Source organism: Pongo abelii, chromosome 1, assembly GCF_028885655.2.
Source record: "Pongo abelii isolate AG06213 chromosome 1, NHGRI_mPonAbe1-v2.0_pri, whole genome shotgun sequence".
Classification (NCBI taxonomy): Eukaryota; Metazoa; Chordata; class Mammalia; order Primates; family Hominidae; genus Pongo; species Pongo abelii.
This window is the reverse complement of record NC_071985.2, coordinates 22,991,517-23,135,116: the sequence shown is the minus strand read 5'-3', so window position 1 is coordinate 23,135,116 and position 143,600 is coordinate 22,991,517. Positions and strand designations below refer to the sequence as shown.

Sequence of the window (143,600 nt, the reverse complement as noted above, 5' to 3'; positions counted from 1 at the left end):
CAAATATCAAAGAATGAGCACCCAGGACCCCAATAGAATGTGCAGCAGTACGGCTGTAGCCCTTCATGTGTCCTTCCCAGTTCTGTCCCTCCCCTGTGGTGGCCACCATTCTTGATTTTGTTTCCTTAAATGTGGCATAAGTATACATAAGAGAAAATTTGCCATTTTAACCATTTTTAATTGTATAGACTCAGTGACATTAAGTCTATTCATATTGTTGTACAAGCATCACTCTCATCCATTTCCAGAACTTTTTTAGCTTCCCAAACCAAAACTCTGGACCATTAAATAGTAACTTCACCCTCCTCCAGCCCCTGACAACCACCATTCTACTTTCTTTCTCTGATATGGTTTGAATGTTTTGTCCCCTCCAAATCTCATTTTGAAATGTGACCTCCAATGTTGGAGGTGGGGCCTGGTGGGGAGTGTTTTGGTCATGGAGGCGGATCCCTCATGAATAGCTTGGTGCTGTCCTATGAGTTCATGCGAGATCCAGTTGTTTAAAGAGGCTGGTACCTCCTTGCCCTCTGTCTTACTCCTTCTCTGTTGCTGGCTCTCACTGTGTCATATGCAGGCTCCTCTTTTGCCTTCTACCGTGACTGTAAGTTTCCTGAGGTCTCACCAGAAGCAGATGCCAGCATCATACTGCTTGTACAGCCTGCAGAACTGTGAGCCAAATAAACCTCTTTTCTTTATAAATTACCAAGTTTCAGGTATTTTTTAATAGCAACATGAAGTAATACAGTTTCTATGAATTTGACTATTCTAGATACCTCAGATAAGTGGAGTCATATAACACCTGTATTTGTCCTTCTGTGTCTGCCTTACTTCACTTAGCGTAATGTCTTCACCATGGTTTATCCATGTCGCAGTATGTGACAGAATGTCCTCCCTTTTTAAGGCTGAATAATATTCCATTGTATGTATAGACCACATTTTGTTTATCTGTTCATATGGTGATGGACGTCTGGGTTGCTTCTACATTTTGCCTGCTATGACACTGGTGTAAGGCCAGTCATGGTGGCTCATGCCTGTAATCCCTGCACTTTGGGAGGCCAAGGTGGGTGGACCATTTGAGGTCAGGAGTTTGAAACCAGCCTGGCCAACATGGTGAAACCCCATCTCTACTAAAAATACAAAAGTTAGCCAGGTGTGATAATCCCAGTGGGTGCCTGTAATTCCAGCTACTCAGGAGGCTAAGGCAGGAGGATTGCTTGAACCCGGGAGGCGGAGGTTGCAGTGAGCTGAGATCATGCCACTGCACTCTAGCCTGGGTGACAGAGTGAGACTCCATCTAAAAAAAAAACAACCAAACAACAACAACAAACAAACAAAAAAAGACATTGGTATACAAATAACTGTTTAAGTTCCTGCTTTCAATTTTTAAAAATTATTTTTTTTTATAGAGACAGGGTGTTGCCATGTTGACCAGGCTGGTCTCAAACTCCTGGTCTCCAGTGACCCTCCCACCTCAGCTTCCCAAAGACTACAGGTGTACACCACCATGCCAGGCTCCAAGTTTTTGTGTGTATATACCCAGAAGTGGAATTGCTGGAGCAAATGTAATTCTATATTTAATATTTTAAGGAACTGCCATTCAGTTTTCCATATGGCTGCACTATCTTGCATTCCCACCAGCAATGCACGAGGGTTCCAATTCCTCCACATTCTCACCAACACTTTTATTTTCAATGAGTGTTCTTTAAAATACTACTCATCCTAATGGGTGTGACTGCCATCTTGATTTTGAATATACAGTTCCTTTGTTTTTCTTCATGGTTTTACTAAATGCATGTACCTCTAAATAATACATTGTTTAATTTCACAAGTTTTTGAACTTTATTCCAAGAAATCAATTCAACAGAGAATCTGCTGGGTGAAGGCAATGGCAGTGAATAGGATGGGTGAGCAAGGCCCTGCCCCATGGGGCTAGTGGCCTGGTGAGGACAGTGCTGTTCCTATAGGGAATTACGAGAAGGATGCAGTTCCAAAGGGGGTTTGCAGGAGAGAGTTGCTGGGGGTTTAACTTAGTTCATGGGGTCAGATAGGGCTTTGGAAGGAGTCACGTTAAGTTTGATGATAAAGAATAGGAGCTGAATAGAGAACAGCTGTGTGGAGGGGAGGCCGGATCAAGAGGTTTTTGTTTTTGGAAGAGGAAATCTGCCCAAAAGAACAAGAGACGGGGAGCGTGAACAAGCTCTTGTGTTGCCCAGGTCCAGAGGAGACAGGAAGGTGGAACGTAAGTCACTGACCACATGGCCGGCTGCCACCTTTCTGCAGGGCTCTTAGAGGGGTTGGAGAGGTCGCCTCCCAGAGACGCTGATTCTAAGGCCTCAAGGGACAAGCTCCCTGTGCTCATTCACCCCATAGCCTCACTCCCAGAGGCCTATGCAGGAACATGGAAAAGCCAGATTCTGAATGAAGCAACTCTGTTCAAGTGGGCTGAGGGGTTGGGAGGAGGGAAGGGGAAGTGGGGTGCCGACAGCAGCAGAGTCTCTCACAACCACCCAAAGCACGATTGAGAGCTGCTCCACCACCCCCTGCAATCTGCCACGGCGGTCACCTTCTGCCTGGTTCTATTGATAGGCCCAGGGCACGTGTTCCACTTCAGGATAAAAGCAAATTGGAGATCATTAAAACATCCTCTGTGTGCTGTGAATGGGGAGCTGTGGGGTAGGAAGGGCTCATGCCTTGGGGTTCCTGCCCTTTTCCTTTAACCTTTTCTCTTCTATGACCAATGTGCTGGGAATCCCATAGGGAGTCCAAGGATCAGGCCCTTTTCCACTGTGCTCCAGAGCCTGTGGGGTGGAGCTGGAAGGGAAGGGAAGGTCAAAGGTGTCTCGGTGTTGAGGAACCCAGGACACCTGGAATGGCCAGGACCTCTAAGGGAAAGCCGCACACCGCAGCATCACTTGGTGGAGCTGATTTTGCAGCCAGACTTAAGTTCAAATCCTAGCTCTTACACCTCTCAACTGTGTGACCTCTGGAAGGTTACTTAACTTCTCTCAGTCTTTCTTGCCTCAACTATATAGTGGAGATCACAGTTCTCTGCAGATCAATTTGAAAATGAAAAGAGGTACCATATGTAAACTATTGGTATAGTGCCTGGCATGTAGGTAGCACTTAATAAAAAATAATTATGTTCATATAATGGGATACCACTCAAAAATAAGAAGGACTGAATTGCTGATACATGCAGCAATGTCAATGAATCTCAAAATAATTATGATGAGTGAAAGAAGCCAGACCAAGAAAGAATACAAACTGCCTGATTCCATTCAAATGAAACTCTAGAAAATGCAAACAGCTCTAGTGACAGAAGGCAGATCAGTGGTTGCCTGAGGATGGGAACACAGGCCTGGGGAGGATTACAAAGGGTCTTTGGAAAGCTCTTGGGGGTGACGGCTATGTTCATTATCTCGATTGTATTGATGGTTTCATGGTGCGTACATGTGTCAAAACTTATAAAATAGAAGACCTTAAATATGTGTGGTTTATTGTGTGCAAATTAGATCTCAATAAAATTTTTAAAATCAACTAAAATGTAATGATGAGGGTGATGATCTTATTGAGTTGTCCTTCCCTACCCCCACCCTCTCCACCCTCCATACCTAGAGGATCACCATTCTCAAAAATCACAGAACTTCTCCTGAGAGGAGGGGCTGACATAGAAACATCAGCAGAACTCCTCCAGATTCCTAGCAGGGAGGAGATTTGGAGAGAAAGAGCCCCAGGGAAAGCTCTATGGGTTTCTGGGATGTGACCCCCTTTCACTGAGAACTACGGGCAGGAGGAGCCATGAGCAGGGGCTCCTGCACCTCTTGGGAGCTCACCCATCAGTTTATGGGCAAGAGGCTGTTGGGGGGATGCAAGGGGGGCACTTCTACCCTTTAACTCGGGGGCCATGGACCCACAGATGACAGCTCTGGAAGTTCCCTGGGCCCCTTTAGAGCTGTGCTTCTCTTCTGTTGTTTGTGCTCTACATATTTGTTAGATAATTGTGGTCCACTATGGCCATGGTTCTAAGTCTGGGGCTGAACCTCAAGTGGAGGATCATTGGTTCTCATCAGAGAAGGTGTGAAGTGGAAGGACCTGATTCAATTCAAGTGCCACACCCCCAACCTTTTTTTTGAGACAGTGTCTCACTCTGTTGCCCAGGCTGGCGTGCAGTGGCACGATCATAGCTCACTGCATCCTCTTATCTCCCCGATTCACATGATCCTCTCTGCTCAGCCTCCAGAGTAGCTGGGACTACAGGTGTGCACCACGATGCCTGGCTGATTTTTTTGATTTTTAGTAGAGATGGGGTCTCCCTATGTTGCCCAGGCTGATCTTGAACTCCTGAGCTCAAGTAATCCTCTTGCCTCAGCCTCCCAAAGTGCTGGAATTATAGGCACAAGCCAACATGCCCAACCAAGCCTGTTTTTGCTCAGGGGAGACAGAGCCCCAAGGAAGCCAGGAGACTCTAATTCTCATGGTCATCTCCTCCTGCTCCTCCCCTGTGTAGAGGCTGAGCTGCCCAGTGTCAGGTGCTGTGCTTGGACACTGGCTTCTCCCTGGCAGACATCTGCTTAGGAGCTCCTCTCTCCTGGCTGCCTAGCTTGTGCTTGCCACTCTCCTTGCCATGCTGGAAGAGCAGCCCATTGTCAGGTTCAAGGACTCAGTCAGGGATGCAATATCCCTGGGGTGCTTCCTGAGCCTGTGTGTGTTCAGAAGGGGTGGTGGGACACAAGGAGACCTGGAAGACTCTGCCATGGCCAAGTTGCCAATCCCTGCAGGTGGCGAGATCATGGTCTCAGAACTATGCCAGGCCCCAGGCAGAGGGTGCAGACTGGTGAGAGGTCCACAGGCTGATACAGACTGATTGGGTCTGGTCCACATATGTGTTTATTTTTGTTCTAATTGCCTTAGCTGCTGCATTAATCAGGGTTCGCCAGAGAAACAGAAGCACTGGAATAGGTAGATGGATGGATGACAGAGGATTTGCTAGGGGAATTGACTCCTGCAATGGTGGAGGCTAAGTGCCACGCACCATAGGCCATCTGCAAGCTGGAGAATCAGAGAAGCTGGGAGTATGGCTCAATCCAAATCAGAAGGCCCCAGAACCAAAGAAGCTAATGGTGTCACTCTCACCCAAGGCTGAAGGCCTGAGAGCCCCTGGAAAGCCGCTGGGGTAAGTCCCAGAGTTCAGAGGCCAAGGACTGGGAGTTCTGATATCCAAAGGCAGGAGGAAAAAGGCATGCCACTCTGGAAGAGAGAGAGAGCATTCACCCTTCTTCTGCCTTTTTGTTTCTTCCAGGTACCCAGCTGATTGGGTGATGGCCACCCACGTTGAGGGAGGATCTTCCCTCTCAGTCCACCCACTCACACGCCAGTCTCCTCTGGAAGCACCCTTGCAGATACACCCAGAAACAGTGCTTCACCAGCCATCCAGGCATCCCTCAATCCAGGCAAGTTAAACCTAAAATTAACCATCACAGTTACTAATATGGGAAAATTGGAGGACTACTAATAAAACTCAGATTCTCAGCTTCTTTTGATGATTGGAAGATTTGACATCAGTGTGCCCAGCTAGCTGAATGACAATAGTTGTCTGGGACTGAGTAACAGCTGCCCTGCTAATAGTAAGAATAATAAGGATGACAAGAGCTAACACAGAGCTCAGACAATGTGCCAGGCACGCTTCCCATGCAATTCACTTACCATGGCCTCCTAGGGCCCACTTCCCCTATTTAGGTCTCAGCCTGAGCCTGTAGGAGGCTCCAGGTGTTAATCCTGCTCCAGAGGAGGAGGGAAACCCTGGAAGGGGGAGCCCTGGGCCCCAGTCAGCCTCCAGGCTGCCGCCCTGGGCTGAAAGAGCAGATCTTCTTAACGCTGTGCCAGCCACTTTTCAGATTCATTTTAATCTTCTCACTTCTGCCACTTGGCAGCTGCCATCATACTTTACTCCCTGCCTGCTACCACTGCTCCTTGTCACTTCCAAACACCATCAGCCTTTTGATCTGGCTTTCAGGAGGGCAGAGGAGCTCCTTGATTGGGGCCAGACCCGTTCACCACATGTGACGGCTTAGGCAGGACTTCGGGAGTGAGCTTGTTGGACTCATGTTGGTTTATTACTTAGGGACCTCGGGAGGCAAATCCTTGATGAAATCTCATGTGGGGATGTAGCCTTGATTTTAGCAAGGCATTTGATGAAATGTCTCAAGTCCTGCAGCCAAGCTGGATAAATGTGAGCCAGCTGGTAGCAGGATTTAAGTGGATTTTTAACTAGTAGAAAAACTGCACCCAGACAGATGAGATGATTGGATGCATGTCAGTGCGGCTCGCTGGAAAGAAAACAGAAAATATGTTTGCCACATGTTTGGAGGAGAAGCCTTGAAACACCGAGGTGGAGAGTCTCCATCCAGAGACAGCAAAACCCACTTGAAATACCAGCTCTGCCACACACTGGCTGTGTGGTTGCGGGCAGACTTCCTCCGCCTCCCAGGGGCTGGTTTCCTCATCTATACAATAGGGATAATAGCAATACTATCTCCAAGGGGTGCTGTGAGGATTAAATGGTTTAATGCCCAGGGGACCCTCAGAAAGTGTCACTGTGGTGTGATCACGTTCACAATGACAGGTTGCTACGGAGAAACTGAGACAGAGAACTAGGCTCTGAGTCCTAATTTTTCCCCCAGTTAAGTTAGGTAGGTATGTGCCTACCTCACTGCTGCAAACACTAAACTCTGTTGTCCACCTGGGACAAAGGTAAATGGGAAGGATACTCACAGGTCTTAGCCCCTGTTGGGCACACAGGGACATGACTGAAGCCCAGATGTCACTGGGTGAGAGGGAGAAAACAGATTGTAACTACGAATAAAATGGAAGCTAGGAGAAAGAGGACAGAGAAAGATGAGTGAGAGCAAGGGAGGGAGACACAGAGGGGCCCCCTAACTTTGTCCGTTCATGGGGGAAGTTCTTACGGTTTGACAAACGACGACCTTGAGAGGGCTTGGCAGTGTCTCAGAAGGGATTGATGAGGTTCTACTTTTTTCTTTTTTACTTTTTAATTTTATTATTATTTTTTGAGATAGAGTCTTGCTCTGTCACCCAGGCTGGAGCGCAGTGGGCAGGAACATGGCCCACTGTAGCCCGGAACTCCCACTTTCAAGCAATTCTCCCACCTCAGCCTCCTGAGTAGCTGGGACCACAGACACACACCACTGCTAATTTTTTGTATTTTTAGTAGAGGCAGGGTTTCACTATGTCCAGGCTGGTCTCAAACTCCTGGCCTCAAGCAATCCACCTACCTCAGCCTCCCAAAGTGCTACGATTACAGGCATGAGCCACCACACCCGGCCCTGATGAGGTTCTAGAAGGGGTGGGTGACTGTGATAAGGTGGGTGCACAGCTGCCAGGGCTGCCCCTCACTCAGATCCACTGGAAAGTAGGACTTGAACACCGGATGAATTCCCAAATCCCCAACTTGGAGGGTGCCTCTGCTGCTGAGCTGCCTGTTCTCTGAGGGGGCCAGCAGCCCACTTCTCTGCTGAGTGTCTGGGAGAACTGTGCTCATGTTTGAACTCATACATGAAGAAGGACAGGTGGACTATTTTGCCTGAAAAGAGAAGTGTTCTTTTTCTCAGAAGCCCCAACCTTCAAGCACCTGGCACATAGTAGATGCTGGTTAAATGTTGAGCAAAGGAAAGAATGAAGCCTAGAATGGAAGTAGGGGCGGCAGCTCAAAAGGGACTTGAAAGCCTGTTCTGATGGTGGTGAGGACAAGCGGGGTTCTCACGCAGCCAGTATCATCCCCTGCAGAGATCACAAAGCCCCTTTTTATAGCTATCAAACTATGATGTTCACATGTTTTTTTTTTTAAAATCTCAGGGTCCTGAAAGGCTTAAAACGAAAGCAGTAGATCCTTGCACTTTCCTGTCCTACTTCCCAGAGATGACACTATTATGACTTCCCTCAAAGACATTTATTGCTGCATCGTTTGTAACAGAAGAGGGTTGAAATGAATTAGATGTCCACAAAAAGGTCAATGAATGCTATACAGCAGCAGAAAAACAATAAAGAATCTATGTACTGATGGAAAGTGATCTCGCTATATATTACCTGCAAAAAGCAAGATGCAGACGAGTTTGCAAAGTGTGCTACCAGTCATGGGAAAAGGCGGGAGAAAGATATGTGTGTTGCCATTTGTATAGAGCGCTCATGGGAGGCCCAGGTGGTAATGTCACACTTGAGCAACGAGCTGAGAGAATGCAGTGACTCATGTCTATGGGCGTATGCATTATATACATTAAGTCATTTTGTTAGATGATGAAAGAAACCCATCATATACTGGCTAGGAAACAAGGGTAGGAGGGACTCATTATACTCTTCTATGTATTTCAGATTACTTAATTATAAAAAATAAAAGGTTAATAATCTCATTCTGGCCAATAGACTTTAGGGTGGTCCCAAAGATCCCCCTATCCTGGTGTTTATACTCCTTGAGTGAGGACAGGGTTTATATGGTAAAGATGATGGAATAGTACTTCCCTGATTATGTTATATTTTACACAACTCCATCTTAGCAGAAGCAGACTGGAGGCTCCCTGGGGTGAGGGCAGGAGGCAGCAAGATAAAGTCAGTAGCCATGTTGGAGAAGCAAGGAACTGGGGGTTGCCTTCAGGGACTTTGGGTGGCCCATAGGCCTGAGAGAGGCCTCCAGCCCACCGCCAGGAAAAAGCAGGTACCCTCAGTCAAGCAACTACTAAAAAATGAATTTTCAGCTGGACATGGTGGCACACACCTGTAGTCCCAGCTACTTGGGAGGCTGAGACAGGAGGATTGCTTGAGCCCAGAAGTTTGAATTTGGCTTGTGCGTCATTGTGAGACACCATCTCTAAAAAATATTAGGTTTGTGCAAAAGTAATTGCATTTTTTGCCATTATTATTTAATATTCAAAAAAAGAATTCTGCCAACAATCTGCTGAGCTTGGAGTAAGATTCTTCCTCAGTTGAGCTCCAGATCAGAAAGCGGCCAGGCCGATGCCTTGTGGAGGACCTCACTTAAGCTGTGCCCAGACTCCTGACCCACAGAAACTGTGAGACGCTAATTATGTGCTGTAAGTTGCTAAGTTTGTGGTGATTTGTTATGTAGTAATAGAAAACAGATACCCTCTTTGAGCTGTTTCTTCTGGTATTTACCTCTGTATTTCTAAATAATGTGTTTATATTGCTTTTCTTGATTTATCAAGTTTAGAAATTATCTACTGATGTCCTGTTATGGCAGAGAAGGGTGTGTTCTCTTCCCATCCCATTCCCTCTGCTACTGAGCAAAGGACGCTAGCTGCCCGAGGTGCTAGAAACCAATGCTATGACACTGGGTTTTTAAGAAAAGCTTTTTACAGCAAGTTGACTAAGAAGGAGACAGGAGTCCAGCTCAAATCTGTCTCCCTGTGCTGGCTCTAAGGCAGGGATTTTATTCAAAACGGTTTATGGGTGGGTTCTGGGATTAGCAGTGATTTGATGGAAGAAAAGGGGAGATCTAGAAAGGCATGCATGCTTTAGATAAGGGATCTCCCCTTTCCTCCATTCCACCAATCCCTACCTATGCAAGGAAAGGGGAGGTCGTTGGGTGTGCAGAGCTATCTCTTCCTGCTACTTCGTGGATTGCATGTGTGAATTTGGGGAGCGTTGCTATGAAACATAGTGAATATTCAGGCTGTGATATCAGCAAGCTCATTCTGTGCAAACTCCAGTTGGCCATATTAGTGCCCATCAATTTCAACCAGTTTTTTTTTTTTTTTTTTTGAGACGGAGTCTCGCTCTGTCGCCCAGGCTGGAGTGCAGTGGTGTGATCTCAGCTCACTGCAACCTTCACCTCCCAGATTCACGCCATTCTCCTGCCTCAGCCTCCTGAGTAGCTGGGACTACAGACGCCCACCACCACTCCTGGGTAATTTTTTATATTTTTAGCAGAGACGGGGTTTCACTGTGTTAGCCAGGATGGTCTCGATCTCCTGACCTCGTGATCCACCCGCCTTGGCCTCCCAAAGTGCTGGGATTACAGGCGTGAGCCATCGCGCCCGGCCAATTTCAGCCAGTTTTTTAATCTCACAAGTAGAGGGAGTTTTCTCAGCAAGTTGTTTCTTTTCCTTACCTGCCATCCTGCAAACTCAAGAATTTCTGCTGGTCACTGGTTTCCTTAACTCTTTGGGCCTGGTTTCACCTCCTCCTACCCTCCCAGGATAGTGACTTTAATATCTTAATTAAATCAGTAGTCAGTGTTTAACTATTACAACAGTGTACATATTGTTTATGACAGAGCAAGTCATGTGCGGTGATTATATTTCCTTTCTTCCTTTGTTTGTCCTAGGATTAAGAATGGCCTCATCTAAAAGTTTATTTAGTGTTCTCTGAACCTTGCTTTATCTTTTTTTCCCCAGTTGCTCCCGTAGCTTGGGAAATGCCTGATGATCTTGTTTCTGCATGGCAAGACCTATCACTTCATGTACTGATCCCATATTTCCCCCGTGATCTTCCTCCTGCCCCAAACCGAGCAGCTTGCATTTGAGGTCTGAGAACAGCTGTCATCCAAAGTCTTGAATTCAATGCTCTGCTGAATCCCACCTCCTGTTTCCTGAGCCCCATCTCTTCTTTCTTGGTTTACAGCCTGGTTTTAGTGGTGTACAATCTCCAGCAGTTTCTTAAGACCGAGTGCATGGGAGGCTGGTCGATTTGTTGTGAGTCCCTGCACATGTGAAAAACATCTTTATTCTATCCTTGCACTTACTGATAGTGGCTGAATGTAGAATCTCAGGTTGAAAAAAACGTTCCCTCCCTTTAGAATGTTGAAGGCATTGTTCCCTAGACTCCTGGCTTCTAGAAAAGCCAATGCCATTCTGATTCCTGGTTTTCTTCTTGTGCCCTATTTCAGCTCCCCAGAAGCTTTTTGGATTTTTTCTTCATCCTTGGTGTTCTGAAATTTCAAAATTGGTGTAGGTCTTTTTAAAATTTGTATTGATGGGCCCAATTTCCAATTTGGAAATTCATTTCTGTTCTAGGAATATTTTATATATATATTTAAAAATTATTTCCTCCTGTGATGGCTAATTTTAAGTGTCAACTTGACTGGATTATGGAATACCTAGAAGTCTGGTAAGGTATTATTTTGGGGTGTGTCTGTGAGGGTGTTTCCAGAGATTAGCTTGGGAGTCTGAGTGGACGAAGTGGGAGATCTGCCCTTGATGTGGGTAGGCACCACTCGGTCTGCCGTGGGTCAGAGAGAACAAAAACAGACAGAAAGTGAGTGTGTGGAGCTGCCTGCTGGAGCTGGGATGCACTCTTCCTCTCCTGTCTTTGGACAACAGTTCAGGCTCCCTGGCCTTTGGACTCCAGGACTTAAACCAGCACCTCCACTCCCCCACCTCACCCTGGTTCTCAGGCCTTTGGCCTCAGGCTGAGTTGCACCATCAGCCTGCCTGGTTCTGAGGCCTTTGGACTTGGACTGAACAACAATACCGACATCCCGGGGTCTCCAGCTTGCGGATGGCCTGAGTGGGATTTCTCAGCCTCCATAACTGCATGAGCCAATCCCTCTAATAAATCCCCTCTCCTGTCTCTCTCTCTCTATATCCTATTGGGCCTATCTCTGGAGAATCCTAACTAATATACCTCTCATCTGTTTTCTTTTTCCTCCTTGTCTTTTAGTTCTCTTTTCTGGCAGATTTTCTTTTATTGAATGTTTATTTCAACGGTTATGATTTTTTAAATGTCCAAGAGTTCTTTCTTGTTCTCAGATTATTTCCTTTTCTGTAAAGGGCAAAGTTTTCTTTTATTTCTCTGAACAGTTCTCACTAGAGTTCCTTTTGAAATTTTCTTCTGGTCCTTGCACTGTTTCTGACATCCTTTGACACTCACCCCACTCCTGGCTTTGTTTGGATCTTTTTCATGTTGGAGTCCTTCCTCAAATATCTGTTGATCCTTGACTGTTCATATTTCAGAGAGGCCCTCAAAGCTGATCGGCAGCTCTGAATGTTTTCACAGAGCATGAGAACTCATGGGGCTTTTGACGCTGGAAATTGCCAAATGTTAGTAGGTAGAGATCTTGTTCTCTGGGGCATTCACCTACTCAAGAGAAGAACCCTGTAATCTCTTGCCTTGGGGAAGGTTGCAGGCAGCAGGAGCAAAACACGGGATTTTGGAATCCACTGTGAAATGTTTAGACTACTGTCCTGAACCTAACCTCCCCCCGCCCCCTGCCTCACTTTGCCAGGTATCCTGAAGTTGGGAGCTCTCTCATCTGCTTCACTGCAGAGCAAGCCGTGGGCTCTTGTCTGGGGCACGGGGAAGAGAGATGCAAGCTGCCTAGCTGTGTGGGTGAAGGAGAGAACTGGGGTGGGGGTGTCTAGCTCAGCATACAGAATTGCACTTGAGCCCCTCTTCTCAGCCCCACACTTGACCTTAACTTCCCCCTGTACCTGTTGCCTCTGAGTTCCAAGCCTCTCCTTGGGCTTTCTGTGGGGCAAATCAGTTCCTGCTCTTCTGGATCCCCCTTTCTAGGCACTTTAGCTCATATCTTCCTCTGCTAATGTTCCTCCTCCCTCTGCTTTCTGTCTTCCAGACTTTGCTGAAATCTCTATAATTGCCTCCTCTTACATTCTCCTAGTCTTTGGGTTTATGCTGTCAAAAATGCATTTGCTTTCATTTTAGTGGGGTTTTGGGAGAAAGGATAAACACAGGTAGTTACATTTAGTAGGAATCTGTGTTTCTTATTGCTCCAGGCTTCTGCCCCATCTCCTGATGACTCTGAGCGGAGGTTGTGCTCTCAAGGGTTAAGACAGCTGCAGTCCAATCCTGGAGCCCTCCTGGCACTCCTGATGGTATTGTGTCTTTGGAGTCTCATATCAGAAAGTTACAACTTGTAAGAAATAAAATGCCACCTCTTCTCCCACCCTGGGGACATTGTGACAGTGATGAGCAGAAGCCAGCAGCCTTTGCCTGTCAGGGCCGCTTCCAGAGTGATGATGAGGCTGCTCATGAGTGTCTTTGCCTGGACTTGGTCTGGCTTGGAGGAACCAGACAACAGAAGCTGCCCCCAGAGCAGGTGACATGAAGGATCCTGACATCTGATGACAGCAGAGGCTGGGGAGGCAGGGCTGGTGGCCCTCAAACACGCAGCTGTCATGGAGATGGAGGTGCAGACAGCAGGCACTGAGCACTGGGTCAGGCACATATGGCAGCAGACGGGGCCGGCGGGCTGGGCTGACAGGCAGTTGGCCTCAAGGAAGTCCAGCCTCCGGTCGGGGGATTCAGCTCAAGGACTGGGGTCTGAGTCTGGGGGAAGGGAGGATGCCCATTCCCAGGGGATGACTCAAGGCAGGGATACATAGACAGATTGTGGTAATACAGGGGACAATTCTGGGGACTGAGATACAGGAGCGAAGAGGGACAAAGGGACAGGCAAGGGCCTTGGCATCTGAGCTGGAATAACAGCAAGTTGGAAAAGCAGGCCCCCAGGAGGGCCTTGGGACAGGGTTGATTCCCAAGCTCGGGTCAGAGCCCCGTCCTGGAGCTGACGTCAGGTGGACACAAGGACACGGAGGCAGGTGATTGCAAAGGAGCCTCCTCCTCCACCAGTACCTGAACTCGAGCAAACTTGCATCTCACAAGGTGGAGGCTGGGGAGAGAACCAACTTTGACATCTCACTAACTCTGGCAGCGTGGGCAGGAGGAAGATGCACCACCCTGTGCTGGGAACCTGATCTGTTTGGTGGTGACGCTGATGGTGTCGATGAGTTGAACTCAGGGAATGAGTTTTGTGGAGCAGGCACTTTACAGGCATAATCTCATGGAGTCCTTACATCAGGTCTCTGAGATGGTCTTGCCACCCCCGTTATACAGATGAGGAACCAGGGCTCAGAGAGGTTGAGCAGGTTGATCAGGATCACACAACTCGAGAGTGGCAGAGCCAGGATTCAAACTGTGTCTGTGTGAAGCCAAACACAATCTCTTCTCGATCCACTTTACTGCATCCCAAGAAGTGACTCACGTTCCTTTAAGATATGAGCGGGGTCCAAACCTTGGTTTCAGGATCTCCTGTAGAAAGACCCAAAGCAGCCGTTGACATTGCACAAGGCCTGGGATCAGCTGGGGGAGGGGTCCACTTCTCTGATGACACAGCTCACCCTGGAACCCTGGTGTGTCACAGGCAGCTAAGCACAAGTGCTGTGTCTGCCTGAGGGTGTGGAAAGCGCCCTCAGTTCTTTGGAGCCAGTAACAGGATTTAATTTGCAAGCCTGTCCTGAGCTCTCTTGCGTCTGCCGAGTTAATTGGGTCTTGGGCATCTGTGAGCTGTGAAGAAGTGTCTACATCGTGCAGGGAAGGCTGGTCCTGCCAGTCCTGTTAATGTGTCCAAAGCCCCAAACTCAAATCTATCTCCAGCTGTTGCCTGGAACCACGTCTGCTCAGGCTGTGAGGGAGATTCAGATAGAGGGAAAAGCTATATAGGGAGATGATGATATAGATGTAGAAATAGAAATAGATATATGGATGTAGATGTAGGTATAGACACGGAGACAGATATAGACATAGACATAGATATAGACATAGACATAGATATAGATATAGATACAGAAATGTGGATGTAGATGTAGTTATAGATATACATGTAGACATAGATACAGATATAGATACATAGAGATCACCAAAGACAGCCCAGGCAAAGGCACACTTTGAAAATAGCTACCACTTACTGAGCTCACTTAATCCTCATAGCAACCCTGTGAAGTAGGAGTTTGTTTTGTTTTGTTTGTTTGTTTTGGTAGAGAGGGGATCTCACTATATTGCCCAGGCTGGTCTCGAACTCCTGGCCTCAAGTGATCCTCCACCTTGGTTCTGCAAATTGTTGGGACTACAGGTGTGAGCCACCATGCCTGGCCATGTAGGAATTTTTATCCCCTTTTCTTCGGATGAGGAGCTAGGGCTCCCAGAGGTTGAGTGACTTGCTGAAATCACATAGGGATGAAGATTAGGAGGGGGGGTCCTGATGGGTTCAGATGTCCTTGCATGAAAGCCTCAGCCGCGGCCGTAGCCTCCACTGCCCCCAGACCTCCTGCTGTCAGCCCTGCCAGCCTTGCTTAGCCTTCCAGGGCAGCAGAGAGGCAGCCCAGACTCCATCCTCTGTGTAGCCTCAGTGAGGGAAGAAATGAGGTCCAAGGGGGAATGAGCAAAGTGAACCATGGGGAAAAGAGTTCCCAAAGGAGAGCACGTCCTAGCCCAGTTCTGCTTGTCACCCTGCCCCTGTCTCCCCTTATTCTTTGGTAATAGAACTCTGATTTTCAGCCAGCTGCAGGAACATTCAAGATAATGGCATTTCCCAGCCTTGCTAGCTGTGTTGTGACTGAGTTTTGGTTGATGGGGTGTAAGTTGCAGTGGTTTGTGCAAATTCTAGGAAGTATCCTTAAAGGGAAGTGTCTTTTTCTGCATCTTTGTTCTTTTAGCTGCCTGGCGTGTGGATGTGATGGCTGCTGCTCAAGCAGCCATGGAAGCCGTGTGTTGAGGAGGGCAGAGCAATAAGAGAGGAGGGGCCTGGGCCCCTGGTGATGGTGCGGTGGCCATACTGCTCCAGGCTGCCTGTTTGCATGAGAGACAAATACAATCCTACCTTGCTGAAGCCTCTGGGTTTTCTGGCACAGTCAACCAAACAAATCCTAATATTCAAACTGTTTAATTCCTTTCACTAAAGCTGACATCCCTCATTACAGAGGTCCCATTGTTGTCCTCTAAATTTCAAATTTGTCTGTTTCAGATCTTCTCTACTTTGTAGGCTAAATGAATGTGTTCAAGGTGGGTAGAGGTGGGTAGGAAGCAGAAAAACGGATAGTTTTAATTTGGGAAAGCCAGAGTGTGCTGTGAAGATGCAGGAGGGGCAGCCAGAAGCAAGAGGTGCTCAAACTCCATCAGCTGCTGCCTGATCCCGGGTATACCTATGACTGCCTCTCAGTGGCCAATCTGCTGGCCCTCTAAAACCTGCCCTGGCTCTGGGCAGGAAGCCTTTGAGGAAGCCGGCCAGCTCAGGACTGAGCTCCGTGCTCCTTGCTGCTGTCTCTTAGCTGGTGCCTGAGCTGTGCCTGGCACAGGGTGTGTGCTTGGTGGTTATCTGTTGAATAAATGAATGAATGTGAGGTAGCCAAGTAGAAAGGGGTCATTGGAGAACCTCCAGCTGGCCTGTGCACCGGGAGGAGTGCACACTGTGATAGAGCCTCGGGAAGTTCCGCTATTTGCAGAGGGAGGAGCCTGGCCTCTCCTGTTGTAGGGTGGAACCTGGGATTCAATCTGTGGGGCGCGAAGCCTATACTAGCGGGACTTTCGCTACATGCATACAATGTGTGGTGAGCAAATCAGGGTAACTGGGATAGCCATTGCTTCAAAATTTTAACTTTTCTTTGTTAGGAACATTTGAATTATTTTCTTCTAGCTATTTTGAAGTAGATAACAAATTATTATTAATTATAGCCACCCTCCTGTACTATCAAACACTAGATCTTGTTCATTTAATCTAACTGTATTTTTGTGCCCTTTAATCAACTTCTCTTCAACCCCACCTTCCCCCTACCCTTCCCAGCCTCTGGTAACCACCAGTCTACTCTCTATCTCCATGAGATCCACGTTTTTAGCTCCCACATGAGTGAGAACATGCGATACCCGTCTTTCTGTACCTGGTTTATTTTACTTAACATAATGACCTCCAGTTCCATTCATGTTGCTGCCAATGACAGAATTTCACTCTTTTTTATGGCTGAAAAATATGCCATTGTGAATAGGTACCACATTGTCTTTATCCATTCATCTGTTGATGGACTCTTAGGTTGATTCCGTGTCCTGGCTATTGTGAATAGTGCTGGCAAAAACATGAAGATGCAGTTATCTCTTTGATATATTAATTTCCTTTCTTTTGGATTTATACCCAGCAGTAGGATTGCTGGATCATATGGTAGTTCTATTTTCAGTTTTTTGAGGAACCTCCATGCTGTTTTCCACAGTGGCTGTACCAATTTAACATTCCTACCAACAGTGTGTAAGACTTCCCCTTTCTCTGCATCCCTTCCAGCATCTGTTGTTTTTTGTCTTTTTGATAAAAGCCATTTTAACTGGGGTGAGATGATATCTCATTGTGGTTTTGATTTACATTTCTCTGATCATTAGTGATGTTGAGCATTCTTTCACATACTTGTGGTTCATTTGTATGTTTCAAGAAATGTCTATTCAGATCTTTTGCACATTTAAAACTCAGATTATTTGTGTTTTTTTGCTGTTAAGTTGTTTGAGTTCCTTATATTTTCTGGTTACTAATCTCTTGTTGGATGGATAGTTTGCAAATATTTTCTCCCATTCTGTAGTTTGTCTCTTCACTTTGTTGATTGTTTCCCTTGCTGTGCAGAAGCTTTTTAGTTTGATGTCATCTCATTTGTCTATTTTTGCTTTCCTTGCCTGTGCTTTTTGAAGTCTTACCCAAAATATCTTTGCCCAGGCGAGTGTCCTGAAGTGTTTCCCCAAAGTTTTCTTCTAGTAGTTTTATAGCTTCAGGTCTTAAATTTACGTCTTTAATCAATTTTGATTTGATTTTTGTATACGGTGAGAGATAGAGGTTTAGTTTTATTATTCTGCATATGGATATTCAGTTTTCCCAGCACCATTTATTAAAGAGACTGTTATTTCCTTAATGTATATTCTTGATGCTTTTGCCAAAAATGAGTTGGCTGTAAATGCATGGATTTATTTCTGTTTTCTCTATTCTATTCCATTCATGTCTGTTTTTATGCCGGGATTAGGCTGTTTTTGTTACTATATCTTTGTAGCATATTTTGAAGTCAGGCAATATGATGCCGCCAGCTTTGTTCTTTTTGCTCAGGATTGCTCAGGCTATTAGGGGTATTTGTGTTTCTGTGCTTATTTTGGAATTGTTTTTTCTATTTCCATGAAGAAAGCATTGGTATTTTGATTGGGATTGCATTGAATTTGTAGATCACTTTGGGTGTTGACATTTAACAATATTAATTCTTCCGTTTCATGATCACGGAATATCTTTCTCTTTTTTGTGTCCTTGTCAATTTCTTTCATCAGTGTTTTGTCATTTTCCTTGTAGAGACCTCTCACTTCTTTGGTTAAATTTATTTCTATGAGCCAGGTGCAGTGCCTCACGCCTGTAATCCTAGCACTTTGGGAGGTCAAGGTCGGCAGATCACTTGAGGCCAGGAGTTGGAGACCAGCCTGGCCAACATGGCAAAACCCTGTCTCGACTAAAAATACAAAAATTAGCCAGGTGTGGTGGCGCACACCTGTAATCTCAGCTACTCAGGAGGCTGAGGCACGAGAATTGCTTGAACCTGGGAGGCAGAGGTTGCAGTGGGCTGAGATCGCGCCACTGCACTCCAGCCTGAGTGACGGAGTAAGACTCTGCCTCAAAAAAAATATACATAGAGAGAGTTCTATGTATTTTGTATTTGTTGTAGCTTTTGTAAATGGGGTTACATCTTGACTTTTTTCCAGACTGTTTGCTGTTGGCATATATAAATGCTACTGATTTTAGTATGTTGACTTGTATCCCGTACTGAATTTGTTGATGCGCTCTAAAGGTTTTTTGGTGGAGTCTTCAGGTTTTTCTAAATAAAAGATCATATCACCTGTGAACAAGGATAATTTGACTTCTTCCTCTCTGATACGAATCCCCTTTATTTCTTTCTCTTGCCTAATTGCTCTGGCTGGGACTTCCAGTCCCCAGCTCTTTATTCCCCCTTTTCCCCACTTGGGGCCACTGACTGCATTTCCTCTTCTCCCTTGCCTTCCTGTATTGACTCAGCCCTACTCGGCCCTGCCCTCTGCCCCTCTGCCAACTATTGACCTCAGGCTGAAAGAATTTAAGTAGACCTGTCCCAATATTCTGTAACTCAGTATCAGGTCATTATTGGTGGCAATCAGTTCTGATCTGGGGCCCCACTTCTCACGCGTGGGCTTCCCCTTGTTTCCAAGACTCAAACCCTCCTCCAGCGGAGTCCCATCTTGGAGCACTGGACTTCTGTCTTGTTCTTCAGACCTGAGTCCCACCAGGGTGAGTGGCCTAGGCTGGGAGGCCTCTGTGATTTGTTCCTTCCTTGTTCCTGGCAGGTCCTACTCCCTTGGGAATGGAGTCCCGCTGCCCTCTGGAAGCCCTGCCTGCCCTGGACTCCCTGGCATCTGGCTTTGTCCTTCTCTTGGGGCCTTTCTAACACCAATAGTTTAACTTAAACCCTTCATTTATTAATGTAGCTGAGTCATTTCTACATACCAGGAACTTCTGTGGGCACTGGTGATATAGTAGAGAATAAGACAAGGTGGTCTGGGCCCCTGGGGAGCTTATAGACAACAGTGTAGAAATATATTAAACATAATTCTGTATGGTGGTCAGTGCCATGAAAATCCTGAGGGCTGTGTGCATGACCACTCTTCAGGTAGCCTTGGCCAGAACCAGTTCCTCTTCCTTTCTTGCTTGTATTTCTCAAAAATAACTGTAGAAAGTGCTGGGAATGCAACATGCTGAGATAAGGAAGAACTGGCCAAAACAGCCTGGGGTCTGTTCCTGTCCTTCCTAGAACGGGATGCCCTACAAAACTTTAACCCAGCAAATCAGGTTGCTGGTGGGGTTTAAATCCAGGTGGTCTGCTTTCTGAGGTCCCTTAGCTGTGGTGCAAGTTGGGGACATGTAGACAAGATTCCATCCACCCCGGGCAACTTTCCTGAGCCTCAGGGGACTGGTTCACCACAAATCCCAGGTTCCTACTGTCCCTTGCTGCCTGTGAGTGATAAAGTTGCTTTATTTAACTTGCTGTGTGAGTGGTCTATTTCACTTGACTCGTGCAAGTGGTAGAAATTGCGGCCCAAAACACGGTGGGCTGAAGTGGCAACTAGAGCATAGCAAGCCTGCTTTGCATGGTGAGAGTGTTTTATAGGGGAACCTGGGCAGGTCTGAGGGGGTCAGGGAAGGCTTCTCGGAGGAAACGATGTGAAAGTTGAGGTCTGAAGGAAAAGCAGAGGCTCTAGGTGGAAGGGGAGAGTGTTCTCAGGAGAGGTGATGGCATGGGCAAGGTTCTGAGGCAGGAAGGTAGGTGGCAGAAAACCTGAGAGTTTGAGCACAATCAATGAGAGGAAGAAGGATGTATGGGAAGGCTGGAACCTGGGCGGGGCCTTCTGATGGCCCACGGAGCATGCCTGTCCGGGCCTCTCCCTGGTGTGGGCCTGAGCCTTGCCCCTGCACACCCAGGTAGATCCTATCCAGGTCTTGCCACTTCCAGCTGCCCACAGGTACGGGGCCATGCCTAGCTGGGTCCCAAATTCTCACATCTTATCTCTCCCTCCTCATAGACCCCTTCCTGTTGCCACACAAATCTTGGCTTCACTCAACACTGCAGGATCCCACGTCATAATTTAGAATCTCTTTTAGGAGGGTCAGCTGCTTGCCCTTAGAACCTCAGGAGAAGAGAAAAAAACCAAAAGGCAAAAAAGGGCAATCCCCTTCAGCTATGCTTCAATGATAGGGACGGAAATTCTGGGTTTGATCTTCCCTGAGTTTTGTGGTGGCCTGGAGACGCGGCTGTGACTCAGCCCACTGCCTCTGCTACCTGTGAGCTGCCCACACTGAGGGGTGAGTCACCTGAAGCCCCCTCATGGGCACAAGCCTTGTGGGGAGAAAAGTTCAAAGAGAAAACATGAGAGGGACATCATCACCAGGCCCTGCTGGGAGCTTCAGTACATCCTGCAATTCTGGAACCAGATCGGCTCTGTTACTTCCTTTGATTAAACTTCTGTTTTCCCTCAACCCACTGGATCCATCTTTGAGTTATTTAATTCCAACTGTAATAAAAAATCCATTGAACCACGCACTAATGCAATATGAGGCTGGGAAGCAAACAGCAGGCCTGGGAGGGTGGAGCTGAGCAGAGCAGAGTCCACAGGGCTTTGTCCTTTTTATGGGGTCTGCTACATAAAATCTGATTGCATTTTGACTCAGAATGTGGGGATGGGAGACATATTCGGTGTAAGCTGGGGGCTTTGGGGGTGGGAGGAGAGACCTGTGCTGTCCTTGCTGATAGCAAAGATTTGCCCTTTTCCTCAGACACAGCTACTCTCCTTGTAGCTTTACAGAGTGTGCCAGGTCCTAGGCCTCCACGCACCTGTGTCTTAGGGGCTGCTGGCTGTGTACCAGGCACCCTTACAGTATTGACATCTTTAAACTGGAATCACAGGCTCTGACCCACCTCCCAAAAGCCAAATTGTTCTTACTCTCCTAGCTTCTGCCTTTGAGGCTCACTTGCCTCTCTCCATGCCACAGACAGCTTTGACTTCTGACTTTTTGTCTTCTGATCCCTTCCAGCCACTGTAGAACTCTCCCCTGGACCATTCTTCCAGCCAGTCTGGCTCACTAGAGTACCATAACCTGCTGTAGGCACGAGTGGTGTTGCCTGGCCTGGTTACAGGAGTCACTGAAAGAGAGAAGGCTGCCCCAGTGAACCCCTTGCTTTGGGGACCACTCCTTCTGTGCCTGTACAGCCTGACCCCACAGCCTAGCCCAGATGCAACTTTCCTCTGGGGTCTGCTTAAGGAGGACTGCCTCATCCAGGGTCCCAGGAGCTGCTTTCAGACCAGAAGTTTCCATGAAAGGACTGGACCCAAAGGAATTTCAAAACAATGAAAAACTGGTGTGCCTGGGAATGGACCAAACTCTGGGCCATCTCCCTGGAACAGGGTCCTAGAGCCCCTTGCGGGGCCAGGCATTAACCCTTGAATGTGGGACTGGGGAAGCTCCTGGATTCCACTGGAGGGTCCTGAGTGGTCAGATTGATGGGGCCTAGGAGGGGAGATGTCAGGGTAGCAGCTACTTGCTAACTTGTGGGAATATACTTCAACATTTTATCCACAGGTCAGCTGTACTGGTGCACACCAGCCGATCGGCAGTCCTGGTTGGTTCTGCTGGGCGTTTGTTGGGTAGAAAAACAGGTCTCATTTCTAGAGCTGCTTTCTCATTGGAACCGCATCCTCTTGAGGCTTCCCCAGGGGCTTGTCAGGTTGCTGACCTCAGATTCCTGTCCCTATTTGCTCTTTCTTTCTTTTTTTTTTTTTTGTGGTTATAAGGAGCAGAGAGTTCAATAGGCAAGAAAGATGGGAGAAGGCAGAAGATAGAAGCTCCCCCATACAGAGACAGAGGGAGGGGGGCTCCAAAGCCAAGAGAGGAAACCCCAAGTGGGGCAGAAACCAGCCTCCAGAGGCTGGAGGAGGCGGTGTATATATAGAGGCTGGAGGAGGTGGTGTCTGATTTGCATAGGGCCCAGGGGATTGGTTTGACCAGGCATATCATTCACGTAGCCTGCAAAAAAGCTGGCCTTCCCACCCTAGCCTTTTAATATGCAAATGCAGGGCACCAAGATATTCTACACATGTGGGGATATGTGGGGGTGGCCATGTTGTCAGGAACATGTGGGGCAAGGGCAAGAAGGCCGAGGGAATCGCCATGTTGGGTGGACTCAGTTTCTAATGGACTTCATTCGTATATCAAAGGTTGCCGGCCTGGCTCTCAGAGCTGCGGCTTTACAAGAAACTTTTCCGGAGATGCTTTAAAAAATGAAAACTTCCCAAGGACTCCTTTTTCTCCCTATCTGCTTAAAATGATTTCTTAATAAATCCTACCACATTCCTCCCTGTGGCGATATCACACTAACTGCTGTTACAGGGTTTTGGATGACGACTCTTTCTGGCTACTTCCTGCTGAAAAGGGGTGTTGAATGGGGAACAGCAGCTAGGGCTTCTCCTGGGGTGGATCTAAGGGTCCTCAGAAGAATGGCGTGTCCATGTGTGGTTAAGTTTGCAGCACCATTTGGAGTTTGATTGCTTCTGTGAGTTGGGTGATCCTCTCCTCTTGAGGTTCCAAGATAAACTCGGAGCTTCCAGACCTGTTAGAAAGTGACATTCTTCACTGACCACAGGTTAGGAACCCTGTGTGGGGACTGTGTAGACAAGGTATGAGGCCAGTTCTCCCCAAGGGGCTTTTATTGGCTCTGCATGTCAAGCTTTGTTCCTTAAAGGGAAACACACACTTTCAGTCAAAGCCTTGGTAAGATAGCCAGTTTTTCCAATTGTGTCCTGTTGACAAAGAAAAATGATTCTTTTTTTTTAAATTTAAATTTAAATTTTTATTTTTTTGAGACGGTGTTTCACTTTTGTCACCCAGGATGGAGTGCAATGGAGCGATTTTGGTTCACTGCAACCTCCGCCTCCCAGGTTCAAGTGATTTTCCTACCCTAGCCTCCTGAGCAGCTGGGACCACAGATGTTCGCCACCATGCCCAGCTAATCTTTTCTTTGTTTTTAATAGAGACATGATTTCACCATGCTGGCCAGGCTGGTCTTGAACTCCCGACCTTGGGTGATCTACCCACTTTGGCCTCCTGAAGTGCTGGGATTATTACAGGTGTAAGCCACTGCGCCCGGCCCAAAAAGGCATTTTAAACAAAAATGCTGATATTTAAAAACTGAAAATATGAGCCCAAGAGTTCAAGGCTGCAATGAGCCAATACTGCACATTTGTACTCCCGCCTGGGTGACAGAGTGAGACTTGTCAGTAAGAAAAAACAAACAAACTGAAAATAGAAAAGAGGGCTTTTACAATGTTGATGAAGTCATCTTAGAGTGCATGATTTATAAATACACAAATATCCATGTATATTTTTACAGTGATAACTATGGAAAAATGAGAATGTTAAAAAAGCCAATCTAGACAGAGTCCTTCTCATTCCACCTGCCTCTTTATGTTGGTAATACCAGGAGTCTTAAGAGAGCTGCTGTGGTCTATGTCACTTTCATCCCAGCCTCCTTTCTAATCCTGTAGCTGATGATGAAAATGTGGTAAATCCTCTGGCTTAGTTTTGATGCTTTTTCATTAATTCACTTCTGGTAGTAAATTGTGGCAGGTCTTCCACTTCCATCCCATCAGCCTTTCCATCACCTTGTCTAAAAGGGCTTTATTGTAACTGCAGCCCAGGAAGAGGTGGTTGGCCCAGACCATGGAGAGGGACAGCAGTTGGTCCAGGCAGCCACCGCCATTGGGCAGGTCATGGTAGTCAGGCAGGTGGCGCAGGATGAATTCCATGAGGGCCTTCCGTTGCTTCTCACTCTCTAAGTAGGAGTGAAACTGCTCCGCGAAGTCGGCTGCCTGCCTGCCCAAAGTGGTGGCTAAAAGAGCTGGGTTGATCTTACAATGCGTGCAGAGGTTTAGTAGAAATGCCATGCTCCTGTGCAAAATAAAATGAGTTGTTTTCTTTAAAGTTCTGAGGTTAAGGAAGTTCCAGTGTTTCAGAGTGCACTCCAGAGGGGTGCAAGCTGAAGATAATTTATTACCCATTTAGAAAACGAAGTGAGAATAAAACCATCCTCTAACTCTCCTTCCTTTCCATATGACCCAGAGTAGAGGAGAAGACAGGAAGCATCTTCCAAATGTCTTACCTCCTCGGTTTCTGGATTCCGGAACTTTTTAAAATGTGCCTGCCCCGCCCCGCCATGGTTGCAGGCGTGGTCCTCCAAGCCATGGAACCGGATGAACTAAGTCATGGGGCTAACCATGCGTACCCACACAGCCTTAGTTTATCCGCCTTGTGTGATTTGCCTTTGACTTCCTAGAACCTGTGTGATTTGCCTGGCTCCCTCTGGAGACACTGTGTTGCCTTCGGGCAAGGCTCTTTTAATGGAGGCAGTGTGCTAGATTGCCTGCTATTATAGCCCGTGCTAAAGCACTTACTCTTAAAACAGTTCTGGTTAACTTCCGAACTTAAAATTCCCTTGCCAATTAAGTACTATCTTAATCACAGACAAAATAGATTCCTTAAAAGAACGTAGGAATCGAATGGCCGTTTTCCCACTGATGGGACAATACGGGGACTAAAATGTGGCGGCCAAAGACATTTTACTCCTAACTGTTAAAAGCAGGAACTTCCCGTTCTCAGAAGAGGCCTAGATCCTGATTTCTACTAGGTGGCTTAAAAATACCATGTGCTTGCCAGAGAAACCCTAGAGAGAGTTATTGAGTTACTGCCTGCCGTGATTCACGATCTTTTCTAACAGACCTGTTTCCCTGAACTGTAAAGATTCCTGCACATTAGACATACAGAGAGAGAGTAAGAGACCGTGGATAAAAAGAGAAAGAAAGTTTGGTGACAGGGTAGCTGGCAGAGAGCCTTGAGATTAAAGGAGAGATTTAATGTTGAAATCTGCTCCATATTCACCAGTCTGATGACTGAATTTCCTTTCCCAGCCAATGCACCAAAATGATACCGCTCCGATGAGTGGAGGAACACCAGGGCTCTTGTCTCACACTGAATTGGAAAAAACGACATGGACACACATGGAGTGGTTTTAAGGAGTGGAGGGTTTAATAAGCAAGAAAGATGGGAGAAGGCAGAAGATAGAAGCTCCCTCATATGCAGACAGAGGGAGGGGAGCTCCAAAGCAGAGAGAGAACCCCCCCGCCCCGAATTTGCTCTTTCTTTTCATTTCTTTCTTTCTTTTCTTTTTTTTTTTTCTTTTTTTGAGACATAGTCTCACTCTATTGCCCAGGCTGGAGTGCAATGGCACAATTCCGGTTGTGATTCTCCTGGCTCAGCTTCCTAAGTATCTGGGATTACAGGCATGCACCACCACACCCAGCTAATTTTTGTATTTTTAGTAGAGATGGGGTTTTGCCATGTTGGCCAGGTTGGTCTCGAACTCCTGACTTCATGATTTGCCTGCCTCGGCCTCCCAAAGTGCTGGGATTACAGGCCCGAGCCACGGCGTCCAGCCCCTATGTGCTCTTTCTAAGTGGAGGGGAAGGGAAGGGAAGGAAGAGAAGTATATGATGGTCAAGAACTCAGGTGCTGGGGTCAGACTATTCTGAGTTTGACAACTGGCTGTGTCATAAGCTGTGTGACCTTAGGAATGCTGCTGAACCCCTCTGAGCCTTGGTTTTCCCATCTGAAATGTGGCGCTGATAATGCTTCTTTCATTGGGGGCCTGTAAGGGTTCAGCTGTTCAAAGTCTGTAAAACGCCTGGCATAAAGGATGCCCTTAATTAATGGTAACTAATAATACTGTAATTAGTTTGACTCTGATGGCCCAACCTGACAGTTTTTTTTCCCTCACCTACCTGACCATGCTCATATTCAGCCCCAGCTCCTCCTGGGACTTACCCTATGCCACACATTGTGCTAGACACAGATTCGGAAATGAACACCACCAGCTACACACTAAGTGCTACTTGGAGCTTAAATAAATGAACAAGGTATTTATAGATTACCACCCCTTCTCCCCCTCATATACCAACACCTCATCTGTCTTACATGCAGACACTCCTAACTATAATGACCCATTTCCTATATTTCCATAGAGAACCCAAGAGAAAGGAGGGCCTATGCCACACCAGGCCTGTGCCCACACGAAGGCAAGGGGCTGCTGGTACAGGGAGGGGCCTTTTGGACAGAGGCAGAAAACAGTGTGGGGTGGGACAGCAGGGTTCCCTGAGCCAGGACCTGGAACAGGCCTCCCAGTGACCAGAGCAGGGCAGGATCCAGTCCAGACAGGGAGGATGGGAGGGCAGTCTCTCTGGGCCCTGGGCGCAAGGTGCTTACTTGTGGTTTCTTTCTCAAGGTGAGTCAGACATTTACTGCACTGAACAGGGCTTGTTTCAAGTGGGCCACCTATGTTAGAGTAGATATGCTTTATTTAAGAGTTCTTCAAATGTATGTAGCTTAATAGACTATCCAGCTAATCTCAGTTTCCATCAAACTACCTATCTTGTGTTGAAGCAGAGATCATGTCTCAAACCTGGTCTCCCAGCTGAAACTGACAGCATACAATCTGCCAAACCTGGAAGAAGAAAGAATAGAAACCTTATTACTGGCAGCATTGTTTGCACTTATAAACCCAATGCTATGAATAGGAATGGTGAAGAGAAGTGTCCTCACGCTTTTGAAATGGAGATAATTGATTGATTTTCTAATATTGATCATTTGCAAAACAATACTCATATATATTGCCCGAGACCGATGCCACAAGTCAACATGATAGTCGGCCACATCGCTTTAGAGACACCCCTCATCATGCCCAGTACTGTTCCCTGTTACCTGCACATTTGCCGTGCCCTTGGTGTGACGCACCTGCAGGAAGGCGAGCAAGACAGTGCAGATGCACAGAGCCCATATGTTTCTCACATTAGGAACACAAAGAGGTGAGGCTGCATTTCCTACTTGTCAAGCACTCAAGCTTAATTGGGCCAGAAATACTCTCTGGTTCCTGCTTCTGCAAGACAGATCTTGGCTGTCACTAAGCATCTGTGGTACCTGGAAGGGACAAATGGAGTTCTGTGGGCTGGAGGCTTTGAGAAAGAGCAGATTTTTTCCTCCATGCCAATTATGTGTGTGGGATTTGGTTTTCTTTGTGTGTCCCAACCTTTGGCCCCAGGGCTGACATTCTGAGCATGCCTGTGTCCCCGGCACTCTGCTCCCACCACGATGCACAGGAGGCCAGCTGAACCCCTGGCACTGCAGGTGTTAGAGCAAGAGGGTTCCAAGCAGGGAGGCGGGGAAGCTTTCAGAGGCAAGGGAGGTGGAACCTGATGGGGTGAAGAGCATGGATGGAAGGGAAGAAGGGAGGGCAGGCAGGGGAGCTGTGGGAGCAAAGACAGGGTGGTAGCACACTAGTGCATTCACTTGTTCAATAGTATTTATTGAGCACTTACTGTGTGCAGCAGCGATCAAGGCAGACCCTGTTCCTGCTGTCAGGGAGAGAGAGGCAGACAACAAGCAAATGACCAGGTTTGATAATATCTGCAGTGAAATGTGCTCTGAAGAAAGATGGTGCAAGGTAAAGGGTAAGGAAGGGTGCAGGGGGTTGGTTTGGATGGGGCAGGTGGGGCAGAGTGAACCAGACTAGCAGGACATTTGGAGGACCAGGCAAGGGAGTGGTTGGCGAGATGCGGGCTTGGGGACCTTGAAGTAGGCTAAAGAGTGTTGGTGGAAACTGATGGACAGTCATCCTTGATAGTACTCACAGGAGCGGGGAGGGGGACTGCTATTTGTTTGGGCTAAGCCCTCTGCTCTGTGAAGGAATTCATTACCTTACTCCATGCAAATCCTTCAAGCCAGTGCGGAGGTGTCAGTATGTGGGAGCAACCAGTGATCCCACCACCATTTAACAGAGATGGGAACCAAGCCCAGAGCAGGGATGTGACTCACCCAAGGTCACTCACCCAGAGTGGAGGCAGGAACTCAGGTCTCCTGACAGAGTTTTCTCTGCCCAGGGAGTGGGAGGGAAGGGTAGCGCTGGCCTGGCTGGCCTTGCTCGAGAAGGTAGAAGGTAAGGGGAATGGGCAGGCCCTGGAGCCTCCCATGGAGGCATGGTGTGGCATTGCCACCTGACCAGAAAGCAGAGGTGCTGCCCTGGTTCCCTCCCCACCTCCCATTGCCTTCCTCTATTGTTGCCTCTCTCTTCTCTCTTAAGCTCTTCCTGTATTTTCCATGCAGGGCAATACAGGTGTGATGCAGGAGCTCAGACACAGGACTGGGCTCCCTAGGCCGCCTCTGATGGAAACTCCAAGATTCTATGACTTCCCTGAGAGCTCGTCTGCCAGGAAATGCCAGCCTCAGCCCAGAGCAAGGAGGAGCCTGACCCTGCCGGGGCAAGTCTGCGGGCCCCGCATGCATCGGTGTTGCAAGGGGCGCTCCTGAGGCCAGAGGTTGTGCATTTTCCAGGCTGGTGGGTGATTTGACTTTCTCTGCTCATTGAGCCAAGGCCCGGCTCTGGTGGCAACTGCCCGTGTCATGAAGGGCCTACTCATTTCATCACAGGCCCGAGCCAGGCCAACACTGGCATTGTAGCTGCCTGCCAGAGTGATCCTTCAATCCACATGAAAGCCTGAAAGCCTCTCCTTAGAGACATTAATTAGCCCCCAATTAATGCTGGGCAGAAGCTCACCCGGATAGAGAGCAGGATCAGCTGCAGCTCTGGAGGCTGCCGCCCATTTATCTGCAAATTGCCTAGCAAACCATGAAGAGGCTTCGGTCTTTTCTTATCAAAGCAATAAAACAGCTCAATGTGGAAATTACAGGGTCTTTGGAGGTTTGCTGATTTCCTTGGCCTGTCATTGAGGACTGTCCCCAATCTGGCATCCCCAGCTGTGTCTCTGGCTCTCTCCCATTCCTCACCATGGCCTAATCGCAGTGCCCAGAAAACTCTCTCAAGAGCATCTTGGCTCTGATCTGCAGCTTTGGAACGCTCAAGAGAGTGCCTCCATCAATGAGATACCAAGGTTTCCTTAAGACGTTTTCTCAGCAGGCTGTGCCAGGGTTTCTGAGGTGTGTGATGCTGTTATGGTGACCCCTCCATCCCTCTGTCCCCAAGAAGAGGACCTTATTGTTCAGGCAGTGGGGGTTTGAGTGGGGGTTGGGGGAAGAGCAAAGAGAGGCAGGAGAGGAAAGCTGGATGTGGTTCAGTGAGTGTGGGTGTCATGCCACAGGCAGCTCCTAGACACCCACACCTACTGCCCGAGCACTTCAAGGATGAAATGGTGTGTAAGACATGCACCTGGTCCTAAGGCTCACAGCAGAGGACGGCGGCCAGCCCTTCACACCACAGGCAGAGAACCACAGCAGAGCCGCAGGCTGCCTCTGTCCCAGAAGGAAAGCTGGACATTTGGCCAGATCACTTAGCCCTCCTTTTCTTTATTTCAGCCCCAGGCACGCGCTCTCAGGAGGCCAGTATCCCAGGGTCTGTCCAGGGAAGAGGAGCAGGGGCAAGGGGCCCTCTGCATCGTGGGCAGATGGTGCGAGCTGATGGGTGTCCCATGCATTCCGCCCCAGCAAACCCCAGACCAGGAAGAGTCTCTTGAGTAGGGCAGGGCAGGGCAGGGGTATCTTTTTATTTTTTTATTTTTTAAATTATACTTTAAGTTCTAGGGTACATGTGCACAACGTGCAGGTTTGTTACATATGTATTCATGTGCCATGCTGGTGTGCTGCACGCATTAACTGGTCATTTACATTAGGTATTTCTCCTAATGCTATCCCTCCCCGCTCCCCCTACCCCACGACAGGCCCCGGTGTGTGATGTTCCCCACCCTGTGTCCAAGTGTTCTCATTGTTCAATTCCCACCTATGAGTGAGAACGTGCAGTGTTTGGTTTTCTGTCCTTGTGATAGATTGCTCAGAATGATGGTTTCCAGCTTCATCCATGTCCCTACAAAGGACATGAACTCATCCTTTTTTATGGCTGCATAGTATTCCATGGTGTATATGTGCCACATTTTCTTAATCCAGTATATCATTGATGGACATTTGTGTTGGTTCCAAGTCTTTGCTATTGTGAATAGAATAGTGCCGCAATAAACATACGTGTGCATGTGTCTTTATAGTACCATGATTTATAATCCTTTGGGTATATACCCAGTAATGGGATCACTGGGTCAAATGGTGTTTCTAGTTCTAGATCCTTGAGGAATTGCCACACTGTCTTCCACAATGGTTGAAGTAGTTTACAGTCCCACCAACAGTGTAAAAGTGTTCCTATTTCTCCATATCCTCTCCAGCACCTGTTGTTTCCTGACTTTTTAATGGTTGCCATTCTAACTGGTATGAGATAGTACCTCATTGTGGTTTTGATTTGCATTTCTCTGATGGCCAGTGATGATGAGCATTTTTTCATGTGTCTTTTGGCTGCATAAATGTCTTCTTTTGAGAAGTGTCTGTTCATGTCCTTTGCCCACTTTTTGATGAGGTTGTTTGATTTTTTCTTGTAAATTTATTTAAGTTCTTTGTAGATTCTGGATATTAGCCCTTTGTCAGATGGGTAGATTGCAAAAATTTTCTCCCATTCTGTAGGTTGCCGGTTCACTCTGATGGCAGTTTCTTTTGCTGTGCAGAAGCTCTTTAGTTTAATTAGATCCCATTTGTCTATTTTGGCTTTTGTTGCCATTGCTTTTGGTGTTTTAGTCATGAAGTTGCTGCCCATGCCTATGTCCTGAATGGTATTGCCTAGGTTTTCTTCTAGGGTTTTTGTGGTTTAAGGTTTAACATTTAAGTCTTTAATCCATCTTGAATTAATTTTTGTACAAGGTGTAAGGAAGGGATCCAGTTTCAGCTTTCTACATATGGCTAGCCAGTTATCCCAGCACCATTTATTAAATAGGGAATCCTTTCCCCATTTCTTGTTTTTGTCAGGTTTGTCAAAGATCAGATGGTTGTAGATGTGTAGTATTATTTCTGAGGGCTCTGTTCTGTTCCATTGGTCTATATCTCTGTGTTGGTACCAGTACCATGCTGTTTTGGTTACTGTGGCCTTGTAGTATAGTTTGAAGTCAGGTAGCGTGATGCCTCCAGCTTTGTTCTTTTGGCTTAGGATTGTCTTGGCAATGTGGGCTCTTTTTTGGTTCCATATGAACTTTAAAGTAGTTTTTTCCTGTTCTGTGAAGAAAATCATTGGTAGCTTGATGGGGATAGCATTGAATCTATAAATTACCTTGGGCAGTATGGCCATTTTCACGATGTTGATTCTTCCTATCCATGAGCATAGAATGTTCTTCCATTTGTTTGTGTCCTCTTTTATTTCGTTGAGCAGTGGTTTGTAGTTCTCCTTGAAGAGGTCCTTCACATCCCTTGTAAGTTGGATTCCTGGGTATTTTATTCTCTTTGAAGCAATTGTGAATGGGAGTCCACTCATGATTTGGCTCTCTGTCTGTTATTGGTGTATAGGAATGCGTGTTATTTTTACACATTGATTTTGTATCCTGAGACTTTGCTGAAGTTGCTTATCAGTTTAAGGAGATTTTGGGCTGAGACAATGGAGTTTTCTAAATATACAATCATCTCATCTGCAAACAGGGACAATTTGACTTCCTCTTTTCCTAATTGAATACCCTTTATTTCTTTCTCCTGCCTGATTGCCCTGGCCAGAACTTCCAAGACTATGTTGAATAGGAGTGGTGAGAGAGGGCATCTCTGTCTTGTGCCAGTTTTCAAAGGGAATGCTTCCAGTTTTTGCCCATTCAGTATGATATTGGCTGTGGGTTTGTCATAAATAGTTCTTATTATTTTGAGATATGTCCCATCAATACCTAGCTTATGCTTATTTTAGCATGAAGAGCTGTTGAATTTTGTCGAAGGCCTTTTCTGCATCTATTGAGATAATCATGTGGTTTTTGTCTTTGGTTCTGTTTATATGATGCATTACGTTTATTGATTTTTGTATGTTGAAACAGCCTTGCATCCCAGGGATGAAGCCAACTTGATTGTGGTGGATAAGCTTTTTGATGTGCTGCTGGATTCGGTTAGCCAGTATTTTATTGAGGATTTCTGCATCGATGTTCATCAAGGATATTGGTCTAAAATTCTCTTTTTTTGTTGTGTCTCTGCGGGGCTTTGGTATCAGGTTGCTGATACCAAATGATGATGCTGGCCTCAAAAAATGAGTTAGGGAGGATTCCCTCCTTTTCTATTGATTGGAATAGTTTCAGAAGGAATGGTACCAGCTCTTCTTTTTACCTCTGGTAGAATTTGGCTGTGAATCCGTCTGGTCCTGGACTTTTTTTGGTTGGTAGGCTATTACTTATTGCCTCAGTTTCAGAGCCTGTTATTGGTCTATTCAGAGATTCAGCTTCTTCCTGGCTTAGTCTTGGGAGGGTGTATGTCCAGGAATTTGTCCATTTCTTCTAGATTTTCTAGTTTATTTGCGTAGAGGTATTTCTAGTATTCTCTGATGGTAGTTTGTATTTCTGTGGGATCGGTGGTGATATCCCCTTTATCATTTTTTATTGCATCTATTTGATTCTTCTCTCTTTTCTTCTTTATTAGTCTTGCTAGCGTTCTATCTATTTTGTTGATTTTTTCAAAAAACCAGCTCCTGGATTCATTTATTTTTGAAGGTTTTTTGTGTCTCTATCTCCTTCAGTTCTGCTCTGATCTTAGTTATTTCTTGCCTTCTGCTAGCTTTTGAATGTGTTTGCTCTTGCTTGTCTAGTTCTTTTAATTGTGATGTTAGGGTGTCGATTTTAGATCTTTCCTGCTTTCTCTTGTGGGCATTTAGTGCTATAAATTTCCCTCTACACACTGCTTTAAAAGTCCCAGATACTCTGGTATGTTGTGTCTTTGTTCTCATTGGTTTCAAAGAACATCTTTATTTCTGCCTTCCTTTCGTTATTTACCCAGTAGTCATTCAGGAGCAGGTTTTTCAGTTTCCATGCAGTTGTGTGGTTTTGAGTGAGTTTCTTAATCCTGAGTTCTAATTTGATTGCACTGTGGTCTGAGAGACAGTTTGTTAAGATTTCTGTTCTTTTACATTTGCAGAGGAGTTCTTTACTTCCAACTATGTGGTCAATTTTGGTATAAGTGGGATGTGGTGCTGAGAAGAATGTATATTCTGTTGATTTGGGGTGGAGAGTTCTGTAGATGCCTATTAGGTCTGCTTGGTGCAGAGCTGAGTTCAAGTCGTGGATATCCTTGTTAACTTTCTGTCTCGTCCATCTGTCTAATGTTGACAGAGGGGTGTTAAAGTCTCCTATTATTATTGTGTGGGAGTCTAAGTCTCTTTGTAGATCTCTAAGGACTTGCTTTATGAATCTGGGTGCTCCTGTGTTGGGTGCATATATATTTAGGATAGTTAGCTCTTCTTGTTGAATTGATTCCTTTACCATTATGTAATGGCCTTCTTTGTCTCTTTTCATCTTTGTTTGTTTAAATCCTGTTTTATCAGAGACTAGGATTGCAATCCCTGCTTTTTTTGTTTTCCATTTGCTTGGTAGATCTTCCTCCATCCCTTTATTTTGAGCTTATGTGTGTCTCTGCACATAAGATGGGTCTCCTGAATACAGCACACTGATGGGTCTTGACTCTTTATCCAATTTGCCAGTCTGTGTCTTTTAATTGGGGCCTTTAGCCCATTTACATTTAAGGTTAATACTGTTTTGTGTGAATTTAATCCTGTCATTATGATGTTAGCTGGTTATTTTGCTCGTTAGTTGATGCAGTTTCTTCCTAGCATTGATGATCTTTACAATTTGGCATGTTTTTGCAGTGGCTGGTACGTGTTGTTCCTTTCCATGTTTAGTGCTTCCTTCAGGAGCTCTTGTAAGGCAGGCCTGGTGGTGACAAAATCTCTCAGCATTTGCTTGTCTGTAAAGGATTTTATTTCTCCTTCACTTATGGAGCTTAGTTTGGCTGGATATGGAATTCTGGGTTGAAAATTCTTTTCTTTAAGAATATTGAATATTGGCCCCCACTCTCTTCTCGCTTGTAGAGTTTCTGCTGAGAGATCCGCTGTTACTCTGATGGGCTTCCCTTTGTGGGTAACCCGACCTTTCTCTCTGGCTGCCCTTAACATTTTTTCATTCATCTCAACCTTGGTGAATCTGACAATTATGTGTCTTGGGGTTGCTCTTCTCAAGGAGTATCTTTGGGTGTTCTCTGTATTTCCTGAATTTGAATGTTGGCCTGCCTTGCTAGGTTGGGGGAGATCTCCTGGATAATATCCTGAAGAGTGTTTTCCAACTTGGTTCTATCCTCCCTGTCACTTTCAGATACACCAATCAAATGTAGATTTGGTCTTTTCACATAGTTCCAGATTTCTTGGAGGCTTTGTTCATTTCTTTTTACTCTAAACTTCTCTTCTCGCTTCATTTCATTCATTTGGTCTCCACTCACTGATACCCTTTCTTCCACTTGATCGAATTGGCTACTGAAGCTTGTGCATGTGTCACATAGTTCTCCTGCCATGGTTTTCAGTTCCATCTGGTCATTTAAGGTCTTCTGTACGCTGTTTATTCTAGTTAGCCATTCTTCTAATCTTTTTTCAAAGTTTTTAACTTCCTTGCTACGGGTTTGAACATCCTCCTTTAGCTCAGAGAAGTTTGTTATTACCGATCTTCTGAAGCTTACTTCTGACAACTCATCAAAGTCATTCTCCATCCAGCTTTGTTCCGTTGCTGGTGAGGAGCTGCGATCCTTTGGAGGAGAAGAGGTGCTCTGTTTTTTAGAATTTTCAGCTTTTCTGCTCTGGTTTCTCCCCATCTTTGTGGTTTTATCTACCTTTGGTGTTTGATGTTGGTGACCTACAGATGGGGTTTTGGTGTGGATGTCCTTTTTGTTGATGTTGTTGCTATTCCTTTCTGTTTGTTAGTTTTCCTTCTAACAGTCAGTACCCTCAGCTGCAGGTCTGTTGGAGTTTTCTGGAGGTCCACTCCAGACTCTTTTTGCCTGGGTATCACCACCGGAGGCTTCAGAACAGCAAATATTGCAGAACAGCAGATGTTGCTGCCTGATCCTTCCTCTGAAAGCTTCGTCTCAGAGGGGCACCCGGCTGTATGAGGTGTCAGTCAGCTCCTACTGGGAAGTGTCTCCCAGTTAGGCTACTCGGGGGTCAGGGACCCACTTGAGGAGTCAGTCTGTCTGTTCTCAGATCTCAAACTCCGTGCTGGGAGAACCACTGCTCTCTTCAAAGCTGTCAGGCAGGGATGTTTAAGTCTGCAGGAGTTTCTGCTGCCTTTTGTTCAGCTATGCCTGGGCAGGGGTATCTTTTACTATAGTTTAAGGAGATAGAAGTGGGAATAAGAAAGAAGAAAAGGTAAGGGCAGTGAAAAAAAGAGTGTGTGAGGTGGACATCCTTCCACTCCTGACTCCCACCACCACACATAGATACAGACAGAGGGAAAGGAAGGAGAGAGGGATCCTGGAGGAGGATGGAAGGATGCATATTGGGATAAACACTCATTCCTTAATAATCTCTCAAGCTTGAACCACAGAGCAAATTGTGGTCCCTTATCACCGTTTTTGAAATACCATGATCATCAGCAAACATTGAGAGTCCTCTCTGCTGGCTGTTCTGCTAAATGCTACAGAAGCAAAAGCTGCCTTGGGCACATTGGCCATCTCTTTGGGAGAGAACTGTGTTCAAGTGAGTCCACATCCATAGTGAGAGCCGCACAAGGGACGAATTAGCCAGCCAAGAACATGACTTTCATGATGATAAATGACTTGTCTGTATTACAATATTTTGGCATTTAAAAAAATAGAGCTCTGTTTTCCAATTGAAGTCTGAAAAAAGGTTTAGGTTTAGTTAGTTTCTTTGGGCTGGAAGGAACAGGGTCATTTCCCCATCCATCATGACATGGCAGCTGCCCCAAGCCAAGAACTGGAGAGGGCTGGTGTGAGCATTCCCTGTCACCACCTTTAGGGTTCATAGTAGCCCCAAAGTTTGAACAGGCAAAGGGAACCACTTCATTTAGAGTGACCTAGGCTGTCTCATCTTGCAGCTGGGCAATTAAGTCCCCACATTATTTCATCTCTTACAATATTGTCAGCATGTGAGGCACATCCAAACCAGCTTCTTATGCAACACATTCTGGTCCCCAACACTTAGACCACCAGCCTTGCTGCTCAGAAGATGTGGGGTGCTGAGCCATGTGCCTCTTTTCCTGGCTGGAGGCATTTCTACTTTTAAAAAGCTGCGAGCATATCATGTTGCAAGAAGCTATGCAAACAGATTGTTAAGGGAACAGAGATTACTAATGGAACTTTAAGACCCATATATAACAAATTTATTTGAATACATATTCAATGACACAGGAAGTCATTTAAAACATCGTGTAAAATATTGTGAATAAGAAAGTTCACGCAAGTGGCTAGTCTTCAGTGCTTTAACCCTTACCCTGCATATTGCTCTGTCCCCGTCATAGGCTCCTGCCATGCCCTGCCCTCTGGAATTAGTTGGTCCTGTCCTGGGTTCAGGGATGTCCAGAGCATAGGCCAGCCTTTGGGGTGCCGGTGAAGTAGGGGCCCCTCCAGCCTAAATCTAGAGTCTGGAGCCTGCTCCTGCTGTTCCTGAGCCCAGGGCTCCTCTTGCAACCTGATTTAGTGATGAAATCTTTATGACCTGTTGAATATCAGTCGTTCTAGGGAGGAGGACTTTCCTCACTATTGCCAACTTCCTGTTTTGTCTCGAACCCCCCTTCCCCTCTATATTAGTCAGGGTTCTCTAGAGGGACAGAACTAATAGTGTGTGTGTGTGTACACATATATATATACACACACACATATATATGTTGTGTATATATATATATATATATATAAAGGGAAGTTTATTAAGTAGTAGTAACTCACATGATCACAAGGTCCTACAATAGGCCATCTGCAATCTGAGGAGCAAGGAAGCCAGTCCAAGTCCCAAAGCTGAAGGCCTTGGAGTCCAATATTTGAGGGCAGGAAGCATCCAGCATGAGACAAAGATGTAGGCTTGGAGGCTAAGCCAGTCTAGCCTTTTCACATTTTTCTGCCTGCTTTATATTCTGGCCACGCTGGCAGCTGATTAGATGTTGCCCACCCAGATTAAGGGTGGGTCTGCCTTTCCCAGCCCACTGACTCAAATGTTAATCTCCTTTGGCAGCACCCTCACAGACACACCCAGGATCAATACTTTGCATCCTTCAATCCAATCAAGTTGACACTCAGTATTAACCATCACACCCTCCTCTCTCCCCTCAGAGCTGAGATCCTTGGCCAGTGGAGGACAGGTTCTCTTTCCCAAGGATGTCCAAGTGTTGCTTGGCATTAGGCTCTGTCTCTTGCCAGAGCCCCCCTTACCTCCTGATGCCAATCCCGTGACTGGATTACCTACCACCTGTTGGCAGTGACATTGCCTTCAGCTTCTTGGGATCCACCTGCTAGGCTGGGCTTCTATTTGTGGCCAGCCGCTGAGCTGGTCCTCCTTTGTCTGTGTCCAGCCACTGGGCCTAGAGCCTGGCCCTCTTGGCTGGCACCCGACCTGGCTTTTGGAGAATAGGATGACACCTGCCTCACTCCTGAGCCCTCAACCAGGGTCTGATCATGATGATGATGATAATGATGACAATGATAGCTACCACTTGACACACGTTGCCTTTATTCACTTTTCTTTTTTAACTTTTTGTGATGAAAAAATGTCAAACATATACAAAAAAAAAAAAGAGAGAGAATAGTAAGGAACCCTCATGTATCTATCCATCACCCAACTTCAACCATTATGAACTTTTAGCCCATCTTGTTTTCTCTATTCTACCCATTTTTGTTGCTCATTCATTTGTTTACTGGAGCATTTTAAAGCAAATTCTAGATATCTCAGTTATAAATGCACAAATATCTTCAGGTCATTTTGAATTGATAGTAAACACACATATATATAAACCACCAAGCCATGATCACACCTAGCATAAACTAATTCAATTGTCTTTATGGAATTATCTTTTATCAGTAAGTTTGTCCAAATCAGGTGTCAAAGCCTATAGGTCCATTTAATTAAGTCTCTTAAGACTCCTCCATTCTTTCAGTCTGTAGCAGCCTGCTCTCTTCTTTTTCATGCCTATACTTTGTTAGAGAACCTGAGTGATTTGTCCAGTAGAATGCTCCACATTCTGGATTGGGATAAATGCTTTCTTGTGATGTCATTTAACTTGTTCTTCCATATTCTGTATTTTCTTTTTAGCTGTTATTTAAGTCAAGAAACTTGATCAGATCCAGGCAGTCGTATCAAGGATGGAGAGGCACTGGAAACTGACATCCTGGAGGGAAGGGGTATTTTATCACTGACATTGTCTAGAACTGCCAGTGCATGGCAATGATAAAAACCATTGAATTGGTCTAATTATTTCTGTAGAATTCTCTACAAAATACCCTGCTATTGCCTATACACAAGTGGATCAGTATCTCCCCCAAACCCTCCTTGGTAGGCCGCTGGATTCAGGCTCCATTTTTAGGCAAGAATCCCGTACAGGGGGTGCTGTGTGCCTCTTATTACATTACTGCATGAGGCACAGGATGTCTGCTTTGTCTCTCTTTTTGTGATCAGGTAGGTTCAGGTCCTGCCAACCTGATGGTTTTAGCAGCTCTGGTTCATTATTTTCTTAGTGGTTGCAAGGTAGTGATATTTCAATTCTTGAAAAATGTTTTTTTCTTTTAAGACAAGGTTTTACTGTGTTGCGCAGGCTGGTGTGCAATGGTGCAAACACGGCTCACTGCAGCCTCAAACTCCTGGGCTCAAGAGATCCTCTTGCCTCAGCCTCTCAGGTAGCTGGGACCACAGGTTCATGCCACTACACCTGGCTAATTTTTTGATTTTTTTGTAGAGATGGTGTCTTGCTGTGTTGTCCAGGCTGGTCTCAAATTCCTGGCCTCAAGCAATCCTCCTGCCTCAGCCTCCCAAAATGCTAGGCTTACAGGCATGAGCCATCATACTTCCAACTTGTTACCTGACCATTATTTTCTATAAAGAATAAGTTTCTCTGCTGAGTGTGGTGGCTCACGCCTGTAATCCCAGCACTTTGGGAGGCCGAGGTGGGCAGATCACGAGGTCAGGAGATCGAGACCATCCTGGCTAACATGGTGAAACCTCGTCTCTACTAAAAATACAAAAAATTAGCTGGGCATGGTGGTGGGCGCCTGTAGTCTCAGCTACTCAGGAGGCTGAGGCAGGAGAATGGTGTGAACCCGGGAGGCAGAGGTTGCAGTGAGCTGAGATTGCACCACTGCACTCCAGCCTGGGTGACAGAGCAAGACTCTGTCTCAAAAAAAAAAAAAAAAAAAGAAAAAAGAATAATTTTCTCTGCTTGCAGGCATTAGCTTGCTTGCTTTCTCTCTCTTTTCTTTCTTTCTTTCTTTCTCTTTCTTTCTTTCTCTTTCTCTCTCTCTCTTCCTTCCTTTCCTCCTTTCCTTTCCTTTCCTTTCCTTTCCTTTCCTTTCCTTTCCTTTCCTTTCCTTTCCTTTCCTTTCCTTTCCTTTCCTTTCCTTTCCTTTCCTTTCCTTTCCTTTCCTTTCCTTTCCTTTCCTTTCCTTTCCTTTCCTTTCCTTTCCTTTCCTTTCCTTTCCTTTCCTTTCCTTTCCTTTCCTTTCCTTTCCTTTCCTTTCCTTTCCTTTCCTTTCCTCTTTCTTTCTTTTGAGATGGAGTCTCACTATGTTGACCAGGTTTGTCTTGAACTCCTGGTCTTAAGCAATCCTCTCACCTTGGCCTCCCAAAATGCTGGGATTACAGGCGTGAGCCACCAGACAATAGCTTTCAGAGAAGGAGTTGGTACCATAGCAGCCTAAAATATTGACCAATGCGTTGTATTGCTTTTAATATCATTGGGCACACAGATTTTTATGTTTGATTATGCTATATGTACTCTCACATTTTTTAAAGTGAAAAAAATTATGGGTTCGTACCAATGCTTCCAATTCAAATTTAAGATTACAGGGTTTTTACTCAACTTGGTTGGGTTTACATTTTCATTTTTTTTCTTTGCTGAAAAGCCTGGTTTTTAACAATTTTGACATAATTACTTATTTACCTTATTCTATAATATAACTATAATAGTTTCAAAATAGCTAAGTGAATATTGCTGCTAACAGTAAGATTACTGAATACAGTGTAAGGTTTCTTTGTGGCTCATTTTGTCCGTAGAACATATCCTGCTAGGACTGTGTAATTGAAATTTTTAATTTTAAAGTCATGTGAAGTGATTATTTTCTTCATGTTGTTGTGCCATGGACTTCATGTGCCGTTAGGTACATTTCTTTCCTCTTACTTTCAATTTTTAAGACTTGCTTTTCTGCCTTTTTGATTTTTAAAAAATTTGTATTCAAAGTCAAAACTATCTAACAAGATATATTCAGAGAAGTCTAGCTCCTATTCATGTCTTCTCCATCCTGTTCTCTCTCTCTTAATAGGTGGCCGTTTTTATGAGTTTTTGGCTTATTCATTCAGCAATTTTTTAAAATGTAAGCGAATTTGTATATATTCCCATTCTTTACTCCCATTTCGTAGTTAATGATGGTAACAATTTTTTTGTTATTCTTTCCAGTTAGAGATGCAGTTTCTTTCTTCTTTTCTTTTCCTTTTTCCCTTCCCTTCCCTCCCCTCTCCTCTCCTCCCCTCCCCTCTTCTTTTCTCTTTTTCTTTTCTTTTGACAGACTCTCCATCTGTCACCCAGTTTGGAGTGCAGTGGCACAATGACAGCTCACTGCAGTCTCAACCTCCTGGCCTCAAGTGATCTTCCCACCTCAGCCTCCAGAGTAGCTGGAACTACAGGTGCCTGGCACCATGCCCAGCTAATAAAAAAAATTTTGTAGAGATGGGGTCTCACTATGTTGCCCAGGTCTCAAACTCCTGGCCCCAAGCAGTACTCCTGCCTCAGCCTCCCAAAGTGCTGGGATTATAGGTGTGAGCCACTGAGCTAGAGATGAAGTTTCTTTCTCCTCCCCTTAAACTGGGTGGGTCCCAACTGTTTTAACCACTAGAATGCAACAGAAACAGTGCTCTGCCAGTTCTAGGCCTAAGAGGACTGGCAGCTTTTGTTTCCTCCTTGTTATGCTCACCCTTGAGATTCAGGATTCATTTGCCAAAAAATAAAGCCCAAGCCATGTGGAGACAGAGCGGTCCTAGCCTCTCAGCCATGGCTGCCAAGGCACCAGACATACAAGTGAGTCACCTTGGATAGTTCAGACCAACCACCATTTGAGTGCAGCAGCATGTTATGTGATAGATAAGAATTCAAACAACAAATTAAGGACTGATTTTAAAAGCATAGGAAGAGAGAGTGAGCACTGACTCCTCAACATTACAATAGTTCAGGAGAATAATTTTTAGAGGAGACTTTGCTGGAGGATCAGAAGGACAGTTGTTTTACCAAGAATTCTTTGTTTAACAGCTTTTTACCCTATCTTCCTAAATTGGGAAAAATTAAAATATGTTAAGTGAGGGCATAGGTGTTTGCCAAAATATTAACATCAGTTGTCACTGCGTAGTGAAACTATGGGTAATTTATCTCTTTTAAAAACTTTTCTATACTTTTCTATGCTTTCTCTAAGTATTTATTACTTTTATCATGGAAAAGAGAAACATTACAGAAATGTTTAGGGATATACTGGGTCATTCTCTTCCCCACCCTTTGTTTTTGTTCTGATGAAGTCAGGTCAAAGAGAACACAAAATAGCACCCAGAAAGGAAAGAGAGATCCTCAGGGGCAAAATAAAATCCAAGGGCGTAGGGTGGTTGGGGTAACAGGACAGAGCATCAGCCAGGGTCTATCCAGGAAACCAGGGCCCATAAAAAAATCTTCCATAGAAAAAACTCATCCAGCTCATCAAACACGAAACAGCCATGGGGACCGTGCATTCAGCCATCCCTGGGATGTGTGTATGGGGCCCATGGCTTGGCAGCGGCTTAGTGCAGCTCCCATCTCAGGTGTGGAGTGTTCCCAGTTAGCTGCTGACTGTTACTGGCTTCAACCCACATGCTCAGTTTGCCTGGCTCTCAGGGCTGCCCCCATTTCCTCATGTTAACCTGGTCAATTACTGAATCCATTTCCTATTTTCAAGGAAATTGAAAGATGTGTGGCTCCCTCCCACTCCCTCTCTCTCCTCTCTCTCCTTGCCTTTCTTCTTCCCTCCCTTCTGTCTTTCCTTTCTTTTTTCTTTCCTTCTAGTAGGGAAGGAGGGTAAGGGGATGTATTAGGGTTCTCATGAGAAAGAGAACCAATAGAATGTGTGTGTGTGTGCATGTGTGTGTGTGTGTATTAAGAAACTGGCCTATATGATTGTAGAAGCTGAGAAGCTCCAAGATCTGCAGGTGGCAAGCTGGTGACCAAGGAGAGATGGTGGTGTAGTTCCAGTCTGAGTCTGAGTCCAAGTCCAAAGGCAGGAAAAGATTGATGTCCCAGCTTGAAGATAGTCAGACAGAGAGTAAACTCTCCCTTACTCACCTTTTTGGTTCTATTCAGGCCTTAATTGGACTGGATCAAGCCCATCCACGTTGGGAGGACATCTGTGTTACTCAGTCTACCAATTCAAATGATAATCAGAAACATCCTCACAGACACATTCAGAATAATGTTTAACCAAATATCTGGGCACCCTGTGGCCCAGTCAAGTTGACACATAAAATTAATCATCACAGGTAGAACAAGAAGAGGCAGGAGAAAAAAAGCACTAACCCTTTCTCTTTAGGTAACCAGCCACCTTATCTTATGATCCCTCTGACTCAGGCCTCAGAAATTCCTTGGGTCTTATAGAGAGTCACTGTGTTTAATTCAAAGGATTGCCTGGTTTGGCTTTGCCAGCAAAAGGGACCTAATTGTCTTTCCATGATGGAGCCAGAAGGGTCTCTATCTGATGATTAGGCAGCCTGTCTGGCTCAGGCCTGTGCAGCCAGGATGCTGTGCTGGGAGGGCACTGGGCGGAGGTGTTTTTCAGCTTCTGAACTCCACAGCTGGACTTCTCTCTGCCCTGAAGAGTTCTGGAGCTCACTACTCACCAGGGGAGAGTGGGGCTGGGGGCATGAGCAGAGCACATTGATGGAGGCAAGGCTCTGCTGCAGTGGGAAAGCTAGCCACAGGGCACTCCTGCAGATAATGACAATGATGCCTGGTTCCTAACTGGTGCTTCCTGGCCTCCAAATGCTCTCACATTAGGTCGCCTGCCCAGAAGCAAAGCTAGAAAGTTCTGTTTAAATGATAACAATAGCTGCTTCACCCAGGAGCTCATAACTAGTGATGCCTTTGGTGTACAATTATTTTTTTCTGAGAAGCTCAGAGCCCCACATGCTGTGCACAAATCCATGCATCAGACACCAGCCAGCTCTTGGGTTTCTTAGGAGCCACTTCCCAGGTTATCAGGTGTTGTCAGAGATGTGCAGATGTGTTAGAAGCACCATTGTTGGTCAACTCTGAGGAATTATGGTGAACAGGAAAGGTGCTGGAGGATTGGAGCTGGGCAAACTTACTCAGATCTTTATAAAATGAACAAGACAGATTTTAACATCTACCTTCTGGTGAATATGTCAACCTACAAGAAATGCTACAAAAATTATTAATTTTAAAATATCGAGGTAAAAAGCAGTCTTTACTAGGTGCCATTGGTTGTTTTTTAAAAATGAGCTCCCAGGGATTTCTCTGCAAAGATAACATATTAAAACTGGATTACAGCATCTTCCATTCCCAAAATTGATACCATAACCAGACAAAGGATTTATGAGAAAAAAATTTTAGGCCTATTTTACTCATAAATATTGATGCAAAAACACTAAATAAAATATTAGCAATTAAAATACCAACATGGCATTAAAAATAATACACTATTTTTTTTTTTTTTGGAATCTTGTTCTGTCACCCACACTGGAATGCAGTGGCATGATCTAGGCTCACTGCAACCTCCGCCTCCTGGGTTCCAGCGATTCTCCTGCCTCAGCCTCCTCAGTAGCTGGGACTATAGGCGCACACCACCACGTTGGGTTAATTTTTGTATTATTAGTAGAGACGGGTTTTGCCATGTTGGCCAGGCTGGTCTCGAACTCCTGACCTCAAGTGGTCTGCCTGCCTTGGCCTCCCAAAATGCTGGGATTACAGGCATGAGACCAGCCTGACCAACATGGTGAAACGCCATCTCTACTAAAAATACAAAGACTAGTTGGGTGTGGTGGCTCATGCCTGTAATCCCAGCTACTTGGGAGGCTGAGGCAGGAGAATCGCTTGAGCCTGGGAGGCAGAGCTTGCAGTGAGCCAAGATCACTCCACTGCACTCCAGCGTGGGCGACAAGAGTGAGACTCCATCTCAAAAAACAAAAAAAACAAAAAAACCCACCAAACTATATCTATATTTCTATCTATCTATCTATCTATCTATCTATCTATCTATCTATCTATCTCTCTATTCAGATATGTTTAAGACTGAATAGCGAAAGGTTGCTTAAACAAGAGACAAAAAAAGGCAATAATATAAGAGATAAATACATTTGACTGTAATAAACTTAAGAACGTGTTCTTCAAAAGCTACCTCAGGGAAAGCAAAAGTAAAGAAACTAATTACAAACTGAGAAGAGGTAGTTGACAACAATAGATCAGTGTCAAGAATACATAAAAAAACTTCCACAAACCAACAACAAAAAAAAACCCTATGGAAAAATGATCAAAAGACATAAATGGGCCAGGCATGGTGGCTCATGCCTGTAATCCCAGCACTTTGGGAGGCTGAGGCGGGTGGATCACTGGAGGTCAGGAGTTAAAGACCAGCCTGACCAAGATTTGTAACTCTGTCTCTACTACAAATACAAAATTAGCCAGGTGTGGTGTGGTGCATGCCTGTAATCCCAGCTACTTGGGAGGCTGAGGCAGAAGAATTGCTTGAAATCGGGAGGTGGAGGTTGCAGTGAGCTGAGATCGTGCCACTGCACTTTAGCCTGGGCAACGAAAGCAAAACTCTGTCTCAAAAAAAAAAAAAAAAAGAGGGAGAAACATGTATGGCTGATAAACACAAGAGAAGATTTTCAACATCTTTAATGATCAGAGAAACACATTATAATCTCTAAAATTTGTTTTTACCTCTGTTTAATTGGCAATTAAAAATCTGACAACGTGAAGCTTTAACAAGATTATAGAGCCACAAAACCTCTTGGCCAGGCATGGTGGCTCACATCTGTAATCCCAGCACTTTGGGAGGCAGAGGTGGGCAGATCATGAGGTCAGGAGTTTGAGACCATCCTGGCCAACATGGTGAAACCCTGTCTCTGCTAAAAATACAAAAATTAGCTGGGTGTGGTGGTGTGCACCTGTAATCCCAGCTACTCGGGAAGGTGAGGCAGGAGAATCACTTGAACCCGGGAGGTGGAGATTGCAGTGAGCCAAGATGGCACCATTGCCTGGGCGACAAAGCAAGACTCTGTCTAAAAAAACAAACCAAAAAAAACCCTCTTATACTCATAGGGATGTATGTTTGTGAAACACATTGGAAAAGGGCTTGGCTTTCTCCCCTAAAATTGGACATCCACATAGCCTATTACCCAGCAATTCCACCATTAGGTTTATATTCAAAAGAAACTCTCATGCACATAAAACAGGAGATTTGAATAAAAACACTCCTAGCAGCATTTTTCACATTAGCAAAACCTGAAAATAACTCAATGTCCATTAATGGAAAAGTGAATGGATAATTGTGGTCTATTTACACAGCGAAATATTATCCAGCAATAAAAATAAATGAACTCAACCATAAACAATAATATGAATAATTTTAGCAATATAATACTTGGTGGAAAAAAGTAAGTCTGAAAAACTTACATAGAATATCATATCCTTTTTTTGGGGTGGGGGGGGGGATCTCACTCTGTTGCCCAGGCTGGAGTGCAATGGCATGATCATGACTCACTGCAGCCTCAACTTTCCTGGGCTCAGGTGGTCCTCTTATCTCAGTCTCCTGAGTAGCTGGGACTACAGACAGTATACCACGCCTGGCAATTTTTTTTTTTTTTTTTTTTTGTATTTTTTGTGGAGACGGGATTTTGCCATGTTACCAAGGCTGGTCTCAAACTCCTGGGCTCAAGCCTTCCGCCCACCCCAGCCTCCCAAAGTGCTGAGATTACAGGCATGAGCCACCATGCCTGGCCTCATTTCCTTTTTATAATTTCTAAAGTAACTAAAATTTTATGAAAACACATCTTTCAGAAGGACACATAGATGCAATAGAACTTATTTTGAAAGGAAGGCACAGAGCTGATGGACAGAGGATTAAGAATGATTATCTTGGTCAGGTAGAGTCAAGAGGATGTGATGGGGTGGGACCATATGTCAAGGTTATTGTCAGGATCCTCGCTTTTGTTTGGATCTGGTGCATTCACAGGTGCTTCTATTATTTAAAATAACTAAGTAAAAACAAGGCAGGTATAGACCAATAGTGAGGGTGTGTCATAAACCAAGGACAATACTCAGTCCAGTTCTGTGTACTTGAGTTCCAATGAAAGAACAAAAAGTAGAAATGGAAGCTGGACAAAAGTTAGATGAAATTGTACCATTTTTTTTCAGTTGATGTCATTTCAGTTCATTTACCACGTCTGTTACATCCCAAAGCACTCTGCCAAGCAGTAACAATGGACTGAAATTCTCCTGGAGGGAGATGTCAATAGTCACTTGGTCAGTTGACTTCTCAAACTTACAGATAGCCAAGCTGGAAGGGAGAATCTTGTGGCAGAAATAGTCTGGGTCAGGTTCTTCGTGCTTGGATGAATTAACTCTGTTGCTTCTACTCATGTGGTCGCTTGCTCAGGATCTAAAGTCCCTAGAGAGAGAGAGCACCCATATGTTCAAGCATGGTCCTCCTTTACTTTGGTACTGCAGTGGCTAGAGGAAGAGCCTTGCTGGCAGAGTCTCCAGGAATCACTTTGGCATCTATAGTGAAAGCACAGATGGAGACATTTACTGTATTACCACGATGTCACACCATGGGAAAGGAGAAGAGACGTTAGGTGGCCGAAACACCTAACATATAATTTAAACATTATATTATTAGTGGTAATAACAACACCTATCCTTTATTAAGTGCCTACCATGGGTCAGACTCTTCAAAGACATGACTCTCTATCTTGACTATAAGCAGTAAGAGGACAGGGCTACTGTCTTGTTCTAGGCTGTGTTCCCGGCATCTGGATCAGAGCCTGGTACGTTGCATGCACTTAGTTAATATTTCAATGAATGGCCACCCTGCCTCCCAGCAGTGTCGTGAGGCAGGTATTATTTTTGAGAGAGAGGAATAGTAAGCGTGTGCTCTTGCCATGACCATCACTCACCATGCTCCACTGATTCTGCTTCCTCAGTACCTCTCAGGTCTGGTCTCTGCAGCTTCTCCTCATTGCCCCTCCCATTCGGGCCCTTCTCCTGGTTTGCCTGGAATGTTGCACGATCTCTCGCTCAGCTTCCTCGCCCCTAGCTTCCACATTTACAATCTATTCCTTGCGTTGCCACCAGAGTTTCTTTTTAAAAACGTATGACTCGCTGCTTCTATGGAGTAGAGCAAGTTTCCCAAAAGGGATAGGAAAACATGCGAGGTGGTCCAACACTATGGTTCACGACAGAAGGAAAGAGTTCTGTAGTATCATGTGCGTGCTGTGTGCATCCCATATGTGTATTCAGGGAGTCGTTATTGGGACCACAATTTAAGAAGGAGGTTAATTAAAACCCTACCATTTATTGATTGCATACTTTGAACCTGATCTTGCCTATACCATTTTATTGAATTCTCACAATAATTTTTTGAGGTAGGCAATTCTGGTTCCACTTTACAGATGAGTACACCAAGGCCCAGAGAGGTTAGGAAGGTACAAGGTCACACAGCTAGTGAATGGTGGTGTTAGAATCCCCCACTCCCATCCCACCCCTGAGCATTCTGGCCCCCAAGTCTCTTACTTACAAATAACTGCATCTGGAAGAACGTGTTCATGGCACTGGAGGATGCATTGGAGGAAAAGGGCTGACTGGAACCAGAAAAGAAAGACAGGAATAGTTTCAGTGAGTTCCTGTACCCTAGGAGATCCCCCCACCTTCCCTGTGGGGTCAGAGAAGCCGAGGAGACTGCTCCTTCCTTGCATGAGAAGTTGGGGGAATGACTTATGATCCCCACCTACTTTTTTTCTGAGACAAGGTCTCAGTCTGTCACTCAGGCTGAAATGCAGTGGTGTGATCATAGCTCACTGCAGCTTTGAACTCCCGGGCCCAAGCAATCCTCCCACTTCATCCTTCTGCGTAGCTGGGACTACAGGTGTGCAGCACCACACCACGTTAATTTTTAATTTTAGTTTTTGTTGAGATGGGAGTCTTACTATGGTGCCCAAACTGGTCTCAAACTCCTAGGCTTAAGCAATCCTCCCTCCTCAGCCTCCCACAATGCTGGGATTCCAGGCATAAGCCACCATTCGGAGCCTGACGTACAGTTTCAAAACTCTTTCTTTTCCACCTCCTTCTTTGCCATTTGTTTCTGAGCCACTCAATTCCAGTTAGCACTTCCACTGAGGAAGGGGTGTGAGAAGGGAGAAGCAGTGGCTAGAAAAAACAAATTAAACTAATTAAGGTCAGTTAATGCATTTATCTCTGAGTAGAGGGACAGAGTGACTGAAATGACCATTGCTGGGAGTGGAAGCCAGTGGGTTCCAGTCCCAGCCCTGCTATGGGCTACGTGGTCTTAGGGGTGGCACTCATCCATGCACTTGTCACCTGTGGAATGTGGGGCTCAGGTCAGATACTCGGTCCTTCCCTGAATCTTCAGTGAGTTTGGGAGAAATGAGCATGGATACGTGTTACGTTTTCCCTACCTGAAAGTTCGTGCAGCTTTACTTCTAAGAGCAAAACATTTGGGGAGAAATAAGGGCTTATGTGGTGTTTTTTTTTTAGTAAAAATGATTAAAAATTGCCTGTGGCTGGGACTTGGAATGGGGAGCGACTGCAAATGGGCACAAGGGATCTTTTTGGGGTGATGGAAATGTTCTAAAACTGGATTGTGGTGATGATTGCACAACTCTGTAAATTTATTAAAAACCATCGGATGCTATGTAAATTATATCTCAATAAAGGAGTTAAGATGATTATAAATGCTGGAGAAAAAGATCCCATATCACGGTGGTTGCCTTACAGATACCTCACTTTGTGGAAGGCATTCTGGAGGAGGCGATGATGAGCAAACTACACTCCTGTGTTTCTACAGAGCTGTTAAATTAGCCCAGTGAGGAGAGGGGCTTGAATACAAATTGCTCTATCGCATGAAAGCATGTGGTTAAATGGTACCAAAGAAAGAAAAATCAGAATCAGGAGGAGGAATTTAGGAGAGCTTGATGAGATCCAAACGAAGATGAAAATCGAGGCAGAATCTGTGAGTGGCTAAAGACAGAAAAAGGAAGGCTGTGTGGCCCATGCGCAGTTCCGCTGAACATTGGAAAAGGGCGGTGGAGTGGGGTGGGGGGACAAGATACTGCACCAAGGCACCTGGTGACCAGTTGGTCTAGGATGGGCCCAGAGTGGCTGTGGAGAGAGGAGGCTGCTAGCAACCACAATCACTCAGCCATGTGGTTGTGGTGTGTGCCTGCAAGGCTGGGCTTTGGAACTGGGGAGGACATGGCTATCAGCTAGGAAGTGGCAAAACCAGAATTTGGGCTCCAGAAGAATAACTCTGGTGCTTGGCCTTCAACCACAAAGCCACATTGGCTCTCAACCACAATGCCACATTGCCTGCCTTACTGAAAAGGAAACTGAAGCTCAGAGGGGCTGAGTGAGCTGCTCAAGGTCACACAGCAGAAAGTAGTAGGGCTGAGATTTAAATTCAGGTCTCCTGGTGCCAAAGCTGAAGCAGATCCAACCAGTCTTGCCTCTCCACTGCTAAGGAGGACACAAGGACACAGCTAATCCTGCTTTCATCCTCCTGGGACTCTGCCTGCCTGGGGAGGGGCCGAGGTATAGAGGGAGGGCTGGGTTGAGGCTATTCTTTCAGCTGCAGTCATGTGGTTGGGGAGAGCCACATTGAGAAGGACTCAACATGGCTCTCTATAAAGAGGAGCCTTGGAGCTCCCGTAAGTTCTCCTTTTGGGGTGCTTGTCATTTGTCCTGGCAGGAAATGGCTTGACTAGACGCCTGCTCAGCATCTGAAAAGGTTGACAGCTGTGCACAAGGAGAGAGCACTTTGCCATGTTCACCCAAGGAGAAGGGAAGGGCAAAGTCTTTCAACTCAACCCCTTCACAGTGTGCATTTCTGCCTTACGATTTGCTTTAAGAGCTCTCATTATTTTATTTAATGCAATAACACACACTGAATTTTTACTAGAACCAGCATTCAATCACGGCTCAATGTCCAAATTTATCCCCGAGCTGGCGAGACTCCCGAGCCAGGTGTACGTGCGTCCCATGCAATGCTTGACTCTCTCTGGAGTGATCTTGAGAGGTAAGGCAGGGACAGTGTGGGAGGAAGGAAGGGGACACAGTGTGTCCTGGGTATTATCATCTCTGCTGCATTGTGAGGAGACCTGGACTGAGAGAAGGGAATCCATTCCTCAGAGGCTGGAATGTGGCTTACCTTCTCCTTTCCACTCCTGCCGTAACCACTTCAGTCCCAGGACAACACTGTCTGCGGGAACCACCTGTCCTACCGCAGGGGGAATCCCTGTGCCTCTGTAATTCCTGTGACTCCTGCCTTGGCTCCTGGTCTGCTGCCCATTCCCAGGGCACATGCTGGACCCTGCATTTATTCCCAAAACAGCTCCTCTTCTGAAATCTTCACTTCCAATGCTTTACCTTCTGACCACAGTCCCACAATATGCCTTCATAGCTGAGCCCTGCTGGAGAAAAATCACGTGGCCTGTAGATTGGCCTGGGGCCCAGCCTCAGTGGGGCATTTGGTATCACCCAGCAGCCACTTGACCTGGTCCTCTGAATGATTCCCCTTAATAACCGTCCACACCTTCACCACTTTCTTCAAGCTCTTCGCCCCAATGTTGCCCCCTCTGTCACCTAACTTTAGTGAGCCAGTTGCTGTGCATTGGGTGCCCCATGCACTTGCCACATGGGTTTATAATGATTTATTTATGTATTTGTTTCCCCAACTCGACTGCATCCTTCTTTGGGTCAGGATCTGTCTCCTACTCATCTTCCTTTCCCTGTTGCCTGACCCAGCACCTGCAACCTCCTGTGGCTTAATCACTGTTGCCAAGTGAATAAGAATAGATCAAGGGGTCAAGGCAAAGTCTTGCAGTGGAGGCTGGCTCAGGGAGATGACCCACACACTTGTTCCTGTGAGCTAGGAGGAGCTCAAAGGGCCCCCAGGGACCTCTATGCTGCTCAGCTGGCATTGAAATAAGAGAAGACCAGTAACTGCTCTCTGCATTCTAAAATCCTATGTTGGGAGATGAAACGCAAAATCTGAGGTCATTCAGTCCTTTACAGTGCGGTTTCCATGGCGACTGTAGCCAAGGCCTGGGTAGGGGCAGCTGTGCCTCCTGAGGCCAGGCCCACGTCCCACCCGTGTGTAGAAGAAGGGCACCCTTGTCCTTTCTGCATCGGGCAGGTGTACATGGGTTTCCAAGTCTTTTCTCTCCCGCTTCACACACCCTGAGCAGCAGTGGAGCCATGAACTTCCTGTAGAGTTGAGAGCTTGGGAAAGCGGGGCAGGACAGACTAACCCTGAAGGACTGAGCTGCACCCACACACCCTGGACTCCTCAGCCCACCCACAGGTGCCACCATCCAAAGTCATTTGACCTGGGTGGACTGGGAATCATTCTGCCTCTTTCTTCTGGGAGTGGGGGTTTGAGGGAGTTTGTGAAGACAATTTTTGTGTGTTTCTTATCACTGTCCTGCCCCTCTGGGATAACGTTGGGCTTTATGACCAAGAACTTGCTCTTCTGGGTCTCAGTTTCCTCATCTGCACAATGAATGGGCCACACTCAATGTTAGCAGGTCCTGGCCAGGGGTGGTGGCTCATGCCTGTAATCCTAGCACTTTGGGAGGCTGAGGGGGGCAGATCACCTAAAGTCAGGAGTTCGAGAGAAGCCTGGCCAACATGGTGAAACCCTGTCTCTACTAAAAATACAAAAATTAGCTGGGTATGGTGGCATGCACCTGTAGTTCCAGGTACTTGGGAGGTTGAGGCAGGAGAACCGCTTGAACCTGGGAGGAGGAGGTTGCAGTGAGCTGAGATCGCGCCACCACACTGCAGCCTGGGCAACAGAATGAGACCCTGTCTCAAAAAAAAAAAAAAGAAAGAAAGAAAAAGAAAAAAGGAAAAAAAATTAGCAGGTCCTAAATACACTGCGTTTGTGTGTCTTCCAGCTCCTACCACCTTCTCTTCATATCCCCTCTCCACTTCCCTCTCTCCTCCTCCCTCTCTCCACCCCCTTCCTCCTCATCTCCCTTCTCATCCTCCTCCATATCTCCTACCCATCCTCCTTACCTGTCTTCACCTGGTTACTGGTGACCCAGACCTCCTTGCTCTGCCTGATGGCCTCTTGGTTTCTCTGGAGCAAGGTCCTGGGAGCCTCCTTGACTTTCTCCTGGGCCTTTGAACCCTGCCCTAGTCCATCCTTGAATAGAGATGGGAGTAGGGAGAGAAAGTGGCAGACCAGGCTGCTATGTGGCATGCTTGCCCCCACATTATGAAGCAGAGCTCTCCGGGTCTGTTCTCCAGGTGCCCCCCGCACCCAGCCCAGCTCAGCCATGCCTCTTTCTCTTGCCTTCTGGGACTCATCTACTAGGCCTTTCCCCTATCATTTCCATAACAAGCTCTTTGCCTCTGCTTCCTCCTCAAGCTGACTTTCCCTCTCCCACCTTTCTATCCTGGCTGTCCCTCCCAGCAGGTCTGGCTCCACCTTTCACTCCTTAAGACTCTGCGACTTGGTGGACAACCCACAACTGCCCTGAACTGAGTCCTTTGAAGGAGATTTGAAGTCTACGAACTGCCAAACTCAATCACTTGACTCAGTTCTCATCCTTCCCATGTGGGTGGCATCTTGTTTTCATCACAGAACATTGTGTCACATAGTTCACTGAATGCTGGGAAAGTGCCCAAATGCTTTGTGGGGCCAGGCACGGTGGCTCACATCTGTAATCCCAGCACTTCGGGAGGCCGAGGCAGGTAGATCACCTGATGTCAGGGGTTTGAGACCAGCCTGGCCAACATGGTGAAACCCTATTTCTACTAAAAATACAAAAATTAGCTGGGCTTGGTGGTTCATGTCTATAATCCCAGCTACTCGGGAGGCTGAGGCAGGAGAATTGCTTGGACCTGGGTGGCGGAGGTTGCAGTGAGCTGAGATCATGCCACTGCACTCCAGCCTGGGTGACAGAGCTAGACTCTATCTCAGAAAAAAAAAAAAAAATGCTTTCTGGGATATTCTTGTTGCTATTCCATCCCAGGCTCATCCCATTCTTTTCTGCCTGTGGTTTTCACCAGGGCGTTTTCTCTGGAGAACCATGTCCTACGAAACCCTGCTGGCTCAAGCCCACATAGACCCTCCCATGGACCACCAAGGCTCAGAGCAAGGACTTCTCAGTCCCCTGTGCATCATTAAAAAGCACTGCTTTTCCTGCTACAGTCATTACAGGCTAAACTCTTCTAATTTTTTTTTTTTTTTAACATCTTGAGATATATTTACATGGGCCAGAGTAGTTTCTTTTTGTCTTTATCGCTTGCTTGATCTTTTACTTCTATATATGTTAGTTATCAAAACAATGAATTAATTCATTAGTATGAATTGATAGCCTCAACTGATAGCCAGTTAGGTTCTTTTAAAAAAGTATCATTATAGACTCATGGATTTATATATATTTGACCTGTTTCAATACACTGCTGTTACTGTCCTTATTGGTACTCACATTTTCACATCTCTGGCCAGCGGGAGCCTCTTCATCCTGGCTCCTGAGAGACCATTTTACGATTCTATCAAATCAAATTTGTCTTTGACTGTTTCCTCACTATCTTCTGCGACAAGCTGCTCCAGGCTATATGATTTTCAGGGACTCTGCTGCCAGTGATGGTTGGATGGTTGGATGACAAGTATTTTTTAAAGTTCCTTACATTATCCCTTTCCCCAGGGCAGGGAGAAAGTGTGGAAAGGTGGGAGGCAAATCTCTTCTGTGTTTCAGGCTTATCCAGGGGGACTGAGCTGGATTCCTTTCGACTGGGGAAAATGACAAGGCTCCCACCCAAAAGGGGGGTAAAGAGGGGTTTCCCCAGCAAAGGTGAAAGGTTAGGTTTGGGGGTTTCCAAGGGTGGCAGAGAACAAGCCATGTTTTCTTGTGGAATCTGGGAGCTGCCAGACCTCTGCTGGGGTGGCCTGTGGATTCAGGAGGAGGCTACTCTCAGCGAGCTGTGGACCTGGGCTCCTCAAGGGGATCCCTGTTCTCACGGTTATCTGGGCAGCAACAAAGCTGCCCGTGGACCATCCCAGCCTTGGCAACAGGCAACTTAGAAACAATTCCATGATGGAAGGCTGGAGGCTTTTCCTGGTTTTCTACAAGTTTGGCTCTCTAATCTTGCACAACCCTTGGGAGAGGGAAGCTGACTTTGATATCACGCTGGAAAATGGGACCCAGAGAAGGTTTAATTTGTTTAAGCGAAGTCATGAGGCAGTTATTATATCCAAGGACAGTTGTCTGTGGCCATGTCCCCAATTTTGAGACACACCCTTTAACTTACGACATTTTGTTCCCTAGTCCTAGGTCTCTGGGGAACAGGAGGCTGTCCTTTCTCCAGATGTAGAGGATAGGGAGAGAAGAATCTGTTGTTTAAAGCCCTTCATAAATGCTAGCAATTATGATTTCCCTCTGTGCCCCATTGCTCAAGAACTCCAGGCTCACCTCTGCTTCCCTTTCTTGTCCCACTCACCACCCCCTCCTCTGTCACACACTTTATTGAGCTCCATCCACTGGGAACCATTTGCAGATTGAGGAATATGTCATGTGCTCTCTTACCTCTGGGCCTTGGCACATGCAGGTATATCAGTTAGGATTAGGTTCAGCTGCAAATTACAACAACAACAAAAAATTCGTTTAAATCTGACATTTATTTATTTGGCATGTGAAAGAAGCCAGAAGGGTGGCTCTCCAGGGCTGATATAGCAGCTTCACAGTTGTCAGGATGCAAGCTCTTCTTAACTTTCTGCTCTACCATACTTAATAGTTGGTTTCTATCTCAAGTTTGCTTTATTACACAAAATAGCTGCTGGCGCTCCAGCCATCAAGTCCACATTCCAGGCAGAAAGATGGAGGAACTTGGTTGTATCTCCTAGTTGAGTCAGAACTCCTTCCAAGAAACCCTATAAACTTGTATTTATATCCCATTATTCATTGCTAGCTACAAGGGAGTCTGGGAAATGTTGTCCTTTAGCTAGAAATATTGCCTAGCAGATAAAATGATGTTCTAATCATCAGAAAAAAGAGATAGATAGATATTGGGTAGGAGCTAGTAATCTCTGCAATCAATGAATGTCCCTTCTCTTTGTTCAACTTGCTCTATTGACCCTTTTGCTCTCAGCCTAGATAGAGCTTCTTTTAGGAGACAGGCCTCTTGTAGGTACTTCCCTTGTCCCAGACTTCCTCGTTATCACACTGTATTGCTCCTGCTGCTCCACCTGTCAGTCTCCTCCCTTGAACATGAGTGCCTGAAAGGCAGGGACTGTAGGTGCTCAATAAAGGCTTATGGAGTGAGTGCTGGGAGAAGGCTGGGGCAGCCTCATCCAGGAGCATTTCACACTATTTCTCCCTGTTCAGAATGCTATTATAAACTCCAATTGATCTTGCTATGTTTTTATTTCTATGTCATTACCACAAGTATGTACCCAAACCTTGTTTTTGAAAGAAAAAACGTCTCTTCCCCAAACCACTTGGGATGGCCCATGATTTGTACCTTCACAGCTTTGGAGAATGACATATAAAAAACAGCATAGCATCCAAACCTATCTGGACGTGGTCTGTAGGGCAATAAAATAAAAAGTAATTTGTAATTGGCAAGGCATTTGAACTGAAGCATAATTTTATTTTGTGAGGAAAGCCAAGCTATTCCATATAATTTGTCATTCAGACAGGGCTCTCAGACTTGCTCAAGCCAAAGGCTCCTAACTCCTTCCCATCTCTGACTGACTCCTTCTGATTTAATTCTAAGTGGCCGAGTTCCCAGTATCTCCAGTAAAGATGTTTGCTATCTCTTGGCTTAGGCAGGTTGTCTATACTCTTTGTAAATGGCTGATCTGAGATGAAAAATTTTGGCCATATTATCCTAGAAATGTGCTTGTAGAAAAACTCTACCAGTAGTTTTCAATTCTCTATCACTGTTTACCAACCCATTCCAAAATTTAGTTGCTTAAAACAACAATTTATTATTTCTCAAGATCCTGTGGTTTGGCTGAGCTTAGCAGGGCAGCTCTTCTGTTCCTTGTGTATTGCTTAGGTCACTCCTGTGGTTGCCTTCAGCTGGGAGCTTGCTTGTGGTTGGAACATCCAAAATGGCCTCTCCTCATATCCCATTTTCCATGATGTGATTATTCCACATTGCATGCCTGTATCAAAACATTTCATCTACCCCATAGATATCCACACCTACTATGTACCCACAAACATTAAACATAAAAAAATAAGGAAAAAATGGACTACCCTTCTCCAGGGCCTCTCTCCACATAGCCTTGAACCATTCAGTAGCCAAACTTGAGCTTCCTTCAGCATGGCAGCTGGCTTCCAAGGAGGAACTTTCTAAGGGGGAAAGCCCAAATTTGCAAGTGCTTCCAAGGCTTTATGCCTGCTAATATCCCATTGGCCAAAGCAAGTCATGAGGATAATCCAAGAGTCAATGAGAGAGGGGAATACACAGTCCACAAATACTAAGTGACATGTTTCCTTGACCACCAATATAATAATCTACACAAGTGCCCTCTAAGGAGAATGGAACAGGAGAGGAGAAGACTAGCCTGGGGTGAGCTGCATTCCTTTTAGTATAAGTTCCACGACTTCATGACTTATTCTTTGAGCTCCAGAGGCAGAGCCAGTGGATGAGGGCTATAAGGTGGCAGGTTTGGGTTTTAATAGGAGCTGCCTAACAGTGAGACACCTGCTTTGTGAGATAGTGAGCCACCCATTGTGGGGAGTATTCAGAGAGAATCTAGATTGCCTCTTGGTGGGGATGTGTAAGGAATTCTTGCCCGAGCTAAGAGCTGGACTAAATAATGGATAAGCTTCCTTTTAACTCGGAGTCTATTTAAAGCTCTCCTTGGCAGGCCAAGAACATTTGTCTCACAGATAACAAATTCATGTCAAGCCACTTGCAAGGTGGGGCGGGGAACGTAGTCCTCCAGGTGGAGAAGATCCCCGCTGTGGAAGGGACTCTGCGGATTGGGAACATTCTTTGTGCTCTCGTTGATTGACAGCTGCACTGCGGTTGAGAGGGCGGGACTTCCTGTCCCAACCAGCCCTGAGGGAAACAAACAGGAAAACGTGACTGGGTCCTGGTCGGCACCGTCCAAACAAGCTTCCCAGAAGTACTTCCGTTCCACACGGCCCCTCAGGGACTGCCAGGGGAAAAGGAGGCAGGGGCGGGGGATGGTAAGGGAGGCTGTCTGGGGAGAAGCCACTGACGTCCTTGCACTCCTTCAGAGCAGCTCCACTTTCATTCTTGCAGACTGAGTTTTCTTGTGAGATTTTTGTTTAAGGAAAAGCTTCCAGGGCTAAAATTGAAAGCTTTAAAACTACTCAGAGCGATTTTATCCATGAGAGACATTAAGTCAGCCGAAGTGCCCTGCTGCAGGTGGGGACCCTGCGTAGCGGTGGAGGACGGGAGTAGGGAGGCAGCCCTCCAGGCCTTTGGTATTGAGAGAGGGCAGTGGAGGTGCTCAGGGTGGGGCAGGGCTGGGGCCGGGGCCAGAGTCAGCTCCTGCACCGAGGTGCGGTCTTAGGGTACAGTTTCAGGGGCCTTGGCCCTTCTTACCTGGGGGTGGCCCCAGGTCTATCTAAAGGCGCTAAGACGCCCGCAGATGACAGAGCCAGAGCCAGGGACGCTGGGACGACCACTCCTGGGGGCACTGCGGGAATATGAGGGCACCAGTCCAGCTCCAGGTCTGACTGGAAGATCTAGAGCTCTCCTAGATTTGGAGCTCGCCCTACACTCCCGGCAGCACCGTCTCTGGACAAGCCTGGGAGCCCGGATCCTTTTGCTTCAGAGCGCCTGGCACATCCTCAGGGTGAGGCATCCTGGTGGCGTTCTGAAGGAGGATACCCTCCCATCTCAGCTTCAGGCAAGCGTTCTTAGGTCTTCAGGTCCAAAACACGACCCCTTTCCACCTCCAGATAAAAACAGAGTGGGGCCAGCAAGGTGGTCAGAATGGAATCTTTTGGACAAAACCAGTGCCCCCTGGAGTGAGAAGCAGACCAGTTTACCATAGCTGGAGCCTGTCTTCGGCACCTCCCACCTCCCGTTCCAGGACACCCTCCCCTCAACCCGTATATTAGTCTTCTATTGCTTTGTAACAGATTGTCACAAGTTTAGCAAGTTGAAAAGACACCCATTATTCTATGGCAGTTTGTGGGGTCAAGAGTCTGTGTACGGCTTCACTGCATCCCTTGCTCAGAGTCCCCTGGGCTGTATTCCCCTCTGGAGGCTCACCTGGGGAAGAATCCACTCCCAGATTCACTCAGGCTGTTGGCAGCATTCACTTCCTTGCAACTGTACCAAGGGGTGGGGTCAGGGAGAGTCCCCCTGTTTGCTGGCTTTGCTGGAGGCTTGCCCTCAGGTCCTAGGCTGCCAGCTTCCTGCCACAAAGGCCTGGCCACTGACTTCATCTGTCCTCAGGAGATGAGGCAGTATGGTATTTTTGTACTTAAACATAGAAAAGGTACAGTAAAAATATGGTATTATAATACCACTGACAGTCTCTGCCCTCAGGAGGGACCCAGCCCTTCTCTTTAAGGGCCACCTGCCTGATTAAGTCGGGCCCACCCAGGACAATCTCCCTTTAGCTGAACTCAAAACCAACCAATCTGGGACCTCTATTACCTCTGAAAGTCCCTTCATTTTTCCCATAGTCCATTGGCTAGAAGCAAGTCTCGGGTCCACCGAAGCTCAAGGGGAGGGGGATATACAGGGTGTGAACAGCCGGGGGACGGGAATCCTGGGGAGTGTCTCCCACACTCCTCTTTTGGAGACCTCAGGATCCAGTACCCTAATCCCTTCCCTCACTTGTGAGGACCCACACCCTGCGCCCCTGGCCACCTGCCCCCACCATGCACAACTCTTCCAGTCCAGACCTGCTCGTACCAGCTCAATTTTCTGTCTTATCCTAACACAAATTTTCTCCCAGCTGTCAGACAAGATAGAAATAATTGGATCAAAGAAGTCCCCAAAGCAGACTCTGCATGGTCTTTGGGGCTTCTGCCTTATTCCAAAGAAGTGACCGGGGGAGACATGTTAGGGGTCCATGACTAGTGAATCATAAAAATGGTTTACAGTTAAGTGTTGCTTAATGACAGGAGTATGTTCTGAGAGATGTGCCATTAGGTGATTTTGTCCTTGTGCAAACATCATTGAGTTTGCCTGCTATACACCTAGGCTATATGGCGTATAGCCTATTGCCCCTAGGCTACTAACCTGTACAGCATGTTACTGTACTGAATACTGTAGGTAATTATAACATGATGGTAAGTATTTTTGTACTTAAACATACCTAAACATAGAAAAGGTACAGTAAAAATATGGTATTGTAATCTTAAGGGACCAGTGTACTACTCTGTGTGGTATGTTGTTGACTGAAACGCCATTATGCTGTGAGTCTTCACTATTTGGATGCTGGGAAGGTGGTTCTTAATCACTCTGCTTAGATCACCACTTACTTTGCCACCCAATAGGGCCATCTTTTGTAGGATTTGGGGGTTATGTCTGCTCCTCCCACCACCCCAGAAGATGACTGATCTGATAAACCACCTACGCTTTGTGTGTTTGCATTTTGCAGGGGCTCAGTACCAAAAGGATTGTCCCAGTCTCCTCTATAAAGTGTTAATAATAATGGTCGTGGTAATAGTCCCATTTGTCAAGCACTTACCATGTGTTGGGCATCGTGTTAAGCACTCTATGTAGTCCTCATATCAACTTTACGAAGAAGGTCCAATTTTAGAAATGTGGAAGCTGAGTCTCTGAGAGTCTAAGCCTCTTGCCCAAGGTCACAAAGTTGATGAGTGGCAGAAGTAGGATGGTCCCCTCTCTGGAATGTCAGAGTCCAAGCCCGTGTGATACTGCCACTCCTGATCCGAACACTTCTTGTCCTCAGTTGTTCGGTTTCCATGCCCTGCACACCTCCCTGGGCACAGCCATGGCTGGGGCTCTCTGAGTCAGCCCCTGACTGGCCTAGGAGAGTACATAGGGAGGGGCTGAGCATGGAGCGAAAAGAATTGCCCTGGATACAGGCTGAGGGCCTTCAGAGAGCCCTTTGCCACACGGCAGCCCAGAGCCTCCCCTGAAGCCTCAGAGGTACTGCCATAAGTGAGAAACCAACCTACGCCCAGGAACCAAATGCCAACAGAGACCAGTCTGTGGTGCCTGCCAGAATAACAGAGCTTCATGTCCCCATGTGTCATCACAGGAAACATGAGACCACGCAACTAATGGGTGCCAAAGCAGCCTGGGCCCAGCGTGCTGCTTCGTGAAGCGGGGACAGAGGGGCTGGGGAGCTGGAGCCAGGCTAGCTGGGTCAGGGGTCCCAGGGCTGGGCCTCCTGCTTTTAGAGCCAGAGGAAGTATCACTGAAGGACTAGGAAAGAGAACACTAAGAAGACACTGGGTCTTGGCTTTGGACCCATCTTTGCTGATTTGAGGATGTCCAGGACTGAAAGCACCCGCTTTCTTGATTGGCTTTGTTTTTGCTATCGTTTTGTTTTTTAGTTCATGACTTGTTTAGTTAAACTGCAGAGTAGGGAGTATAATGGCATGACTCACCTCGGAGGCCTAGTAAAGATGACCTTCAAGGAAAAAGGCATGATCTCTCTGCCTCTCTGTCTCGCTCTCTCTCTCCTTCTCTCCCCAAGTCCACTTCTCTCCTTTTTTCTCTCCCCTTTCCTGTTTCTCTCTGGATTCCTCCTGGCTTCTCCATCTTCTAGAGAGTCATCAGTTCTGGGACTCCCACTGCTTCCGAAAAGACATCAGTGAATTGGGGGATGTCTGGGACAGCTGAATAATAAAAATCACACGTGGAGAGACAGGGATTGATTGGTGCCTGAATGAGTGGGCGAATTCAATTCACATTGATCGAACTCCCGGGATGTGCCAGCCTCTGTGCTCAGCCCTGGGTGTGGGCGTGTATTGCAGGGAAGTGGAGCTGGGGGCTGGGGGAGGAAGCTACAGAAGCCTAACCCTGGCAGTAAGGATTCTTAGGAGGGCGGGAGGAAGAGTCAGCCTCCCTGCCTCAACCAGGGGTGCTTGTCCCAACTCCGCCGCAGTCTCTGGAGAGGGGGAAGCAGAGGAGATTGATTTTCAGTTTCCAGGGCACTGTCATCCTCTGTCCTTCTTAGCAAACGCCTCGCCGACCATCTTTAGTCCCCTCTGTCATGTTCACTGCTGCCTGCGGTCCCATTCTGTTTCTGTCAGAAATAGCCCGAATCAAAGGCAGTCTCCAGGCGAGTGAGGGGACTGACACCTCTCAGAAAGCCCTGTCCTAACCCACTTCTGTACCCAAGTGGAAGGACAGAAACCTCATGAAGCTGAAGGAGGGAGCCTCATTACTCAGGACCCAGAGGAGACGGGGTTTTCATGAGTGGGACGATTAGAGCTCTGGAGGTTCCTGGCCCACCTACAGACCCCGTTCTCTAGCCCAAGATTAGAGGTCTGTTCTGGTCCTCACATGCTCTGTCTTGGGGCTGGGGAGGGGACTGCAAGGAGCCAGACATCTGTGGTCAGGGCCTGGCCACATGAACCATGGGAGATAACAGATAGAGTGTTTGGAGGTAACCTTATTTTTTTTTGCCAGTCAATTTGGTTTATTGTTCAGATCTTCAGCTGTAATTACAGGGAAACCCAAACCTAATCCTCACTAGGTTTAATCAGGAGAGCTGATTTATAGATTGATTACAACTTAATAGATTTATTAGGAGCTGAGTGGGGCCAGCGTGTAATGGGCTGAGTGAGGCTGGCCTGTTGCACTGGGAGACAGAAAAGAAGAATGAAAGCCAAAAGCCAGGGAGAAAGGGAAGGGAGTTAGGAGGTGAGCAGAGGGAGAGGTGGGGGAGAGAATCCAAAGAGAAGAGATGGGCCTGAGACAAGCGGCGGGGAAGAAGCAAGGGGAACTGAGTGAATGTGGGAAGAAAGCCTTTGGGACCAATCTTTCCAGCAATTCTTAGGAACTAGGCAGGGCTCATTATTTAACTTTTCTGAGCCTCAGTGTCTTTATCTGTAAAATGGGCATAATTAATACCTACTTCATAGGGTGCTTGTGATGATAAAATGAGATTGTGCATGCGAAAGAACTAGGTATGGTTCCTGATACCTGGGGTGGGGGTGTGTGTGCAGGGGTCAGTGGGATAAAAGGAAGAGGGAGGAAGTAGGAGAGACAGCAAAGAGAAAGATGACAAAAAAGAGAATATTGGCAGAAACGGATTCACATACTGTATATAACTGCCATGGAAGAAACTGCTACATGCCCTCCCCATCCATTCCCCCCTTCCTCCATAGTAATGAGCTTTAAATATTTGATTTAGATTTTTTTTCTTTGAGACAGAGTCTCTCTCTGTCACCCAGGCTGGAGTGTAGTTGTGCGGTCTCGGCTCACTGCAGCCCTAACCTCCCAGGCTCAAGTGATCCTCCTGCCTCAGCCTCCTGAGTAGCTGAGACTACAGCTATGTGCCACCACGCCTGGCTAATGTTTTAATTTTTTTTTTTTTTTTGTAGAAACAGGATCTCATTATGTTGCTCAGGCAGGTCTAGAATTCCTGGGCTCAAGCAATCCTCCTGCCTCAGGCTCCCAAAGTGTGATTTAGATTGTTTATTTAACTTTTAATTTAGAATAAAGTTTCCTAGGCTCTTTTGTAGTTAGATGAGGCCAGTGGATATAAGTGGAAGAGATCTATGCAGGTCTAGGGGATGCCTTTGAAAGGAAAAGATGCACTCTGTCCTTCCCTCTTCCCACTGGCTGGTGCACCATCTGAAGCCATGCAGACAACCCTTCCCGGCATCCTAGGAATGTCCGAGTGTCGAGATAAAAGGATCCTGGGTCTGTGACTCTGTAGACACCACAGGAGCATAGGCAGTCCTAATGACTCTGGGGAATTAAGCTACTTTACTGACCTAAAATTTTAGGAAACAAAACAAAACAAAACAAAAACCATTATCTTGTTTAAGCCACTTTCATGTTGCATCTTTTTAATATGCATCCCCACCTTGATTCTAACTCAGAGTTGTCCAATCAAACTTACTGAGATGATGAAAATATTCTCTATTTACATTGTCCAGTATGGCAGCCACCAGCCTGTACATGTGAACATTGAACATCTGAAATGTGACCAGTGCGACTGAGGAAATGAATTTTAAGTTTTAATCAATGTTGATTAATTTAACTTTAAATTTAAGTAGCACATGTTAATAACTACTAACTGAGAGGCTACTTGTTCTTCTGTGGAATCAACCCTCTTGCCCTTTAAGCGGCTTCTCCATGAAGAGAAGAGGCCTCTGGGGGCGTGTCCCCTTGGCTTCCAGGTGTGGTTCAGAATTCTGCCCACGTTTCAGCAGTGCACAGTCTAGGAGTCCTTGGTTCTTAAGAGAATGAAAGTCTGTCCAAGTTCAGCTGCTTTTAGACCAGAGAGGCCTCTGCTGGCTCTCGTGTTCTCTCTCTTAACAGCCTTCCACATTTTTCTCGGGAACCTGGTCATCAGCCCCAGCCTTATCCACTTTGGAAAAATGTAAATAAAACTGTTGGCATAAGAAATGTGACTTGCCAAGGTAAAGTGCTAGCTCTGAGTGTCTACTGTGGGACTCCTTAGATCCCTAGACAGTAATCTCCTCCTCAGCCTTGCTAGAGCTCCTCTCAGCCTGTTTTTCTCAGATCATCAACACTTTAAATTCAATGTGGCAAAGATTCTTCCTTGGGTCCTTAAAGGCTGTATAAGGTTGTCTAACAGTGACCCTTGTTCTTACTCTGGGTCCTAGGCCCCATCTTCTCCCACTACGAGTGCTGTGCCCAAGCTCACCTTCCCGCAGGTTGGATAGTTTCTGCTACCCTTCATCCCTCCCTTCTGACTTCCTGGAAACACTAAGGTTTCCAAATACTTCTGTAAACAGCTGCCATCTAAATCTAGACTGCCTGACCTGAGTATTCCTCTACTGACGAGGTTGCTTTTCCTTTTTTTTTTTTTTTTTTTTTAAAGAAGACTTAACAGAGGAGAGGTCCCTTCCATTAGAACAGAGACCCACCCTAAGTCCAGCAGGGCACCCTGGCTCTAGCAGGCCTCTCAGTGGGAAGGTGGGAGGAGGGGGGACTCATGCCTTCACTTCTGTTATCAATCTTGGCTTTAGAAGCATTCTTCTCCCTCATCATGTTCTTCTGCAAACATGATACCATTATGGTTTCAGGGGACCAGTGGGGAGGACAAACGTTACTTTAGGAAGGAGGAGGGGAAGCTTTATCCACAGAAGAAGCAGGAAATAAACCACCTGATCCAAAAAGCTGAAATAAAAGTACTATTCTAATTTATGATCTAATTCCACACTCCTGATCCTTTGGAGTGGGAAGGGTGGGTGTGGAAATTCATATTAAACAAATGGAGAATAGAGGCACAGAGAAATGACTTGCTCTGACCACAGTCACGCAGCTGGGTAAAAGTGGAGGTGTGAGTAGACACCAAGCTGAGGCTCTGTCTTTAAGATCACATTTTGCACAAGTACATTGCATCCAGAAAAGGCAACCAGAAGATGGGCTCTGGAAGTCAGCATGTGGAGAGAAGCCCAAATACGAGGCTCATGTAGTTCAAGACCAGTGACTTAGAAGGTTCATTGCCAAGAGGTCCACTAGCTTCTTCTAGTAGACCTTGGTCATTACAGTTGTGTCTGTCTAGCATGCATCCCTACACCCCTTTTCTGGTTGCAGTACCGCCTATTTCTTTGGGAGTACTTCTATCCACTCCTTTAGGTTTGATGGGGGGTGTCAGTCACAGAATGCCACCGATTACAGGCCATGTCACACTCAGTACTCAATCATGGTACCCTGGCAACAGTGATTGATCCAAGAGCTGGGCCCATTACCAAAGATGGAACAATGAGAACCACTTCCCTGTGAGAAAGAAGTCTCTTTCTGCTGGCCTTGTTTGGAAGGGTGTGATTTTGGGGTTTTCTGAGGCCATCTTCCTCACCACAAGGAGTGAGCCAGTCTCTGCAGACTGAAGCCACACACAGAGGGAAGCAGAGCTGAGAACTGAGAGATGCGGGCAGGGAAGTGGGGAAGGGTGGAGATGGAGATATACATACGGAGATTAGAATATTTATAGACATAATTTGAGCCCTTCTATGGACTTCCCAGCCATGTAAGCCCATTGTATCAGCTAGGGTTCAACCAGAGAAGCAGAACCAGTAGAATAATATAGATAGGAGAGGGAGAGATTGAGAGAGAGAAAGAGAGAGAGAGAGAGAGAGAGAGAGAGAGAGAGATGGACTTATAAGGAATTGGCTGGCACAATTGTGGCTAAACAAGTCTGAAGTCTGTAGGGCAGGTGTTCTGTGCTGGAAATGCGTCAGGGGAAAAAAAAGACGCACACACAAGACTTTTTTATTTTTATTTCTATTTTTTAGATGGAGTCTTACTCTGTCACCAGGCTGGAGCTCAGTGGTGCGATGTCAGCTTACTGCAACCTCCGCCTCCCGGGTTCAAGTGATTCTCCTGCCTCAGCCTCCCAAGTAGCTGGGACTATAGGTGCATGCCACCATGTCCGGCTAATTTTTTGTGTTTTAGTAGAGACAGGGTTTCACCATGTTTGTCAGGCTGGTCTCGAACTCCCGACCTCAGGGGATCCACCCGCCTCAGCCTCCCAAAATGCTGGAATTACAGGCGTGAGCCACCACGCCTGGCACACACACAAGACCTTTTAAGGGTAAACAACCTTTATCCCACGTATATGGCAATATAGATATAATAAGCAAATGATACAAAAAGCAAATTGCAGTGGAAAAGAGTGAAGGGAAAAGATATGTACATATATATTTACACCACCAGATTATGGAGGAAGCATCACAAGACCAGGAAGTAACAGCCTGGGCTCCAGAGTGGGCCGCCGGTCCGTGCACAGACGAGGAGGGGTCTCATGGAGCTTCAGTGCGGTCTGGGACCCTAGCTCTTTTGTAACGAATTGTTTGGCATGAGGCCCAGTCACGAGGGCTCTTTGCGACTGGGCTCAAGGGACACAAAAAGGTTTACTTGTTTTTGTGATTGTCTGTTGTTTCTCAGTAACTAACGTACAGGAGCGGATTTCTCTGAAACATTGCTGGATGAATGCCTCAAGGGGCTCATGCAACCTGTTCCGGGACTTGGTGACCATTGTTTATGTCCATGTTCAATTGAGTTCAAATTTAATATTTAACGTTTCCTCCACATTCGGCCTCAATTTGATACTCAGTTGTAAGATAAAATGTGTAAAGATACATGGGGAAGGCGTAGTTGATATAGATTACTGATACAGGGTAAACACAGGAGAATTAAAAGCACAATTAATAAAAACCACACCCACCACGGCCAACGCCAATGCCAGTTGGACAGCCAATTCACGATGGGGTGCCCATGGTTACATTCTAACTGCTTTGTTTTTGCATGTCTTGGGCAAGGAGAGTAATATTGTGAGAATTGTCAGGGATATACACACAACATTCAGCATGCAGTAACGCGCAAACCCTTCCTTGGGCTGCTGTAAGCATGTCTAATGCCATTTGATTTTGCAACACAACAGTACACACCTGAGCAAATTCATCTGATAACAACATAAGTCCAGTGCTACTATCATTAAGAGCTTTTTCTACATGCAAGCTTAATATTTTAATTTGTTGTTGAAGCGGGATTGTACCAGCAGTGATATGGTACCACCACCAGGGAGTCTGGCGCATTTGTAACCAGCAATATTTGTAAGTAACTAGATTACTGGGGAGGGGAATATTATCCCAGATAGTGAATGGAATTAATGGCTACCCCCAAGTGCATCTCCCCGTTCAGTTCGGCAGCAGGTATCACCACCCATAGGATCCGCATACCCAGAGGGCGCCCCAGGGAAGGGGAAGAGTTCTACTATAATCGTATTGCTGTAATATGTAATTTAAGTAACAAAGATACTGTGTTTCGTTGGGGGCACTGTTATTGATTTGGAGTATGTGCTGACAACTGTCTGGTGGGAGAAACCCCAGAGTGTCATTGGGGAAGCCATTTAAGGCCCCCAAACCAAGGAGGGGCCATAAGGAGTCCAGCTACCAGTATGACAAGTTCCCAGTATATGCTGTTCCAGGCATATCAGGTAGGATACAAAAGCTTTTGACTCATTGCAAGGGTGGATTTCGCCTTTTGTTGAACTTGGGCAAGAATAGACTGTTTGGTTTGGTTAAAAGAAGTTCAGGTTGTACTACAGGTGCTATTCTCCCAACCCCATTGGTAGCCACATAGCCATTTGGAAATATTAGGAGAGATAATATTCTAAGGTAATCCATTCCCTGCAGCCTCTGGCAACTCGACACATACCCAGCACTGACTGCGGTTGACCTCTTTTGCAGTGGTGGCTACCCAGTTAATAAATTCATTCTAGGCCTCAGACACAAAGACAAAAGACACATCAGTAGATAGGTCATTCCCTGTAATAGCAAAAGTGGAGGGGAACATGATATTGTTTTTTCATATTTAGGAAATTGTACTATGCTTTCATTTTCTGCTCCCATAGCTACAAGGTCACCAGCCTTAGGGGTGGGATCTGATGGATGCTGTACCCATATTTTGGCTCCAGGATTTAAGCCACTAGTACCAGTGGATCTGAGTAACCTGGTTCTGTATGTAGCCTCTGTTGGGGCAGAGATTTCCTACAGGGTTAATTGCTGACAAGGTACCACTAACAATTGAGCAACTAGTATCTGCAGTTTTATAGCAAAAGCATCTGGAGTGGTATTGTATAAAATGACCTTTAACTCTACCCAGTAATCACTGTCAGTTATACCCCCGTGTACTGTAATACCCCGCATTGCAAGACCTGATTGGAATGTAATCCACCCATAATGTTTGCAAGGTATAATACCTATAATAACTCCTAAGCCGGTGGCTACCGTGTATGTACTTTGGGCGGGAATTATCCCAGGCTTTAAACTATATAAGTCCAAACTGGCGGCTCCTCTTGTACTCCTCCATGGGAGTGGGTGGATTTTCCAGCATTTTAGCAAGAGAGGTTGGACTACACCCGCACACTTAGCAATTTGTAAGTGTAGGGTAAGCATTCGGCTCAATGGGGTTTCAGATATTGTTAATGGCTGATTATTTAAAATTTGTAGTATCTCAAACAGGTGATCCTTCCATTTTTCTAACTTACCTTGCCCTAACACCTTTAGCTGTTTTTTCAATAACCCATTCATTCTTTCGATTAGGCCAGCTGCCTGTGGGTGGCACGGGATGTGGAAAATCCATTCTATGCCATGTTGGGCTGCAAAGGTTTGTACAGCCTTACCTTTGAAATGGGAGCCACTGTCCATTTGAATTTGTATGGGCACACCATAATATAGAATTAGGATGTTTAAGGTTTTAGTAGTGTTAGTTTGGTTAGCATTAGCGTAAGCGCGGGCTACTAGGAACCCTGAGTAGGTGTCTACAGAAGTACATATATATTGACACCCTTTAGGAGTGGCAAAGGACAAGTATAGTCCATTTGCCAAATTTGTCCTGGCATTTTTCACCTATGAATGTGCCCCAAAACCCTCTGAGGAACTGGCTTAGTTTTTAACTGTTGGCATATAGTGCATTACCACATCCTGCGGTAATGATATCCCTCTTTGCTCTCCCCAAGCCATGGTTCCCTGGATGCTTAGATGTCCTCACTGGAGACGCACCCATTGTGTGAGCGCAGCCCAATCCGGTTCTTCTGGGCCTGAGTCTGCAGTAATAGTGGAAATTTTAGCTTGTTGGTCTGCCTGCTGATTAGTCTGTCAAGAGAAAGCAGAGACGCATGAGCATCAACATGTAAAACGGTGATAACGGTAGTGTGTGCCAGGATCCAGATATCTTCCCATATTGTTTTCCCCAAACCTGTTTATTTCCAATTAACCATTTGTTTTGTTGCCACTGGGGCACCCAAGTAGTGAGACCATTTTCTACTGACCAAGAGTTGGTATACAAGTGACAAATCCTGAATAGCTCCAGCCTCCTCCTGAATAGCTTGGAGGACAGCCGCCAGTTCAGCCAGCTGGCTGCTCCCACCCCTTCCTTCAACAGAAATGCTCATGTTTTTAACAGGATTATGAGCCACAGCCTTCCAGCATCCGGTCCCACCAATGTATTTGGCGGATCCTTCAGTAAACCAAATGTGTTTCTGATTCTTTGGGTTTAGTTCTTTAAAGGATTTGCCCCATTGTAGGTGGTGGGGTTGGGGGGTGGCTCTTTCCCTATCTGCAGGACTTGCTTGGTGGTGTCCTGAGTTGGCAAATTTTGTACATCCTCATGTAAAAACGATACCCCCTTTGGCCCCGGCTTAGCCCCACCTTGTATATACCATTTCCATTTGATGATGCAACTTTCTTGGGTGTGCCCTCTTCGGTGATTTTTGGGGAGCTCATGACCCAAGTCATGATAGGAATTTTGGGCCTCATAATGACATCATGGTTGAAGCAGGGGCACTCTGTTTCCGGCAAAGCCCAACAACAAGCTAACAATTGCTTCTTGAAAGGGGTATAAGTTTTGCCGGCCTCTGGCAGTTTCCCGGTCCAAAACCCCGAAGGTGCCCTCTTCCCATCTTGTTTCTGCCAAAGACTTCAATTAGCATGTTGATCTAGGACAGTTACTTGCAGTTCTTCTGGCCCATCCTGTGTGGACCATAGATCCAGGGCCAGTTGCACTGCTTGTTTAGCATGTGAAAGTCATAGCGTTTTCTAGTGACTGCATGCAGAGGTTGTAAAATGTTACTCAAGTGGGGAATATGATGTCTCCAGAATCCAAACAAGCCAATAAATTTCTGGGCCTCTTTTTTGGTGGTAGAGGTTGCAAATTCTAGTATTTTAGCCTTAACCTTTGGTAAAATGGACTATTTCTCTGCATTCCATAGGACACCAAGGAACTTTACAGTTTGTGCAGGTCCTTGAATCTTACTAGAGTTAATTTCCCATCCTTGAGATGGGAGCTGGGTTTTTACCTGCTGCAAACCCCGGCTGACTAGTTCTTCAGTTTCCCCCTGAGTTAAAATATCATCAATATAATGACTGATTTGAAGTCCCAAATAATTTAGGTCTGGCCTTGTAGCATCTAAATGCTCAGGAACTTGCTGATGGCAAATGGTGGGGCTATGTATGTACCCTTGAGGCAAGCAAGTAAAGTATATTGTCTCTTGTCCCATGTGAAAGCAAATTGGTCCCATATCTGAGGGTTTAAAGGGATGGTAGAGAAGGCATTGGCTAGATCAGTTACAGCATACCATGTTCCGGGATGCTGCTGGACCAGTTCAACAATGGTTATTACATCGGGACAGCAGCAGTTAGAGGCAGAGACTTTATTTAAGGCCTGATAATCCATGGTCATATGCCAACTCCCATCAGATTTCCTAACGGACCAAATAGGATTATTCTATTGAGTGGTGGTTGGCACTAAGACACCCGCCGCTACATAATTCTGAATGGTTTCAGTAATTTCCTTGTGTGCTCCCGGAATATAATATTGCTTCAAATTTATTATTTGAGTGGCAGCAGGAATATCTACCTCATAATGCAATTTGCCTGTGGTAACTGGGCAGACTAACTTTAAGGACCTCACTTCAAAGGAGTATCAGCCGTCTGGCAGGTAGAGAGTTCTCCCTTTTAGGATGTCAATGCCAATAATAAATTTGGGGATAGGTACAATCATAATTTTATGTTTTTTCCGTGGCTATTTCCTATTTTCACTTGTATAGCAGAATAGTAGGCAGGAATCTCTTTTCCTCTGAGACTAGAAATGATCACTTTGGGTCCATGAAATGTATGTACTAGGGTTTCCACATATTAGAGTGGCCTCAGCTCCTGTATCAATTAGGGCTTTTAGAGTAGTAATAGTATTGTTTTTCCAATAGATGTTAAGCTTCACATATGGGTGCATATCTATGCACTATATTTGCAAAGGGGCCTGGCCTTCCCGTCATAGTCCAGCTAAAGAATCCAATAATTCTTGGTAAGAGCCTCTCAATGGCTGGGTTACAGGGGTAGTCAATGGAGGCACGCTGGGGGTGACTCCCGGCCCAAAACTAGAGGGCCCACCTGTTGTTATTTGGCACACGTTGCTCATTTTTTGTTAGTATAGTTTCCATAACTCTTTAGCTTCTTTGCCATCAATTTGTTCTCTGGGAACCTCTGCCTTCAATAAATCTGCAAACATATCCTTCCAACTAACCTGAGATTGGTCCCGGGTTTGTCTGCCCCGCTCCTTAATCCTCTCCTCCCCACAGGGCATCCGATCCCCCAAGTCCTGTAGCTGACCTAGTTGTTCCAGTACCTCCCATGTGGTAGTATCGGTATGGGAAAATAATAAAGATGTTAACACCATTCTATAAGCAGGTGGAGCAATCTTTAAAATCTTATTGCAGATTGTAGGACTTAAGGGTGTTGCCTCTATGTTATCAGCCATTCCCAGCACCACAGCTGTTTCCATGTCCTTCTTCAACCGCATAGCATACTCCTTAAGTGTATGCCAGAGCTTTCCCTCATCTGGCCAGGCATCCTCTGTGGAATATTTCCATCTGGCCGCATTGAAGGCCAATTGCCACAAAGATATTTCATCTAAAACATTTCCCTCATCATTAGTAGGGTGGGGTCCAGTTGCCCAGTTTCAAAGAGCCAGCTGAATTTCGGGTACCCACAAGAGGGTAACAAGCTTTAGAACATTCCCTGAGTCCACTCTAATGCCATTGGCACCCTGTTCATTGATTCGAGCCAACCAAGTAATTACACTTTCCCCTCTCTTTTGTCCAAAGGTTTGTAAAATGTCTGTTATTTCCTGCTGGGTAAAGTCTTCTACAGCGTCTCTCCAGACCATCTGTCCGTCCCACCCCCGCTCTATGGCCCGTGGCCACCTCCAGGGTCTGGCCTCAGCAGGTTCCCTTTATTCATCAGGTAAGTGGTCCCTTCTTCATCATCATCCCATATATCTCCATCCCATGTGTCTGGGTCCCACTCACGGCCTGCTCGAGCAAGAGTTACCTGTACCTTCTGCCTATCCATCTTGCCTTGCCTGTTCTTATGCTTGTACCAGGCCACCCAGACAGCTGTTTTGTCAGCAATAGCCTGGTAGCTTTGGGCTTGATCAGTCAGGACATAGGCCTGGTATTAGGCCAAAGCCAGCCTAGAAGTTAAGTCAGCATTTTCCTTTTCCAGCTTAGTTTTTTATTGTAGCAACCAAGATAGGGATCCTATCTGGACACATTAACTTATAAGCAGTAAGCAATCACCATCCACGCCAGATCTCCTTGGCATCTCCTTTGCCAACTGGAATCCCCTGCAGCACTTCACGCACAGCCAAAGGTTCAAATTGCACTAATTTAGATTCCCAGTTCTCACAAAGGCCGGTTCCCCTGGACCATTCAATTGCCAAGGCGGAAAACTGGGGGAGTTCCAATCCTGGGATATGGGAAGTCCCCGAGCTTCCATTCCTGTCCTTGCAGCCAAAAAGCAGCATACTTTTGTTTTCGAATCCTGTTCGTGATGCCAAAAAATGTTCTGGGCGGGAAACACACGAGGGGAAAAGAAAAGACATACGATACCTTTTAAGGGTAAGCAACCTTTATCCCACGTATATAGCAATACAGATATAACAAGCAAATGATATAAAATGCAAATTGCAGCAGAAAGGGGAGAAGGGAAAAGATATGTATATATATATATATTTACACTCACCAGACTATCTCCATAGTCATAGGAAGGATCACTAGACCGGGAAGCAACAGTCTGGGTTCCAGAGTCGGCTGCCAGTCTGTGCACAGACGAGGAGAGGTCTCATGGAGCTTCAGCGCGGCCTGGGACCCTAGCTCTTTTGTAACGAGTTGTTTGGCATGAGGCCCAGTCATGAGGGCCCTTCGTGACTGGGCTCAAGGAACACAAAAAGGTCAACTTGTTTTTGCAACTGTCCGTTGTTTTTCAATAACTAACGTACAGGAGCAGATTTCTCTGAAACATTGCTGGATGAATGCCTCAAGGGGCTCATGCAGTCTGTTCTGGGGCTTAGTGACCACTGTTTGTGTCCACGTTCAGTTGAGTTCAGATTTAATATTTAACTTTTCCTCTACAGTAGGCAGCTGCAAGGAAAGGTCACAAGTAGGCTGGAAGCCCATGGCAAGAGCTGAAGCTTGATGATGTCCTTCAGCTGCAGTCAGGAAGAAAGTTCTAAGGGGAAAGGAGAGCAATTGTTGACCCAATAGCTACCTGGAGGATCTCCCTCAGAGAAGGCCCATTTTTAAGGAGCTCAAGTCAGGCCCACCCATGATAATCTCCCATTAATTAACTTTTTAATTTTTTTTCTTTTTGAGACACGGTCATGCTCTGTTCCCAGGCTGGAGTGCAGAGCCACAATCATGGCTCATTGCAGCCTCCATTTCCTGAACTCAAGTGATCCTCTTGCCTCAGCCTCCTGAGTAGCTGAGACTTCAGGCATGTGCTACCACACCCAGCTAATTAAAAAAAAATTTTTTTTTTTTTGGCAGAGATGAGGTCTTGCCATGTTGCCTAGGTTCCATTGATTAACTTAAAGTCAACTGATTGGGAACTTTGTTTTATTTATTCATTTTTTTAAGACAAGGTCTGGCTCTATCACCCAGGCTGGAGTGCAGTGGTGTGATCTCAGCTCACTGCAACCTCTGCCTCCTGGGCTCAAACCACCCTCTCACCTCAACCTCCCAAGTAGCTGGGACTACAGGCACGCGTCACCACACCCAGCTAATTTTTTGTATTTTTTGAAGAGACAGGATTTTGCCATGTTGCCCAGGCTGGTCTTGAACTCATGAGCTCAAGCAATCCACCCGCCTCAGCCTCCCAAAGTGCTAGGATTACAGGTGTGAGCCACCACGCCCACCCTGATTGGGAACTTTAAATCCCATCTGCAGAATTCCTTCACTGAAACACCCAGATTTGTATTTGATTAGATACCTCAGGGAAGGTGTGTGAATACTACAAAATGGCTGCTGCCTCCCTTATGTCTTCCAACTCTTGAGCAAGAATATTCCCATTGGCCCAACACAAATGGAAACTAACTAGAAAGGGAATTCTGTGGGCTAGAGTTGAGCCTAGCCAAGTTGATACATCAAAAAGCCATTACATCCATACTTTTCCCCCCATAAACTAAATTTGAGTGTGTTCCATCACTTGGCATGAAAAAGCTTCTGATTCAGTTGCCATTTACTTATTGAGTGCCTTATACATATTATATCACTTAATCCTCTTATACACAAATGAGCTAGGTATTATTTACAATTTTGAAGACTGAAGCTCAGAGAGGTTAAAAAACTTTTTCAAAGGCTCAGAGCTTCAAACAAAGTCTGCCTTTCCACTGCTGATGCTATGATACCAGTGTTTGCCAAAAAGGAGCCACCTGGTTGGAATATGAATTCCTCATGTAGTTTGGAAGCTGACTTCAGCAAATTTTTATTTTAGCTAAAAAATGTCCAAAACTTGATGTACTTTATTCATCTGATGACAGAACAAGGCTAAGAAATATATTTTTATCTTCATGACCCAATGCTTGGCCCAGATGTATTATTTGGCTGATGTAATGAACTGTTTGGTCTGTTTCCCCTGTTGCGTTTGTGTCTGATTTTTTGAGATGATCATTTAAGGTTTTAACTTTTATTCGGAAGCCTCTTCCTCCCTGAAATACCTTAGATCTTAAACTCTCCTACAAACATCAGCTGCAATCACAATGTCAAGTAGATGCTGTATAAACCTCTTGCAAGAGCGGTGAGGAAAAAAGGAATGTACAAGTGAACAATATCAGAAATGAAAGAGGAGACGTCATTACAGCTTTGACAGACATTAAAAAGATAAGAGAAAAGTAGAAAAAGTTTTATGCCAACAAATTCCATAACTTCCATGAAATGGACACATTCCTAGAAAAGGGATACATAGCATGTGAGACATTTTAGCTAGGATCCCAGAGAGTTAAATCTCCCAACTGCCAAATCTAAGGACACTTTTGGGGTTTTACCTTACCCTTCAGTGAATTTGACACTGCTGACTGCATCATCCTTAAAATCTTCCTGCTTTGGCTTCCATGAAACACTTTTAGTGTTTCTCCATGTAAACCTTGTTTCCCTCCTTTTTCCTTTCTGCTTAATTACAGAAATTCTATAACTTTTTTTTTTTTTTTGAGACAGAGTCTCACTCTGTTGCCTAGGCTGAAGTGCAGTGGTGCGACACGGCTCACTGCAGCCTCGACCTCCCCAGGCTCAGGTGATCCTTCCACCTCAGCCTCCTGAGTGTGGGACTAGAAGTGTGCACCACCACGCCCAGCTAATTTTTGTATTTTTCGTACAGATGGAGTTTTGCCATGTTGCCCAGGCTGGTCTTGAACTCCTGGGCTCAAGCGATCCTCTTGCCTCAGCCTCCCAGTGTTGGGATTACAGGCATGAGCCACTGCGCCCAGCCTCTATGACTTTTTAAATTCCATATCTGCATACAGCGCTCTAACTACCATTTGTATGCTGAAGGCTCCCAAATCTGCAGCCCCAATTGCTTTCTTGATTCTCAATTTGACTCAATATCCAACTTTTATCACGACAATTATCTATGCTGGCCATTTAATCAATGAGTCCCTGCTACGTCTCGGATGTGTTCAGACTCTTCAAACTCATTTCCTCCTTGTCTGCTATTAATACCCAATTTTCATTTGGGAACTGTCCCTCCCCCATTCTCAGTCCTTTTCAGTCAGGAAGAGTCCTCCTCCCCCTCAGCCTCTACATAAGCATGTGACCTGATTTTATCCCCTCCAGCCCATCTTCCACACTGTGAACAAATATATCTCATAATGGTGGTGGTTTTAAAGCCTAGGCCCAAGTCTTTGACACCCCTCCACAGAGAGGCGGGGTGTCCCCCACGAAATCTGGGCAGGCTTGTGACTGCATCAACCAGTAAAGCCCTGCAGAAGTGACACTGTGTGACTTCCAAAGTTAGGGCAGAAAAGTCCACACAGCTTCCACCGGTCCTGCAATGTTCATTCTCTGGGGGCCTCCTCTCAGGAAATTCCCTCTCAGAAGCCAGCTGTCATATTGTGAAAAGTCCAAGTCACGTGGGGAGGCCGTGTGTAGGCGCTTTGCTGACCCATCCTAGTTGACCCAGCTTTCAAGTTACCCCAGTCCAGGCAGGCTGAGATTCCTGAGAATCTTCTCAGAAGTGGATCCTCTAGCCCCAGCTGTTCCAGCTGTCAGCCATTTCAGTCTCCCAAGCTGAGGCTCCAGATACAAGGAGCAAAGAAGAATTATCTCGATGTGCTCTGTCCAAGCTCCTGACCACAGAATTTGTGATCAGAAAAAAAATGGTTGTGTTAAGCTGCTAAACTTGGGGGTAATTTGTGACATAGTGATGGTAACTGGAACACTTATGCCACACCCCTGCTTAAAATGTTCCAGTGATTCTGCGTCGCCACCACCGAGATGAAGTCCAAATTCCTTTTCCATTCAGTACTAGATGCCTGTCCACCCCACCAGATCCATCTCCTGTCTCTGCCCACACAAGCCCTAGTGCCAGCCACACTGCAGTTCCTGAAATCATCCCTACTTCCCTGGGCTCCCATGCCTTTGTATATTTTGTTGCTCTGCCTGGATGTCTTTCTGACATCCAAGATATTCAGCAAATCATCTGAAAAACTGGGGGATGCAAATCCACTGACTTCCCTGAAATCCTTTTTCTCCAGGAGGAATGATTGACTGGCCCTAAGACAGTTCAAGTGCTCTGCAAAAGGATATTCACAGAATGTGGGTTATTTTCTAGGTCTCTGAATAAAATAATGGTTATATAGAATTGATTCTGGAGCCAGATTGCCTGCATTCAGCTGCCAGCTCTACCACTGATTAGTGGGGGACTTTGTGCAGCTGTTTAACTTCTCTTTGCTTCAATTGCCCCATCTGTAAAATGGGGTAATAAATAATCCTTACTTTGTAGAGTTATGGTAAGGATTAAAAGAGTTAAAATGTGTAAAAGATTTAGAATGATGCCTGGCAGAGAGTGCTTGGATAAATAAGTGTTTGTTGAAAATAAAACAAATCTGCAAATAGTTAACTGTAGTCATTGCTCAAGTCCCTTTGAGTATCGCCTTCTTTGGGACATCTCCCCGAGGCCTCCCCCACGCTAGCTGGCTTCACAGATAGGTCCATGTTGTCGCAGCACCTCCAGCACAGCACAGCTGCAACATTCCTCACTGTTTCTGTAAGTCTATCTTTGTAGTTGTCAGTATCTCTCAGCTCATTTCTTAGATTCTTGAAGGGAGAGGCTGGATTTTACTCATTTCTCTGTCCCTGGAATCTAAGTCTTAGTAGGCCATCAATAAGTGTGTATTAAATGGAATCTTGCTATGATTTTAACAAACACAGTAATTCCAAGCCAGAAAAGGCTAAGCGAGTTCTTCTAAGCCATACACGTAATTAGTGACTGAACAAAGACTAAAATTTTTAACCCTGTTCTTCTGACTGCCAAACCTAAACTAATGACTCGTGTTTGTGTGTGTGTGTCTGTGTATATGTACACATGCATGTGTGTGTCCACCAGTATCATCACTAACCCCTGGCCATTTGCTTTTAAAATTATTTTATTCAGAGACTTATACAATAAGTATAAGTATACAATAATCCATGTTCTTTTAGCCTCTTCTGAGACCCTGGGTTGTTTATAATGATAATCACTATTATTCCTGAAGGGAGGCTATTGCACCCTTCCAACTATTCAGACGATTTGCTGACTGTCTGGATCATTCCAAAGCCTTTAACCCCTCCCTAACGTTAGAGGCGGTAACTTTCATCCGTTTACTTTTTCCAGGTGCGGAGGCGAAGGCAGCCTTATTCAGAAAATCGAATTCAAAACAGGACCTCAAGCTGCCGGCTGTTGCTTCTACCAACTGCCCCATTATTAACGCCAGACGGCGCTGTGTCCTCACTGACTCTTTAACCACCACGTCGGGCTCACAAAAGGCTCAGGTTTCCTCCAGCATAGTTCAGGGGATGGTGAACGCTTCCCAACATGCCTGCAACAGGCACATTTCTTTCTGGGTTTGGTGCGTGTGTGTAGGGAGTGTCCCATCTTTTAACTAGTCTTGCGGAGACCTGGCCTGGTGTTTGAAAATCTGTTTCCTCTATTATCGATCCGATCCCTGGATTGCTTTTTCTCTGACACTTGAAACAAATTCACTCTTTTTTTTAATGGGATTTTTTTTTTTTTTTTTTTTACAAAATAGAGCTGGGGGGTGTGGGGGGGGGCGGTGGGTCTCGCCACGTTGCCCAGGCTGGTTTCGAACTCCTGGGAACAAGCAATTCTCCCACCTTGGCCTCCCAAAGTGCTGGGAATACAGACGGGAGCCACTGCCCTCGCCCCAAACAAAATCATTTAAATCACAATGCACTGAAGGCCGACTAGGTGTCAGGCGCCACGCGGTCCCTTGTCCCCATGTCCCTGGCCAAAGGCTTGCTCTAGATCAGGGGACTCAGCCTCGAGGCTTTCCCCACGGTGTCAGCCAAGCACACACTCCCAGTTCGCAGGGCTTCGTGGTCAAGGTTCCTAGTTCACCTGTCTGGGAGGGCGAGGTGTGTCCATCCCTTCCAGCACCTGGGCAAACAGATCCCTTTGCGGTCCTCTTCTACTGCTTTCCCTTCGCCCTGATTTTCCATTCCTTGTGAGTGGTGGTTTTGGTCGGGGGGAGGGGGCGGGGAAGGGGCCTGGCGAGGAGGGGCGTCAGAGCGCTGTCACCGGGTGTCGCGCCGCCCTCCCCGCCCCTCCGCCGGGCGTGTGGGGACGCCGGAGGGCGGGAGTCTCCGCGAGCCGCGCGGCGCACGGAGCACGGCGGCCGCCTGAGCTCGGCGCGGAGCCCGGAGCCCGCAGCCGGCAGTCTCCTGCTCCCGTACGCTGGGCGCCAGCTCCGGCCGTGCTGCCCGGCTGCCCGAGAGCGCGCCTGGCCATGGAGCCCTCGCACAAAGACGCCGAGACGGCGGCGGCGGCGGCAGCGGTGGCGGCAGCGGACCCCCGGGGGGCGTCCTCGTCCAGCGGGGTGGTGGTGCAGGTCCGCGAGAAGAAGGGCCCCCTGCGCGCCGCCATCCCCTACATGCCCTTCCCCGTGGCCGTCATCTGCCTCTTCCTCAACACTTTCGTGCCGGGACTGGGTAAGACACGGCTGCCGCGACCCTTGCGACCCCGACCCCGCCGCGGGAGGGCGTGTGGGGGGAGAGAAGGGCGCGGCCGGAGACCTCCTGGCCGGGCCGCGCGCTCCAAGTGCTGCGACCACGCGCGACCGCCCGCTCCTGGCGTCCCCTAGCAGGTGGCAGAAGCGCGTGGAGTGGGCACCCCAGAGGGGAGAGGCTGCGCTGGGGTCTCCGACCCGCAGGCGGGGCCCCAAAGAGCCAGAAACTTTGCGGCCAATGTTGGAGCCCGCAGCGGCGGCCGGAATGGCTCTGCCGGCTTCGGAGTAGGGCTCCCGTCCCGGCGCCCCGATTTCTGCTCCTTCTCTCCGTCGTGTGTATCCGTACGCGAGCCCATTTCCCCGAGAGGAATGGGGTCGGGTCAGAGTGAGCTCTAGGGCCTCGGCGGCGAGGATCAAACTCCCGGGCGTCGAAGTCAGCTGAGCCGGGGAAAGGGGACAAGCCGGGCTAGATATACCTGCAGCCCCCATTGGTTCGCAAAGTGCGCACCGCGTGGGGACGAGAACTCTAGCCAGAGTCTCCTCCGCCTCATTCAGGGGTGCCTGCACTTCCGCCAGCACCCCGCAGGGCGCCAGGGGGATGGGGGATGATTTTATTAGTTTGGATGCATGTGGCCAGAGATGAACCCATAGCTCCCTCGGATCCCTTCTGTTCCTGAGAAGTAGAGAGTGCGCCGATGTAATTTTGTGCAGGACTCTGGCAGCCAGCAGGGGTTCTGGTGGCATCTATGTCCCACGTTTTAAAGCAGAGGCCCCTTACAGAGATGGTGCGGGAGGGTGAATGGAGGCAGGGAATGAGAAGTTTTCTTGACCCTCCCTCCCTTAACTCCACCCCTAGGTCTCTGCCTGCACGCCCCTCCCCTCCTCCAGCTTGGCACTGGCTGCTCCTGCGTGCTGGGAGGTGCCCCCCTCTCCCATGCCCGCCCGAAGAGCCAGGCGCCCCAGTGCCCTCTCCGGGAGAAAGCGTGCCCCTGTCGGCGAGCCTGTTGCCAACGTATGGTTCCAAGTTCCCAAGAGCAGAGGCCAGCTGGAAGGGGTTTTCAGTTTGACTTTGGCCTTTCTCACGGTCTCCTCGCTCTTCGCCTGTTTAGCAGGGGCCTCTGCTGCGGTGATAGCCAAGGCCACAGCCACCCACGCAGGATCCGTTCACTTTCCCCTCCGAGCTTACTTGTCTTTCTACCCTAAGGGGCTGCTGCAGCCAGAGCAGCCTATCTGAGCAGTAAGTTAGGTGGTCTTTAGTTGGGCTTCTCTCTTCTGGGATGCCTCCAGCGGCCTGTCTCCCTGGCTGGTGTCATAAGATCAGCTCTCTTTGCACATTTAGACACTGCAAGGAGGCAAGCTGATGTTAATCTAGTTTTATCAGAAATTCTCACCTGCTGGAGTAAAAAGAGACTGCCTGCCCCTTCCTCTGGCGGATATGAAGATCCTCCTGAGCCAGCATGCATCTTGATTCACCTTTTTTTTTTTTTTTTTTTTTTTAAGTGGTGAGGTAAACGCCACCCTATGGTCTTTTGAGGAAACAAATGCATTGGTGCCAGGTGAGAGGGGCTGCACCAAGTCACTGCTGCACGAGGAAACCACTTTGTGGGAGACCAGCCCCAGGAGACAGCAGCTGCCCACCCATGCACCTGTGTGTACCCTCCCTGGTCTCCCCTCACTAGGTGCCTTTCCCAGCCTTAGCCCTGCTGCATTGACAGCATCGGCTGCAGGGCATCGTCCATTCCGCTGACCCCTGGCTCCTTGCCCTGGGGATCCAGATTTTCCTTTTGTGAGATCAGAATCCTATGGGATTTTTGTGAAACAAACAAATAAACAAACAAAACAAACCATTATAAGAAACCAGGAGAAAACAAAGGGAAGATATGAAAACCACAAAAGTAATAAAACAGGTGAGCTGTAGGTGCACAGATTTCTGAATTTTCAGTGACATAATCCTGGCTTTTTTTTTTTAATTTTGCTTTGGTTGCTATTGTACAGTTTACTGGGTGCACAGGCTCCTGCTCCTCTCCACACAGAATGAGGGATTCCTGATCCTTGGTGGTGGTTCGCATCTGTAAGTCAGGCACACCTGTCTCTTGGCGTTGCTGAGAGGATGAAACGTGATTACATAAAGCCCAGTGTCTGGTGCATAGGAAGCTCTCCGGGGATGGTGGGTCCATCTTGCTCTTCTGCAGAGCTGAGCACTGGTCCCATCTCTGGGTAGGGTTGCTGCAGCCAGGGCAGCACTGCCCTCTGGACCACTCAGAAGCAAAGGCTCCTTGAGTGCTTTTGATCCCTCTACTCCTCTCTCCACCTGCAGTGGAGTCCCAGGCAACAAAGCAGCTTAGACCAATCTTGCAGGTGGTTTTATTGCCCCCCTTCCCCAGGAGTGGTTTAAATGGCCCCAGCTCTTGGAAATCCGCCACTTGGCCCAGATCCACTTCTCCAAGGCCTCCTGGCTTATCTGAAGCTCCTGGGACAACTGAATATTCATGGCTGAGACTGCTCTTTGATGAAATGCAGCTTCTTTCAATTCACTCATTCATTTGACCAAAACAGGCACCTACCACATGCCAGGCATTGACTGGGGTTGTGATGATGAATAAATCAGTCAGGATGTCATAGACTGTTGAGGAAAATTGAGGCCAACTTTGTCTGAATTTGATAAGTGCTAGGATGGCAGCAGGAACAGAGTGTTGTAGCAGAAATTAATTCTTCCTGGGGACGAAGGAAGGGGGCTCAGAGAAAGCCTCCCTAAGGGAGTAGTGTTAGGTTAGAACTTCCTGAGAAAATCTATCACGTGTCCTAAGCACTTGCCATCCTCACTAAACTCCCATTCTGGAAATTGCTCAGACCACTGGCCCAAAGATCTCTTCCTTTTTTCTGGAAACTTCCTTCCCTGCAGGTCCTCTCCTGGATTGCAGATTGGATGAGAGGGCAGTCTTTGCTGAATGAAGGCTCGTTTTTTATTTTTATTTTTTCCCTCTGATGTAGGTGTCTCAGTTCTATCCAGTCTGCAGGACCAGCTGTGGAGAAGCCCCATCCTTAAAATTCCCCAGTGCCTTCTCCACCCAAGCAACAGTGCTCTCGGGATAACACTCATATCATGAGTGGGATGTGCTCTCTCCTAGGGAGTGGCTGGAAAGGAGAAGTGATTTATGATCACTCCAACTCCTCACTGAAACAATGAAAAACGATTTTTACAAATGGACATTAGTAAAGAGAGTCACCTCTAGTCCTATTCAGTGAAATTCTACTAATAAAGACCACCATTGGTACCTTCATGTTCCAACAATTAGGGTGTCTATAAGTATATACACGATTATTCATACCTGTAATGAAGGTTCATTGTTATGCCCCAACATAGCCAGAGAGTTTGTCTAGTGGTCAGGAGTATCATTATACTTTTATATTTAAAAATTATATCTATCTTGATTTGGTGAAATGAAAATGTTGATATCTCAGTGACAGGGAAAGTCGAAGGGAGGAGGACCTCCATTGACCTTTAACCACTCCATTGGACTCAGGACATCAGATAGGGACAATTTATCCCTAACACACTGCCTACTCTTTGATGCTGCTAAAGTCTTGCTTGCTCAATAAAAGCACCACAGGCTGGCTCTACTTCTTCTCTCTCTCTTTCCTCTAGACCCAAGGCTCAAACTGATGATTAATCACTTCCTACCTCCTGGCATCTTTTGTATCATAGATTTTTTGTTGCTGTTTTGAGACTTTATTCTTTGTCTATCTAAGTAGATCTTAAATTCCTGGGGAGCAGCAACTATTTTAAATGTCTTCTTGAAAGAGTATGTTATCCACAAATACATATAGACTAGAATTATACTCCTGGAATAGGCATAAGATATCATCTGGTCCAAAGCCTTTATTCAATATAAAAGTGAAGTAGGCCTAAGGATGCAAGGACCAAGGAAGTTTATGGCCTACTAAGCCTTTTGAAGGAAGTTCCTGAAGATGTTTTTCAATAAAGTAAGGGAGTAAACCAAGAAAGGAGATATGAGATTCAGGAAACACTGAAGCCTATACAGAGTAGCCATGAAAAGCAACCCCAGGATGAAATTGTTCAGCAGAACGAGAGAGTAGTTACTTTTCATTAGAGTGGAAGGAAAGAGGTCTCTGAAGGTGACATGAGAGAAGGACATTCTAGAGAGTAGAAAGTATTATTAGGACACTGCAAAAAATTAAGGTTGTAATGAAAAGCAGAAAGCAAGCCAAAAAACCACCCAAACAAAACAGAAGACAATTAGTAATTGCAGTAAAAGACAAAGAGCCATGCAAAAGCATTAAGATCCAAAAATGAAGCAGCTTGCCCAATCAGGTCAGAAGGTCAGCAGGCTTCAAAAAGAAAAAAAGAGTCCAAACAATACATGGAGTGGGAAGAAATTTGGAGGTTATTAGGGATATGATATAGAAGGCAAATGTTTCTTCTATCAACAAGAAAAAAGAAACATAATCAGAAACTTCTGGAAAAACAAAAAATTTCTTATGAAAGGGATAGCCTAAATATGAAGCAGTCCAAAATGTGGCCTGATTTTGAGCATGTGGTGGGACGTAAGAAAGGCTCTAAGCGCACAGGGTCTGTCATTGGAACAGTGGTGCATGATATGGACTGTTTGGCTCTGCAGTAAAGAATATTTGCTTAGTCATAATAATGTAAATGCTGCTTAGTGGCTTTCAACTTCTAAAATCAACAACAAAGCACTGAAGACTACTTAAGAATAGCTATAAAGGAGTATGTAAAGAGTTTCTGGCTTGACAACATAAAAGAAGTTGGAAAGTAGAAGAAGAGAGAAGAGGAATTGTGATAGATTAAATTATTGTTCCCAAATATTCACTGTTCTCCCTGAAAGAGGATTTCACACCCCCACCTGATGCCATATGGCTTGCCTGCCCTTGTAGGAGAATACTTCCTCTCCTGTCCACTGATACCCGGTTTGGCCACGTGACTTGCTTTGGCCAATTGAATGTGAGTGGAAATGACATATTCCATGCCGAACAGACACGTTAAGAGGCGGTGTGAAGTTCTGACATTGTTCTTTTCCCTCTCTCATGAAAATAGCAGGTCTCAGATGGGGGATGCCCTTCAACTAGTTCCCAGAATAAACAGCACATCAGAAGCAGGCCATGGCATGGCATGTGAATCAGAAATAAGCCTGAGTTGCTGAGATTTTGTGGTTGTTGGTCTTGTTATTGTCCCAGCATGACATATGTAAAGCTGACTAACAGCAGATGGTAGGGTAGAGGCATGAATACCCCAATCATATAAAACGGGAGTCGAGAGATGCTGTCTGTAGTTAATAGACCAAGAAATAAAAGGCACCAAGGTGACCAATAGATGAACTGAAATAGTTGATGTGTTGGGACAGTGGGATGATAGTGATCTGCTGGAATCATGTGGGAACAAGAGTAAAAGTGCAATGAGGGGTGATATAAGCAAGCTGGCTTGTGTGTATTACAGCAGAAAGTGGATAGGTAATGTCTAAATTTGATAAAACATGAAAAAGCAATATAAGCATACTCTTTGGAGACTGGGGAAGTATCAGAATTCCCCGTCTTTCTGGCATCATCAATTTTCCTGTCTACTGGCTCATTCCCAGCAGCACACATCCATGCTGAAATTGTCTATCTTCTAAAAATAGCCTCTCCTGATCCATTATCCACTCTGACCTGTGCCCATTTCTTTGCTCCCTTTCACAGCAAAATTCCCTGAAAGAGCTGTCTATATTTGTTGTCTCCAATCCCTCCTCTCTCATTTTCTTGTGAACTCACTTTAATCATGTTTTTGCCTCCATCACTCACTTACACTGCACTTGTCAGGGTCGCCAGTCTCCTCCAGGTTGCTAAATTCAGTGGCCGGTTCTCTGTCTTCCTCTTCCTGGACCTATCAGCAGCGCCGGCCATAGGGGCTCACTCCCTCCTCCTGAAATGCTTTCTTTACTTGGCTTCTACAGCACCACTCCCTCCTAGTTTTCTTTTTACCTCAAGGCTCTTTCTCTGCTTCTTTTGCCTCTCTTGACAACCTCTAAACTTTAGAGCTCCCCAGGGCACTTGGTCTTCTTGACCCTGATCTTCTCTTTTCTACCTGTATTCACTCCTGCAGTGATCTTGCGCAGTCTCTGGGCTTTCAATTGCATTTTTATGATGATGACTCCCCAGTTTAGATCCCCAGCTCAGGCCTCTTCCCTGAACTCCTGAGTCATATATCCAACTGCCTTCTCAGTGTCTCCACTTGGAAACCAAAAGGCATCCTAGACATAACTCATCCAAAACCAAACTCCTGGTCTTCTTCTCCAGACCTGCTTCTCCCTCCTCTTTCCCCATCTCAGCAAATGGCGGCCTCCCAGTGGCTCAGGCCAAAAACTGAGACTCAACTTTGACTCTTTTTTTTTTTTTTTTTAACTCCATGCCCAATCTGTTAGGAAGTCCTCTTGGTCTGCTTTCCAAGCCTGATCAGTATCTGACCACTTCTTACCACTCTCTGGTTCAAGTCTCCACACTCCCCTGTATTACTGCAGTAGCTTCCTACATGGTCTGCTTGTCTGTACTCATGTCCCTTACAGTCTGTCCGCAACATGGCAATGAGAGTGCTGCTTTTTAAACATGAGCGAGTCAGATTGTGTCACTTTTGAGCTCAAAACTTTCTAATGGCTCCCATGTCACTCTGAGTAAAAGCTCGAGTCCTTATTATGACCTGTAAGGACCTAAGCCAGAACTTTCCAACAGAAGTATAATATAAGTCACATAGGGAATTTAAAATTTTTCTAGTACATACCTATATCATAAAAAGTAAAAAGGAATAGATGAAGTTAACCTTAATAATATGTTTCATTTAACCCGATATATTCAAAATATTATTAACATAGAATCAATATAAACATTATTCATAAGATATATTTTCTTTTTTGCATACTAAGTTTTCAAATCTGGTGTATATTTTACATTTATAGCACATCTCAATTTGGACCTGTCCCATTTCAAGGGTAATTTCAAGTGGATGTGTTAACAGCATCTGAATTCCTTCTGAGAAATGGCAAGGGACCCAGCTGCCATGGGAGTGGTCAGTTAACAGATGATACAGAGGAAGTTTGTGTCTCAATAAAGTGTAGATAGCTTGCTAAGCAGAGGAGGGCTTACTTCTGAGTGCCTTCAGCAGCATTTCACTCTTAACATGCTCCTACTGTGTGCCAGGTCTATGCTCAGAGCTGAGGCACAAAGTCAAAGAAGATGTGGTCCCTGCCCTCAAGGAGCTGACAGTCTAATGGGAAGGCAGACGCTAATAAATACAGACAGTAGTGTGTGCTTTAATGGAGGAAAGGATGGGCCACTGGGGTCCATTTCATCCAGTCTGCAGTGGTGAGGCAATGCTTTCCTGGCAAACTTGGCCATCTGGGAGATGAGCAAAACAGAATGACCCGGATGGTCTAAATTAAGTGCCATTTCGAGTTCAACATTAGGTTCATGATGCCACAAAGCATCATGAAAAGAGAGGTGAACTAGAAGCCAGGAGGCTTCAGACCTAATTCTGGCTCCTCAGTAGCATGGAACCTTGAGCAGATCACTTAGCCTCTCCGAGCCTCAGTTTTCTCACTTGTAAAATGAAAATAATAATCTCTGCTTGGGCATCTGACAAAGTCATGATGCCCTGTTAACTGTAAAGCACTCCACGGTCAGAAAAGGTTATTGTTACCAATTAATGTTAGCAAAATCCCCTTTGCACTTTTAAATTATAAATTGACAATTTCTAATTATATAAATTTGTGGGGTACAAAGTGATGCTGTAATTTATGAATACAATGTGGAATAATTACATCAAGCTAGTTAATGTATCCATCATCTCAAATACTTAACACTTTTTGTGGTGAGAACATTTGAAGTTTACTCCCTTAGCAACTTTGAAATGTATGATACTCTATTATTAACTATATTTACCACACTGTGCAATAGAACTCAAAAAAGAGAAAAAAATCATACTTCTCCCGTGATTTTGTACCTTTTGACCACCATCTCTCCATTTCCTTCGCCCACCTCAGTGCCTGGCAACTATCATTTGACTCTCTTCTTCTATGACTTTGATTCTTTTAGATTCCACATGTAAGTGAGAACATGAAGTATTTGTCTTTCTGTGCTTGACTTATTTCACTTAGCATAATGTTTTTCAGTCCCATTCATGTTGTTGCAAATGATAGACTTTCCTTTTTTAAGGCTGAATATACTCTATTGTGCATATATACCCCCTTTTCTTTATCCATTCATCTGCTGATGGACACTTAGCTTGATTCCATAACTTAACTATTGTGAATAGTGCTATAGTAAACATGGGGTACAGACATTTCTTGGATAAACACATTTCAAATTTTTTGGGTAAATACCCAGAAGTAGGATTGTGGGTCATATGGTCATTCTATTTTTAGCTTTTTGAGGCATCTACATACTATTTTCCATAATGGTCCTATAATTCGCATTCTCACCAACAGTGTACAAGGGTTCCCCTTTTCTCCACGTCCTCACCAACACTTGTTATCTTTCATCTTTTTGAGAAAAGCCATTCTGACATGTCCAAGAAGAGAAAATTATAGGCCCATATCCCTAATGAACATAGATGCAAAAATCCTCAACAAAATACTGGTGAACCAAATTCCACAATGCATTAAAGGGATCATCCACCATGATTAAGATTTATCCCTAGGATGCCAGAATGGTTCAACATATGCAAATCAATAAATGTGATACATCACATTAACAGAATAAAGGACAAAAACCATATGATCATCTCATTAGATTCAGAAAAAGCATTTGACAAAATTCAGCATCCTTTCATGATACAAAATCTCACCAAATTAGGTATAGAAAGGTCGTACCTGAACACAATAAAGGCCGTATATGAGAAGCCCACAGCTAACGTTATACTCAATGTGAAAAGTTGAAAGCCTTTGCTCTAAGATCTGGAGCAGGACAAGGATGCCCACTTTTGCCACTTCTATTCAACATAATGGAAGTCCTTGCCAGAGCAATTGGGCAAGAGAAGGAAAGAAAAGGCATCCAAATAGGAAAGGAAGAAGTGAAATTGTCATTGCTGATGACATAATCCTATATGTAGAAAACCTTACAGACTCCACCAAAAAACTGTTAGAATATGTTAGAATATAATACAATTAAGTTGTGCGATACAAAATCAACACACAAAAATCATTAGCAAAATCCCCTTTGTTCCCAGGGTCATTCCTGGGGTATTTCTCTGAGTGGCAACTGGGGGGTGGACAGGGTGACTAACAAGCCCTTCCACCTTTTTTCAGCAGCTCAGTTCCATGCAGCACACGGAGCTGAGACCTAGGAATTCCCACTGGGCACCCAACCAGACCTCCCACACGTGACGTGCTGGCTTGAACGGGAAGGGCACATGTTCTCCAGGGCTTAGTTCAACACACCAACTGGAAGCTTTCTCCACTGTACTCCCCAAAGCCTGGGCCTGTGCGAGGGATGTGTCTCTGAGGCTAACTTTACAGTTTGGTAAAAGGCTTTGGGGAACATCAAAGTGGTGACTGAATGTGTGTGTGTGTGTGTGTGTGTGGGTGGGTGGATGTGCACCTGTGTGTGTGCACAAATGTTCCATAGACTTTACCTATAGTTATTTTACAATAAAAATTAGAGCATAGTTTAGTTTCTAGGTCTGGGTTTGAACATTTCTGTGTCCATATACCTTTGAGGCACACACTTGGTGTGGTTTATAGCACACTTGAAGCCCCACAGTCTGGGGCAGGGTAGGGTAGCAGGTGTGTCTTCAGCATGGGAACTTCCCAGTGAGAACTGGGTGCTGGGTCTCATTGGCCCAGGCCCAGCACATACTAGAAATGATATTCCTAGGGGAAAGCGGAGGCAATGGGAAGGAGACCATATTTTCCTAATCAAAAGGTAGGACACGGGGATTCACCATGCATTTATTTTATGACAGACCATAAATTACATTGATGAAGTAACTTTTCTTAAAAAGAGTAAAATGAGATAAGGCCAGGACTGCCCTTGAACCTGGAATTTGTAGGGGCCGTGGCCAGAGTCCCCTGTTGAGCAGAGCACTCAGTCCAGCTCTGGTCTCTGTTGTGTGAGAAGTTTGACCCTGAGGCCAAGAGCAATTTGCTGTTTGTGGAGAAGAGCCTGTCCTGAAACCTCAACAATGAAAATGGTTCAACTTTCCAAGGGCCAAAGAACTTCACTGTGGCTGCAACTCCTTCAATTTACAGACAAGGGAAGAAAGGAGGCCTCCCACCACGTCGAAGTCGAAGGCTCTGACCCACAATCTCACCATCAGTTACCCTGGCTTCAGGGTCTCCCTGCCTGTCACAGTGCCTGGCTTGTCCTGGAGGGTTAATTCATATTTGTCCAGTTAACTGAACACACCGCTGTTAATGAAGACCTGGTGAGGACTGCGAAGGACAACTGCACAGCCACATGACCTGTCAGTGACCACATTAATCATTGCCTGCCACCAGGACCCTCTCCTCACTGCTTCACCCTTGCCCCTCCAGAACAATGTTATTGAGATATATTTACATACTACACAAGTCACTCTTTCAAAGTGTATGATTCAGCCCGGACGTGATGGCTCACACCTGTAATCCTAGCACTTTGGGAGGCCAAGGCGGGTGGATCACTTGAGATCAGGAGTTCAAAACCATCCTGGCCAACATGGTGAAACCCCGTCTATACTAAAACTACAAAAGAGTTGGCCGGGCACGGTGGCTCACGCCTGTAATCCCCACACTTTGGGAGGCCGAGGGGGGCAGATCACGAGGTCAGGAGATCGAGATCATCCTGGCTAACATGGTGAAACTCCGTCTCTACTAAAAATACAAAAAATTAGCAGGGCACGGTGGCGGGCGCCTGTAGTCCCAGCTACTCGGGAGGCTGAGGCAGGAGAATGGCGTGAACCCAGGGGGCGGAGCTTGCATTGAGCCGAGGTTGCGCCTCTGCAGTCCAGCCTGGGCAACAGAGCAAGACTCAGTCTCAAAAAAAAAAAAAAAAAAAAAAAAAAAATTAGCCAGGCGTGATGGCGGGCGCCTGTAATCCCAGCTACTTGGGAGGCTGAGGCATGAGAATCGCTTGAACCCGGGAGGTGGAGGTTGCAGTGAGCTGAAATCACGCCACCGCACTCCAGCCTGGGTGACAGAGTGAAACTCTGTCTCAAAACAAGCAAACAAGACAAAAAAACACACAAAGTATATGATTCAATGGCTTTTAGGAAATCTATAGCCTTTTGCTAATTCCACAGCCCTGGCTTCCAGCCTCACTACTTGACCACTTTTCTTCCAGAACCTTGGAAGTTTAATGCGACAGGAACACCTTAATCCAGGTGCTCTTGGGGAAGGGAAGGGTGATTGTTTGGGAACCTTTTTGCTGTTGCTGTCTCCAAGTTCTGCCAGTGCAGGAATCCACGTCTCAGAAGACAAAGCTCACATTAGTGTTGCTGGTTGGCAAGACGCGAGCAGCCTCCAGGCTATGGAACATTGTTTGGGAGATTGTCATCTTCTATTTTCTGTTTCGTTTGAAAAAGAAGCATGTCACCAAGCAGAAAACATTCTCAATGAAAATGGAATAGCACAGAGCCAGTGGCACAGGTTGAAATGTGGGGCATGTTTGTGATGGAGTGAGTCACTCTCTCTGGGATGGATAAGTTCTGGCCCTGGTTGGGGATATTGCATTGGTTTCAAAAGTGTCACTCTTAGGCCAAGCTGCAGAAGGGAGCGCCGACAGCAGATGAAATAGAAGTGGGTCCCCTGGGTCACATCTCAGAATGGCTGTGGTATAATGCTCCCATTTTGATTTTCTCTGTTAGCAGATTAAGCACATTTCTATTCATGTCTCAGCTCTGATCATTAGATTCTCCTCCCCTGAAATTCTTCAGGAACCAAGTTCACATTCCACATTGGACCCACGAGGGTCCAGCGAGCTTCACCCATTCTTTCCCTCGCTTTATGTAGGCCTTTATTTGAGAGCATCGTTGCTCCTGCTATACCTTCTGCCTGGTACTCCTTCCTCCATCATCACTGTCTAACTCCTACCCAGCCTTCGAGACCCATTTCAAATGCCCTCTTCCGAAAGCCTTTCCTGACCATGCCAGTGAGGTGGGCTCTTCCTTCCTCAGAATGGTCAGGTCACTTAGGACATTCCTCTTGCTCTCCTTGAGATTCTGGTTCTTTGGTTGTCTTAATCCTTTTATGGGAAATCATCTCCTTGAGGGTAGGGGCTGTGCTTTACTTATCTTCTATTTCCAATCGCAACTAGCACCTTTGTAGTAGGTGTTTGCTGAAGTGAAGGTACGTTTGCATATTAACTACTGGTAGGAAAGGTGGAATCAAGAGCAGGTCCTTGTTCTTTTAACCTAGTGGACCCTTCCCCAGGAGACACAGGCTTTCCTGTCACTTCTCAGCCTTCCTAGCTCAGAGTTCTCAGGGCTGCATGCAGAATGAGGGCAGATGTGTTGTCCTGCAGCATGTGTGTCTCTGAGGAGTCCTTGGTCCCCGACCACTCAGGGAGGAACTGGAGCAGAGCAGAGATGTTGCTGGGACAGATGGCCTGGTCTGTGGGGGACTTGTTGGAGCAGTTATGATGTTACTGAGAAGAGCGGGGCCACCATCTCTAATTACCCTGTGAACTTTCCAGTTGTGTAGCTAACCACTGATGAGTGTCAGAGGAGTGGTGGAAGGGATCGATCTTAGTAAACCTTGTTAATAAAGATTAGTTTGGTCAATAACCATCAAATCTAAGTCTAGGGGGAGGTTGGATGAGGAGCAGGATATTTATTTGCATGATTGTAAAGTGTCTACCCTTGGAATGCTTCTAACTTACACGGGGAACATGACAGAGTGGAGGAACCAGATAGCATCTTGACTGAGTGAACACAATTAACATAATCTGAATCCTGAAAAATTGTGCTGGGTGAAAGAACTCAGTCACAAAAGGCCGAGCATTGTGTGATTCCACTGATATGAAATTTCCACAGTGGGCAAATCCGTAGAGACAGACAGTATGTGGGGTGGGGGGTGAGGTTGGGGGGAAGTGGGGAGTGACCATTAATGGGTATGAGCTTTCTTTTGGGGGTGATGAAAATGTTCTAAATGTTCTAAAATTGATTGTGGTGACGGTTCCACAAAGCTGTGAATATACTAAAAGCCACTGAATTATTCAGTGGGTGAATTTTATGATATGAACATTGCATCTCTGGCCTGGTGCGGTGGCTCACTCCTGTAATCCTAGCACACTGGGAGGTCGAAGTGGGTGGATCACCTGAGGTCAGGAGTTTGAGACTGGCCTGGCCAACGTGATGAAACCCCGTCTCTACTAAAAATACAAAAATTAGCCAGGTGTGGTGGTACATGCCTGTAGTCTTAGTTACTCGGGAGGCTGACACAGGAGAATCACTTGAACCCAGGAGGCGTAGGTTGCAGTGAGCCGAGATTGCGCCACTGCATACCCTCTCGAGCCTGGGCAACAGAGCAAGACTCTGTCTGGAAAAAAAAAAAAGAAAAGAAAAGAAAATTGTATCTCAATAAAGCTGTTAAAAATTAACATCATCAACAAGGGACAGACATCATGTACCTCCTGATATGATATCCTGAGAGGAACACAATATCACTTTTGTAGTCTTCTAGCCAGGGGTTCATAAACTGGATCTGCTCATGGGGAAACATCAGACAAACCCAAATTGAGGGGTGTTCTACAAGGTACCTGGCCTGTATTCTTCAAAAGCATCATTGTCATAAAATATTAAGGGAGTCTAAAATGCATGACAGCTATATACAAAACATAATCTTGAATTACATCCTGTACTGGAAGAAAAGAGAATCACAATAGGACATTATTGAGACAATTGACAAAAGTTAGAATACAGATTGCAGATTAGATGAAATATTGTATCAATATTTAGCTTCCTAAGTTTAACTGTGCTATGAATATATAAGAGAATATCTTTGTTCTTTGGAAACACATTGAAATACAAAGAAATAAAGAGCCATGATGTCGGCAGCTTATTCACAAATGGTTCAGAAGGAAAAAAATAAGAATGTGGAGAGAGAGAATGGCAAGACAAATGGAGTGAAATGTTAAAAGTTGGGAATCTGGGTAAAGCGTAGACCAGAGTTCTTTGCATTATTTTTGCAACTTTTCTGCCAGTTTGAAACTATTTTAAAATATAAAGTTAAACTATTTGGCAAAAAGCCAAACACACTCATACAGTTCGGACATAGTGATTGCACCTAAATCCAAACTACTGTACTCTAAGCCAGTCACATCCTCTCTCTTATCACTTCCATAAGGTCTACCAGCCATAAGTAAGTCAGGGGCTATCTGGGGACCACAGGAAAAACGTCAGGGCACAAGATGGCATTGATTTGCGAGGCCCAGGCCCCCAAAGGAGATTTTTCCAGAGATCTTTACTATTAAAACCCTAAGGGCACACAAACGTTTATTGCAGCCATTTGGGAGTATGAGGTGTTTTTCTGCCCCATCAGCATAGGCTTGATGAACTAACTCAATTAAAGTGAGTTTTCCAGGAGGCTGGGGTCATTGTGCACACCCAATTCCCTTCAGTGGCCCATGGATCTGAACAGGCTGCCTTTGCAGGCTTCCTTTGGGGTTGATCAGGAATCTGAATGCTTCAGCCAGAGCCAGAGCAGATCCCAATGCTGCAGAGGTATTTTGGAGAAGTCTTCATTTTCTTCGTTATTTCTCTTTTTGACTTAGTGTGGAGTCCAGAAGTTGTCCATGGACCTCAAAGAAACCACCTCAAATCAACAACCAGTGACTTTGCCATGCTGAGAGGGCGTGGGAGAACTGCCCCTTTGCCTTGGCTGCTCTGAGAGGTCATGTGGGTTGAACGTGCAAGTGGAATCCTTCCAGGAATTGCCCTGTGGCCTGACTCAGAAGGGAAAAAAGTAAACATTACCATCTTAGGCCCAAATCGCTGGGGTTCTGAGGCTCAAGGCAGAAAGGGTGGTGAGCTCTGATGCACCCTCACTCACAGGTCAGGCTTGGCCAAAAGGCTCGGGTGGTCTTGGGTCCGACTGCCCATGGCTGATCTCTGAGGCCAATACATCCTGAGAACAAGGGCCTCAGTGCTTGGGAATTGATTTGGGCTAAAGGGAAAGAAAACTCAGGAAAGTATTGAGTCTGGCGAGATACCCAATTACTTGGGCCCACTCTTGGGTGGGCCCACTCTTGGGTGGGCCCACTGTGTGGTTTATTTTTCCTTCTAGTTTCCCTTCTGAGCCCAATACAACTCATGCCCCAGGATGTTCTAGATCTCTCTGTGTGAGTTTCCCTGAGGACTTAGGAGCTAGGTTACCCTGTTTCAAGATGTAGGTCCTCAGGAAATGCTTGGAGGTCAAGCAAAGCACTTCTTGAAGGAGGACTCAGGGAAGGGAGTGGGTGAGTGGCTATGTCTCCCAGGCCTATTTCCATCTCATTGTTTCTTATTCTTCATGGCGTTCCCTGCCCAGCATCATGGGAGTGGCACTGCCACCAATCATGGGGGGAAAAGAGTGTGATTCTTAACATGCGTCTGAAGACAGTCAGCAATGGCTGGGGTTGGTTGTTGGGTGATGGGTAGAACGTGCATTAGAACCAGGCATCTACTTACTCTTGGATTATCTGGTCTACCTGCCACTCTAATTTTGAGTTTTCTAACTTAGTATGTGGGTTAATCTTATCTCTTTGATTATACCTTTTTTGTGTGACTTCCTCTAGTGGAGGGCCCACTGCAGGGCACCCAGTAGAATCCCAGCCCTACTTGCTGAGTGATAATGAGCTGGGAAATGTGCCCCTTTCTCAAGAAGAGTGTGGCTTCTGCTGGCTGAGATCTGGAATCCTGGCTTCTCATTCCAGCTCATCCTGTTGATGGGAGCCTCGGTGCTTAGCCTGATGCATCTCATGCATTCCGGTTCTGAATGACTAAGAAGCCTTGCCCTAGCAGAGGGGGGCAGGGGAGGAGGCTTGACAGGTAGGCCAGTGGCTCCCACTGCCCTGCCCTCCCCCATGCATTTTCTGCTCTTCCCTATCCTGCTCTGGACCCGAGGAGGCCGACCTCTATGGCCTGCATCACCGGCCCCCTTGCCCTCTGGCTTCCAGGTGTCTTAGCCAATGGGAGGCACTGGTAGGGATGGAGGAAAGGAGGGAGAGTTTGGGGTATTTGTTTCCCATTCCCTCCAACTTCCTGTCTATGACCACGAATTCCATTCTACAGCCCCCTTCCACTACCCCAGCCCTCTCTGCCCAACAACAGCCTTCCCTTTCCCTGCCCCTCAGGCCCAAGGGTGGGAATGGCCCCCTACTGTTGCTGGGCACCAGCATTTCAGCCTCCCATCTTGCCCAGACCTCTGTGTATAGTTCCTTCATGAAGACCCTGGAGGTGAGAGCCTTTGCTTCCTGCTGGGACCCCCTGGTCACACAGAGATGTTTGTTTTTAGCACCCTTGACTAGACTGTGGGGTCCTGAACCACCAGCCTGGGCACTACTACTGCTCCCCCACCATCATTTCTCATCCCCACCCAGCTCCACCTGGTTTTCCTAAAGATGTTGGTTTCTAACACAATCTTCCTCCTAGAAGCTCTGGAACAGCCAGTACATGGAGCCAGAGCTTCCTGCCGTCTGAAAAGTGTGGGTGTCCAGCTTGCAAATGGCTCTGGTGCTCAGGAGATGCCTCAGTTGGGGGAGGGGTGGAGACTTGAGAAGGTGCTAGGCGTGACTCCCTGCCCGGCTCCTGCCTGGGTAGTTCTGCATACCCCCCATCCTCCCGTCTCCCGCCCACGCTTGGCTCAGAGATCTCTGGGCTGCACCTCCTGCCCAGAGGATTCCCCAGCAGCAGAATCCTGGTTCTGCCTGCTCTCCTCCCAAGAAACCCAGATGGCTGGAAGCATCGCTGCCTTCCCGGAATGTCATTTCCCTCTTTCACCTGGAGCCTTCATTTTAGAAGGTGCAACAGCTGCCCAGCCCATTGCTTGTGCTGGGCTTACCAGCGATTCCTCCTTACTCTTTCTGTGATAAACAGAAGATATTGAAAGCAAATCGCTACTCAGTCCAGTGTACTCCCCTCTCCCTAGGACCCATCGTTTTGCATTTTTATCCCCCACCACCCTTTCTTCTGTTCCTCTTCCCTTGGAGAATGACACTTGCTTAGGAATGGAATCCTCAGTTGCGTGGTTTGATTTCTCTTCCTCCACTCACAGAAAGAACCTCCACTGTTTGAAATGTCAAAGCCCCCAATGATTTCTTGTTATGAGAAGTCATCAAAATATGCCTATTATATTTTAAGTCTTTACAAAAGACACCAAAAATTAGTGCATCATCTACTTGAAAGAATCCCTTTTGATAGCCATGCCAATTACATTTTTAAAAGGCATAAAGGTTCTAGTAGGCTTCTTCTGATTTTTTCCCCCTCTTGTGTGATTTGTGTGCAGACTTCTGAGAAGCAGGTTTTATAATAGAGATTCAGCCAGGCTAAATCACAGCGGCAGAAGCTTATGCAACTGCTAAAAACCTATGAGTTAAAAATGGAATAGTCTTGCAGAGTGGGGAAGGTAATAATATCAGTGATGAGAAAATAGAAAGTAATGAATTAGTATTTCAGCAATTCAGGTCTCTTACCCACATTTTTTTTTTTGTACCAGAAGGTCTTGGTGTCATTTTTCCAGAATAAATTCAAAGTGCAACCTCTTAATAGAAAAAAATCAAACTTTGCTTTCACTAATTCAACCCTCTGTCCCAATTAATCCAGGATCAAGAGCCCTTTTAACTGACTTTTTGCCACCATGTCACAAAACACATCTTATATTTGCTGGACCTTGTATGATCAGTAATTCCTACGAAGGAACAGATTTTAGATTTTTATAAGTGGGTTTTGTTAATTTGCTATTTTAAAAATACTTGTGAGACCTTTACAGTTGCCATGGCAATATGATTTCCATAAACATGATTTTTGTGGGGATTTTTGCACATTGAAGGCTGAGGTTGATATGCAGTGTTGGGGGGAAGGTAGGTGGTGAATTTGGCAGCAACCCCGTTGCTGCTTCCCGCAAATGCTGCAAATAAGATTCCAAGAATCCATGTTAGGACGGAGACCTGGATTTCTAAACAACACACTTGACACAAGGGGCTTCTTGGAGGTAGATCTGGTTAGGGGAGAAGGAGACCAGCCTGTTCCTAGGATGAAGCCAGTAGGGTGGCGAGGTTGGGGCACCTGCTCTGCTAATCAACAGTCCTGTCCAGGCCAGACTGACCTGAAATCTCTTCCCAAGCCTTGCTTTCAAAAAGGCTTTGAAGACTGTCCGTCCTGGAGCTATCCAACGGGTGGTGAGGGCCCTGAGGGCTCTTTTCTCAAACCAGATTTGTTCAAAAATCTCATTTACCACACTACACTGCTAAAATGCTGAACATTTGCAGTGGAAAATAACAGAAAATAGAAACACAACAATATTAGCTATTAAACAAAGTAAGGAAACATTGAATAAGAAATAGTTTTATATTCATCCTGAATGTCAGTGGTTGAGGGAAAGCAGATTTAATGAGAAGAGGTAGATGATCCCGATGGCCCTAAACAGCATCATTTTTATCAGTGATGCCAGACATTGGTTATGGCTCACAAACAGGGGCTTGCCAGTAAATTTTATTTCCCAGAGAATGAGCTATACAAAGAGATCGAGGGAGGAGATGAACAAGTAAGACAGAGAATTTTCTAATAGCCAAACACATGTTGGAGAAGAAATGACAAATAAAAGCAGTTAAAAGTGGAAGCGTGCCAGCGTGAGATGATTCTGCCGAGGGGTCTCTAGTGAGCAGGTCACGCATTTGGCACCAGGCGCTGCCTAATTGAACACCTGAACACAGCCAAGGGGCTTGAATCACATAGAATTATGAATCATAAAGAATTATGAATTACTAGAAAGCTACTGTATTGACATTATTATTTATGTATTGTCAGAAATGCGAACAGGGCACCCCGAGGAGGAGGTACCAGACTCAGACTACCTGTCTGGCTGAGCACTGATCTCCATTTCTTGGAAGCCAAACCTGAGACGCCCGGGAGAGGTCATGTGTGTGCCCGGGAGCCTGCACACCAGCATCCCACATGTGCCTAAGACAAGTGCACGTCCAGAAGTTTGCACAAATCAGAAAAACTCAGAGCACCAGCTCCACTATGCACGGTCTCACACTTCACACCAGTGGGAAAGGTCAGGAGACTGTCCATTCTGCAGGCACTGGCAACGGCCAGCAGCTGCTGCTGATTTGTGATTTGTCAAGCGTGTTTATTGAAAAAGAAAGAGTTTGTGCTTCTAGAGTAGTGAGGTTTCGGTGGGCCTCATTCTGAGGGTGCTGAGGGCTGTGAGTCCCACTGCGGGTTCGGGGCTGCTGTCAACCCTAGGCGGGGTGGGTCGTTCAGGGTGTATCAGTGCTGCTCCAAGGGCTTCCCAGGCATTTTTTCTTTGCCCTGAAATAGCCCAGAGGAATTTGGCAGGGACAGCTTCAGGAATGTGGTTCATTGCCCCATCCAGAGTGGGAATTGGAACCAGAACGCTGCCTGCAGCGCAGCTCCAGCCTCTTCCTTCAACACACATTTAATTTTAAAAAAAAAATTTAAAGCATCAGTAGCAGGCAGCTTGACTGAGGCTGGTGGGCGGCCAGGAGGAGAGGGAAGGAGACTGCTGAGCAAAGAACAGCCAGGTCTGGTGCCTGGCTGCCTGCTGCCCCCTCTGGCGGCCACTGTCCCAGCTGTGGGGAGGAGTGGGCATGTCCCTTGTCCCTTGACTTTGGCTTTGAAAGGAGGCCCAAGGCATGAAATGCAGTGAGGAGCTTCGCCCCTGCGACGTTGCTCTCTGGAGGACACCTCATTGCTCCAGGGACAGACCTTGCTCCTGGTGCCAGGAATGAGGGTGGCCTCTCTTATTCTCTAGAAGCAAGGATAAGCAGAAGCAGAACCGCCGACCACACTGTTAAGAGGAGGTGGGGTGGGAGACAGAGGTCCTTGTAGGGTCCCCAGCAAAAGGGCATTTGAGGGTGGGCAGTCAGGTCCCAGAATGCTGGTGTGCTGTGTGTGTGCCCACACATGCATGCTTCCCCAAGTTTTGGTGTCTCTTTTCTGGGGATAACTTTTTTTTTCCTGAAGGAATACCTCCTGGATCCCACACTATCACACGATGGCTGTATGACCTTACACAGGTGACTTAATCTCTCTGTGCCTCAGTTTCTTCATCGTAAAATAGGATAATAATCATACCTATCTCATAGGGCTCTCTTGAAGGTTAAATGTTATTATATATAAAGTCTTAGAATAGCACTTTGCACATATATATAGTGAGGCTTGCATGTTGTCCTTATTATTATTATCCTTAGAATTTGTCCTGGGGTGAAGCCAGCCCTCCCATTCCAGGTGTAAGAGGTCCAATGCTCTGTGACTCAGCAGGGCCACTAGGCTGTGGGCCTGTTGAGCACAGGACGAGTCTTCACTCAGCTCTGCACCTCTGTGGCTGGTACAATACCTGGCTCATAGCAGGTGCTCAGTAATTTTGGGGCCAAATAGCTCGTCAGGGACATGGCTGATGTGTGGTCCCACACTGCAGTTCTCAGACCTCAGAATCCCCTGGGAAGCTTGGTAAAAATGTAAAACCCCAGCTTCTACCCTCAGAGATTCTGACTCAATATTAGCAGAAATGGGGTGGGGCCAGATAACTTGCATTGTTTGAAAAGCACCCCATTTGAGAAACACTCCTGGGGAAGCTCAATGTAACGTATCCCCAAAGCCTGCGATTGAGGGACAAGAGAGAGAGTCCGGAGTGGCTACTCCCAGCCGTGGCCTGCCTGCGTGGCCCTCTTCTGCCTTCAGGACTGGGAGGGGATGGTGGGATCTGCACTCTCTGTTGGAAATACTGAAGAGGGGTAGAGCCTTGCAGGGAGAGAAGTTGGGGTTAGATTTGGTTTGAAGCATTTTTAATCTGGAGCTGCTCTGCAGTAAGGTGAGGTCAGTGGTTCTTAGAAATACTGAAAAAGAGCCTCCAAGACAGGCCCACAGCTCACTGGTCCCTCGGGGTGATTGCCACATATCAGGGCTCCTCCTGTCCTCAGCTCTGCCCCCAACCTGAGCCCCGCCCCTCCCTGGAGGCCCTCCTTCACAAGCCCCCTGCTGGATGTTTGCAGGACGCCTGGCTGGAATGATGCCTTCCTTTCTGCTCAGGGCTGTCACCCGGAGCTCTGGTGGCTCCTCTGGATAAGCAGAACAGTCAGTGAGATTTCCCTGAGGTTCAAAATGTGGCCTTTGGAAAACAGCTGTTAGTGTAACCCAGCAGCCCAAGAAAAGACATAATGGAGTTGAGTCAGGAGGCGTGTGCTTTTATGGAGCTGTGTGTTTAAAGATACATCTGAGGTTTGTTTCTTAGCAACAGGGATCATCCAAAGCACATTGGCAGTGTCAGAGCAACCAATGATGCCCGAAACCACCCTGTAAAATACAATAGAAATCTACAGAGTAGGAGGGAAGAAGCTAAGCACAGTTCCTCCAACAGGTGGAGAAACTCAGAAGGCGAAGCAGATGAAGTCGCCATTGTTTTAGACTAGACAGCACCAGGGTGGGAGAAGTTTCTACCCCACAAGGGCCAAGCCACCTCCCTCCACCTGGCTTCCTTCTGGCCAGAGCAGCCTTTTCTTCAAGGAGCATCACCCAGAGAGCTCTTCCCTCTTTGGGCTCCCCGCTTCCCCAGCACCTGGAGCTGCAGCATCCAAACAAATGATCATTTATCCTTCATATGTGAAGGGGTGAGGGCTGAACCTGGGAGAAGATATTAGAGACCTAAATCCAGAGTTTCTTAACCTTGTTTTTGTGCCATTGGACCCTTTAGCGGTCTGATGAAGCCTTGGACCCCTCCTCAGAATAATGGTTTTTTTAAAAATGCATTTTTAATGCATTTAATACATAGACTTTAAAAGCCCCAATGATATTGAAAAAGACTTATTAAAATATTTTTAAAAGCAAATTTGTAGGCCGGGCACTGTGGCTCACACCTGTAATCTCAGCACTTTTGGAGGCCGAGGCGGGAGGATCACTTGAGGACAGGAGTTTGAGACCAGCCTGGTCAAAATGGTGAAACCCTGTCTCTACTAAAAATACAAAGATTAGCCAGGCATGGTGGTGGGCACCTGTAATCCCATCTATTCGGGAGACTGAGGCAGGAGAATTTCTTGAACCCGGGAGACGGAGGTTGCAGTGAGCCGAGATCACATCACCGCCCTCCAGCCTGGTAGACAGAGTGAATGAGACTGTCTCAAAAACAAAACAAAACAAAACAAAAACTATAGAAAAAAATTTGCCTATAGAAACACTGTGCTTCTGTATTGATGTATTAAATAAGAAGATCCAGTGGAGGGTCTAGGAAGTACCATAACTTCGAAATAGTGTTAAGTGCCAATGATATTTTGAGAAATCGACTTCTTGACCGTAGCAGGAATATCTATGGTTTCCATTTGGTGATGAAGACCAGATTGTGTTAATATTACTGTGGTTATTGTCTGCATTCATAATGATAGGGAATGCTAAAATTGAGTTCAAGTTTAGTGAAAATTAAGATGCAAATTTTTTTTTTCAGTTATAGTTCATGGATGCCCCAGGGGGTTTGGGGACCCCAGGGTTACCCCTTGGAACCTTCTCCCTTCTTCTTCTTTTTTTTTGAGATGGAATTTCACTCTTGTTGCCCAGGCTGGAGTGCAATGGCATGATCTTGGCTCACCACAACCTCTGCCTCCAGGGTTCAAGGGATTCTCCTGCCTCAGCCTCCTGAGTAGCTGGGATTCCAGGCATGCACCACCACCCTCAGCTAATTTTTGTATTTTTAGTAAAGATGGGGTTTTTCCATGTTGATTAGTCTGGTCTCGAACTCCTGACCTCAGGTGATCCACCCACCTTGGCCTCCCAAAAGTGCTTGGATTACAGGCATGAGCCACCACACCCGGCCCCTTCTCCCTTCTTTATTCTCCTACTTTGCACTTCTGAGTGCCTGGAGGCCTCTTGAGCAAAGTTGCTTAAAAACCTGTGTTGTCAGAGCTGCTACACTGGCATGGACAGGCAGTCAGAGCAGAGAGGCAGCAAGACACTGTTGAACAAGCACAGTCAATAAATAAGAATTAAAGGGCATGATGATGATACAGGCTGCTGTGAGAACCTGTCACCCTTGTCGTCAAAGAAACGGGCACCATCACCTTCCTCCACAGAGGGGCATTCACAGCACAGGTGTTCTGGGTCAAGGTCATTGAAATGTAATTTGACCTTGGAAAGGTGAGAGCCGTTGACTCTGAGATTCTCAGGGCTTTTTTCAGTCTGTTTTTCTAATACCTACTATGTTCATTTAATAACTTTCTACAAGTATGCATTGTTGAAAGTAGGCTCTTGGCCAAATCCTGGGTCTACAGTGATACTGTCATGAAGCTGGGCTTCAGTGGAAACCAGGAAACCTGAGGTGGGAGAGGCTAACAGTCCTGTGCGGCTAGATGCCTCGGGGAGATGGAAAGGGGAAAGTGGAGCTGGTCACAGTTTTACGATGAGCAGACCCAGCAGAGGGGAGCACGCTTTGTCTAAGAACTCCCAGAGGGCAGGGCCTCCCAGTGAATTAAGCAGGCCAGGGAAGCCTCCTGAGTTCCCCAAGTCCCTGAGTCGGCCTTTGGGCAGCATTCCTGGGACTCAGGTACTCTGGCTGCTCTGCCCCAGGGAAAGTGCCCCAACCTCTGGGGAAATGCCTGGAAGCCCCTCAAGTGGTCCTGCCATGGCATTGAGCAGGAAAGTTGGGGTCCGTGGTACTAGTTCTGCAGGAATGGCTCCCTTCTGCTTCACAGGACCAGGCTCATGAAAAGTTAGAGCTGGAAGAGTCCTTGAGGAACGCATAGTCCAAGCCTCTCATTTTACAGACATGGGCACTGAGGCTCAGAGGTAAGAGGGACTCTCCCAGGTCACATAGTGGCAGAGCCAGGGCTAGAACCCAGGCCTCCTGACCCTGGTCCCCAGATGGCGGTCACATGGGAAGCAGTAGGATGAAGATCATGTCTGAGTCGTGGGCCTGCCGCAGGTTTGGGGTTTGGTTTGTTGTTGTTTTAATCCAACTTTCTGGAGTTAGTCCAGCACCTGCTGTAGTGTTACCTGGGCACCTGGATCCCTGCATAGGTTAGTTACCACATACAGCAGATTTTCCAAAGTGGTGCATCAGTCCTGCCATTCCTGACCGGCCCTTTCTAACCTTGGCCAGGTCAATTAAGCATTTTGTGCTTCAGGTTTGATGAACCTGATGTTAGTAGTACCTACTTCACAGGGTTGTTGCCATAAGTGAGTTAATGCACATAGAGCTTTTGTAACAGATGGTGGTGGGTTAGTCACGACTCTTTTAGTTAAAAGTGTTAGAAAACCAACTCAAGCTGGTTTAAACAGAAGACGGGATTTATTGGTTCACAGAACAGTAAAATCCAGGGCACAGTGGATTTCAGGCCTTGCTGGATCCAGGTGCTCAAAGATGTCCTCAAAGCTCTGTTTTTCTTTCCAGCTCTTGGCCTGACTTCCATTCCTCTATATTGCTTGATTTTTAAGTGGACTCTTTTTACATGGTGACTTGTGGTGATCCACATTGACAATGTCTTTTAAACTAGCAATTCCAGTAAAAAGAGGGGGTTTTATTTATTTTTAATATTTAAAATAAAAATTGTGTATATTGATGGTGTAGAGCATGATGTTTTGATATACATAGTGAAATGAATACTACAGTCAAGCAAATGAACATATCCATCTCCTCACATAGTTACCTTTTTCTGTATGTATATGGTAAGAGCACCTGAAATCTACTCTCCTAGTGAATTTCCAGTGTACAATATACTTTTTTTTTTTTTTTTGAGATGGAGTCTTGCTCTGTCACCAGGCTGGGGTGCAGTGGTGCGATCTCAACTCACTGCAACCTCCACCTCCTGGGTTCAAGCAATTCTACTGCCTCAGCCTCCCGAGTAGCTGGGACTACAGGCTCACACCACCATGTGCTGCTAATTTTTTGTATTTTTAGTAGAGATGGGGTTTTACCATGTTAGTCAGGCTGGTCTCAAACTCCTGACCTCAAATGATCCTCCAGCCTCGGCCTCCCAAAGTGCTGGGATTACAGGCATGAGCCATAGCCCCCAGCCTACAATATACTTTTAATAACTATAGTCCATATGCCATATATTAGATCTCTAGGCTTGTTCATCTTATGTAACTGCAACTTTGTACCCTTTGACCTCTGTCTGCTGATTTCACCACCTCTCTGACCCTGGTAACCACGGTTCTACTCTCTGTTTCTGTGTATTTGACCTTTTAAGATTCCACGTATACGTGAGATCATGCAGTTTTTATTCTGTATCTGGCTTATTTCACTTAGCATAATGTTTTCCAGGTTCACCCACGTTGTTGCAAATGACAGTATTTCCTTCAAAAAGAGGGCTGTTTTTCCCTAATTGTCCCGTAAAACTCCTGGAGTTGAATGTCGTTGGCCCGGCTTGAGTTATGTGCCCTTCCCTGTGTAATCACTGTGACAGGGCAATGAGACGCTTGGATCGGCCAGACCTGTATCATGTGCCCACCTTGGGAATTGGGGGCCAAGGTCAGTCCCACCCAAACATCATGGCCTGAGCATAGGCGAGAGGAGGACCCCAAAGGAAGCTACGCGCACTGTTTCCAGAAGAGGAACTGATGTGAAGTAGGCCAAAGTGATGGGTGACCAAGCCTGTGAGAGACGTGGTGACCTCACATAAACAAGTGCGCCTCAGGGAGCCCGAGGTGGGGACGTTACCACTGCCAACTCTCAGAGTGGAGACAGCTTTGCAAGAGAAGTGACAGGACTCCTGAAGCCCAGAGGGCGTGTCCCGAGGTCAGAGGGGCCCCAGGGCTTTGGGTCTCACAACCCCTCAGGGAAAGGCCCACCCCAACTCATGGGGAACAAGCAAACCGCAGGTGTGGACCGCGGTCAGTTCCGAGCAGGGCTGGGGTCACGTGCCTGGGCTCCTTGCTGTCCGGGCTGCTGGCTCCATCCCAGAACTCTGCATATGTGGACTCACTGCCTGCTCACAGCAGGCCTGAGAAGTAGGTGCTAGCGGGAGGAGAGCCTTGGGCACAGAGAGCCTGATGGACCTGCCCAAGTTAGAAAGGGGCAGAGCTGGTGGGCTCAGGCAGTCAGGTACCAGGAGCAGTCACCTGACCCCTGCCCTGCACCTCACAGGGATTTGTGAGGACTAGATCAGGCCTATACAGAACGGGCCAGGACACCAGAAGCCCTCAATAAGGTGAGTGCTGTCACGCTGCCCCATTGCACGGATAGACAGCGTGGTGGGAATGCAGAAAAGTGACTTCTCAACCGAAAGTTGACGATCAGCTCCAGCTGGAGGCTGAAGGTTCCCAGAAAGACAGATTGGCCTGGTCTGATGCTCCAGCAGGCTGCCCTCCAATCCCTGCCGGCAGGCACCCAGGGTGGGTGAGGCAGGAGGCAGGCGATGGTGGCTGGCCAGGTCCATGGACTGGGCCGCGAGGCCTGGCTGGGCTCTGGGTTGTGGGGAACAGAGTGGGGGGTGGCTAAGTGGCAGTGGGACTTTCTGAACAGGGGTGGGGAGAAGATGGGGCAAAGGCCCAGGCTAGGGCAAACATGAGGGTGTTTCTTGGTGTTCAACAGGACAAGATTTCCTCAAGTGCCGTTTCTGGGAGGACAAAAATAACTAACACCATGTCATATCTGGTCACCCATTTTTCAGCTCCTTTTAGGCATGTGGAAGCCTGCAGTGGATAGTCTGAACCACCAAAATATCAAAGGCAACTGCACGCCAATAGATATTCAGCCTTTCACATCCGCAGAGTCTTCTTTCCCTAATAGGAAATGTCTGCTGATGACTTTCTCCCCAGAGCCTGCATTGGCATCAGGCCAAGGGCTGAGTCCTGCCCTCCCCATCTCAGGGGCTGCCACCCCTGTCATTTTCCTGTTTGTTTAGACTGCTAGAAAGAGAACTTACTGCCCTAGGTTGCAAAGCCTCTGTTAAGTCTCCCTGCACCTAATGAGTTCTGCTTTGAAAATCCATCAGCCTCAGATGCGGCTCTGTCGGACCCTGTGATTCTCTCCTTGGCCCAGTAATCAGGTGGGGACCACCAGAATGGAGCACGACTCCTCTTCTGGCCACTCCCTGACAGGTGGAGTGATGGTCTGGCCTTACTCCAGGTTGCAGGAGCAGCTCATTAGAGGGAGTGACACACAGTCTCCTGGAGCTGCTGGCTGGGGCTGCTGCTGGGCAAGGGGCTAGGGGACAGAACTGGTATTATGGGCCTGGGTTGGCTGGGTATTCTGGGGTTCCCAGCCAAAAGTCTCCTGCAAGGCCAGTAGCCCTGATTCACAGCAGAAAAGAAAAGAAATTCTCCCCATTCTCCAAAAGCCATGATGAAATGAAATTCATTCGTGGAGAGATTACATGATCGAGGCTCCCGAGTGGCTGCTGTGTGGAGTGTAAGTGTCCCAGGTAAAGACCCATCTCTTGCCAAGGTTGCCAATGACTAGTGAGTTAGTGGACATCCAAAAGACATTTTTTTTTATTGTGGTAAAATGTGTATAACGTAATATTTACCATTTCAGCCAGTTTTAAGTGTAGAGTCCTGTGGCAGTAAGTACATTCACAATGTTGTGCAACCATCACCACCATCCATCTGCAGGACATTTGCATCTTCCCAAACGGAAACTCTGTGCCCATTAACATGAGCTGCCCACTCCCCCCTCCCAGGCCCTGGCAACCACCAGAGTACAGGGCAGCAGAAACCCGCAAACACAGCTTGTCTAGTTCTGTGGACACACAGCTCTTTGGGCCTTGGCTGATGCCTCTCTGGAGATCTATTCATTTAATAAACCCTTATGAAAGGCTTGCCATGTGCCAGGCATTGCACTGGTGCCTAGAATGTAAAGGGGAGTAAATGCAACCCTACTTTCTACAGCAAAAATCGCTACACACACACTTTCTCAGTGACCACCGCTGCTCCCTCTTGTTCTAAGCACCTGTTACCCCCTCTACTGCTCACAGCCACACACAGAGATAGGCATTACTGCTCTCATTTTCAGATGAGGAAACCAAGGCACAGAAAGGTTAGGTGACTTGTCCAACATCACACAGGTAGGAAGTGACAGAGCTGAGGCTCAAACCCAAGCAGGCTGGCTTCAGCATTGCTGTTGGTCTTCTTAACCTCTTGACGGTGCTGCCTTGAAGGGCTCACAGCCAGTGCAGGGAAGAGAGTGTCCCTTCTTGGGATTGCTCTCCTTTCAGGAATTGTCCTCATTGTGTCTGGGTGACGTGATTCTAGTAAATAGGAGAGCAAAAAGCAAAGCAAACCCGGTTAAAAAAAAAGTGAAGTTGTACCCAGAAATCTAGTACAGCTCGAGACCATGGAGAAGACCGGGAATGAAGCCTCGGGAAGTCTCCGGGGCTGTGGGAAGCTATCTGCTGTCTCACTCACCCTGCCAGCTCTTCACATGAAACAGTATCTCTCTCTCTCACACACACACACACACACACTCACTCAGGCACACACAGACTCATGCACGCACGCACGCCAGGGACTGATGATGATGGTTGCAAGTCCTTTACCCATGGTGCCCTTCGCTGCCAGAGGGAAAGCTGAGAGCCCCTCGGGCCCCAGGGCCATTGTCTTCGTTGGAGTAAGGGCAGCTGAAAGGGAGAGGGGGCCAGCACCAGCCGCTCTTACTGTGACAGCATGCGCTGCTTTTGGAGGCTTTAGTCAGATTCCGACTCAGGGGCTGCCCTGCCGTCTTCTCCCCGGACAGATGGGTTGTTCTGTGGGGGATGGTTGTTCTATGGGGTGAAGGAGGCAGAGGCTGCACAGAGGAGGCAATAGGGTGGGGGAGAGTGAGTACAAAAACCCAAAGTCACTGCCTTGCTTCCACCACTAGCCTGGGCAGGTGGGAGGGCCTGGCCCACCCTTTTCTTTGGGGGAGGTCTGCCCCCTCGGCCTCTTCCCTGACACGCAGCCTTACTTTTTCATTGTAATGAGATAGTATCATGAGAGGCGGCCCCAGACTGCCCTCCCCGTGGGCCCAGGACGCTGGACCTTGTTGGACCTTGGTGGAGGATGATGCCGTCAAAAAGACATTGCTGTTTGCCACCTTCTCAACATCTCACCATCTTGCTTCTGTGTGCTTTCTCAAAATGTCTTTATGCATCATCATGGTCATGTAGTCTCTTTTCAATTCTTTCTTTATTTTTAATTTTAAAAATGTTTTTAAAAAACTGAGATAAGATCTCACTATGTTGCCCAGGCTGGTCTCAAACTCTGGCCCTCGAGTGATCATCCTGCATTTAGTCCCCCACATCACCCCCCCGACCCCCAGCTTTTTTTTTTTTTTTTTGAGAAAGCATCTCGCTTTGTCACCCAGGCTGGAGTGCAGTGACGCAATCACAGGTCACTTGCAGCCTCGACTGTCTGGGCTCAAGTGATCCTCCCACCTCAGCCTCCAGAGTAACTGGGACCACAGGCATGCACCACCATGCCTGGCTAATTTTTAAATTACTTGTAGAGACAAGGTCTCATGTTGCCCAGGCTGGTCTTGAACTCCTGGGCTCAAGCAGTCCTCCCACCTTGGCCTCCCAAAGTGCTGGGATTACAGACATGAGCCACTGCCCCCAGCCCCAATCCCTTTTTAAAAAGGCAGCCATAACTGGGCTCAGTCTGACTCGGTGAAGGCCAAGTTTAAAGCCCACAGCCACCCCTGCAGCGGCTGCTTCCCTGGGCAGAGAATGAGTGCAGCTGGGCCTTGGAAGGCCTCTCCCCTCCCATCCCTGAGTCTTGATCAGCTGCCCCTCATACCCCAGGGTTTTCTCTTGCTGATTTCTCTCTCAAGCAATGAAATAAAAAAAGCCACACTGAAGTATTAGGGACTTAATCGAAGATAAATTTGCACTTTGAAGGAGAATCTTGGGGAGCTAAAAGTTCATAATGGCAAGAAGTGAGTGCTGCGGCTGGAATTTCCTGTTCCAGTGGGGCCCATACCTCTGCATGAGGAATCTTCTGTGCATCCCTAAATTTGATCAGGTTCATGATGCGCTTGACCTGTATGGATGGTGGGTTCTCGCCTGGCCCATCCCAATGCAATTTCTTAGGGTCTGCAGCTGTGAAGCCAGCTATGTGCACTAATTCTTTGAGAGAAGCGTGGTGTCCTAATCTCACACCGTCCCTTTGGCAAATGATAGAAGGAAACTATCTTATCTTGGCAGCATGGTGGAGAGAAGCCACTGTGAGGCATTAGCTGAGTGATGGGGGAAGGATGGGGTATGGGGATGCCAGGTCATCACGATAAGGGATGCCAACTGCCAACACATGAGTGCAGCCTTCATTCAGTTCTGTGCCAGGTGCTGGGCTGCGTGCTGGGAATACAGTGGTCTCAGCAAAATTTACTTGGTCCCTGTCCATGTGGTGCTTCCTGTCTCTTCGAGGAGATAGACATTACATCAGATAATCCCACCCACAAGTGTGGGATGAGGAGGTCTGTGAAGGAGAGGCATTCAGAGCTAAGAGAGTGAGGGGCCATGGGGGCCTCCCAAGGAAGCCTCACTGGCCAAGAAAGAGTGTAGTGGGGATCAGGGAGACCAGCTTGGGAAGGCCTTATGTCTTTTTTTTTTTTTTTTGAGACAGGGCCTTTTCCGCCCAGGCTGGTGTGCAGTGGTACAATCATAGTTCACTGCAGCCTTGAACTCCTGGGCTCAAGCCATCCTCCCACCCATCCTCCCTAGTAACTGGAACTACAGGCACATGCCACTGCCCCAAGCTAATTAAAAAAAAATTTTTTTGTGTAGAGATGGAGCCTCCCTGTGTTGCTTGGGCCTCGAGCAAGCCTCCAGCCTTGGCCTCCCAACATGTTGGGATTTGGGATTACAGGCATGAGCCACCCTGCCCTGCCCCTTTGTTTTTATTCTATGAGCAATGGGAGCAGCCGAAGGATAACCATATCTGCATCTTGAAAACATCCCTGTAGCTGTTGTAGGCAGCACAGCTGTGGGAGACATGTTAGGAGGCAGCAGTCCAGGCAAGAGTTGATGGGAACTTGAACTAGGAGGCGGTGTTAGCAGAGACAAAGTGGGTGGAGGTAAGAGACATTTAGAAGTAAAAAATGACAGATTTGGTCTCAGATGGGCTGTGTGGGAGAAGGAGCCATGGGGAATCCTGGGTTCTGGCTGGTGCAGGTGATGGGAGTGGGTGTGGATCTCTGAGATGAGAAAGGGCCAGGCTTAGTGCAGGGACAGGTCAGGAATTTGTTCTTGTACTTGTTTTTGAGAGGGTTTTGAAATATCCCAGAAGAGGTGTCAAGTAAGCCATTGTCAGTGGTCTGGAGCTCAGAGGCAAGGTCTGTGCTGGAGAATGAAGTCTTCAATCAGGTGCCCTGGGTGGAGGGGAGAGGATCTTAGGAGAGGCTGTGTGCTGGGGAGAGGAGAGGTCTAGGGCTGAGCCTGAGGGCTTCAACATTTCATGGTTGATGAGGGGGAGGGCAGAGGGGGACAAGTCATACCTTAAGTGTGCCCCCTCTCCCTGGCATATATCCCATCTTTTCTGCTTGGAACATTCTTCCCCCTTCCTAGACTCCCCACTCACCCTGAGGTCTCTCCTTCCTCTCAGAAGCCCTCCTGTGCTCTTATGCCTGGGTCAAGGGCTGCTCTTGCCCCACTGCTCCCCATGCTGCCCCCTCACAGCCTTTATCACATTGACCAGCGAATACCCAGCTGTGTATCTGGATCCACCACTAATCGAAGGGTTCTATGTCTGGGTCACCATTGTGCCCCCAGCACCAAGGACAGTGTTTGGTGGATCTGTAGTTAGAGTAGACAGAGGCTCAGCTGCTGTAACAAAGAGACCAGAAACACAGTGGCTTAAATGCATTAGAAGCCCTTTCTCTCATGTCAAGCTATCAGGCTGTGCCAGGCTGGCAGGGCAACTCTCTTCTACGAGGTCATTCATTGGAATCATCTTGGTGAATAGTCTTCTGCCAAGGCCCAGGGTGTGGCCCTAGTGCCCATGGTTGAAGTTGGATTACTGCCATGTCTTCTTTCCAGCCCATAGGAAAGGAAAAGAGCAAAGTCTGGGGAAAGCAGCTGGATTTAGTTTGGAGATGACCCAGAAGTCTCACACATGTATCACTTTTGCTCATAGCTCATTGTCCCAAACCTAGTCTCATGGCCTCTCTTGGTTGCAGAGGAGGCTGGGACATGTAGACTCTAGATGAGTGGCTAAATGCACAGAAGTCAAAGGGAAGGGATTTAGGGGACAGCTAGCAGTCTTCCTACTCACTGGGCAATGAATATTGAATGGACGGACAGACAGTTGGTTTGTTGCTGTCTTAGTCCATTTTCTGTTGCTATAACAGAACACCACAGACTCGGTAATTTATAACAGAACGAAGTTTATTTAGCTCACAGTTCTGGAGGCTGAAAAGTCCAAGAGTATGTTGCCAGCATCTGGCGAGGGCCTTCTTGCTGCATCATTACGTGGCAGAGGGCATCACATGGTGACAGGGCAAGAGTGAATGAGCTTAGCTCTCTCTTCCTCTTATTTATTTATTTATTTATTTTTTTTTTGAGACGGAGTCTCACTCTGTTGCCCAGGCTGGAGTGCAGTGGGCAGGAGTACACACAGAGATGATGGTGGGGGAGGATGGACAGCCAGGTAGTGGGTGGGGAGAAGAACTGGAAACCAGCAAAATGAGCTGAGAAGAGTCAGTGGATGAGAAGAAGGGCACGTCAGGGAGGAGCCGGTGGTGAAGGACCGCCATCCTCTTAGTGGATTTCATCCTGAGCCAGGCCTGCCCTAGCCGGCTTGTGTCACTGAGATGCTCTCATCCTTCAGGGGGACCCATTCCAGGGACATCCTGCACCGATCCACTGTGGAGTGTTGTAAGTCCTCTCTGCAGCTGCTGCAGTTTATCTGAGATTTGACTAAAATCTTCATTTCTTCCATTTTTAACTGCAGTCTTCTGCCCTGCCCCTCATTCACACGTCTGGCCCTCCCCTTCCAGCTCTCCCTCACTTAGTCACCCTGCAGCCATGCTGCTACCAGAGCTGTCCCCAGCCTCCTCCTGGAAGCCCTGGTCCCAGGGAGCCTGACCACAGCTCCACTGATACGGAGGCAGACGCTGCTGCTGCTGTGCCGGCCCCTGCCCTGGGAAAGGTCGGTGCCATCCTTCACCATTGGGATGACTGGTTTTAATCCTTGGTTCTTTCCTGAAATCAGTCTTCTTTTAAAAAGTAAGTTTCTCAAATCCATTTGGCTCTTTGCTCTTTTAAGACACCAGTATGGCCTGGGCGCAGTGGCTCATGCCTGTAATCCCAGAACTTTGGGAGGCCGAGGCGGGTGGATCACCTGAGGTCAGGAGTTCGAGACCAGCCTGGCCAACGTGGTAAGACCCCATCTCTACTAAAAAGTACAAAAAATTAGCTGGGCGTGGTGGCGGGCACCTGCAATCCCAGCTACTGGGGAGGCTGAAGCAGGAGAATCACTTGAACCTGGGAGGTGGAGGTTGCAGTGAGCCGAGGTCACACCATTGCACTCCAGCCTGAGCAACAACAGCAACATGCCATCTCAAAAAAAAAAAAAAAAAGACATCAGTATGTGGATCCTGAAGGGTCATCCCAAAGTCAATCTCATCTGAAAGCCAGTGCACAGGAAGCCAGGCCACTTTTGTTTGGCTCTCAAAGTCCTGAAAAGGTTTTCCACAGTCCCAGGGTAGGCTGTCTCCTGAAGCCCCAGTACCTGCTTTCCCTCTTGTTCTCTGATGGAGCTGAGGGGCCACAGACCTCAGGCCTCTCCCTCTCCTTTCCTGGTAACCAACAAGTTTGTGAAAACAGGCACAGGCTGTCTCAGTTAGCTTTTGCTGCATGACAAACCTCCCTAAAACTTAGTGGCTTAAAACAATAGTGTTTATGGAGTTCACAGTTCTGTGGGCTGGGCTCAGGAGGGCATTTCTTTGGTCAAGCTGGGCTTGGTTATTCTTAGCTGGGATGGCTAGATGGCTGCGGCCATCCGCATGTGGTGTCTCATCCTCCAACAGGCTAGCCAGGGTTTGTCCGTGTGGTGACAGTGCAGAGCTCTATGAGTGTGGCCTCAGCTCAGGAGTGGCACAGTGCCACTTCCCCTGCATTATATTGGCCAAGGAAAGTCCCAGGGCCAGCCTGGATTCAAAGGATGGGGAAGCAGATTCTACTTCTTAATGGGAGGAGCAGCAAAATCACATTGCAAAGGCTATGGACACAGGAAGTGGAGAACTGGGGCCATTTCTGAAATCTGCTGCCGTTGGTTAATGTACCATTCATTCTACGCCTGTTCTTGTCTATTAAAAGAGAATAAAGACTTGGGATTGTTGTAGAAATCAAGTGAGGAAATATGGTAAAATGCTAACTTCTAATGTGTGCTCGGTGCATTACAGATTGATTATAATGATAATGGATTTACCTTTGCCAGTTGGAAGGCCGGAAATGTACCTTTTGCTAGACAAGCAAGCACACATGTCTATCCTACAGGACAGCATAAAGCAATTCTGTTTTTCCTCCTCAGTGCCTTATTAGTCCATTCCTGTCCACCCAGAAAGGTCCTCAGGGAGCTCCTCCTCACTGGTCTCTTCCTTTTTCTCTTTCCTCACAGCTCTGTGTCCACTAGAGTCCTTCTCTCTGTCACTGGCTATCTTTTGATAATCTTATGGACTTCCTATAGCATGGCTGCAGTGTGGTGTTACCCTAACAGACTCTCTGACTTTTGTCAGTTGTCCTGGCTTGGTGAGGCAGGGCTCTGGGATGGGGGATGGGAGTAATTGCCCCTCTGCCCAAGAGCCAAGCAGTACAGGCCTTTAGGATTCTAGATGCTAAATGATTGCTGTAAAAACCAAACATCCTCGCCCACTTCTTCTACTCTTCTTCCCCCTCCATTGACATGTTGCCCAGTGACACTCTTGTTCCAACTATCTATTGTTGTATAGAAAACAATCTCAAAATTTAGTGGTGCGAAAAAAAACCATTGTGTGATGCTCGTCACTTCTGTGGGTAGGAATTTAGATAGGACACATTCGGGATATCTTGTCTCTGCTCCATGATGTGTGGGGCCTCAGCTAGCAAGACTCAAAACCAGGGTGACTAAATGGTTGGGGACTGGAATCATCTGGAGGCATCTTTACTCACATGTCTGGTAGCTGAACCTGGCCCTCAGCTGGAACCTCACCTGAGCTGTTGAATGGACCATCTACACGAGGTTTCTGCCTGGAGTTTCTCACCTGAGCTAGTTTGGACTTTTTTATAGCATGGTGGCTGGGTTCAAGAGTATGCAACTGAAGATGCAGGAAGTGAAATCCAGCAGTTTGTTAAGGCCTGAGCCAGGAAACTGGCACAGTGCCACTTCTGTTATATGCTGTTGGTTCTTAGAGAGTTCAGTTTTAAGAGGAAAGTATATGGGCCCATCTCTTGACGAAAGAGTGTCAAAGAATTGGCTGCCTGAGTCTACAGTGGCTCCTGAAGCTCTCTTGGGACTGGAGTCCTTTCCTGGCTTCCAACCCATAAGCCTCAGAGTCTGGCCTCTCATCTTATCTCCAGCAGGTGTGCCCAAGCCTGTCATTTGGCTGACAGCCCCACTCTGCCTGGTTAACTGGGAACAACACCGTAGGATTGGGAGCTGCATTCCAGGGGTGTTCCGGGAAATCCAGGGGCTTCTGTCACAGCCTTGCAGAGTCCAATGGCATCATTTAATTTTTTTGTGTTAGATGTCTGAGTGCATCTGTCCCCTAGTTTACTCAACCACTCCACTGGCTTCTCTGCAGCTAGTGAGGAGCTAACTGATAGACATCCTTGAAGAGTTAGATCTCAACAGGTTGCCTAAAACTTTGTTTTAACCAAAATGAGAATTTGTTTTTGAAAAAAGAGAAAAGCCATGGCAAAACTATTTTTACAATATTTTGCTTAATACACTCCAGTCTTTGTCCACATAAATAAATATTTTAAAATAGTCCCCCACACAATATACTTTCTATTTGTGTAACCTCACTCGAAGCGCTCGCCCATCTTGCTGTGTAGTCATCGCAATTATAATTTTTACTGGCTGTACCACACTGCGGCATAGGGATGAGTGCCTAGCCTCAGGCTTCATGAGGCTGACATGGTGAACTTAACAATGATAATAATTTTTTTAAAAGGTGGAGTGAAGAATAGTGCCATTGGCCACAAGTCAACATGAGAGCAGGATTCATTGAGATCTTCAATTTTATTTTCCTAGTCATAATTAATAACTCCTGTCTGCCAAGATTCTGCTCCAGCACTGCCTCCTCAGAGGACAGTCCCCATCATCCTCCTTCCTACTTGATGTGGGGCCCTCCTCATGCCCCAGCTAGGCCTTATTGGTTTCATGCTGTGTTCTAAGTACTTTACATGCATTAATTTAATCCTCACGTTTACCCTTGTCTACTATCATTGTGCGTTTCGTAGATGGGGAAATGAGAAGTGCTGTTATCTGGAGATGAGGTCTAGAGAAGTGCCATCATTTGTCAAGGTTGCACAGCTTATCTGTGATGCAGTTGGGATTCGGACCCTGGCATTCTGATGCCAGAGCCCACCTTTGTATTCACAGTGTTATCCTGCCTGCCCCGCCTCAGTCCCCACTCAGAGGACTGACCACACAGTATTGCGTTCTGTGGGTTATTTGCCTCTCTCACCGCCCCGTGGGATTCTTGAGGGCCAGGACACTGAAGCACTCAGCAGGTACTTTGTAAATGCTAGCTGAATACATGGAAAAATGAATGGATGAAATGAATTGGGTATGATTTTAAGGAGGGGACATGTCTTAGTTCAGGCTGCTGTAACAAGAATACCATAGACAGGGTAACTTAAATAGCAGACATTTATTTCTTACAGTTTTGGAAGCTGGGAAATCTGGGACCAGTATACCAGCATGGTTGGGTTCTGGGAAGGGACCTCTTCCTGATTTTCTCACATGGTGGGGAGGGAGAGAGAGAAAGAGCTTGGATTTCTTTATCCCTCTATAAGGGCATCAATTCCACCATGGAGACTACAACTCCATGACCTCATCAAACCTTTGCTCAATGGAATTTGGTCTTTAGGCCTAGTGACTGGAGATATTCTGCTATTACCTGCTATGTCAGAGGCCCACTGAGGCTTTTGCTTCTGAGAGCTCAAGGACTTAAGGGTTCAGGGTGCACTGTTCTCCCATATGCCCAGTGTGTGTAGCCACAGCTCAGGGGACCTGGGGACAGCTCTTCCCAGCACTCCCAGGGGTCATCCACGCCTGGCTATGAGCTCCCACTGGTGCCTGGCACACTTGAGCTCACACACACTGGGCTGCCAAATGCCCGGGGCAGTCTTGTTCCCAGGCTTGCGTTTGGTAAGGAGAGAGTGCCTCAGCTTTAACAAGCTCCATGCTGAGCACATGGTGGGCACAACATCCATATTATTTGTTATTTGGGCAGTCAGATGAGGTCCGGGCATTAGCCTGCATGCATGTCTCATGTCTTAGCCTAGGGCCTGTGGATTAGTGGCACCATTATGGCAAGGAGTCAGCTCAGGGATCCCTGTTCTCAGTTGCTGCTGCATCCCCACGATGATGAGCATCCCCACAAGAGCTCCTTTTGGGTCTCATCATGTTGTAGGCTCTCACTGCCTTTGATCTCAGAGAGGCTCTTTGGCTGCTGCAGCCTTGGGCAGAACCCCTCTCTGTTTTTAATCTCCATGTCTACCCATCCATGTTTGTCATCTTGTGAGGTTGCAAATTCTAAGGAGATGATAGCCGTATTGTCTCCTATAACAAATATCGCCACCGCTGCCCTCACCCATCTTTCCACCAGACTGGCCACCCTTAACACCAACCTGCTGGAAGGTAGGAAGGACAAGGCTAAGCCCTCAAGGGCCACTGCATTGTCCTGGGCTCCCCCGCCCTGGCCATTACACAACCATCCTTCCCCTCCCATCCCCGTCTCCTCAGTTCACCCTCTAGCACTGAAGCCTAGACTCTGTCATGGCAGGCTTGCAGTTAGGGAACTAAGAAATTCCATGTAGTTAAATTTCTGCTCCAGCTTAACATCCTGGGAAGACCCCTGAAGAGACCTATGGTGTCCAGTTCTGTAGCGCAGTTCCCCAGCCCTGCCACAGAGTGCCCAGGCTGGGAGCACATCAGAGGTCTAGGAGGGGGCAGGCAGAGGGCAGAGGAGGTTTGCTAATAAGCACAGGGAAGCTGATGCACGCCCGGCGCCACTAAAATTAATTATTATCTCCAGTCGCCTTCACCCCCAGCAGGATGAGAACTGATGTCACAGTCAGGAGACTGAGGGGGACGGAGGAGGGAGCTGGTCTCATTTTCTTTCTGTCCTCGGAAGGAAGGACACCAGAGGGATATGTGGCATCCAAGAAGGCTCCTGTCTTCTTTCCTTTATGCCAGTTGGAAAATCAAAGGCACACACTAACAGCTGCAGCCCACCTGATGCTGCAATACACCTGAAGACTGTGACTTACCAGGGTCTCACCTGTACACCCCTTGTCTGCCTGAAGACTCGCACCCCACTGTGTTCCCCTGACCCCCTCAATCCTCACAATCCCAACGCATTTGCCTGAGACCCCTGAGCATTTACCCGAGACCCTGGGAGGAATGAAGAGGGTTTGTCCCAAGCTGGCACTTTCTGACTGGGGAGAGAACAGAGGGCCTCTGGATGTGGGGGAGCAGCTGAGGCTAAGGGAGAAGTGGTTCAAGATGCCATACACCTTCTCTCTGCTGGGAGACAGAAGGCCACCTGTCCACTCTTCCTCATTCTCTTCCGTGAAACCCATGCATGGAAAGATTTAAGCCATAATAAATCCACTCTCCCATCTCTAATTGAGCAGTTCCCAGTTATTGGCCACTGGGAACTGTTGATAGCAGGAAAGACCCCTTAGTTACTGCACTGAAATGATGGGATCACAATGAAATGCTGGCAATTTCGGCTTTCCAATGGGCAGTGTGACCTCACTAGGGTGTCTGTGCTTTCTCTAATGTTGAAAGCCACTCACAGACCCTTTGCTGCTCCAGGATAGAGGCATCAAGGGCACTGGCAGATTCATTCTGCAAAAGTGTGTGGATGTTCAGGATGATGAGGATGCTAGAACTGTTCATGTTTTACTCTGCACTATTCTAGATCGGTTTTATGTTCTGAGTCCTCCTTGCAAATTCCTTGCGGGCCAGGACATGAGGCTGCCCACAGTGCTGGGTCTACAAAACACTTCCTGGGGGAATGACTCGATGCAGTTCCAGGGGAAGACACAGCCCCTCCGCAGACCTGCTCAGCCTCGAACCCTGCGCTGATATGCCCTTTGGTTGACACCTTCCTCTCCCACCTAGTGTGGTCTTTCTGTGCTCTGTTCTGGAGTGGCCAAGCTGAAAGGATGACACTGCCTTCCCTCAGCACATATGAGCACATGATATCCCATATCTTCTGCTCCATTTCTTGAGAAAACAGAACCCAAAAGAGTTGCCATGAAGAGCATCTGAGTGGCCCAGGACCCTGGCCTTGCTCTCTGCAGCCTCCTCTGGTTTACTCAGGCCACAGCCATATAGACCCCGTTCACATTCAAGGCTACGCTGATTCTGTGTTCCTGGGACTTGTCCAGAAGTATTTGTGAAACTTGTAGTCAGTTCTCTTTCCTTTCCTTTTCTTTCTGGTTGAAATAATTGCACAACGAGGCAAAGATGATGACTAGACCTCCTGAATCAGAATCTTAGGGTTGTGGGCCCCAGGAAGGTGTATTTTTAGCAATCTCTGATTTTGACCGTGAACATAATCTCCCATTTAGCTTATTCTGGCCTGGAACTAGGCAGCCCTTGGCAACGGGTCCTGTTTCTTAGGGTATGAAGAACCTGTTTCTTTGGCTTTCAAAATCAGCTGTACATTTCCTTCCTGACCCCCAAAGCTCACATTCAGGGTAAGGCCTTGAAAAAGGCCGTGCTCAACCAACTCCTCCGGAGGAGTGAGGGAGGGTGTCCAGGTGTAAACCACAGCCACTGAGGAGCAGCATGTCATAATGACTGCAGAGCCAGCCGGAGGTGACATCTGGGATCAAACAACCTGCTGGCCTAGGTCCTGGGGGCAGTTTTTACTCTGAAGAAGCTGCTTCGGAAGACAGCTCTGCCCTTCTCCCACCAAGTTCCAAGAGGCTTTAAGATCCCTTCTCCAAACCCAGCACCTCCCAAAGCTCCCACGTGAGTCGTGTGAAAAGCCGAACCCGGTGAGAACTCAAAGGACACTTTCAGCTCCCAGGCTCTTATCTCGTGGGAGCAGAGCCGCCCCCCTTCTGATGGGAGACTGTACCAGCCCACTCCTGGCTGCTTCTCTTTTCATGCCTGACAGCCAAGCTCCAGGAACTCTCCCCTGAGGACAAGCCCAGAGAATCTCTTTGGGGCTTCCAGGACGGAAGTGGAGGGACCCTTTTCCCTCCCTACTGCCTTGTCTCGGAGCCTGAGCCCGGAGCTCCTTGGGGAAGCTGCGAGTACAGAGACCGCAGTGATGGCAGCCAGGGCTTGGCTCTGCTTGTGTTTTTGCTGCAACTCTCCATGGGAGGACTTCCCCAGGCCTCTGCTGCCTGCCTTTCTTCCCAGGATCATGGTAGGACATGCAAACCACATGTCTGTGCCTAAGTCCCAGGTATCTTACAACACATTGATTTTGGTGGTTGACAATACAGTCCATTACCATCATTTTCCCTGGTGCCAGTTAGTGTTAGCTGGGACCTCCAGGAACAGCATGCCCAGGGCCAGCCTCAGCCTCCCTGTCCCTGCTGCAGAGGACCATCTCCCCACTCCAGCCCTGAGTCATGTGGGGGAAGCCGTTGGACAGAGTGAAAGGCCAGAATCGTGGACTCATTTCTGATGAGGTTGTGTGATTTTCTCATTCTGTATCTGCCAGGTTAATTCCTCCACCCATCAGAGCGAGGATTGGTATCAGCTGAAGGAATTTTTTTTTTTTTTTTTAAACAAGCAATTCCTAGATCCATCCCTGTGCCTGTGGCAGTCGAGAGGTGGGGCCTTAGAATCTGCATGTGAACCTCAGTTTGAGATGTTTGATGCACACACTGCTTCAGAAAACTTTGCTTTGGATCCCCTCCCCACCACCATCCCCTTCTCATTTTACCGAGAACCTTCATGTCCACTTATCCCCTATCTGGTTATGTCTTCACCCTGTCCCCTGACCCCTCCCGGCAGCTTCTCCTCAGCAGATAAACAAGCTTAAGTTTCTCCCACTTAAGGAAAAGTGGTCCTCACCCATACCCTGGAATCCACACCTCCATTCTCTCCAAGCCCCCTGACCTCCTGCTCTGAGCCCTGCCATTCTCCCGACTCCCTGTAGAGCCACTCTTGGCCTAAGCGAGTCTGTGATTGCACATGGCCCCTCTCACTGAACCTTGCTGAAGCAGGTGATGTGCCCCAGCACCTCTTCCTCCAGACAGTTCTCTCCTGTTTCTGGGATGCCCTCTCCTAGCCACTCTGATTGGACCTCCCCTGTCCCCGTTGTGGTCTTCTTTTCCCTTGCTCACCACTAAAATCTTGGTGTCCCCCAGGGTCTTTCCTTGAATGTCATGTCCTCCTGGAGTGACCTCATTCACTTCCAACCACTGCTTGAAATTGACACCTCTAGAGGCCTTGTCTCTGACTCAGCTGTCTTCAATCAGTGGGCATTTTAATCTCCGTGTGAATGGCCAGGCCAGCCTGTCTCCAGATGCTCTTCCCTCCTCTGAGTCCAGTCTATGCACCACTGAGCTCCGGACTGTGCACCGCTTAGCTCCGGACAGCTAGGACGGCCTGTCTGCAGATGCTCTTCCCCTCCTCCTTCCCTCCACGAGTCCCCATTAGCTTCCCAGCTCCCTGCTTCATCGCCTGCTCTCCTGTGAAGTCTTTCCTGCTATGGCCAAACAGAATTCGTCACTGTTCCTGGTGTGACCCAGTGTCCTTGCCAGAGTGTGAGCTCCCGGGCGGGGGTGGCAAGTTCCTATCACCTGTCTGGGCTCCCATTCCCAGGATTCAGCGTTGGCATATGGCTGGCGCTCAATAGAATAAATTAGAACCAACACATTGCTGTTGGGTAGAGCGTTTTATTTAACTGGTAAGACTCATTTAAAACAATTAACACCTCTTCATAGGAAAATGTGCTAAAACCATTTTTTTAATTTACTGCTGAAGAGATTAAAACAGTTTTTATATTATAAATCCATTCACTTAATCTCTACCTTTTATGGCATGTGGTACCTTATTCGGCAAAAGGGACCTGTTGTCATAGTTTCCTTATTAGTGATATCTGAGTTCACACAGCTGGACAATATGCATGCACATGGTAGAAGTCAGTATGTGTATAAGGTTATATTTTTACATGACTTAGAGTTATCATGAGTGTGTCAACATGAGTAAAAGAAGGAGCAGAGACCAAAAACCCCTCCGACATCACACACATGCTAAGGTTGTCTCCTCCTTTAAATAAAGTGTGGGCCAGCCCAGCTTTTCCTAACATATAAGCCAAAGCCTTTGCTAAGGATCATTCAGTTTGCACAGCCCTGCTCATCTGCAGAGCACTGGGCTCACCAGGCCTTCCCCGCTCCACCGAGAACAGGCAGGTACTCAGCCCACCGGCCTCTAATCACTTTGGCAATTCCAGCGAGATTTCATCTTTTGGCAAGAGATGGGCTTGAAGACCTTCTGACTCTAAGAATCTCTGAGTTCAAGGACAAAGTTTCTTTATGCTCAAAACTTTCATGTACACATTAGGCTTTTATTATTCAGCTGTTCTTGACCTGCAGAAGTGCCAATTTCCTATGGCTCAGCCTAATAAAAACATGAAAGAACACGGAACGCTATTCCCATTTCCTAGGCTGAAAGAGCGAGGTGAGGCCACAGCCACAAAGAGGGTCACTGGGTCTCAGCTCCCACCAAGTCAGGACACTGCAGCCCAGAGATCAGAACACCATCCAATTCAGGGCCTTCCATAAAGGACACAGGGACGGGAAGGAGTGGGTTCAAGGGATATTTGAAAACCATTAAGCATGAAGGTTCTTTCCTTATTATTATTAATTTTTTTTTTTTTTTTTTGAGATGGAGTCTCACTCTGTCACCCAGGCTGGAGTGCAGTGGTGCATTCTTGGCTCACTGCAACCTCTGCCTCCCGGCTTCAAGCAATTCTTCTGCCTCAGCCTCCTGAGTAGCTGGAACTACAGGCGTGCACCACCACACCCAGCTAATTCTTGTATTTTTGGTAGAGACAAAATCATCATGGTGGCCAGGCTGGTCTTGAACTCCTGACCTCAGGTGATCCGCCTGCCTTGGCCTCCCAAGAGTGCTGGGATTACAGGCGTGAGCCACCACGCCCAGCCTTTTTCCTTATTTTTCAATGTAAGGATGCAACACCCTAGACTGAAAAGAACTCAGCCTTCTAAACTAGACAGATTGACTTTAAGTCTGGGTTCTGCTGTGAGGGCAAGTCATTTAGCCTGTCTGAGCCTCAGTTTCTGTATCTGTAAAATGGGGATAATAACAACTACCTCCAGTGGTTTTAAGAATAAGAGGTAATGTAGGTAGAGAGAGGGTTGCACGGTGCCTGGCATGCTATAGGTTTGCAGCAAATGGCACCTATGTTATTTTCACTTCACATTTTCCACACATATTCTTATTCATCTTCAACCATCTTTCCACTTTTGCAGCGTTCTCTTTTGTAATAGTATCTACTTGTGTGCATCTCCTATCTCACATGCACGATGCACTGGCAGAAGCAAAGGATGGTGGCACACACTTCCTAATAGTCCCTAAGTCCCCTGCATCTTCCTGCGTCCACTGCCAAGCCCTGAGCCCATATCTCCTCCATTCCTCAGCTGTGGCCTTCTCATCCCAGTTCATCTTTCCCATCTCAGACACTTTAAATCCACTCTGCCACCTGGGCACGGTGGCTCACGCCTGTAATCCCAGCACTTTGGGAGGCTGAGGTGAGCGGATCACTTGAGGTCAGAAGTTTGAGACCAGCCTGGCCAACATGGGGAAACCCCATCTCGACTAAAAATACAAAAATTAGCCGGGCATGGTGGTGCATGCCTGTAATCCCAGCTACTTGGGAGGCTGAAGCAGGAGAATCACTTGAACCTGGGAGGTGGAGGTTGCAGTGAGCTGAGATAGCGCCAGTGCACCCCAGCCTGGGGGACAGAGTGAGACTCCGCCTCAAAAAAAAAAAAAAAAAATCCACCCTGCTGACAAATTGATTTTCTTAAATCCCTGCTTCCATTGCATTGCTCTCCTGCTCAAAACTCTCTGTGAGAGTTCCGTTTCCTGCAGGTTAGAGGCAAACTCTTACCCAGGCATTCAAAGCCTTCCACAAATGGCCAGGTCAGTCCTCCCTCTTTATCCCCATCACCTTCCCCTTGTCACCACCCTGCCCCCTGCACCATCGTCACCCTTCTCCTCCCAGCAGGAAGAGACTAGAGCTGAAGTCCCAACTCCATCACTTTTACCCTTACAGGAGCCCTCAGCCTCCTTCTCCACTGTCAGGTGGGATGATGAGTTTGCCCAGTACACTGTGAGTTCTTGAGGGCAGGGGTCCGGTTAGGTTCCTGAGTGAGTCTCTACAGAGACACCAGAGTTGCACCCCAACTTCATTCCCCAGAAAGGAGGCTCCAGCAACACTCTGTGCCCCTAGCTGGCTGTCCATCCGGCAAGAGTAGAACAGCTTTGCCTCTCTGGATCTCCCACAGGGCCTCTGGGGCTCTGTACCAGGAACACAGTTAGCAAGTTGCCTGATCTTGAATCTGTGGTTTTCACACTTTAGTGAGCCTTATCATTCCTATTCCTTGGAGGGCAGGGGGGAAGCTTATTGAGAAATGCAGATGCCGGGTCACCCTTTAGAAATTCCGTAGATCTCAGGTGAGACCCCGCATTTTTAACAAATGCCACAGGCGATGAGGCAGGTGGTCGGAGGAGACACTTGATGTTGGGTGTACTTCTTTGAATGCCCACAGGCCACCTACTGTGTACAAGGCACTGTGCAAGGGGCTGGAGGGATGAAGGTGAATGAGATGCCGCCTGAGACTTCACATCGGTGGCAGTGGTTATGATGAGGAGGAGGAGAACGAGGCAGGGTCAGTTTCAGAAATCAGCATGTGGACTCAGGCTTCAGCCTTAGATCTGAAGCACAAAGGTGTGGATGAGAGCAAAGGCTACACCTGGAAACTGTAGGAGCCAGCGAGTTGGGCAGGCAAGGGCCAGAAACCAATGAGTTGCAGCCTGGGACCTCACATTGGTGGCGGTGGTTAAGATGAGGAGGAGGAAAATAAGGCAGGGTCAGTTTCAGAAATCAGCATGTGGACTCAGTTCAGAGTGGGAGGCAAAATAAAAAACAAGGCTGCCTCAAAGAGCAGGAACTGAGAGAATCGAACGTGAGGAATGTGACAATGGTCACCACTCTTTTGGTCAATTTCCCAAATGCCCTGCTTTCTGGTCTGGGCCCACTTTTAACAGGCCATCTACACCTGGGAGGCATGGCAGAGGGGCGTGGCATTGGCATCTGACTCTGGTGGGTTCAATGCCCACCTGTCATCGTGACCTCGGACAAGATGCTTAGTTCCTGAGAGTTATTAGACAGGGTTCTCCAGAGAGACAGAACAAGTAGGATATATGGCAGGAGATTTTTTTTTTCTTTTGAGATGGAGTTTCACTCTTGTTGCCCAGGCTGGAGTGCAATGGCACGATCTTGGCTCACTGCAACCTCTGCCTCCTGGGTTCAAGCGATTTTCCTGCCTCAGCCTCCTGAGAAGCTGGACTTACAGGCACCCGCTACCACATCCTGCTAATTTTTGTATTTTTTAGTAGAGACAGGATTTCACCATGTTGGCCAGGCTGGTCTCAAATTCCTAACCTCAGGTGATCCGCCCGCCTCGGCTTCCCAAAGTGCTGGGATTACAGGCATGAGCCACTGCGCCCAGCCCTGGAAGGGGATTTATGAGGGGAAGTTGGCTCACATGATCACAGAGATGGAGAAGTCCCACGATAGGTTGACTGCAAGCTGCAGAGCTGGAGAAGCTAGTAGCTGGCTTAAGCAGGCAGCGTGGCACAGTCCGAGTCTGAAATCTCAGAACCAGGGAAGCTGACAGTGCAGCCCCCAGTTAGTCCTGAGAGGTCCCCAGGGGGCCGCTGGTATAAGTTCCAAAGTTCAAAAGCTGAAGAACCTGCAGTGTGATGTGTAAAGGCAGGAGAAGAAAAAGCGTCTCACCCTGGAAGGAGGAAAGGAAGCAAAGAGGACATTCCCCTTCCTCTGCCTGTTTGTTCCTGCTAGGCCCCTGACCAATTGGATGGCGCCCACTTACACTGAGAGCGAGTCTTCCTCTCTCGGTCCACTGGCTCACACATCAGTCCCCTCTGGAAACAGTCTCACAGACACACTCAGAAACAGTGCTCCACCAGCCGTCTAGGAACCCCTCAATCCCATCAAGTTGACACCTAAAATTAACCATCACACTGAATCTCTGTGTGTGTGTGTAAGAGTGTAGTAAGCCAAAGAGTGGCCCCTAAAGATGTCCACATCCATATCCCCAAACCTGCGAATATGCTACTTGATGTAGTAAAATGCACTTTGCAAATGTGATTAAATTAAATGGATGGGGAGAGCATCCTGGTTTACCCAAGTGGGTCCTGAATGCTATCACAAGGGTCCTTACAACAGGGAGGCAGCGAGAAGATATAAAGACAGAAGCAGAGGTCAGGGAGAAGGTGCTACGCTGCTGGCGGTGATGATGGAGGAAGGGGCCACAAGCCAAGGAATGTAGGTGGCCTCTAGAAGCTGAAAAAGGCAAGGAAGTGGATTTTCCCCTGGAGCCTCCAGAAGGACTCATCCCTGAGGACCCATTGCAGACTCTTCTAACCTCCAGAACCATAAAAGAATAAATTTGTGTGGCTTTTAACCATGAGGTTTGGGTAACTTGTTACTGACGCTGTAGGGAACTATGACAGATACAGAGAATGCTAATTCTCTGCACGGTTGTTGTCAGGAGGGCTCACAGCCCATGTAGGAAAGGGGCCTAACTCGGTAAAGGTAGTGATGTTACCCATAGGGGCTGAGTCTTAGACAAGGTGAAGAATGTGACTGCACCAGCCACGTTGCTTGGCACCTTGTGGATGCTCAATAGAGCTTAGGCTCCCTGTCCCTCCCCTTACAGGTCAGGGTGTCTAGGGGAACCCCATCAGGGAGGGGCTCTGGGACACTTGTCCTAGTCTGCACCCTCTACACTGCACAGTGTACTACTACTACACTGTAGGCTCTTGGCTCCTGTCCCTGAGCGATCAGCATGTGTGCCGGGTGGTCATTTCCTGGCCCTTCCCCTCTCCTGAATTTACCTCTGAGGTTGCTTCTGTGTTAACTCAGACACACCAGCTTCCACCTCAGAACTCTTTGGCTCTTGGAATCTTTGCCACATAAAGTTGCCTTTTCCAACTGCCTGTTGTCCTTGCAAGTGGCTTCCCGATTGCTCCTTCCCAGAAGGGACTGCTTGTCCTGTGACTTCCTTGTCTCCCCAAAGGTTCCAGGACTGTATGGGGCTCCTGGCAGCCCTGTGCAATACCTCCTCCAGGTGGCCCACTGACCTCTCCAGTATGGAGATGAGAGGTGGGCCAGGGTCTGGGCAGGGGTGCCACTCAGAGGACAGGGTGCCAGACATCAGTGGTTCTTCTCTGAGCTCTCAGAGGGTGGACAGCTGGGCCCCAGGCCGGCAATGAGCACACAGACCCCTTTGTCTCCCAGCACCCTCAGAAGGCTGTCCCCTCTGGCCTCTCACAGGGACATTCGTCTCGGCCTTCACTGTGCTGTGCGGGGCCCGCACCGACCTCCCGGACAGGCATGTGTGCTGCGTCTTCTGGCTGAACATTGCAGCAGCCCTCATCCAAATCCTCACTGCCATCGTCATGGTGGGCTGGATCATGAGCATCTTCTGGGGCATGGACATGGTCATCCTTGCCAGTGAGTAGCTGTCGGTGCTGCGTCTCCTGGGGGTGGGGGAGTGGCCAGGGACAGGAAGGACTTGGGAGACCTTCATGTCTGGCCGAGGTCCTGCTCACCAGCTAAGCACGGGCTCTGGAGAGGGCTTGCCCGTGTCCTCTTCACAACTCCCTGGGCTGCTTGGCACTGGGGACCCTCCCCACCAGGCCTGGCCCAACACCTGCAGGGAATGATGAGTGGATGGCAGGAGAGTTCCATCATTTAATGCAAACTTGATTCAGACACAGAATGGTTTTGTGAAAGGGTTTAAAGTTACAAAATCAAGTTTACCAAAGACAACTCAGTTACCCTTTCTAAAATAACCTAGCAAAATCTTAAAACAGACACCACCCATTTTAAGCAGTTGTGCATGTCTCCCATACCACCATCCACGTTCCCTGTATTTTCCCACACCCATCTACATGTGAGGCCACAGTTCCTCAATACTGACCTCACCTCTCAGGCACTTTGCCTTCACTCCGTACCCCATGCCCCTCCTTGTGTCTTATACCCCCCAAAACCATTCATAGCTGGGATCGTCGGCGTCAGAGGTAAGCTGAGCCAGGTAAGAGTGGCAGAGGCAGAAGGGGAAACTCAGGGTTCAGGGGCCCTAGAATTATGTAGAATGATCTATAGTCAACTCAGCCTGAGTTCAGGATCCTGTGAATATCCAAGACCCAGGGCACACACAAATGGCAGGACCAGGGTCAGTGACCAGGTGGGCCACCAGGCCAGAGAAGATGCAGGTAGATGCAGAGCCTGAGGGAGATGCAGTGGCGTGTGGGCAGATGGGCTGCCCGGAAGTGGCTCCTCTGGCAGCAGAGATCAGAGGAGGAAGTGGGTCAGCTGCACTGCCAGGGTCTCCCAGAGTCAGAGCAAACCAGGCAGATGCTGGCAACCAGGGGCAGCCAGCGCAGAGGAACCCCAGGCTGGACCAGAGGCTGAGCAGCGAGCTGCCCCAGGGAGGGATGAGCTGGGAAGCGGCAGGGAAGCTGCTCCTTCCTCCTGGGAGGGGTGTGCTCAGGGCAGGGGCTGCCCTGTCAGAGGAATATTGTGAGGTAAGCCCAGCAGGCAGGCCCTTGCATCTCCTTCATGGGATCTCATCCTCTGGGCATGTCCAGAGGCCACTTTCATTTGTCTGGAGAGGTGAAGAGCATGACTGATAGGAAGGAAGTGCTGCCAGCCCTCAGGTGACTCCTAAAAATTGGTCCCTACAATTCCACAGAGGAAATGTGCTGCTTCCCCAGGGGCCTGTGCTCTGCAGGCTCCTGACCCTGTTGCCAGCTGGAAGCTGGGAGGTGCTTCTGCCCTCGGAAGGTTGAAGGCTGCCCAGTTTGTGCAAGATGAGCCCCTCTTACTGGCTCATCTTCTCTCAAACTGAGCATCTGGCCAGGCACGGGGGACCTGAGTAAGGAACCTCTGCATTAAAGCGGAACATGACTGTGTCACAGGGTAGGTCTCAATAATGTATGTTGATGCCTCATCTGATCTCTAGAGCTTTCTGGTACACTTGTCTTTGATCTCCTTAATACCCAGGAATGAAGAGGTTGGAACCTTAGAGATAAACAGCTCCCTTCATCATGCCTAGATGAGGCATTGAGGCCCCAGAAGTGCAGATGGGGATCCAGTCACTTCCTCACTTTCCATTGCCCCAGGCTGTTGACTTGGCCAGAAACTCCTCTGCTGTGGCTGGTGTGGGGCACTAACTGGCCTGCAGGATGAGCAAGTGCAAGAAGCTGCAGCCCCCACCTTTGCCACGCAGCCTTCACTGGGGGTCAGTGCCAGCCCCTTGATTGTCTGCACACTGTTTCCAGGGATGCTGTCTTTGCATCAAACTTTTGAGAATGCTTTTGGGGGGTGTATTAGTTCATTTTCACACTGCTGATAAAGGCATATCTAAGACTGGGAAGAAAAAGAGGCTTATTGCACCTACAGTTCTACATGGCTGGGGGTGCCTCACAATCATGGCAGAAGGCAAGGAGGAGCAAGTCACTTCTTATGTGGATGGCAGCAGGCAAAGAGAGTTTGTGCCGGGGAACTCCCATTTTTAAAACCATCAGATCTCATGAGACTCATTCACTATCACAAGAACACTACAATAAACACCCATCCCCATAATTCAATCATCTCCCACCAGGTTCCTCCCACAACCCATAAGAATTGTGGGAGTTACAATTCAAGATGAGATTTGGGTGGGGACACAGCCAAACCATATCAGGGGGATAGACTTGAGGGCTGCATACAAAAACCAGTCACACCTCATTCTTGCCTGTTGCCTGACTGCCAGACTCATTCACCCAACTCAGCAAGGGAAGCCTTTGCATTTTTTTCCCACAACTAATCCTACCCCCAAAGGGTGAATAGTTGCCACTCATGAGATGGTGCTATAGGTGGGATTACTCCCAGCAACCATGGAACTTGTGTGTCTAAGAGTGACTCCTTTGCAGGGAATAATCACAATGGACTTTTCTATCCTAGAAGATAGTTGGATAAGGGACTCTTCTTTCTGGTGTCACTCTAGCCCCTTGCTATAAAAACAGAGGAAACTTTTCAGTTGTAACAGTACACCTTGGCTTTTCGCATGGCATTGCCTGGGGTGTCATCAGCAAACACACCATCATGAAAAACTCCTAAGAGAGGAGTCAGAGAAATCTAGATGACAGTGGGAGTTAACATCAGGAAGTTGCAAGCATGTTGCTTGATTTGTATGAATAACAACAAATAACAATCAACAACACCCTGTCTTGGTCATGGGTCAGTAAATACTTGGTAGCTCTATGGTGGGCTCTTTCTACTGCCATGCCCATGGCAGACATTGCTAATCAATCATGACACTTTCTGCTGACCAGTCTCACAAGTTCTCAGCACAGGGCTTCAGGCAGTCACTACTAATTGATCCAAGAGGTCTGCAAGATAAAACCTGTTTGCCACCCTCTGGCCTGGGTCTTCCCCAAAGTGTTTTTATATATGTGGCTCCTCTCCATAGAAACGGCTAAGCACATAGCTCAGACAGAGCCAGTGTGGGGCCAGGATGGGGCACATCGGCATCTTTAGATTGCTGTAGTCGAAGCTCTAGCTGTCCAGGAGCTGCCACTCCTCATGTCCATCTGGAATTTATCTGGAGAAAGACAAGAGTTGAGGATGAAAAAAAAAAAAGGCTGGGTGCTGTGGCTTATGTCTGTATCTCAGCATGTTGGAGACTGAGGCAGGAGGATCACTTGAGGCCAGGAGTTTGAGGCTGCAGTGAGACATGATCACACCACTATACTCTAGCTGGGCAACAGAGTGAGATACTGTCTCAAAAGAAGACAAGAATAAAGAATGAAGGCAGCAGTGTTGGCATAGCCAGGATATGGAGGGCTGGGGAGGCAGTGGACCGAGCTCCCTGGCAGTGTGAGAGCCCCTCGCTGTGCCCCTAGCCACACCCACACACCTGGTGGGCAGACCGCTGGCCACTGTGGCTGTCACCATGAGTACTGAGTACTCCCTGCCTGGGGATGGCATCTGAGAAGCCACTGGCATGGCCCCTGTCCCATCTCCCAGGCCTCACCATGGATCTGCTTTGTTTCCTGTGCCAAGCGTTCCCTGTGGTTGTTTTCAGGCTGTGTTTTCTCTTCTTTTCTCTCTCCTCTTCCTCCTGCTGCCTCCCACTCTGTGCTGCTGCAGTTTCCCAAGGTGAGTCTGCGGATGGACGTGCGGGCCTCATGCTGCTGCTTGGGGCCCTCCCTTCCCCTGAGACCCCCACTCCTGCACACAAACACCCCACCCACTCTCCCAGTGGGTCAATGGGCTTTTATGTTTAGCTTTAACTTTTGGTTTGGAAAATGCTTAAACATAGACAAAAGTAGAGCCCCTAGTAAAATGAGGCCCTAATGCCCACACCAGCCTCAGCCGCCATCAGTTCATGGCCAGCCTCCTTTCCTCTGTCATTCGCTACATCTTCCCTACCCCAGCATGGGTTTATTAGCACCCAAAATTGAGAAATACTCTGCTAAATGAAGAGAAAAAAGCAGCTCAATACACCAAAGCTCCTCTTCAGACTAAGTTCACTGGCTAATAGGAATAATCACTCAGCAAATTCTGCTCATGTAATAGCAGCTGGGAATATTTCAGTAGGTATCTTCTTTCTTTTCTTTTTTTTTTTTCTTGCCGTGCCTCCCAGGCTGGAGTGCAGTGGCACAATCTCGGCTCACTGCAACCTCCGCCTCCTGGGTTCAGGCGATTCTCCTGCCTCAGCTCCCGAGTAGCTGGGACTACAGGCGCGTGCCACCATGCCCAGTTAATTTTTTGTATTTTTAGTAAGACGGGATTTCACCGTGTTAGCCAGGATGGTCTCAGTCTCCTGACAGTGATCTGCCCGCCTCGGCCTCCCAAAGGGTATCTTCTTAAGAAAACAAACACAATACCCTTTCACACCTAAATAAAGCAGTAACAATTCCTTACTATCCACAGAGCTCACTTTTTCCCAAAGGATTCATGATCAACAATGTTTTAAAGGTTTAGTCTTCAGGCGCCCTTTCCTGCCGTAACCGTCCAGCAGGTTGGACGCACACAGGGATGGCTGCTCCCCTCTGTATGCCATCTTCCTCCTTTCTTCCTCCTTCCATCCACCCATACCAGATGCCCAACCCTCGGGAAAGCCTGCCTGGCACCTGCTCCCAAGGCTCTGCATTGGGAAATCACACCAGACCAGTCTGTGAGCGGCTTCCAGATGTGGGTTCAGGAGCACGTCGATAGCCTTTTAGCTCCCACCCCAAATGCCCGCCCGTCATACATTCCCAGTAGACCCAGTACTCCACATTTCCTGATTCATTCTTTTGTTTCCCATTAGAAAGTCAAAGCCCTTGGGAAAAGTTGTGCTCTAATGGTAGCAGTCATTTACACCTTAGTATAAACAATGCCTCCTGTGTGCATTCTGGGCTAGGGGCACCTCCTGGAGAAATCCTGAAGTAAGCAGGTGTCTAACCATCTCTCCTTTGCTTCTTCCTCACAGGCTACAAGGAGCAGGGCATCCCACAGCAGCTGTGAGCCCACGGGAGCCGCTGGGGAGATCCAGGGGGGCCCTGTGAGGGCTGCACCAGGCAGCTTTGGGCACAAGGACCTTTACATGTTCTTTTCTGCCATTTTCTGGACTGGGGGTGGAAAGGGGGTATTTTTAAAAATATTATTTATTTTGAAAACGTGTCTGCTTTTCTCAGCAGGTTGTGAGGGCTGCCAGCCCCTCCTGCTCTGGAAAGCACTGTGGGCGCAGGCACCAGAGCATCAGAGAGTGGGGTGGAGATGAGAACGCCCACAGAGACGCTGGGATGCTCCGGCAGGCTCCAACCAGCCTTGCTGTATCCACTGCCCACTACAAGGGCACGCTACAGCTGCTGGGCCGGGCCACACCAGGCCCTGTCTCGGTGAGCAGGGGCTCACCAAGGGGACAGGACTGTGGTAGACCCGTCCTCTGGGACCCCACCTGCCTCAAAATGTGGTGCCCCGAGTGGTTACTGTGTGGTCTCCTGGGGGCAGCACCAGGGTGGGGGTGAGGATGGCCAGGCTCCACCCTCGCGTGGAAAGGCCCACTGTGCCCACAGCCGGCCTGAGGCCTCGGGGAGAAGACCAGTCCCACAGGCATCTCCTGGGCCTGCCTCCCTGACCGCACCCCCCGCCTCCTCGCAGCTGAAATCTAAGGGCTGGGTGTGTCGTGACCTGTGTTTTCCTGGGAAGGAGAGAAGTAGCTCCTTCCCTGGGGTGAAACTGCCAGAACTGCCAGATGTTTATACACAAAGTTATTAGACTGAAGCAGGAGTGGGCAGACTAGCAGCCTTTCACCCAATACTTAACTGCATTTCTGGCCTTTTTCTGAAGTCATTGGGGCCAGATGTGTCTCCGAATTGAGAAATTTTAGATTTGAGAAAGACAATGCGATCCATTTATCGTACACTTTCTAACTTCCCGGCAGAGTGTGGAACATCTCGCCTACCATCAGGCACGTGAATATTTCTGCAGAGAAACATGTGACTAGTCCCATTAATTGGGAGCTATACAAACTGTAAATAGCCTCACCTCAGTTCAGTCTAATTTTGCCACTAAGTAACTTAGGGAAAAACTTACCATTTGAGAGCTTTTAGGGTTTCAGAATTGCAAGAACAATTGTATGGGGTTGTGGACCTGGATCTGAAAATCCTACTTGCAAACAGATGCGTTAGAGGGTGAAATTGTCGGCATTACACAGGGACTCCTTCAGTTGCCAAAAGACCATGGGCCTCTTTAAGGAGCCCCTCTGTAAGTGATTGGGACAGGGCTAGATCCCTAATGGGGGCTAGGGGTGGGGAGAATCTAGCAGAAGTTGTCCAGGATACTGTGGATCAAGTATCAATCTGAAATTAAGAGAAATTATACTAAGAGGATGGACATTTACATGTCTGTTTCCTTTCCTTTCATTTTCATTCTAACATAGGAAATGCTAACAGGTGGGGCTGGCCCAAAGTCAAGCTTCTGACTCCACTTGACACAGTGCCATTGGGCATGTCCCTCTTTGAAGGGCTTGTTTGTCTATCAGAGACTGTCAGAACTCCATGAGGGCAGGAGAAGGGATTTTGCAGGATGAAAGTGCTTGGGAAGCAGTGGCCACCGTTCTGGGGGTTTCAGCCCACCTACCCCATCCACTGGGCTTTCTAATCACAGTCCTGCCTGAGAAGCAGACCCTGCCGCCCACCCCTTAGCATGGATCCCTTAGCTACTGTCTGTCTTCCATTGCCGCCTGGGGTTGGGCTGCCGTTTTTGAACACCTGGCAGTGTCTTTGTCGCGTCCTGTCCTCTCTTCTTACAGACCCCAACCCAGGCCTTTGCCTTCTTATCTCCTGTTTGGAAGCCTCTGTATCTTCAAGGTGTGGGAACAGATTTGGTTTTCTCTAAAAAGCTAGAACCTTCTGCTTGTGCAGCGGGCATCCTCCAGGCTGGTGCTCGCTGCTCTCGAGGAAGCTGCGTCAGAGTGGAGCCGCCCCTCTACTCAGATAAAATAGCTTCAGCTGCAGGAAGCCGCCCCCTCCCATGCCCACCAGCCCACAGCCCTTCACCCCACACAGCCCCCAGAGTTTGCCCGACACCCCCTGAGCGATGACAGGTCTCAGGAGGGGGCCGCCCCCACACATGGGAGGGAGAAGCTTATTTTCCCCACTTGGGCTGGGGGCGGCTGCTGAGGGGGTGAAGAAGAGATAGCAATTTATGTCGCGTGTTTAGTGACACAATCCAGATGCAGGTGGCACTTTCTTGAGTGGCAGGTGTCACCCTGGGTCCCGTGTGGGACGGCTTAATACAGGGGTTTGTGTGTTTGTGTGTGTGGAGGGCCACTGTGCCCCCAGATCCTCCTCTCCCCCGAGGGCTGCATCTCTAAACCTGGGAACACAACAGCCTCAGGAGGAGGCCCCTTTCCGGGTAACTGATGTGTGGGAGAAGCCAAGAGGCCCCTGCCTGTCTCCTGAATGAGGCTGTGAGGGTTGCCATGTGGGCGGGACCAGTTCAAAATAGCACCCCCGCCCCTCTAAATTAGACCATGGTCTCAGCGTGATCATCTTCAGTAGATAAGGGACAGTGGCTGATTTACTCCAAATAGTTCCAGCTGGCCACTCAGACCAAGGCCAGAGTTAACTTCTCAAACACCAGCCAGCTGAAAATTAGGGTTCTCGTGCCGGCAAGTGCTTGGTTGACACACAGCCCTTTGGTGACAAAGCTGGGCTTTGCCTGGATAGTGTAGACAAGGCTGTTGTTTCAGAGGCTGCAGGGCACATTCCAGGTTGGGGCCTTTTGTCGGTCTGAATTCAATAGGACATTCCCTGGCTGTGGGTGTTTAGGGCAGGAATTACAGGCTTGCAGAGAAAGTCAGAGGCAATGAGATGCTCCCAGTACCAAACTGTGACACTGGGATAAGGGTGGCCATTCCCTTGGGTCAGAGTGGGACCCTAGAGCCAGAGTGAGCTGTGGGTGGCCTGGGTGTGTCCTGTGGACGGTGGAGACTGTTGATTTGGATGTTGAGCTCTGAGTCAGTTTTAGAACCAAGGATCTCAGGCTGAGAAGGCCAGGTCCCCATGGGAGTGGAAGGAGTCTGATGGCTCTGCTGCCGAAGCCTACCCCAGCCTGCCACGCCGCTGGCCTTCCCATGGTAAGGAAGGGGCAGGCAGCATGGTTCCCACCCTCAGCTGCCCCAGACCCACACATCCAGCCCCAAGAGCAGCCTCACCCAGGCACGGTGCAGGGCATTTTAGCTCCTGGGAGGGGAGATGCCTTTGTGAGTTTCAGATGTCAGAGCAGAAGCTCCGAGAGAGTAAGCCGTGTGCCCCCAAACACTCAGCTCCTAAGTGGCATGACGGCCAAGTGGCCAGGTTGGGCCCCCCCCACAGCCTGTGCCATCCACACACTCACTACAGCACTCCCAGAAGAAGGAGCAGAATCGCAGGCAGCCCAGAGCAGGTCCTGTGGAGGGGTCCTCGCCCCTCAGGAGTAATAGGGTGATTATGTCACATGTTTAGTGACACAATCCCACCTGTGTCTGGATTGTGTCACTAAACATGCAACATAAATTACCATCTCTTCTCCATCCCCTCAGCAGCCGCCCCCACCCCAAGCTGGGAAAATAAGCTTCTCCCTCCCATATGTGGGGGCGGCCCCCTCCTAAGACCTGTCATCACTTAGGGGGAGTTGGGCAAAACCTCCTAGGAAGGTCCTGGACGCCTCCACCCTGCCCCACAAGGCTCCGTACTCCCACCTGCCTGGGCAGCCCTCACACCCATGCTCCCTCCTTTAGGCAGGCCCAGAAAGGTGCCCCTTCCTGAGGGTGTCGGGGGATGGCGGCAGAGAGACAGCTGGTATTAGGAGCTTCCCCATCCTTATATGCAGGACCAAGTCGCCCGCTCTCCCAGCCAGGGGCTACAGCCATGCTGGCACAGGCATCTCAGAGGTGTGAGATGAACTCCGCCTCATGCAGGATGCCCAGGGCTCGGGAGCAGTAAGGAGGATGCTACAGAAAAGAACTGCAGAAAGAAAAAAAGCCACATGGTTAACTTTTCCCCTGGAGGGCAAAGGGGTCCGGCTCTCAAAAAGAAAAGCCAGGCACAGATCCCAACACCAAGTGTAAGGCAGCGCAAAGTGGGGCTGAAACCCCAGGACCAGGTCAAAGGCCTTCCGAAGGCCCGAGGTTCTCGAGGAGGAGGGGAAGCTGATAGGGCCCTGGTCCTTCTGCACCAGCGTGGCTCTTTAAAATACAAAACACCCACAAAGCCAAAAACCCTGAAACATGTTCTTTAGCTAACCCCTTCCATGCCCAGATGCCTGCAATTCTGAGAATTCACTTCAGTTTTGCCGGATCCAACCCCTGGGCCTGAGGGTGGAGAGCCAGGCCTCCTCAGGGTCCCTTCTAGGCTCCCAGGCCCACCTTAGGCTTTAATTGCATTGGCTGTTTCTTATGGTGTTAGTGAATTTTGCAAAGAAAGCCCAGAGCATTGCATAAATGCTTGGGGGCGTGTCATTTAAATGGAAGTTCTCCAATAGTGGCTGAAGGCAGAGTTTACTGTTACCCCTCCCTCTTGCTGGCTTTGTTGGAGGGCTTTTATCAGAGGGATTGGAGGTGGGAGAGCACTTTTAAAGCACATCCCACCCCCTGCACCCGAGCTGCACCTAAGCTTCCCAGAGACCATGACCTTGTATGTGGCTGGAGGCCTCAGGCTTAGGGAGCAGCCTGAAGCCTTTGCTGCCAACCCCCCCAGGAAAGAAGCCGGGCCTCAGGCTGAGGAAAGACAGGGTTTCCTCTCCGGAGGGCTCAGTGAGCAGCCAGGTAGTGGCCTCAGGCAGTCCTCACCAGGGGGTCACCTCCTTGCTTTGCATTAATTCATCAGCAAGCTCAGCGAGAGCTAATGTGGGCCCATCGGTCCTGTGCTTGGAAATGATGCCCTCACCTCCACACTCCTGCCGTCCCAGCCTCTGCAGATGAAGCTGCAAGGTGAGCAGAGGCAGGTGTGGGGACACACTCTTCAAGGACAGCACTGCCTCTTCTCCCTCCAGAGAGCTCTGTGCACTGGCTTTGGGGATGAGGTGCCGGCCTGGTCAGGGGAGGTGACTGTGGTCCTTCTGACCGGCTTGGATCTTTAAAATAATCACAAAAAAGCTCAGCCTGAGCAGGTGGGTGCAAGGCTCAGGGGCCTGTGTTTTTCATCAGTTTTCTTCCTGCAAGATTCTTAGAGCTGGACGTTCACGGGATCACAGGGGCATGGAGGTGGTCACGCTCAGACAGTCATGCACCGCCCTAAATCCCAGGCAATGCAGAGATAGGAAGAATCCCAACCAGAGTGACCCCAAACGTTCCCTTGTGGCCCAAGAGTGAGTTCCGGCCTGAGTGCTGTTATGACTGCTGGCATCTCTCCGACTGCCTCTTGCCTCAGTTTAACCATCTATAGGTTAGGAACAAAGAAGGGCTTAGGCAGCCATCGTTTCCCCATTTCTGCCAGAGCCAAGGGCTTGGAGGGCCAGCCCCATGCGGGCAAGAGCTGTCCTCTCCTGCCCAGGCCTCACCTCCTTGCTGCAGCTGGCAAGATTCTTTCTAGCAGAACAGAAACACTGGCCCCCAATTTCACTCTCCCCTCCTGATGCTACCGCAGGGGGCAGAAAGGTGCCCTGTAGCATCCACCGTGTGTGTGTCCTGAGTTTCCAGTGCAAGTCATCTGGATTTGCATTTAGCTAGGGAACCTCGGCCCTCAAACCCTCTCCCTCTCTGCCTCAATTTGCCAAAATGCCAACCATCCAGGCAGGTGTGGATGCCACAGTCCATCCCCTTGCATTTCACCCCCACGTGGACAGAGGCACACACTCACACACATTCCCAGCACCTTTGAATGCTGGGGGAAGCAGGCCGGGGTGTGCCTGGAGCCTCAGGATTGGGACTTATCTCCAAAGGAGCCCACACCCCCTCTTCCGGGATGGGTGCTGGCTGGCAGCACTTTTTTCCCTCATCACATCCCCGACCCCTGCCCAGCCCACATGCACATGCTGTTTCCTGTCTCCAGGGCCCTAGCCTGTGGATGTCTTCCTCCCATGCACTCCTAGGGTGAGTGGGCTCAGCACCAAACCTGGCTGTGCCCATTCCCCACAACCCCAGCTTGGCCTCCTGTGGGAAGGGGAAGGCAGACCTGCCCAGAGGAGAGAGGCAGTGTTCCCACCCACCTGCCCCAGCACAGGAACCAGGGAGGAAAGAAGGGAGAGGGATGTTCCGTTCACCGTTTTCTGGGTTAGCGCTTGACTGGATGTTTAAAGCAAGGGACAAGGTGATGGTGGCTGTAACAGGCTCCTCGTGGGCACCATCACTCCAGAAAGCCTGGGCACCCATGAGAACCTGTGACCAGCCCTTTTCATCGGCTAAGTTCCCTGCTGTTGTGCGTGGTGCCATTTAAAAAAAAAAAAAAAAAACATATATAAAAACAAAACAACTGGTTCTGTGTGTATCAACTTAATTTGCATACGAATGAGTGTTGTGTTGTGATTTGCAGTGTTTTGACACCGTGATTGGCTTTGTTTGGGTCTCTCTTCTTTCTGTGAAATTAACTGCTGTGCGTTTTCACTGTTCTTAGAGAAGACTCTGAGCTCTGGGGTTTTCTTGTCTCACTTCTACCCCGACCCACGGGGAGCCCGCCCCACCCCAGTCCAGCCACGAGGGGATTTCCAGCCGATTCCAATGACTGGAACCCTTCTTGGAAGAAAACGTCTAATGTTGGGGATGTAGGGACGCTTCCAGACTTGCCCTGGCCGGAACCCTGCAGCCTGGGGCCCAAGCCCGCCTGCAGCTCAGCTTTCCCCAACACCCTCATGACCCAGCCCCAGCCCCAGTAGACCTTCACTGGGAGCTGCTCAGGGGTCTCCACAGCGCCCTCTAGGGGCCAAGCAGGGTTCCAGATTCTCCAGCCTTCTGCCAGCTTTAAAACCCTTCACTCAAGCAGCATTACTGTACATGCAATGAAAAATACTATATATGACAGTCAAAACCTGTGTACATATCTCCATGTACATATTTATACATACACACACCTTCCTATTATAAATATATAAAGCATGACATCTCTTTGGCATTCCAAGTTTGTGTTTTTTTAAATCCTTGGAAATATGGCTTTGGAAACCTTTTTCTTCCTTTCCCTCTTTTCTATGTTGTAATAAACATTCATGTGACCTTTCTGGTAGTTTCTCAAATCCCTGTGTCCTCCCGTGTTCCTAATCGAACAGATCTCTGACTGGGACAACACGCCTTCCTCCCCACCTCTGCAGCCTTTGCCATTGGTTTGCTCTCCGTTATGAAGGCTGTCCTCCCCCAAGGCAGGTCTTGCGTTCTTTCAGACCTTTTTCCCGAATTCCCCTTCTTCCGAAAGACTTGTGCAAGTTACTCTTCAAACAGCCTCATCTTTGATAATCTGATCCCTTTGCAACCAGGAATTTGCGTGCTAAATCAAGCATCAGGCCCCAGATTGAGTTTACCAAGAATAAGTGTACAGATGCAGCTCATTTCCTGCTCTTAATTGTTAGACTGGTTGATGAGGGAAATGTGGGCAACATACATATTTGACAAAGACTTCTGAATAAATGAGAGTCTGGGTAAGAGTGGTTAGGAGAATGTATAACTACCTGTTCAGTTACAACGAAGGACAGGTTGCACCTGTGAGAGAATTGCATCCACAACCCAGCCAATGCCTTCACTCATAATGGGATGAAGACCTACAGAACTGACCAAATTTGTGGATAAGGAGAAATAAGTATATTAGATGAACAAATCAGAATCCCAAAATCTCCCGACGGGCAGAGGCAATCTAACACAATGAAATCTAATAGCGTTCAATGAAAGAGTTGTGCTTGACATGAAGAAAGCTCCGTGCTTTCCTTCATCCCTGGGGAGTTACTCAACAGGCAGCTTAGTGTTCATCACCGCATGCTGAGGCTGACTACACAGGCCATCTGGTTTCAGATGCACGAGGAGCTGCAGGCTGGGGTCTGGAATGAAACCGCATCTGCAGCGTTGCATTCAGTACTGGGTGCCATGGGGGAGCAAGTGCTCTGACAACGAGTGTCCAGGTGTCATTCCTGTCACTCACACCCAAGGGAAGGGCCCCGCCCCACCTTCTGCCATTTCCTCAGGCCAGCTCAGCACACTTAGGGTCCACTTACCCCAGGAGAGGCTGCAGTCTTAATGGCCTCAATGCTGCTGTTGTCCAAAAGAGTGAATCATCTTCAAAGTACAACCTCTGGTGAGACTTGAAGCTTTACTGCAATGGCCCCTCCAAGGCCCCAGAAATGGCATCTGTGCCTGAGGTTGATTTCAGTTGCTGCTAAGACCAGGACCTAAAGCCCAAGGCAGTACAATGACCCAAGGCACTCTCAGAGTCCCCCAGACACTCTAGGGAGCATTTTGTGATCATTTGCATTGTCCAAATACTCGATGTGCTCAGATTAAACTGGAATGCTCCTGGCTGGAGGATTCTTCTGCGTCACTCAGTTTCAGAGGGGCTCATCAGAAGGCACAATGGGAGATAAAGTTAGCTCCCCTTCCAGCACTGCCAAGTGAAGGGAAGATACCATTTGAATGTACTAACTAACATTCTCTCTCTTCTCCCAGCACCAAGCCTCTTAACCTCAGGAAGGGTGATGTGGGTTGAGCCAGTCACTGCCTCTCTGCTGGGAGGTGACAGAACTTTGACAGAGTTCTCCTCAAACCCAGAAGGAAAGGGCTGTGACAAACATGAAGGCATCCGCTTCCCACAACTCCCTACACCCCAGACCCTAGGCCCTGGGAGAGGCTCGTGCTTGCCAGTGGCCAGTCACAGGAAGGGACACATGAGGATGTGCAGGGGACGAGGGGCTCAAGGAGGTGGGAAGGCAGTGCTTGGGTTTGAGGATGGGGTTGGCGATGCATTCCTCAGAGGAGAAGCACAGCCCAAACCTGGTGCAGTGAGAGTCCCAGGTGGGGGACCCTGGGAGGCACATCAGTGCAGGCTGCATGTTGGGCCACCAAACCCAGAGAATGGGTCTTCATTCCCAAGAGGACCAAGACGGACATTTCTGGGCTCCTAATACCAAGTCAGCCTCTGAGTAAAGCCTTAGGGAAGGGTCATGGGACCCAAGATTCAGTTTATATAAAACACGTCAGGAACAACTTGGGGTGATAAAGTTGCAGGACTTTTCCTTAGTTCAGCCATGAAAATTCAGGCTCACAGACAATTTGAATGGTGAGTGAGACAGGGTTTTATTGGGTGAAAAGGAAGAAAAGGGGGAAACAGGGAGTCTCGCTAGGCCAGAGTCCCTGCTAGAGCGCTTCCTGCCCACAGCTTGAGTCCCAGGTTCCACACAGGAAAGCGGGGGTGAGGCTCCTCCCTGCTGCAAACGTCATGAACTTCCTGAGGCTCCACCTGACTGTGCAGGCCGGTTGGAGTTTCTACAGTGACCCCCTCCCACCTGGCTGTCTCGTTCCCCTCTCTAAAGAAGTCCATCTAACTGCCCTTAGATTAAGGATAAGGATGAAGACTGATCTTAACTGCTTCCTGCTGACAGGGGGCACTGTTTTTGGGAAATGGCAGTCAGAGCTCCCTCAGATGCCTGTCTAAGGGTTCCCAGCAGAAGAGGCCATCATCAGAAGCTCCGGTTGCATGACTGTTCAGAGTTTGATGGCCCGAAGGCAAGAACAGACAAACGGGGTCATTAGAAAACATGTAGCAAAACAAAACAGGCCGGGCACAGTGGCTCACGCCTGCAATCCAGCACTTTGGGAGGCCGAGGCGGATGGATCACCTGAGGTCAGGAGTTTGAGACCAGCCTGACCAACATGGCGAAACCCCGTCTCTACTAAAAATGCAAAAATTAGCCAGGCATGGTGGTGCACACCTGTAATCCCAGCTACTAGGGAGGCTGAGGCAGGAGAATCACTTGAACCCGGGAGGCAGAGGCTGCAGTGAGCCGAGACCATGCCACTGCACTCCAGCCTGGGCAACAAAAGCAAAACTCCATCTCAAAACAAAACAAAACAACAAAAAAAACAAAAACAAAAGAAACCCAAAAGGAAACAAGGGGAGACAAGGGGAGGGGTAACGACAGGTCAAAAACTCTGAGGCCTTTTACCAGTTTGCACAGGGAGAGGGAGGCCAAAAGCCCAACTGGCAAAAACTGGACCCTTTTGCTGGCATGTTGTTGGTCTTCTGAGTTCCCTTCCCCTGAGCATAATCCTAAGCCAACCAGTTTAAGGTTTGGGAAATTAACTCTTTCCAGTTTGGAGGATGCATCTGAGGGAATTGTCCCATAGTACAGAGACACAATTACCTATCAGTGAAGAGAGGACAGAGGAGAAGAAAGGAAAAAAGAAGACACCTTCTGAAGGAGTCCCAGGGGTTCAGGGTGCATTTGAAAGGTGTACAGACTGCAGATGAATGGCTACCCATCTGGAAAGAGGGGAGCAGGTGTCCCTGGTTCCCTTCTCTTCCTAGCAGATACCTAGGGTACATGAGGGAGGGAGGAAAGAGTGTCCTCTTTACCTCTTCCATCCTTGCATCCCCGAGTCCCGGTGACCTTGGCAGGTGCTGCCATGAGTGCCAAAGTGGCTTGCACCCATGAAGCAGGGAGGGCCTAGAGAATAGGAATTAT

The 143,600-nt window shown here is 47.6% G+C and overlaps 1 protein-coding gene across 1 annotated transcript; it reads left to right on the top strand.

Annotated features, from left to right (window-relative positions):
* The first annotated feature begins 79,518 nt into the window (after positions 1 to 79,518).
* STUM (stum, mechanosensory transduction mediator homolog) lies at positions 79,519 to 142,863 on the top strand. The gene is made up of 3 exons (XM_054519327.2): positions 79,519 to 79,861; positions 127,761 to 127,940; positions 132,952 to 142,863. Exons 1-3 carry the CDS (start codon positions 79,660 to 79,662, stop codon positions 132,984 to 132,986), a joined length of 417 nt encoding a protein of 138 aa, XP_054375302.1. The 5' UTR covers positions 79,519 to 79,659; the 3' UTR covers positions 132,987 to 142,863.
* Positions 142,864 to 143,600: the final 737 nt, after the last annotated feature.

Excerpts from the sequence above, each read along its gene's own strand:
- STUM (XM_054519327.2), top strand. The coding sequence starts at position 79,660 with ATGGAGCCCTCGCACAAAGACGCCGAGACGGCGGCGGCGGCGGCAGCG. Across the intron at positions 79,862-127,760 it reads CACTTTCGTGCCGGGACTGG|GGACATTCGTCTCGGCCTTC; the intron begins GTAAGACACGGC and ends GGCCTCTCACAG. Across the intron at positions 127,941-132,951 it reads GGACATGGTCATCCTTGCCA|GCTACAAGGAGCAGGGCATC; the intron begins GTGAGTAGCTGT and ends TCTTCCTCACAG.